This window comes from Sus scrofa, chromosome 17, assembly GCF_000003025.6.
Source record: "Sus scrofa isolate TJ Tabasco breed Duroc chromosome 17, Sscrofa11.1, whole genome shotgun sequence".
In the NCBI taxonomy this organism is placed as follows: Eukaryota; Metazoa; Chordata; class Mammalia; order Artiodactyla; family Suidae; genus Sus; species Sus scrofa.
The window spans coordinates 52,234,454-52,376,135 of NC_010459.5; the positions used below are offsets into that span (position 1 = coordinate 52,234,454).

The 141,682-nt window shown below is 48.6% G+C and overlaps 3 protein-coding genes across 7 annotated transcripts in view; 1 reads left to right on the forward strand and 2 right to left on the reverse strand.

The window, feature by feature from the left end:
* On the forward strand, positions 4,906–69,806 carry BCAS4 (breast carcinoma amplified sequence 4). Of its 2 annotated transcripts, none has more exons than XM_021077205.1 (5): positions 4,906–5,140; positions 23,285–23,356; positions 34,846–34,947; positions 42,566–42,700; positions 43,525–44,374. In XM_021077205.1, the coding sequence occupies exons 1-5, from the start codon at positions 4,961–4,963 to the stop codon at positions 43,792–43,794; spliced, it is 759 nt and encodes a 252-aa protein (XP_020932864.1). In that variant the 5' UTR covers positions 4,906–4,960; the 3' UTR covers positions 43,795–44,374. The 2 variants fall into 2 exon arrangements, with proteins under 2 accessions (XP_020932864.1, NP_001116554.1); NM_001123082.1 differs by lacking the exon at positions 43,525–44,374 and adding an exon at positions 69,282–69,806 and having other exon boundaries at positions 4,946–5,140.
* Positions 81,935–116,279, reverse strand: ADNP (activity dependent neuroprotector homeobox). 3 transcript variants are annotated; one of them, XM_013985467.2, is made up of 4 exons: positions 95,281–97,645; positions 91,569–91,681; positions 89,735–89,827; positions 81,935–87,398 (listed from the first exon to the last, which is right to left on the reverse strand). In XM_013985467.2, exons 1-4 carry the CDS (start codon positions 95,336–95,338, stop codon positions 84,288–84,290), a joined length of 3,375 nt encoding a protein of 1,124 aa, XP_013840921.1. In that variant the 5' UTR covers positions 95,339–97,645; the 3' UTR covers positions 81,935–84,287.
* The window catches only part of DPM1 (dolichyl-phosphate mannosyltransferase subunit 1, catalytic), a 25,215-nt gene continuing 931 nt past the window's right edge, over positions 117,399–141,682 (reverse strand). The window contains exons 2-9 of one of the 2 annotated variants that reach the window (NM_001101820.1): positions 139,419–139,518; positions 133,819–133,852; positions 131,855–131,931; positions 131,744–131,769; positions 128,847–128,942; positions 124,256–124,324; positions 120,900–121,014; positions 119,686–119,790 (exon numbers count right to left, since the gene is read on the reverse strand). In NM_001101820.1, the coding sequence (NP_001095290.1) occupies positions 119,686–119,790; positions 120,900–121,014; positions 124,256–124,324; positions 128,847–128,942; positions 131,744–131,769; positions 131,855–131,931; positions 133,819–133,852; positions 139,419–139,518 (622 nt within the window). Of the gene's footprint in view, positions 119,791–120,899; positions 121,015–124,255; positions 124,325–128,846; positions 128,943–131,743; positions 131,770–131,854; positions 131,932–133,818; positions 133,853–139,418; positions 139,519–141,682 lie in introns of both variants that reach the window. The other variant, XM_013985457.2, reaches the window with a different exon arrangement.

Sequence of the window (141,682 nt, forward strand, 5' to 3'; positions counted from 1 at the left end):
AAGACCGGGGCATCTCTCGCCAGATAGCCAGCCGTCAATGTGCGGGAGCACTTTGAACCTTGACCCTTGGCCTCCTGCCTCCAAAGCTGTGAAACCCTTTGTGTAGCTCTGTCATGGAAAGAAAAGGAGCAGAGAAGAATGGCTCGAATTCCTGAGAAGAGTCAGAAGGGAAAGAATGAGACGTGCTGTTTCCTATGACCCCAGAGTGAACAGCTCAAAGCCGTGATAGAAAAATGCTCCTAAAACCTGGCTCTTCACTATGCTTCTCTCACGATGGCTCGGGTTCTGAATCATTTTGCTGGTGGGAAACAGAGGCTGAGCAGGAGAGTGACTTCAAACTTTAGATACATGTTTTGATTGAGAACTGACTTTTTTTTTTTTTTTTAAAGGCTGCGCTCGAAGCATATGAAAGTTCCTGGGCTAGGGGTCAAATCGGAGCCACAGCAACACCAGATCCGAGGCACATCTGTGACCTATGTGGCAGCTTGCAGCAACGCCAGATCCTTAACCCGCCAAGCGAGGCCAGGGATCAAATCTGCTTCCTCACTCACGGATACTACTCGGGTTTGTTACTACGGAGCCACAACAGGAACTCTGGGAACTGAGTTCTTTGTGCAAAGATGTGTGTGCTCTGTCCCCCAGGAACTCCTGCCTGGTGGCGGCCGTACGTCTTAGCAGAAGGAGGATGGGTATGAGGCGGTAAGTTTGAAGGGTGCACCTGTTTGGAGATGAGGAAGAGGGCCACTGAAGGGAGAGACCCTGAGGACCACGTGGAGGGCAGGGCAGGCGGCCCAGGGGCAGCGGGGGTCCCAGGCGGGAATGCTTGACATCACTGTGGAGCTTGGCAGCACTTGCAGCTTGGTCGGGGGATCCCAGAGGCGGAACCCAGACACTTTCAGGGGCCAAGAGGTCAGCGAGAGACAGGCAGGTGAGGAAGACCATGCAAACTGGGGCAGCTCCTGAACTGCGATGCCACAGCGGAGGCCCACGGTTTCCTGACAGTTCCTTTTTTTTTTTTTTTTTTTTTTTTTTTTTTTTGAGAGAGAGAGAGAAGCCGCAGTCTGAATGCCTGTGTGAACTGTAAAAGGCGTCGTGTTGGAAGAAACACATGTTTAAACACGATGTCGTCCAGACCTAATACACCTGCTAGTGTCTTAGTTTGGGCCTGGGAACAGATCCTTAACCCACAGAGTGAGGCCAGGGATCGAACCCCCATCCTCATGGACACTCCATTGGGTTCTTAACCCACCGAGCCACCACAGGAACACCAGCAGGCTGGTCTTCTTGGGTCACATCTATAAAGACAATAATCCCACCCACAAGGGCTCCACCCTCCTGCTCTAGTCGCCTCCCAAAGGGCCCCCACTCTTCCGACTATCGCCTGGGGGGGTCAGGATTTCAGCGCATGAATATGGGGGACCACAGTCGCCAGCTATTGCAGCAGACTCCCGAGGGGCGAGGCCAGGACTCTGGTGAGGCAGGGGCTATGCCCAGGGCGCAAAACAGAAGGAGCCCCTCACTGCCCTGGGGCTGACCCTGACCCTGAGGCCTCTTAACAGTCTGTACCCCAAGTGCCTCTCTCGCCTTCTCCAGGTCCTGGCCCTGCTCTGTGGGCCCCCATTTGCATCTTATGATTCAAAGAGAAAAGGAGTAAAAGACTGGCAAGGGAGGGCTGGGAGCAGGTGTCTGACCTGACTTGGCGGGCACGGGGGAATTAGGCACAGGAAGAGAGGTGGCTACAGGGAGCTTAGGGCGGGCAGTGAGCAGGGCCAGCAGCCCCGGGCAGGGCAGCTGCCAGCTTCCCCACAGGCCAGGTTTGGCTGGGGAGGCAGCCACAGGACCAAAGGAGAGTCATCACGAAGGAGGCAGTATGGTGTGAGTAGCCAGTTAGGACGTGGGTTCTGGGATCGGACTGTCCAAGTTCAAATCCTGACCCTTCCACTTACTAATGACAAACCCTGGCGAGTGACTTAACTTCTCAAGGTCTCAGTTCCTTTGTCTCTAAAACGGGCCTTAGCAGAGCCTCCCTGCCTGCCGGGGTTTGGTGGAGACTGGAGGGTAGCTAATGTCCCACACACAGGAAGCTTTTAGGACACATTTGCAAGGACCTTTAGAAACAGTGGCTTCATGATTCTGCTGCAGGTCACAAGCCGGCAGAGTTAAGCAAGCATTGGAGCTACAGGGATTAGAGAACCTGGGGGATTCTTTAACCCTCTCCAACCGAGGCCACAGCCCCCGCTAATTAAATCACAGCTTCTGGGGAGCTGCTGGGCCTCAGTATATTCTGGAAGTTTCCAGGGTGCAGCTGAGCTTGGGAACCACTGCCTATCTGGAACCTTTGTGTGCCTGAGGCCCGAGCCTGCAGAGGTGACCTTGAGCAGATGCTAACCGGCAACCATTTTGTAGCTGGAGGTGAAGCCAGATGGGATGGGGGTGGAAGGCTGTGTGGCCCCGGGGAGCCCAGCCCGGGGCTCCCCCGGCTCCCGGGGGTCTTCAGGGCCAGGCAGCCCGATGGCCCCACCCCAGGCTGGGAGGGAGCCAGCTGGCCGCCTGCCCCCGCAGGGGACTCCTGAGCCGGAGGCCGGAGCAGCAGCTCGGAGCCGGGCTTGGGCGCCAGAGGGAGCTCGTGGGGACGCGCCACGACTCCATCCCCGCAGCTGGTTCAAACTGGTTTGGGCAGGGTGCGGCCCAGGCGGGCTGCATTCCAGGCCTCCGGCCCGCCGCCTGCCCCAGGGTCACCCCAAGCGCCTCTGAGAGGCCAGGGAGGTTTTTTTTAAATTTCAGTCTTCTTTGTTGAAAAGCATGAATTTGGCCTCCCCCCGGGGGTCCCTGGCAGAAGCCGGCGGGAAGAAGCTGGACGCGGATTACCCTCGGCCTGCGATGCGCAGCATCAGAACCCACTGCAGAGCTTTTAAAGATGCCCCTGGCCAGCTGCCCCTCTCCCCAAAGACCCCGATTCTGAAAGTTGGGGTGGGGCTCCCAGCAGCTGAATTTTAAGCTAAATCTTTCTAAGGCATCATTACGTTTAGGAAAAAAGACTAAAAACGAAATGACCGCTGGCTGGCCCACTTGGCGGGGGGGGGGGGGGGGGGGGGGGGCCTGCTTCCCCGAGACGCGTGCAAAGCGTGCAGACCCCTTCCCCAAGCAGCCTGTCTTCAGGGGCCTGGGGCCTGGGCCCTGGGGAAGCGGCACTTTTAGCTAATACCCTAGGAGTTTCTGGGGTTTTGTTTGTTTGTTTTCTCCCAGGCAGTCATGTTAAGCATTTGAAAAGTTCAAATTCTGCAAGGAGCCTCGGGAGAAGAAATGAACCATTACAAATAGAATCGAAACCCCTCTTCCCCCCCCCCACGTCCTCTCCCCCACCCCCAAGTAACCCCTTTCCCGAATGTGTGTGTCACCGCCGTGCACAGCTTTAGACTTTTACTCCATATGTCTGTATCCATAAACAATATATAGTGCGGTTTCGCATGTTTTTAAAACTTTATGTTAATGGCAGCGTGCCCTACAGAGCCTTCTGCGACTTGTCTTTTTTTTACTTTCCTTAGCATTATGTTTTTGAGATTCTTCCATCACAGGGAAGTTTGTGGAGCTGGGGCCTGATTGGCTAATCTGAGGCCAGTTCTGGGCTTTTCTGAGGGAGGGCCCCAGCCAGCCAGCAGCAGGGAGGGGTCAGAGGGGGGTTCCTAGGTGTGTGTTCCTAGGTGTGTGACTTGCTCTGGGCATCAGATGTATCAGGACAGCAATGAATGGCCAGTCCCAGGTTCAGTGAGTTCCTAGCTAACCCTTCTCCTAAGCACCCGAAGCCCACGTCCGTGCCAAGAATTTTCCTGAAAATTACTCTGGCCTGAAGACCTGAATGTTTGGGCGGAGATGTCCAGACATTAGCCGTGGGCAGCTGTGGAAGGGGGACCACAGGTGATGGGTCATCCCCAAGACGGTTCTAGCGTGTGCTCACGCCCGCTACCTACGGTTGTCAGATAAAATATAAACTCAGATTTAACAAGGCAGGCGGGAGGGGAGCCTTGTATATTCATTTGCAACCTTAAGCCCAGCCTGATTTTTAAAAACGAATTTAACATGTTAAAAGAAAATTATCATAGGAAAAATGAGAAAGCTAGAATTCCCTATACCTCATTACCTTTTTCAGAACTCTTCCTCGCTAGCACTCTTTTGGACCCCCCCACCCCCACCCTCTTAAGCCTCTAAGGGGTCTAGATTAACCTCCTAGGGATGTGTGTTGAATGGGGGAGGGGAGGTGTCAAATGCAGTGCCTTTAAGAATTCCCTTGGGAAGCTTATTTTCAAAGCCGACCCTGGGAGGAAGAGGCTCGCGCTACCCGGCTTCCCTAACTTCCAGGACTGTCCTGACGCAAAGATGCTGTCCTCGTGCAGGCCTGTGGGCGGGGTTGATGGGGGGGCGGAATGGTCTTTAAATGAAAGGCGAGTCTGAGAGAGCAGTTCTCTATTCTGGATGCGCGCTGGAACCACCCGGAGTGCTTTACAAACTACTGATGCCCAAGCCCCACCCCTTAGAGATTCCGGCTGAATGGGCCTGGTGTAAGGCCTGGCTTCCGGGCTTTTAGAAGCTCCCCAGGGCATTCTCAAGTGTTGTGGGAGCTGGGAACCGCTGTACCACCAGAGTCAAATGAAAAGGGGTAGTCTATATCGATGGTTCTCAAACTCGGCTGTATGTTACAATCACCTGACCAGCTACCGATGCCCAGGTTCCAACCCCAGAGACTATCTGGCCTGGACTGCGGAAGTTTTAAAAGAGCTCCAGGTGATTGCAATTTGAAAGCACGTTTGAGAATCGCTGGTTTACCAGGTGGTGCGCGGGCCGGGCGCAGCGAGCATGGCGCGCCACTGGGTGGCGCTGCGCACTCGGCCCGGCGCTCCGGGAGGCGTGGGCCGCGGCCACGGGATACGCACCTGCCCCGCCTCCGCCAGGCGGGCCACGGGGCATGCAGTCGGCCGGGGGCGGGGCTCTGGGGACGGGACGCTGCGGCGTGTTTTCCGACAGCCTCCGCCAGCTGGACCCTGCCGAGCTCCTGATGCTACTCTTGGACGCGGACCGGCCGGAGCCGGTGCGCAGCGGGGCGCACGAGCTCGCTCTCTTCCTGACCCCCGAGCCCGGGGCTGAGGTAGGGGACACGGTTGGAAGTGGGGAAGACGAGGTCGGGGGATGCTGGGCCCGCGTGTCTCGGGGGAGAGTGGACGGATGGGGATCCCTAGCGCTCTGGACCCGGACCCACGGCTTCTCGCAACATCCTTTTGTACCAGGCGCTGGGGCTGCAGACTGGCTCTGGCGGCCCGAGAGGCCCCTCTTGGGCGGAGGGGTGGCTGCCTAGCGTCACCCAGAGATGCGCGTCAGGTCGCGCCTGCTCCCTTCTCCAGCCCACACGGCCCAGGGGCCCAGACTCTCTTCCCGCCCGACCGAAGCGCGCTCGGAGCTGCTGCCCTTTGCCAGCCTGGGCCTCGGGGACGCGCGCGGGGGGCGGGGGGCAGGCTGACACCCCCCCCCCCGCCCCACCCCGGTCCTGCCCCTGCCCGGGCGCTCGGCCTGCTCGGTTCTGAGCTGCTTGCCAGATGCCAGGAGGAGGCGGGCGGGCTGCGGCTGTGTGGGGGAACACCCGGCCTCGGTCCGCTTCTGTCGCTAGGAGGGAAAATACATGGTCTCTGGCTCTACTTTCTATTTTAAAAGCACAGAATAAAAAGTAGACCTAAAACTAGACTCTTTATCTTCCAGCTGAAGCTAGTCTGTTGACAGTGCCGTGAACAGCTTATTTACCAGGAGTTAATTAGGCCAGAAATTCAACCCATTCTCCTTTTAAATCTCAGAAGCAGTAGAGAAGTATTTAACATAAAGGGATAAGAACCCTCTCTTTTTGCTCTCTCACCCCAATTCTAGTTCCCAGGGACAACCATCATTCACAGTTTGGTGTACCTCATTCCAAACGTAGTAACAATGCATTGACAAATGTAGCTATGTGTATATACTAATAATTGTATATAGTTTTTACCAAAAAATCCACTTGATACTAAAATACTGTTCTGTAACTGATTTCTCTTTGTTCAAAATAGTATGGACAGGAGTTCCTCTTGTGGCGCAGCGGGTTAAGGACCAGATCTTCTCTCTGAGGACTCAGGTTCCGAGGGTTTGATCCCTGGCCCCATTCAGTGGGTTAAGGATCCTGAGTTGCCACAGCTGCAGCTCTGATTAGATCCCTGGCCCCAGATCTTCCATATGCTGCAGGTGCGGCCCTAAAACAAAACAAAATAGCATGGACAGATGGGGAGTGACTTAACGGAAAGGTGTAGGGCTTTTATGGGTGATGAAAATGTTCTGGAATTGTGCTAATAATGATCGCACAAGATTGAATACACTGAAAACCACAGGATTACACACTTTAAAAGAGTCAATTTTATGGTATGTGAATTATATCCCAATTTTGAGAATAGTGTGGACATATTTCCATGTCAGAATGTATCTGTAAGAGCTGTCCAATAGAAGTATAATTTGAGCCATAAATGTGAGCCATCCATGTAATATTAATTAAATATTTATTTCTGTCTTTTGTCTTTTTAGGACCACACCCACAGCATATGGAGGTTCCCAGGCTAGGGGTGGAATCAGAGCTCCAGCTGCTGGCCTACACCACAGCCACAGCAATGCAGGATCCGAGCTGTGTCTTTGACCTACACCACAGCTCACCACAACGCCGGATCCTTAACCCACTGAGCGAGGCCAGGGATCACAGTCGGGTTTATTAACCACTGAGCCACAGCGGGAACTCCCATCCATGTAATTTTAAATATTCCAGGAGCCACAGAAAAAAGAAACAGATGGGATTAGTTTCAGTGTATTTGTTTTCCAGTTTTGTTGAGATATAATTGACAGGACATTATACGATTGAGATGTACAAGTTTCAGTACACTGAAACTTGTACATCTTAATCGTATAATGTCCTCTATCATTTGGATACTTAAATGTATCCAAAATAGCCTTTCAGGAGTTCCCGTCGTGGCACAGAGGAAATGAAACCCACTAGGAACCAGGAGGTTGCCGGTTTGAGCCCTGGCCTCGCTGAGTGGGTTAAGGATCGGGTGTTGCCGTGAGCTGTGGTGTAGGTTGCAGACCAGGCTTGGATCCCGAGTTGCTGTCGCTCTGGTTAAACCCCTAGCCTAGGAACCTCCATGTGCCACAGGTGTGGCCTTTAAAAGCAAAATATATATATATGTAATATATATATATAACATATATATTCCTTTCAACATGTCATCAATGTAAAAAATTTAATGAGGTATTTGTATTCTTTAAGTTTTCAAAATCGGGCTTTGAATACTGAACAACACATTTTGCCGTGGACCAGCCTCATTTTAAACACCTAATCGCCATCAAAGGCTGTGGCTTCCATATTGGAGAGCGTCGGCCTTCTCCTTCCTAGGCGTCCCAGTAACCCCCTGCTCCTATTTTCTGAGCACACACTATGCGCCAGCAGCGTCCTGCTCTCTGTTCACGGGTTATGCCAGTGACCCAGCGGCGAGGATGTTGTCATGCTGACTTTCTAGCTGTGGAACCTGAGGTCCTCTCTGCATAGGCGACATCCTATGGATGTCCTGTAATTTATGAACCATGCCCCCAAGGATGGACATTTCGTTTGTCTCCCTGCTTTCGGGTTTAAGTAACCTTAGCGTCTCTCTCGATCTTTCTCCCGTTTGCTCTCAGCAGCCCGATGTCATTATGCCCAGCGGCTCAAGCTCAGCTGCGCTTCATCTCGATTAGGGACAGCCTTCAAGAGAAGCTGCACGTATTATTAACTTCATTTGCTCACTCAGGGCTCTTTAACGCAGACACAGGCGGGCTCACACTCATTTGTAAGGGCCGTAATGAAGAGCCGAACTCCCTGAAGCTCCACGCAGCAGTGAACCCACTTAGAGTTCTTGCTGGAGCTGATTTACCAAAAGAGGCAAAAACTGCCAGAGCCGAGTCACTTGCAGCCTCTACTTAAAGCCTAAGTCACTGACAGTTCCCTGCACCAAAGCTGTTTGCAGACGGGCCAGAGAGATGGAGGGGACCTCTGGTTTGGGGACAGGCCTGGGCCGCTGGTGCCTCCTATACCAGCCGGTGTTCTAGGGCCGCTCTAGGCTTTTAAATGGAGCACTAGGAGTCTCAGAGAGGCCAGCCCCAGTCCTGGTGTCCTGGGGTTCCAAGGGAGTCAGGCCTGCCTCATGCAGCACCTGCTGTGTGCCAGGAGTGAAACCAAGGGCCCTGCTCTCATGGCCCTGCTGTCGGACATCGAGCACGCAACACACAGAACCTCTAAGCTGTGCTGAAGGCCACGGAGAATGCAACCGGCTGATGTGATAGAGGGTGTATGTGTGTCTGGGAGACACGGGGTGGGGAGCCTCTCCAAGAGAGCTGAGACCTGAGTGGTAACCCCTGAGGAACATTCAGGGGAGAGGAAGCACAGAGATCCAGGAGGGCGAGTGGTAGAGCGACCCCGCTTTGTCTGGGAGCAGTCAGGGAGGACTTCCCGGAGGCAGCGTCCTTTTAGGCTGAGCTCTAGAGCTTGAGTAGGAGTTGGCCAGGCTGAGAGGGAGGAGAGAAATATTCCCGGCAGAGGCCCTGGGGTGGGTGAAGCCAGGTGATTTCAGGATGGAAGGGCAGCAGGTGGAGGGCGAGTGGTGGCGGGAGGGATGGGGCGGGGGGTGGGGGGGACAGAAGCCATGCCGGGATGCCGCCCTGTCTCCCTGGATCCAGGAACCACTGAAGGGCAGCATGGTGAGACTGGGTTGGCAGGTGAGCATTTTACTCTTTCTTGTGCTTTGGGGGTTTTCTGTCCAACCAGCTTTGTTGTGTTTTACTTTCTCTCTTTTTCGGGTTTGAACTTCCTCTTTTGGGGGAGGTTTCAGGTGGGGTTTCTCCGGAAGCTGCTGCAGGATGGCGAGGAGAGCGAGGTGTCTGCCTCTTAGGTGCCTGCGATTTAGGGAGGTGGGAGTTCAGGGCCCTCCTGAATGGGCCGAACACGGATCCCCACCCAAGGGTGGGTTCCTGACCACACTCTCGATTCCATTCAGTTCCTGTGCTGGGACCCAGGGCCGCTTTGGAAGCCTGCATGGAAGGAAGCCAGGAAGCCAGCACTTTGTCACATCCAGGATCTTTGCTTGAGTGCGTAGAGGATGGCGGGAGAAACACCTGGGCCTTTTAACCCCATCAGATCACAGATTGTAAACTGGTAGCTCAGGCAGAATCCAGCACCCTGATGTGATTGGTTCGATGCACATGGGGGTTTTTAAATGGAGCGTTTTCTTGAAAACAATCTGAGTTTCTTCTTTAAAATTTTGGACATCCTAGATCCATGTTTCCTAGTTGTGGCCCCTGGTTTGCCACAGTCCCCACTCTTCCTTATTGGCTCCCTCGTACTGAAGCTGGTATCAGTTACCATTTACCCTTGTGCTTGAACTTTTGAATTTTCTGTAGTCATGATAAGAGGAGGAGGAGGAGTTCCCATCGCAGCTCAGTTGTAATGAACCCTACTAGGATCCCTGAGGATGCAGTTTCGATCCCTGGCCTCACTCAGTGGGTTAAGGATCTGGCACTGCTGTGGCTGTGGTGTAGGCTGGCAGTTGCAGCTCTGATTTGACCCCACCCTGGGAACTTCCATATGCTGTGGGTGCAGCCCCAAAAAGCAAAAAAAGAAAAAGGACTTTTTCTACAAACCATGTGTCTGAACTAAAATAGGAAAATATAAATTAGCCAAAATACCTTTGTTTTTGTTTTTGTTTTAATGTGGAAGAGCTCGTTTTTTTTTTTTTCTCTTTTGGTCACACCTGCAGCATGTGGAAGTTCCCAGGCCAGGGGTTGAACCCATGCCACAGCAGTGACAACACCAAATCCTTAACCCACTGAGCGACCAGGAACTTCGAAGAGGCTGTTTCTTTATGGAGGCAAAGACTGCTATTGTTTCCAGCCTGAAAACACCATGTGCCTGTGGGAATCTGTGTGCCCCCACATGTGTCTTAGCCTCGCGACCTGCTGGACCCGCTCCGCATTCTTCGGGTTTTGGATGTTGAGATTAGAAGTCTGTGGGTGGGCGCCAGGGCGCAGTCTACTCTGTCTTGAGGTGGAGTTCTCTGTTCATTTATTCCTCGGATCTTTGTGGCAGACCTGCTGTGTGCCAGGCACTGTGCTGGGCACAGGGAGAGGCCAGGGAGGCAGATGTGGTGCCTGCCCTAAGGACTGGCACTGCAGTCAGGGAGATGCGCGGGCAAGCAGTGATCCATCAGGGTGACTGACGGTGGTAAATGCCACGAAGGAAGCACCCGAGGGGCTGTGATAGAGCCAAGGGGATGGAAGGAACCTCCAGGCAAAGATGTGGCATCGTGTATGCAGCCCAAGGCGGGGAAGGGTGAGGCCCTGGGAGTTGCCTGAGTGGGTGGACCTCCGTCATCAAGGGCACAGTGGGCAGGGCCAGACCCGCACCCGGGAGCTAGGGGAAGAGTCTGGATTCGATTCTAGGGTGTCGTGGATAGAAGCCGTGAGCAGGGATGAGCTGGGGATGAGCAGAGGAAAGATGTGATTAGATTTGTGGACTTAGGGCTGCAGTGCTGGAATGCGTCACAGGGGCCGGTGTGGCAGCAGGGGACCACAGACACGGACGTCCAGGTAGACGTGACCCGAGCTGGCCAGGCTCCCTGCATCCGGACCTTCAGGGTGTGAGAGCCAAGGCCAAGGTGGGTGCTTGGAGAAGGGCAGCATTTCTCAGAAGAAAGCGCCGAGCCTTCTTCCCGCAGTGGAAGGACCCATCCCTGGCTGGGAACAGACTCTGATCACAGGAAATCTGGGCTTTGTGGGAAGGTCAGCTTGGAACCTCGGCTAATGGTCCCAACTCTGGGAGTTCCTGTCGTGGTGCAGGGGAAACGAATCCAACTAGGAACCATGAGGTTGTGGGTTTGATCCCTGGCCTCTCAGTGGGTTAAGGAACCGGCGTTGCCGTGAGCTGTGGTGTAGGTTGCAGATGCAGCTCGGATCTGGCATTGCTGTGGCTGTGGTGTAGGCCGGCAGCAACAGCTCCAATTAGACCCCTAGCCTGGGAACTTCCATGTGCCGTGGGTGGGGCCCTAAAATGCAAAAAAAAAAAAAAAAAAAAAAAAGTCCCACTCTGAATGACCCTCAGAACGAACTAAGAAGTTTTGAAACAGGTTCCCAAAGATGGGAAGTGACCCCAGTGCCCACCAGCCTGGGCTGGTCACATAGCGATGCTTCTGCATAGCAGATGGCTCGTGGCTACAGCATGAGTCAGCTCTGAACGTGCCATTCCGGCGCCAGAGGAGAAAAACAAGATACACAGAGGTGTGTGTGGTGTGAATGAAAACTTTAACGGCAAAAAAGCATCTATTTCATGCCTCTATAAATAGGAGATTCTGTTAAATCAGTCTCTAGGGGTGGGCGGGCTGGATGTAGGATGCCCGAGATAAAAGCCCTGGTCTGGGATGTGGTCCCCAACCTTTGCCAAACGTTGGCATCATCTAGGATCTTCAACAGCAACACAAAATACTGGTGCCTGACTCCTACCCCTGGATCCTCTGATTTCACTGGTGTGGATACCACCTGGGCACTGGGATGCTGAAAGTCCTCCAGCAGAGTCGTAAGCCTAATCAGTTGCTTGGAAAATCACCATGGCTGCCGACTGTTGGGGACACCATGAGACACCCCAGGCCTGGTTTTCTGGGCTTGTAAGCACCCTTCTGGATAGTCTGAGGCCATGATGCCATGTCCACAGTGCAGCTACTGAGTGACTCTATGTATCAGACACAAAAGCATCCGTTACAGATGGGTGGACGTCCCCCAGCGCCCCCTGCTCCTGGTCAGGCTGAGTGATGGGTGGTTGGGCTCTGGAGCCACACAGCCCAGGGTTCAGATCTCAGCCCCGCGCCCATGCCTTTCTCTGCCTTTTCTCAAGCTGCGAGGTTAGATGGAGTGATCCACAGGAAACCTTTGGCTCAGGGTCTGGCCCATAGGAAGTGGTCTGGGTGCATCAGCTACTGTTACTCATTTCGTCCTTCTGCAGGTGTTTACTGAGCAGCTACTAGGTGCGGAGCCTGTGCCGAGCGCTGGGGAGGAAGAGCGCAGCAGAGGCATGCCTGCCCTTGGGGCTCTCAGAACAGGCGGGAGGGTGGGCGCGACCCACACTGATGGTTCTCCGTAGCGTTTGGAAGAGGGAGATTTCAGCCCTTCACTTGTGCAGGAAATCGCAAATTTTCTCTCACTGGCACAGCCTCCTGTAGACTTGGGAGTCCCGTGTTAACTTTCTCCATCTGTGTACGTGAACTCAACCAATTTTTTGGTTTTTAAGACGTTGTTACTACACGCACGGTCCAAATGAGTGCCCAGTTACCCAGAGCTGTCTTGGGATCTGAATTTATTCCTTGGTGCAAGTGTGATGGGAATTTGGCTTGTGGGCTATTTCAAGTGAACTGGAGTTGATTTTCCTTTTTTTTTTTAATAGATATTTTATTTAATTAAGGTGTGGTTGATGCCCAGTATTATATACATTTCAGGTGTATAACAATCACAATTTTCCAAGGTTCTATTCCATTTGTAGTGGTTCCAAAACATTGGCTCTATTCCCTGTGTTATATAATACATCCCTGTAGCTTGTTTATTTTATACATGGTTGTAGGTTTTGCTTTTTAAATAAGTTTGTTTTTTTAAGTCTGCATCCGTAGCAGATGGAGGTTTCCAGGCTAGGAGTCGAATCAGAGCTGTAGCCGCCAGTCTATACCACAGTATCAGCAACGCAGGATCTGAGCCGTGTCTGTGACCTACACCACAGCTCAAGGCAACACCGGATCCTTAACCCACTGAGCAGGGCTAGGGATCAAACCCAAGTCTTCATGGATTCTAGTTGAATTCATTACTGCCGAGACACGATGGGAACTCCTAAAATAAATTTTGTTTTACAAATAAAAATAGGGGAGGAGTTCCCATTGTGGAACAGTAGAAATGAATCCGACCAGGAACCATGAGGTTGCGGGTTCAATCCCTGCCCTTGCTCAGTGGGTTAAGGATCTGGTGTTGTTGTGAGCTGTGGTGTAGGTTGCAGACTCAGCTTGAATCTGATGTTGCTATGGCTGTGGTATAGGCCGACAGCTGTAGCTCCGATTGGACCCCTAGCCTGGGAACCTCCATATGCTGCAGGTTCAGCCCTAAAAAGACAAAAGAAAAAAAATAGAGGTGTTCACGTCGTGGCTCAGTGGTAATACCAGACTAGTAACCATGAGGACGCATGTTTGATCCCTGGCCTCACTCAGTGGGTTAAGGATCTGGTGTTGCTGTGAGCTGGGATGTAGATCGCAGACTCAGCTCGGATCTGACGTTGCTGTGGCTGTGGTGTAGACCAGTGGCTAAAGCTCCGATTCAGCCCTAGCCTGGAACCTCCATAAGCTGCCAGTGTGGCCCTAAAAAGACAAAAAGTAAAATAGAATAAGATAATTTAAAATAAAAATAGGAGTTCCCTTGTGGTCTAGCAGGTAAGGTTTGGTGGTGTCACTACTGTGGCGTGGGTTCGATCCCTGGCCCAGGAACTTCTGCATGCCATGGGTGTGGCCAAAAAAATAATAAATAAAATTAAAATATATGCATATGTTACAAAATCCAAAGGTTCCAGTGGCCATAGAGATATGAGCAAGGCCTGGCCCCACCCGAGTCCACACCCCTTGCTGCTGTGCAGACGCTGCTGCTTCTCATGCCTGTGTCCCCTTCCACCCCCACCCTCTTCTGGATCGTGCTTTTTTCACTCTGTATGTCTTAAACGTACCATGCTAAGTGAAGTCAGTCGGTGAGACACCAACATAAAATGCTGTCCCTTACGTGTGGAATCTAAAAAAAGGACTAGATTTTGACTCACAGAACAGATTCTGACTCACATACTTTGAAAAACTTATGGTTTCCAGGAGTTCCTGTTCATGGTGCAGCAGAAACGAATCCAACTAGGAGCCATGAGGATGCAGGTTCGATCCCTGGCTTCACTCAGTGGGTTAAGGATCTGGTGTTGCCGTGTGCTGTGGTGTAGGTCTCTTTCTCTCTTTTTTTTTTTTCTCTTAGTCTTTTTAGGGCCACACCTGTGGCATATAGAAATTCCCAGACTAGGGGGTCAAATTGGAGCTGCAGCTGCCGGCCTGCGCTACAGCCACAGCAATGCCAGATCTGAGCCTCGTCTGCAACCTACATCCCAGCTCACGGCAATGCCTGATCCTTAACCCACTGAGCGAGGCCAGGGGTCGAACCGCATCCTTGTCTGTACTGGTCGGGTTCATCACTGCCGAGCCACGAAGGGAACTCCTAGATGTCTTTCCATGTGAGTGCACAGAGAGCTGGCCAGTTATTTGTAGCTGCTACTCGGAACCTCATTGTCTCTGACTTGTTTAGGTAACCTTTCCTCTATTGCTGGACATGTGTGTTATGTGGATTCTGTTGTGTCAGGAAGCCTGTTGCAGTGAGTACCTCTGTATGTACATGATTTTGCATTTGTGCATATACGTCTGGAGGATAAATACCGATGGGGGAATTACTGGGTCCTAGGATGTGCGCATGTAAAATTGTGGTCACCGTTGCCAAATGAACCTTCCTAGAATTCGGGTCAGGTCAAGGGCATAGAATGGTCAGGCTGTGGTGGGCTCAGGTAATGGACACTCCCGGACACTCAGACCTCAAGGTCAGGGGTCCCTCTGGGGCCAGGAAGGGAACTCTTTTCTGCCCTGCTTTGGGGACCTCGGAGGAAGGAGTTCCCATGACCGCTCTTTGTCACGCTCATCTAAGGGGCCAGGCCCTTCTTGGTTTGCGATGCCAGCCCTAGGCCGTGGGCAGAATCCTTTCATTTGCTCTTCCCAGCCCTTCACGCCTGGCCTGCCCCAGGTCGCAGGGTCTTTCTGCTGTCAGTCCAGCCCTTCCATCCTGTGCGCAGAGCTGAGGCTGCTTCCTCTGCCTCCCGCCGGGCTGGGGGAGGGTGAACACTGATCTCCAGAAGACCTTCCTTTTGCTGTCGTCGAAAGGGGTTGCCACGGGTGCCTCTGAGAAACGGTGACATTCCCAGTTCCACGCCCTGGCTGTGGGGAGGACCTCACAGTCCTTGCGTCCGTTTCATCTTCACCCCCGTCAGGTGCTCACGGACCCTGGCTCAGCTTGGCTGGAGGAAGCAGGGCCAAGGTCAGGCTACAGCGCCTGGTGTCAAGCGAAAGCCAAACCTCCCGCCCCCCGAACTGGATCTGGCTGCAGGTGGGTGTCCCCTGGCTGGCACAGTGATCTGATTTAGAAAATGCTAAGTAGTTGCCAACTTGAAAAAAGTGGGGATTTTCACATAAATATCCAAATGTCTGGCTTTTTAAAAAATGTTGCAACAGGAATTCTCTTGTGGCTCAGCAAGTTAAGCCTCCGGCATTGTCACTGCCCAAGCTGCTGCTGTGGCGCAGGTTTGATCCCTGGCCCAGGAACTTCTGCAAGCCGTGGGTGTGGCCAAAAAAATAAAATAAAAAGAAGGAAAGAAAGAAAAGAAATAGAAAAAAAAAAAATGTTGCAACAAAGGTACAGGTCAGGAGTTCCTGTTGTGACGCATCGCAAACAAATCCAACTAGGAACCATGAGGTTGTCAGTTCGATCCCTGGCCTCGCTCAGTGGGTTAAGGATCTGGCGCTGCCGTGGGCTGTGGTGTAGGTCACAGACACAGCTCGGATCTCGTAGGCCGGCGGCTGTAGCTCTGATTAGACCCCTGGCCTGGGAACCTCCACATGCTGTGGGTGTAGCCCTAAAAAGACAAAATAAACCCCAAAAGGTATAGGTCTTCAGTGGCCATGTTCCTGGGCTGAATAAACCTTGTGGTTTCTAGAAGGATTCTTGTGTGTGTGTGTGTGTGTGTGTAAGCAGCATTATTGTGATATAATTCACATAGTATACAGTTTACCCATTTAAAGTGTATGGTTTAATGGCTTTTAGTTTAGTCACAGTGTTGCACAGCCATCAACCACAATCAATTTTAGAGACACTTTTGTCACCCTGAAAAGACACTTTGGTCCCTTAGCTCTCACTCCACCAAGAACTCCCTAACCTACTTTCTGTCTCTAAAGGTTTGCATATTGTGCACATTTCATAGATGTTTGTGTTTTGTTTTTTTTGTTTTTGTTTTTGTTTTGTTTTTTTGCCCTTTCTAGGGCCGCACCTGCAGCATATGGAGGTTCCCAGGCTAGGAGTCTAATCAGAGCTACAGCTGCCGGCCTACACCACAGCCACAGCAACACGGGATCCGAGTTGTGTCTGCAACCTACACCACAGCTCACGGCAACAGTGGATCCCCGACCCACGGAGTGAGGCCAGGGTTTTCACCCGCATCCTTGTGGATACTAGTCCAATTGATTTCCGCTGTGCCACAATGGGAACTCCTGTTTTTTAAATTTTTTAGGTTCATTTGGAACATTTTCAATTTTCAATTGGGAGAGTTTGCATAAATATCTGGCACCGTTTGTCTGGAATAAAACAAGTTTAGTGCACCCCTGCTTGGAACAGCTCTCTGGAACCCAGTGTCAGGTGCCCTCTTTAGATGGGGCAAGGGGCCTCTTCTTTGCCACAGTCCCCACCCCTCCCTCTTGCCTCCCTGCCTGGGCATCAGCTGCCATTTATTATCCTGTTGGTGCTACTGTGTTTATCAGTGCAAAGTAAAAGGTCTCTGTTAAATGTGAGAAACTGAAAATTAGCAGTGTGCTGAAAACATGCTCTTAGGCTTGGCCCACTTCCCTTGTCTTCATTTCCTGCCTGGCTTCTGTGCTTTTTTTTTTTTTTTTTTTTTTTTTTGCCACACCCACAGCATGCAAAAGTTCCTAGGCCAGGGATTGAACCTGTGGCACAGTAGCACTGTAGCAGTGGCAATGCCAGATCCTTCACCTGCTGAGCCACCAGACTGCCTCCTTTTTTTTTTTTTTTTTTTTTTTTTTTTTTTTTTTTTGTCTTTTTAGGGCTGTACCCGTGGCATGTGGAGGTTCCCAGGCTAAGGGTCAATCAGAGCTACTGCTGCTGGCCTACCCCACAGCCACAGCAATGCCAGATCTGAGCCAGGTCTGCAACCTACACCGCAGCTCATGGCATCGCCGGATCCTTAACCCACTGAGTGAGGCCAGGGATCGAACCAGCATCCTCATGGGTACTAGCTGGGTTCATTACCACCGTGCCACAACAGGAGCTGCAGAGACCTCCTCTTTTTGAGTTTGGAGGCCCCAGCAGGGTCACAGTCATGTCTCGCATGGGTAGAGCATCTCGCCAAGAGTAACCTAGAGAAAGGCCTTATTTGACCCCCCTCAGCTTCCATCCAGAGACGGAGTCTGAGGATCCCCCCCAGCTTCCAAATGGAGAAACTGTGGCACAGAGATGGTCAGAGGTATAATTGAGATCTGAAAGCATGGAGTTCCCATCGTGGCTCAGTGGTTAATGAACCCAACTAGGATGCATGAGGATGTGGGTTTGATCCCTGGCCTTGCTCAGTGGGTTAAGGATCTGGCGTTGCCATGAGCTGTGGTGTAGGTCGCAGATGTGGCTCGATCCTGTGTTGCTGTGGCTCTGGCGTAGGCCGGCAGCTGCAGCTCCAATTGGACCTCTATCCTGGGAACTTCCATATGTCACAGTGTGGCCCTAAAAAGCAAAAAAAAAAAAAAAAACCTGAAAGCATGAAATGCAGGAGTGGACAGGTGCCAGCGCCACCACAGCGGCTGCTGCCAGGCTGGGGCTCCTCCAGGGGAACACGTTCTCCCTCCCTTGGCCTTTTTCTTTTCTTCCTCCCTCCCTCCTTCCTTTCTGGCAATGAATATTCATGGAGCACTGCCTTGATCACCAGTTGCCAGGTAACAGACCCCAACCTTCGTGGCTGCAAACCCCCATTGTGTATACATTATGGTGCGTGATCGTGCGGGTTGGCAGGGCCCGTCGGAGCCATCCTGCTCCCGTGGTGTTGGCTGGGCTGCCTCCTGGGGCTGCCTTCAGCTAGAGGGTTGGCGGCCCTGGAAGGTCCAATGTGGCCTCACTCCCATGTCGCGTAGTTGGTGTCGGCAGCTGGGGCGCCTCTGTTCTCTCTATGGCCTCTCATTCTTCAGGGTCTCTCTCGCCCTGTGGCCTCTCCAGCAGAACCGCCTAGATGTCTTCACCTGGCTGGTGTCTTCCGAGAGGGTGACACAGAAGCTGCAAGGTCTCTGGACCCGGACGTCACAGAGCCACGTCCTCTTGGTCAAAGCGAGTCACAGCCACATTCAGGGCCACATTCCGCCTCTTCATGGGCAGAGTAGCAAGCTCATAGCACAAAAAGAGACATGAGTTGGGAACTCCCTGGAAGGCCATCTTTGGAAATATGTGTACCTACTATGTGCCGGGCCTTAGTCTAGGCCCTGAGAACACACGGGTGAATAAAGGAAGTGAAGACCTCTGTCCCCCCGGAGCTTTCATCCTGGTGGGAGAAGATGGTAGGAATCAAGATAAGTAAAACATATGGGAAGTTAGATGCTGCTAAAGGCTAAGGAGAGAGATCAGTCAGGCTGGGGAGTGGTAGGGAAGCTACAAGTTCAGGGGAGGCCTCACTAAGGAGAGACGTGTGCCAAGGGCAGGGGGGGTATGAGAGACGCTTTACCAGTGAAGGGAACAGCAGGTGCAAAGGCCCTGGGGTGAGGACATGGTTGGTGTGGTTGGTGGGACGTGAGCCGTAGGCGATGAGGTCAGAGAAGGGGCAGAGGGTCCGGATGGTGAAGGGCTGGAAGTTTACTAACTGAGGTGGAAGATGGAGGAGGACTTTTTAAAAAACTTAAGATGTAATACCTACAACGTAAAATTTACCATTTTATTCTGTTTATTTATTTTCTTGCTTTTTAGGGCTGCACCTGAAGCATATGGAGGTTCCCAGGCTAGGGGTCCAATCGGAGCTACAGCCTACACCACAGCCACGCCAGGTCCAAGCCACATCTGCAGCCTACATCACAGCTCACAGCAACGCCAGATCCTTTACCCACTGAGCGAGGCCAGGGATTGAACCAGCAACCTCATGGTTCCTAGTTGGATGCGTTTCCTCTGCGCCATGACACGAACTCCTAAAATTTACCATGTTAAAGTATATGATTCAGTGGCTTTTAGTGTATTCACTGTGTTGCACAGACATCACCTTAATTCCAGAACATTTCCATCACCCAAAAAAGAAATCCCATCGGCATTAGCAGTTACTCCCCCGCCCCAGGGCAGAGACAACCACTAGTATTCTTTCTCTCTCTCTCTCTCTCTCTCTCTCTCTCTCTCTCTCTCTCTCTCTCTCTCTCTCTCTCGGGATTTACCCTTTCTGGACATTTCACATAAAAGGAATCATGTAATTTGTAGCCTCTTTCGCTTAGCATAAAGTTTTTAAAGATTATCCATGCTGTAGCATGTTATAGGACTTCCTTCTTTTTTTTCTCTAAATAATGCCCCCATTTTTTCATTGACCTTTTTTTTCTTCTCCTCCTCCTCCTTCTCCTCCTTCTCCTCCTCCTTTCTATGGCTGTACCTGTGGCATATGGAAGTTCTGGGGCACTCAGAGCTACAGCTGCCAGCCTACACCACAGCCACATCAGATTGGAGCCACATCTGCCACCTACATCATAGCTTGTGGCAACTCCGGATGACGAAGCCACTGAATGAGGCTGGGGATTACACTTCCAACCCTAGAGAGACTATGGTGGGTTCTTAACCCTCTGAGCCACAATGGGCTCCAGGACTTCCTTCTTTTTTGTGGCTGAATAATAGTCCATTGTGTGTACATACCACATTTTGGTTGCCCATTCATCAGTTGATGGACATTGAGTTACTTCCAGTGTTTGGCTATTATGAATAATGTACCTGTTCTTAGTAAGAACCTCTGTTTTCAGTTCTTTTGGATAGATGGCTGGCTCATAGGGTTCAACCTTTTGAGGAATTGCCCGGCCGGTTTCCAAAGCAGCTGCACGATTTCACGGTCCCACTGGCCGTGGAGGAGGGTTCCCATTGCTCCACGTCCTCAGCGACGCTTATCCGTTGCCATTTTTGTGATTGCATCCATCCTTGTGGCTGTGACCCGGTACAGTGGAAGATTCGAGCTGAGGAGGGCTTTGGTTTTAACAAACTCAGAGGAGCAGGCTGCAGGGGAGCAGAAGAGGAAGCAGCAGGCTGCTGCAGTGGTCCCAGGGAGAGAGGCTGGCGCCCTGCACAGAGTGGCAGAGAGCAGGGGTTGGATCTGGGAGGTAGGTCGAAGGCAGAGCTGGGGGGGTGTGTATAGAGGTTGGATGCGGTCGGGGCGGGGTGGGAGAGAAGAGTCGAGGATGCCCCCAGGTATTCGGCCGGAGCACCTGGATGGTGGAGTTTCCATTTGTTGAGGCCGAGAGAACCACACACGGGGGAGGATCTTTCTGGGTTTTCTTGTGCCAGTCATGGGTGGGCAGGGCCAGCCAGGAAGCTTGGATCGGCACTTTGGGCGAAGGTCTAGGCTGTGGAAGAAGGCAGTGGATGCCATGATTCAGGCGCGTTACAAAAGTGCCCACCTGCAGTCGCCCCCCCCCCCCCGCCCCAGCTGTGCCCTGAATGTCCCTCGGCAGGCAGGGGGGCAGGCGGGGGGCCGTGGGATGGTTTGTGCTGGGGGAGTTGCGCAGGAGGGCGAGGGCTTTTGTTTTGCGTATGGGCTGCTTAGAAAGGCACGTGGGCTGCAGCCTGCAGGACTCTGATTTCTGAGGCCACTTAGGGGGTTACCTGGAGAGGGGGTTGTCCCCTGAAGGATTTGTGGGCGAGGTGGGGTGGCTCATTTTTTCCGTTGGTTGGGTAGGTCTTGACTTGATCTTCCCTTGGCTGAACACAAATGCTTTCTTCCCTCCCTCCTGCTGCTTCGGGCCACACCCCGGGTACCAGGAGGAGGTGGTGGGGAGCGACCGTCGTGGACAGGCCGCAATAATGTGGGCACGCTTGCCCCCTCCCCAAAGAGCATCTTGGTGTTACAAACTTCTGAAGTCAGATTTTGGCTTCAGTATTTATTAGCTGTGTGACCTTGAGCAAGTGACCTAAGCTCTCTGGTCCCGTGTTTCTCAATCCATAGAAAGTGGGAAATTATAGCACTTGAAGTATAGAGGTAAATGAGACAATCCATACGTCGTGATTAGTCACTGTTTCTGTTATCTATCAAGAGATGCACAAAGCCACCATTTATGTGCGCTGCCGTGTGCCAGCCCTGCTAAATGACCCAGCCACATCTATTATGTGGTTAACCTAACAACTCTGCCAAATGGGTGTGGCGTTTCCCGTCCCAGGTGCACCAACCCAGATGCCCAAGGTTAAGGTCACCCTGGGTTAAGGTCACACAGCTGGCAAAAGAGAAGATGGGGTTCAAACAGGGGACTAACGTCCGTTCTGAACACGTTCAGACGGGTTGCGAGGCTCTCCCTGCAGCAAAGAGCTTCAGGTGTGTCCTGGAAAGGAGGCACCCAGCCAGCCTGGGTGTGGTCCTTTGTGTCCCTCTGGCGGGGTTTGTCTTCCTAGGCAAGTCTGGACCAGGGTATAGACTGTCTACACCCGTGTTTCTGTGCCCCCTCCGGTCTCTTGCTTTCCTCTGGATCAGAAGGAACCACCCACCTCCCTGTCCCCGACTCCAGGGGCTTCTCAGCTCCTTCTTTCTCCCTTAGGGCATTAGGACCGTACTTTTGGGGGATGCGAGGGGGACTTGCTGTGTGTTTCCAGCCCTCCCTCCCCTGCGGTCCCCTTCCCCCAGCCAGCCTCCCCCGTCAGGCACAGAAATAGTCCCAGCTGTGAGATGAAGGTTCCAGAGTTTAAAATTGCAACGTGGTACTATTTATATTCCAGCCGGAAAGATGGTTTTTTGCGCAGTCGTTTATTTTGTTGGGGTAGTGGTGGCTCAGGCTGCCGGCGGCGGGCCCCTGCACTATACACACTTCTCTCCGGGGACAAGTGGGTGGTGAGGGTGGCCTCCAGGTGAGGGGGCAGGTACCAGGCCTGCCTAGAGACATCTGGGAACACCTCCCTGGAGCAGAAGGATTTGGCCTGGTGGGCCAGAGAAAGTGGTTCATGTTCCAGAAGGACTTTCTTCCTAGATGCCCGGTAATTAGGGGGGAAAAAAAAAAAAAAGTACAGGTATTTGGTGAGTCATGAAAATAGCACATGCTTGAGGGGGAAGAAGTGTTCAATCTAATTTTTATCCAAGGGATTAGAGAAGGCAGACCCTTCACATTCTGTTTTGCTTGGCCCCTGGATCGTTAAAAAAAAATTTTTTTTTGAATTTGTGCCGCTATTTAAAAATTGGGACATTTCCCGTAAAGTTCGAATTTCTGGCTCCTCGTGAACATGGAAGGTTCTGGCAACCCTGGGCCTGCGTTTCTGGTGGCTTCTGGTGGCTGGCTGCTCTAGAACCGGGCAGGTACTTTTCCTATCACCGAAGCCCCACAGGCCTGCTTTGTTCATTGATTGCCTGGCCCTGATAACTTTTGAGTTTTGGACCCTTTGCTTAACATAAAACACTCAAGCCTCCCTTGTCAGACCAGTGGCGGGTTCCTTCTCCTGGGGTTCACTGAGCACTGTTGCGGGGTTTCCAGGTCAACTACAGGACCCCCAGTCAAATCAGAATTTCAGATAAACAACAAATACTTTTTTAGTGTAAGTGTATCTCCTAACTGTTGGCCAGCTGGTACCTATCATCCCAGGCCTTTCTCTGTTGAAGCGGGCGCATTTCTTGGTGTCATTTCAAGGATGGTTTTATATCTACATCTTCTGTGGTTTGCTTTTTTCTCTCCGTGGTGTTTCTCAGGAGGCTTTTGCAGCGTTGATAAGATCAGGCTTTGAGGCTAGGGACTCAAACCTACCAGAGAATCTGGGCCTTTGTTAGCTGTGTGACCTTGAGCAGGTTACCTTACCTCTCTGAGCCTCAGTTCTCTCATCTGAACAAGGGGGTGATAAGAGTGGCTTTGTTATCTCCTGTTAGTATTTATTTCTCGCATCTCGTCGGAGCTGCAGAGGGTGCATGGTCCAGCATGGTCTTGACCGGAGAGGTTAAACAGGGGTGTCCGCGGGCGGCAAGACTGCCACCAGCGTATCGCTATTTCCAACGCAGCTTCAAGAGGTTTTGAAAAGGGAAAGTAGGTCTGGAGGGAACTGGGAGGATAATCCTAAGATTTAGTTTGCTTAAAAAAAAAAAAAAAATGAAGGGCGTTTGTCTCCCTGGAAACCACTTGCTAATCTCCAGGATATTGGCTCTTTTCAGGCGAAGGAGGTGGAGGAGACCATCGAGGGCTTGCTCCTCAGGCTGGAGGAGTTCTGCAGCCTGACTGACATGGTGAGTGTCTGCCTGGGAGGCGGGGATTGAGGCCCAGGCCCGACCTCAGGCCCTTCCTGGGGTCCCCTGGGGAAGCCATCTTGGCGGTGGTGGCTCGGCCCGCGGGAGGCGAGGGGCAGCGCCCGCGGGAGGGGGCGGGGCGGGGAAGCCACGCCCCCCGGCCCGTCTCCCCGCCCCCCCCCCAGGCTCCCTGAGGCGGCCATCTTGATAACGCCCCCCACCCCCCTGGCTTTAATTCCACGGAGGAGCCAGGAGTGGGCCACCAGGTGGCGCTCTCGGGCGCCGATGCGGGGAGCCTTGCGGCGGGGATGCTCAGACTATATTTAACTTGCCTCGCCCTGCGCACAGCTCGCCAGGCAAACATGGAGACAGCCCGGAAATGGCTTCAGGCCTGGGAGGCCTACGAGGAGCCTCTTGGCGGGGCCCTAGCCTGTGGCGGGGTTGGGCCTCAGGTGCCTCCCTGCATCCTCTTCCTCTCTCAGCGTTTGCCTCCTGCCCTGTTTGGTTGGCTGGGGAGGACCAGGGAAGATGATGCCCTAGGCTGAGTAGACCAGGTCTCCAGTCCAGATGCTGTGGAACTCTCCCTGGGTCTCCAGGAGTGTGGCCACACAGGTGTGGGCCCGGGGGAGCAATGAGCGAATTTTCTGGACGTTCCCAGTCTTATTAAAGCAGCCAGCGTTTGGGGCTTCTGCCTGGAGGCCCGAAGGGTAAGAGTTCCATGCTGGGACCAGGCCTACCTCTCCTTGCAGCACAGGAAACCCAGCTGGGTCCGGCCACGTGCCAAGTGCCTGGAGTAGAGTTTGTGAGAGCCCCAGGGGGTAACGTTTATTGAGCATCTACTTTGTACCAGACCCAGTAGAAAGGGGGCTTCCTTGTGTCTTCTCCTCTCACCTCAAAGCAATCGGCTCCAGTGGGTACAGGTTTACCTCCATCCATTTGGCAGATCTCGGAGTGCCTACCTCTGCCCACCCCTGGGGACACCCCAGTGAACAAGACAGATGTTGCGACAAGGACCCATGTGTGTTTTTCTCTTGAGAGCCAATTTTTGAGTTTAGGTGTGGGTCCAGGTCGGAGCTGGGTAACGAGACGGACTTGGAACCATCTGACTAGTCCTTTCTTGGTCACCACGCATTGGGCACCTTCTTTGACCAGTCCCTTGGTGAGCCTGAGGGTGCAAAGCAGCAGGCCTGTGTCCAGCCCCCAGTCTGTGGGGGGGAACCCAATCTGTGTGCCAGCCGCTGTTGTCCAGGGTCAGAGCGCGGTCCCAGAGGTGTGTTCCAGGTGCAAAGGGAGGCTGCGGAGGTTTTGAAAAGGGAAAGAGGTTCTAGGAGTCTTCTACTTCTAAGACTGAGTTTGCTTAAAAAAAAAAAAAAAAAAAGGCAAGAAAGAAAGAAAATGAAGAGCAGAGGTGTTAAATTCTGCCTGGGAAATCAGGAAGGCTTTGCAGAACAGGTGGTGATTAATTCGGGGTTTGAAGCAAAAACAGGAAGAATTCAACTGCTGGGGAAAGCAGGCGTCCAGGCAGAGGGACGGGCCTGTGGGGGTGGCGTGCTGGGCACAGGGACCGTGAGGGCCCAAGCAGGAGGCAGATGAGGAAGGCAGCGTGGTGATGCTCCCATCCTTCCTCCTGCGAAAGGAGACCCTCCATCCACCCAAGATGAGAGCTTTGGGCAGGACTCCACTCGGAGAGACAGAGAGGGGCCCAGGCCTTCCTTGCCTTAAAAACTTCAAGGCTTCCCCTGGCGGGAAGTCTGTGCTTGTGGGGCAGCATGGGGAAGGTCCTCCCCACACTGGAAGCCTGGAGAGGCAGTTATGCAGAGATTTTAATATCGAGGCCACAAGATGACCCAATCCTGCCTACAGACATGTTGGGTGTTTCTGGAAAAAAAAAAGAAAGAAAGGATTGAGCTGCTGACATTTATAGAATGTCATGCAAAGAAATCTGGATTTCTAGCTTCTCTTGGAAAAGCAAAGACCTGTACCGCATCACCACCCCACCCCACGAGCCCCTTGGGTGCTGGTTGTCACCCGGCCAGCATCAGCCAGAGCTGCACACAGTGGCCGCCCCCTGTGGAGAGCACACATGCTCTTCAGCTTGTCCCTGTCCCCCCACTGCTCCCCACGGGAACTTCCCCGGCCACCTGCCTGGTACATCCGTTACGTGCTGGTGTGTTTTATGGTAGAGCACATGTCTCTGTACTTTGGGCCTTACTGAAAGCAGGCGAGTGGCGACCAGACCAGGAGAGTCCCCCCGTTTTTTTTTTTTTTTTAGGGCTGCACCCGCGGTATATGGAGGTTCCCAGGCTAGGGATCCCATCAGAGCTACCGCTGCCGGCCTACACCACAGCCACAGCAATGCCAGATCCGAGCCACATCTGCGACCTATACAATAGCTCACCGCAACACTGGATCCTTAACCCCCTGAATGAGGCCAGGGTTCAAACCCTCAACCTCATGGTTCTTAGTTGGATTCATTTCTACTGCATCACAACAGGAACTCCCTGCGTATTTTAAGAGATGGAAGGAGTTCCTGTTGTTGCGGCTCAGTGGGTGACTAGTATCCATGAGGATGCAGGTTTGATCCTGGTCTCGCTCAGTGGGTTAAGGAGCCAGTGTTGCCGTGAGCTGTGGTGTAGGTCGCAGATGCGGCTCAGATCCCGTGTTGCTATGGCTGTGGCGTAGGCCGGCGGCTGCAGCTTTGATTCAACCCCTAGCCTGGGAACATCCACGTGCCGTGAGTACAGCACTAAAAAGCAAAAAAAAAAAAAAAAAAAAAAAAAAGAAAGAAAGAAAAAGAAAAGTTCCCTGGTGGCCCAGTGGGTTAAAGATCTGGTGTTGTCACCGCAGTGGCTCGGGTCACTGCTGAGGAGTTCAGTCCCTGACCAGAGTGGGGAAAGAAGAAATGGGTGGAAGAGATGCTGCCCGGGGAGCCCTGGAAGTGAGGACGTGTCAGTGTATTTGTACGCACGTGAGCATGTCTGCACGGATGATAAAATGCACCAAGTACCTGCCGTCATGGCCCCTGCAAGCACTTAGCATTTGCAGCTCCTCCTGTGAGGCTCTGTGCTAGTGTTTAGCTTACCTGCTGTGTCTGTGCCCAGTGTCCAGCTCTTGGCCCTGACTTGGGACCTCCTTTTCTCTTTTGATCCACGCTTAGGGATGAGCAGGGACCTCTGGTAGGCAGGTGATGTCACACCATGGACCACTGTCCCCAGGACCCAGCTTTGGCCTTTGATCAAGTTAGAGGTCCCAGAAAGGTCTGGCTCCTTGGTGCACAGTCCAGAGAGAAATGCTTCGTTTCCAATAAGATGAGTCTATTAGAAGTGAAAGTCCAGGAGTTCCCGTCATGGCGCAGTGGTTAACAAATCTAAGAACCGTGAGGATGTGGGTTTGATCCCTGGCCTCGCTCAGTGGGTTAAGGATCCACCGTTGCCATGAGCTGTGGGGTAGGTCACAGATGTGGCTCAGATCCCACATTTCTGTGGCTCTGGTGTAGGCCAGTGGCTACAGCTCCGATTAAACCCCTAGCCTGGGAACCTCCGTATGCCGAGGGAGCAGCCCTAGAAAAGGCAAAAAAACAAACAAACAAACAAAAAAAGAAAAGAAAGAAAGAAAAAAATGAAAGTCCAGCCTCTGGTCTGAAGTAGTAAGTCCTCTGCCAGACCCGGGTGACTCAGGTGACCGACACTCACCCCCATGTGCTCACACCTGTCCTGACCTGACGTGTAGTTCTACACGCCATCACTTCAAGCCCTGACTCTTCCCAGTGGGGGACCTCAGTTGGGCACAGCACGTCCCCTCTCTGTTAAATGGAGATAATGGTTCTGATTACCTATTACAGTATCCTTCTACCCCGAAAGTTAGCAAAACGACCACCAATTTATTATGTGGGCCAGGACAGGGCACAGAGGGCACGGCTCGTCTGAGCCGGGTGGCACCTGCTGGAGTGGGGATGTCCGCGGTGTCTCCTCCTCTTACTCGTCTGATGTCCGGGCTGGGGGGGCCGGACAGCTGAGGACCGGTTGGCGTACCCCTCCTCCACGCAGTGGCCAGCGTGGGCTCCCTGACGGCCTGGCGGTCGGGCCCCCAGCGCAAGCAGTCCTGCAGATGGGAAATCCAAGCCTTTGGAGGCTCGGCTCTGGCGGTTGACACAGTGGCACTTCTGCTGTAGTTTATTGGTCAGAGCAGCCACATAGCCCACCCAGACCCCAGGGGAGGGGACACAGACCCCACCTCTTCGTGGAAAGAACGTATAGAATTCGTGGCCCTCTTTCCCCTGCTGCCGATGGTACCCGTCTCCAAAGAGTTACGTCATGGGGTAGACGAGGAGCTGGGACTGGGTCCTTTACGCCCACTGGCGTGGCCAAAATGAAAAAGACGGACCGTAGCACGCGTGGAGGAGGATGAGGGGCAGCTGGGAGTCTCCTTCGTGGGCTGTTGGAAATGCAGAAAGGGACAGCCGCGGTGGGAATCACGGCGGTTTCTTGTGAAGTCAGACATCCACTTACCCTCCAGCCCAGCGGGTCTCATCCTGGGTAATTACCCTTGAGAAATGAAAACAAACATCCACAGAGACTTGCACGCAAATGTTCCTAGCAGCTCGGTTCTTGCTGCCCCCGACCGGAAACAGCCCCAGCGTCCATCAGCGGTAGAAACGGGCAGATAAACTGTTGTTGATTCCTATGCTGGAATGCGCGGCGGTGACCTGCCACACACAACAACATGTGTGGTTCTCGCAAACATGCTGTTGAGGAAGAGAATACTTCCTGTGTGGCGCTCCATAAAAATGAAGTTCAAGAATAGACAGAACCGGGAGTTCCCTGGTGGCCTCGCAGTTAAGGATTTGATGGTGTCACTGCGTAACTCAAGTTGGATCTCTGGCCGGGGAACTTCCACTTGCTTTGGGCATGGGAAAAAAAGTCCACACCAGTCCATGGTCAGAGTTCCTGTCGTGGCTCAGTGCTTAACAAACCCAACAAGTATCCATGGGGACCCGCGTTCGATCCCTGGCATGGCTCAGTGGGTTAAGTATACGGCGTTGCCGTGAGCTGTGGGGTAGGTTACAGATGTGGCTCAGATGCTGCGTGGCTGTGGCTGTGGCTGTGGTGTAGGCAGGCAGCTACAGCTCCAGTGCAACCCTAGCCCGGGAACCTCCATGTGCCACTGGGGCAGCCCTAAAAAGCAAGAAAAAAAAGAATCCGTGGTGAGGAAAGTCGGAGAGAGGTTCGCTTGGGAGGGTGGTCGTGAGTGAGAGGAGGCCTGAGGGAGCTAATGGGGTGAGGGGGGCCAGTCCGTGCACTGGTCTAGGTCGTGGTTCCAGAGATGGAAACGCAGGTACCGATTCATCGAGCTGTCCGCTGAGGCCTGGCCTCTTCACAGGGTATCACTTACACTCAAAACTAATTGCTTGGCGTGCAGTGTGCTGTGTATTAAGTGACCCATAAACAGTAGCTCCCGGGGTCGTCCTCATCGGTATCAGAGGGTCCGACACTGCTGAGGCCATCCAGAGAAACTGAATTTGTGAGGCCTTCCCACTCCGTGCCCTCCGGGGTTGGGCGGCTTGTCCAGCCCTCAGAATCCTCCGTGGCCTCGGGCCCACCTTCTGGCTGGGAGCGGGCTCCTCCATCGCTCACTTAAATGGAGAAAATTTCCTGTTGGCCTTGGCCCAGCAGTTGCATTTGGCGTTGGTGTGTGCTCTGGGTCAAGTGCATTTGGCTCTCCTTCCTCGGGGCCCTGCATCATCCTGGCAGCCGTCTTTGCTCTGCGATAACCCCCTACATCCGCTGCCCAGACTTCTGGCTCCGGAGATCGGCTCTGGAGATCAGCTCCGGGGGCCGGAGAGAGCAGGCCGGGGAAGGGTCTGCCAGGCTCTCAGGCCGGTGAACCTGGCTGGAGGTTCGTCTGGCAGAGGCTCAAAAAGCATTGCTTCTTCACAGATGTCTTTGTTCTCAGTGGTGGATCGAAGGACAAACTCAGATGCCTGGGGTGTGAGGATGTGACATGGGGGGTGTGAGGAAAGAAACGTGTCCCTTGGCTTTACTCCCCTGTAAGATGCACGGGCACGGGTGGCCATGGCCGCCCTGTTGGGGAGGCTCTACGGGGTGGCAGGGACCATTGTCACCCTGCTCCAGCTGATCGCTGCCACGTGGAACATGGGCTCCATGCAGCCAGCTCTTCTGATTTTTCACAAGAAGTCAGAAATCTGGGTTTCTAAGGGAAATATCCTTAGTTTTAGATCTCGGCACCCAGCTTGGTTGTACTTTTGGCTTTTTAGACATGATGCAGGCTGGCTCCAGGTGGGCCCCATAGAACAGGTCTGCAGGCCTCTGAGCTTAGGGGGCGGCCTCAGACCCCCCTGGATTAGAATCCTCCATCCCCCACTTTTGTAGTTTTGCGACCTCAGCCAGCTCAGGTAGTTGTTCTCTGTTTTGTTCCCTATAAAATGAGGTCAAAGAGGAGTTGCCATTGTGCCTCAGCAGGTTAAGAACCTGACTAGTATCCGTGAGGATGCGGGTTCAACCCCTGGCCTCACTCCATGGGTTAAGGATCTGGCGTTGCCGTGAGCTGTGGTGTCGGTCACAGATGTGGCTCGGATCCCGCGTGGCTGTGGCTGTGGCTGTGGCGGGCAGCTGCAGCTCCGACTCAACCGCTGCCTGGGAACTTCCATACGCTGCAGGTACGGCCCTAAGAGCAAAAACACAGAAGAAATTAACAGAAAAAAAGATCTATGTTTGGTCTGCTGTGCTCTGACCTTGACAGGAGTTTCTGTTCTTCACTGCGTTGCCGAGATTTCTCCTCGTTTCGCCTTGTTGAAGGTGGACTTCTCACTAGCGGGGCTTGGGGGAAACGAGGGCAGCTCCTGAGCTCTTTACCCAGCTAAAAGTGCAGGTGCTTGCAGGAGCCAGGCTGGATATGGATGGGAGTGAAGGGGGCTGGGCGAGGCGCTAGGGAGGGTGGCAACTGTGGACACTAGAGCACTGGTGCCCCTTGGTCCTAGTGGCAGGGAGCAGCCACCCCCCTGCCCAGCCTGCCGTTCCTGGGGAGACGTGGGTCCCCAGTGGCCAACGCTGCTGACTTCAAAGAGAAGTTCTAAATCCACACTTAATGACTGGGATGTTTTTTTTAATCACTTGGATATTTTAAAACTGTATTAATGTATTTTATTTTGGAATACAGTTTTTTTGGTTGTTTTTTTTGTTTTGGTTTTTTTTTTTTGGCTTTTCAGGGCCGCACCTATGGAAGTTTCCAGGCTAGGGCTTGAATCGGAGCTCTAGCTGTCAGCCTATGCTATAGCCATGCAACGCGGGATCCAAGCGTGCCTGCGACCTACATACACCACAGCTCACGGCAACACCGGCTCCTTAACCCTCTAAGCGAGGCTAGGGATCAAACCTACATCCTCATGGATTCTAGTCACCCACTGAGCTGCAACAACAGGAACTCCTGCTCGTTGGGTTCATAACCTGGTGGGCCACAGTAGGAACTCATGGCATAGTTGTAGATTTACAAAAAACCCGCAGAGTGCAGAAGTCTCTCCCATGTGGCCTCATCCAGTTTCCCCCACTGTCCACATCACCGCGGGACCTTTGTCAAAACCCAGGAACCAACACCGCAGGTGTGCGGGACTCCCGTTTCCCCTGCTTCCCACCAGGGGCCTCTCTCTGTTCCAGGAGCCCGTCCGAGACATCGCACTGCCTTGCACTGGGGTGTCTCCGTAGGCACCGCCAGTCTGTGGCACTTTCATTCTTTCTTGACTTTTCATGACTTTGGCAGTTTGAGGGTATGTGTCTGGCCTTTTGTAGACAGTCCCTTGATTTGGGCTTGTCTGATGCTTTCCTTGTGGTTAGGCGGAGTTTCTGGAGACGCTTCCTGGAGGCGGAGGTGCCTTCTCATCACGTGACATCAGGGAGGGGCACAGGACGCCCGCAGGGCCTCACTCCATGGGAACATCACCCTTTCCTCCTTTCCCTCGCCGGCTCAATCCCCTGTTCCCATCACACTTGTGCTCATTTACTTTATACTTGTGGTTAAACACAAAGTTGCATTATTCTTGGAGTTCCCGTCTGGCGCAGTGGTTAACGAATCCCACTAGGAACCATGAGGTTCTGGGTCCGATCCCTGTCCTTGCTCAGTGGGTTAAGGATCTGGTGTTGCCGCAAGCTGTGGTGTATATTGCAGATGCGGCTCGGATCCCACGTTGCTGTGGCTCTGGTGTAGGCTGGTGGCTACAGCTCCAATTCGACCCCTAGCCTGGGAACCTCCATGTGCCTCGGTGTGGCCCTAGAAAAGACCAAAAAAAAAAAACAGAAAAAACCAAAAAGTTTCATTATTCTCTTGTTCATATTGTCCTTATCTGGGCCATTTGGCTTTTGGGTTCCTTCGATGTACCCCATTTTTTTTTTTTAACACTTTTTTACTTTCTGGAGCTACAGGTGCTCCAGGCTTTTTGTATTATCCCTGCCCCAGCCCTAGAATCAGCCATTTCTCCCCGGAGCCCCACGTGAAGTTTTGAGGTTGGAAATTAATTCAGATTTAAAAACTAGGAGTTCCCATTGTGGATTAAGAACCCAATATAGTGTCTGTGAGGATGTGGGTTTGATCCCTGGCCTTGCTCAGTGTTAAGGATCTGGCGTTGCTGCGAGCTGCAGCGAAGTTTGCAGGTGTGGTTCGGATCCATGTTGCTGTGGCTGTGACGTAGGCTGGCCGCTGCAGCTCTGATTCAGTCCCTAGCCTGGAAACTTCCATATGCCACAAGCTCAGCCCTAAAAAAAAAAGAAAAGAAAATTTAAAAAATGAAAACCAAAATACTTTGTGGGCCCCATGAGGCCCGTACGTGGGCCACATGCAGACACGGGTGATCTTGTGTAATCCCCAAAGCATTCTTCTGGGAGAAGCACTAGTCGGATTCCCATTTTAGAGATGAGAAAGTTGAGGCACAGAGAGATCAGGACAGAGTCTGAAGCCAGGCAGCCTGTCACCAGATGCAACACTCTCAGGGCTGCTCTGTGGGGTCAGGGCATGGGAAAGGGAGGTGTCTTAGGACAGTGGGTTTGGAGTCAGGTCCCCAACAAGAGGCAGTACCCTCACTGGATGAGGGGAACCAGGAGGGAAGGACTTGGTTTTATTTTTATTTCTATTTTGCTTTTTAGGGCCACACCCGCAGCATATGGAAGTTCCCAGGCAAGGGGTCGAATCCAAGCTACAGCTGCCAGCCTGCACCACAGCCACAGTGACAGGGGATCCGAGCCTTGTCTGCAACCTACACCACAGCTCACAGCAACACCAGCTCCTTGACCCACTGAGTGAGGGCAGGGATTGAACCCGCATCCCCATGGATACTAGTCAAATTCGTTTCTGCTGTGCTGCGGTGGGAACTCCAAGAGCTTGGTTTTAGATGTGCAGGCCGTGGGGTGGCTTCTGCGAAATCCAGGGCAAGGAGAGAAATGTCATGCTGAACAGCGATGGGAGCAGAGTGGCAGGAGCAGCACACACCTCCGACACTTAGGCAGAAGGACGAGGGAAAATGGATACAGCTTTCAAAACCATTTTTCAAATCAAAGTTTTGTGCTGCCTTGTCACTTTGTATTAGTTACCTATTGCTGTGTAACAAATTGCCCCCCAAACTTAGTGACTTAAACGGTGATCTTTATTACATGCTAGAGTCTGCAGGTCAGGAATCTGGTTCAGCCCAGCCGGGCCATGTGGCTCAGGGTCCCTCACAGGCGGCCATCGAGGTGTTGGCCAGGACCGTTGTCATCGCAGGGCTCGCCTGGGGCAGGATGACATCTAGGCAGAGCCAGTGCTTCTGGGCAGGATCCAGTTCCTTGTGGTCCCTGGACTGAGAGCCTCAGTTCCTAACTGGCTGTTGGCTGGAGGCTGCCCTCGGTTTCTGGCCACGTGGGCCTCTCCGTCTTGCCTCATCACAGCTGCTGGGAGGGGGCAGGTGAGACAAAGAGGGGGTCGGGGAAGGCAAGCATGAGCCAGGCGGCAGGGCCATGTCTCATTTCGGCGGATGCCTCTTCTTTCGAATTGAGTCTCGAGGTCCAGCCCATGGTTCCGGGCAGGGATCCTATCAGGAGGTGGGGCTCATCGAGGACCATGTCAGACGATGCCGGCACACGCCTTGCCCCGCAGCCCGCTCACCTCTCCGTCCTCAGCGCATCCCAAGGAAGCGAGGACCATCGTGGTTGCCTCCCTGTCTGGAGAAGCGGAGGAGGGCTCGGAGGGGACAGGGACTTGCCCGCCTGCGCTCAGGGTGGAGCCAAAGTCAAACTCAGGTCTGAGTCCTAGTGTGTCCCCCGGTGTGTCTCTGATGGTCCCCGGACCCCCGCTCTGGCGTGGCTTTGGAGCTTGGCTGAAAACAGATTCCCGGCCGACCCCACACAAACTAGACCAGACTTGGAAGGGCCCGGGCATCAGCATTTTGACAGGCTACCCCCCCAGGGGATCCAGATGCTCGCTAGAACCTGGGAGCAGTGTGTGCTGCCTCTCTGCCTGATCAGGACATGGTAACATGGAAGTGGAATCTCTCATTATCACACACACTCACACACACACACACACACACATACACTCACTCACACACACTTAGGCTTGGTTCTTTCGGCTCTAAGGAAGATGGAGTTGTGAGTGCCCCATTTCAGTTATCAGGGGAAAGATGAGGCTTCACAAAGTTCACAGTCATTTTCGGGGTCCTTCCAAGTGCAAAAAAATTTTAAATGAAATGAGGGAGTTCCCGTCATGGTTCAAGGGTAAAGAACCTGACTAGGATCCATGAGGACTCGGGTTCGATCCCTGGCTTCGCTCAGTGGGTTAAGGATCCAGTGTTGCCGTGAGCTGTGGTGGAGTGCAAACATGGCTTGGCTCTGGCGCTGCTGTGGCTGTGGTGCAGGCTGGCAGCTGTAGCTCCGGTTCGACCCTTAGCCTGGGAACCTCCATATGCTGCGGGTGTGGCCCTAAAAAGACACATTTAAAAAATGAAATGAGATGCATGATGGGCAGGAAGTACTTATCAGCACAGTGGCTGTATGTAGGAAGGACCGAGATAATGAGATTTGTGGTTTTCATTAACATTATTAGGCTAATGATTATTATTAAAGCTTTTCTTTAATATGACTAGTTCCGGTGTAACAGAAACTCAATTTACCTTGACCTCAGTTTAGAGAAGAGACTTGACTTTCCACTCACTCCAGATCAGTGATGTACAAAATAAAGGAACTTCGTTTGGAGCACGTGTTTGGGGTGTTTGGAGGGAACAATTAATTTGCAATTCAGTAAATAATACCTGGGTGGGTCTCGGTCCTGAGAGGCGGTGGGGTTGGTCCCCCCGGGATTCTGGATCATTCCTGGGCCTGGCCCTGGGCAGGATGCATCTTGGGGTCTCAGCCATCGGTGAGGTCTCTGCGGAGCCTGGCCAACCCCGGGGCGGGGCAGGTGGGAGCTTGTGCGGCCGGGGCAGAGGGCCTGACGAGTTGTCCCGTTCCCTGCAGATCAGGAGTGACACCTCACAGATCCTGGAAGAAAACATCCCACTCCTTAAGGCCAAGGTGATGGACATGCGTGGCATCTACGCCAAAGTGGACCAGCTGGAGGTAAGTCCAGGAGAGGGAACCTGCTTCCTGAGCTCCGTGAGCCTGTCCTGGCTGTTGATCCTGTCTTCCTTGGCCATGTCAGGCCACAGACCCAGCGCAGGGGTTGGTGGTGAGCATAGGGCCCACCGTCACATGATACTCTAGAAACGTGACGGATCAGGGGAGTTCCCATTGTGGCTCAGTGGGTTAAGAACTCAGCTGGTGTCTGTGAGGACACAGGTTCAATCCCTGGCCTCGCTCCGTGGGTTAAGGATCTGGTGTGGCCGTGAGCTGTGGTGTAGGTCGCAGCCGTGGCTTGAATTCCCGAGTTGCTGTTGCTGTGGTGTAGACCAGCAGCTGTAGCTCGGATTCGACCCCTAGCCTGGGAATTTCCAGGTGCGGCTGTAAAAAGAAAAAGTGTGTACATGGGACACATAAGAATTTATATAAAGTATCCCATTTAAAAATTGGGGTACTCTATATAAAAATCAGAAGCATTGGGAACGCTGGGCCCACGTTTCTGTAAATATTTTGAGGTTTAAATGCATAAAAGTGCACACACATCACACTTGTACAATTCAGTGGATTTTTCCATACATAAACCCCCACGTGACGATGACACAGGCTGAGAAAGAGGGTGTTTCCTGTCCCTAGGCTGTGTTCCGGTAGGGCTGGCGGCCGCTGCCCCTCAGATGAGGCATGTGCTCTGCATGTCACTACCATCCCCGCCACGGCTTGTCACCCCACGGCTGACCTGTTTGACCTGCCGTTTCCCTGCGTGGGTCCCGGGCGAAGGTGTGTTAATATCTCATTTCTTCTTGGCCACACTGCGCAGCTGGTCCCCTTTCTGTCCCATCTCCCAGCGGAGAGGCACGCCACCTCCCAGGGGTCCAGCCAGCTCATTCCGTGAAGCTGAGACTTCCACTCACATCCTCCAGCGCCCAAGTGCTTCATCAGATCAGGGCCCTCGGCTTGGGGTCTCTGGTCCTTGCTCAGCGAGGGACCAGGAAGCCGGGAGGAGGGTACCATCCAGTAGGGGTCCCCTGGTTGGAGGGGACCCTCGCCCCTCCGAGCTGCGGAGGAGGGGAGCGTGGCTGTCAGCCCTGGACGTAGCAGGGAATTAGGGAATTACCATTCTTGTCAGCAGAGAAGGAGGCAGGAATATAATTAAAACTTTGCCCTTGGAAGAGCTGATTCATTTGAAATTTATTCTGCACGTTTGAAAGAGGAAAGGAAGTGGGGATTTGTAGGCCTGGGGCTTTGCCTCGCGTGGGCTGGCCCAAGGCTCAAGCCCAGTTTGTTTGCCCTTCGTATTCAGTCGGCTAACATTGGCCGAGGGCCTACTGTGCGCCACGGTGGGGCTGTCACGGTGTGAAGGGCAGGCAGAGCCCATGGCCCTATTCCAGCCGAGAGAGGCCCGCAGCCAGGCGTTACCATAGTAGTTTCCCGCAGTTGCTCTTATAAATCACCACAAATGTAGTGTCTTCTAAAAAAAAATTTTTTTTAAAGTTGTATCCCTTATTTTATTTTCATTTATTTATTTATTTATTTTTGGCAGCCTATGGACGTTCCCAGGCCAGGAATTGAACCCACGCCGCAGCAGCAACCTGAGCCACTGTAGTGACACCACCGGATCCTTAACCCACGGTGCCCCAGGAGAAATCCTATAGTGTTTTAAAATGACTTGAATTTGGGGAGTTCCCGTCATGGCTCAGCAGAAATGAATCCAACTAGTAACCACGAGGGTGTGGGTTCAATCCCTGGCCTCGCTCAGTGGGTTGAGGATCTGGAGTTGCCCTGAGCTGTGATGTGGGCCAGCGGCTACAGCTCCGATTCAACTGCTAGCCTGGGAACCTCCATGTGCTACAGGTGTGGCCCTAAAAACCAAAAAAAAAAGAAAGAAAATGACACGAATTTATTCACCTCATGGCTGTTGAGACCAGAAGTCCAGATGGAGTCAGCAGGAGCCACAGGGCTGGTTCCTTCCATAGGCTCTGCTCTGGGGGCAGAATTCACCTCCTGGCCTTTTCTGGTGTCTGGGGGCCGTCTGCCCCTCTCAGCTCCTGGCCTCTTTCCCCATCGTCCAGGCCCTGTCCTACTGTGACCCTCCTGCACCCATCTCCTCGGGCCCCATGTGACTCCCCTGGGCCCACCTGGACAATCCAGGACCGTCTCCCAGCTCAGGATCCTTGGTCACGTCTTCCAAGTCCCTTCGGCCGTGGGAGGGGATCTGTCCACAGGTTCTGGAATGAAGATGGGGACATTTGGGAGAGCATAATTCTGCTGACCACACGCGCCAAGGGCGACTCAGAGGGAGGCGAGTGCCCTAGAGGGAAGTAGGGACCCAGGGACCAAGGAGTGGCACCCGCAGGCCCCTGGAGGGGGTGGGGGCGGGCACAGCTCGGGCAGAGACTCAGCGGTGGGAGGGGTCTTGGCTCTGGGGCAGCAGGGAGGTGGGGACAGGGGAGGGGGCCTGGGGTGGCCAGATTATCGCGGTGAGGGGGGTGATGACCTGAGTGGGGCTGGAGACGTCGGGCAGCAGGAGTCCCACGGTCGGGGCCTCTCGCTGCAAGGTCGGGACTTGGCCTCTTTCCTGAGGAACGGGAAGCCGCTGGAGAGACAGGACAGCCCCAGGAGCGTAAGCCCTAGTGCAGGACGTCCAGCCTTGGGGCTGTTGACCCTCTGGGTCTGAACGTCTGTGTGTTGGGGCCCGTCCTGGGCACCTCAGGGGGTGTAGCAGCCTCCACCCCTCCCCCCATGAGATGCCAGTGGCACCCTCCCCTCCCCCCACTGTGATACCCAGCATCACCGCTGGCTGGGAGCCTTGACTCTAGACCTACCTCCCGGGCTCAGGTCCTGAAGTTCCCTCTTCCTAGTGTGTGACCTCGAGCAGATTCTGAGCCTCAGTTTCCTAACAGACATGAGATTCTTTCTTTTTTCTTTTCTTTCTTTTTTTTTTTTTTTTTAATCTTTCTAGGGCCGCACCCGCAGCATTTGGAGGTTCCCAGGCTGGGGGTCTAATTGGAGCTGTAGCTACTGGTCTGCACCACAGCCACAGCAATGCCAGATCCTTAACCCACTGAGCAAGGCCAGGGATTGAACCCACAACCTCATGGTTCCTAGTTGGATTGGTTTCTGCTGTGCCACTATAGGAACTCCCAGACATGAGGTTCTTAAACCCAGATCTGACCAATATTCAACAAACATTTCAGATACTCTCTATGGACTCCCCTGAGATGGGTGCTGAGAACGAAGCTGGGGCAGGACTCTTAGTCCCCTTCTTGATAAGATAGGTGGGCTGTGGGAGCAGCCGCAAAGCCACGGGGGACCTGACCAGACCTATAACAGAGATAACTCCCCACCGGCAGGACCTTCACACCAAGGCCCGAAAGACAGGAGGAGTCAGTCTGGGTGGGAACAGCTTGTGCAAAAGTCCGGGGGCCAGAAAGAGCGAGGCCTCTGGGGCAGTTGTGGGTGGGTTAGAGCTCAGGGTCAGGCCTGAGGCTGGAGGTGGGTGTGGGCTGACCGTGTAGGGGCCACTGGTGAGGTTTGAAGCCTGTTTGGAGAATGACAGAGCTGACCAGAGGGAGGCAGTCGCTATGCTTTTCCCTCCCGAGGAAGTCCGAGGTGATTATTTTTGAAGGTGTACCGTTGAGAAGCTAGGTAGATTACCAGGATGGTGTAGTCATCACCACTCTAATTCCAGAATATCTCATCACCCCCAAAAGAAAGTCCATTCCTCTTAGCAACCTTTCCCCACCCCAGCCCCTGGCAGCCACTAATCTCTCTGTCTCTGTGGGTTTGCCTCTTCTGGACATTTCATATTGATGGAATCATAGAATGTGTGGCCAGTAGTGTCTGGCTTGCTTTACTTTGCATAATGCTTTCAAGGTTCATGCAGGCTGAGGCATGGACTTCATTCCTTTTTATGGCTGAATAGTATTCCCTTGTAGAGGTGGCTCTTCCACACACTGTTTGTCCACTCATCAGGTGATGGATCCTGGGGTTGTTTCCACTTTTGGCTTATTGTGAATAATGTTGCTATGAACATTCATGCCCAGGTTTTTGTGTGAATATACGTTTTTGTTTCTCTCGGGTACATACCTAGGACTAGAATTGCTGGATCATGTGATAACTCTTTATGAACTACCCAAACTGTTTTCCAAAGTGTTGACAGCATTTTACTCTCCAACCAGCAATTACTGTGAGTTGCTTTTTTTTTTTTTTTCAGGCCCGCACCCATGGCAAGTGGAAGTTCCCAGGATAGGGGTCAAATCGGAGCTACAGCTGACGGCCTCCACCACAGCCACAGCAACGTGGGATCCGAGCCGCGTCTGTGACCTACACCACAGCTCACGGCAACGCTGGATCCTTAACCCACTGAGCGAGGCCAGGGATCAAACCCGCGTCCTCATGGATACTAGTCAGTTTCACTACCACTGAGCCACCATGGGAATTCCATTTACTATAAATTTTAGAGGGAGATTTCAAACTCAGATGCCAGCAGGATCCAGTACTGTACTGGGCAGCCAGGTATTAGAAGCCCGACCCCAGGTTATCTGCCCTTTCACTCCCTCAGAACAGCTAGAGCTGAGAAGTAGCCGTCCCCCTCAGTGGGGTGTGAATCCTTAGGCTGGCACAGTCCCCACTTGCCCCTGGAGTCTCCCCGACAATGAGCCCAAGTGGAATTTCCTCTTAACCCCCTGGGCTGCTGCTTCCCTTGGAGTAGAGAGAGTTTTCTCTGGAACTGGGTCTCTATTAAAAGGTAGAAAAACTAAGTTAGTCCAAGACGGGCCTGGATTTCAGGACAAATAGAATAAATATTTCCCGGGAAGCTGTGTGTGATATTAGAACAAGAAAACTTAGGACCTGGAGTTCCAGTGTGGCTCAGTGGGTTAAGAAACTGACTAGTCTCTGTGAGGATGCGGGTTTGATCCCTGGTTTCGCTCAGTGGGTTAAGGATCTGGCGTTGCCGTGAGCTGTGGTGTAGGTCGCAGACACAGCTAGGATCCTGCGCTGCTGGGGCTGTGGTGGAGGTCGGCAGCTGTAGCTCTGACTTGATCCTTAGCTGGGAACTTCCATAGGCCACAGGTATGGCCCTAAAAAAAGAGAGAAAGAGAAGAAAAACCAACTTAGGACCTGTCAGAACCTAATATACTGAGGCAGATGGATTCCGGAGTCAGACCTCCTGGGCCTCAAATCTGCCCCCTGGGTAACTCATTTACCCTCTCAATGTCGCTTTTCTCCTGTGCAGATGGCGGGGGTACTCTGTCATTTTGGGGGTATTTGTTCACCAGCACCTGGTGTCTTACAGGTGTTCAGTGAGGACAAACGATTATTATGGTGGTGGCCGTTGCTCACAGGCTGAGGGGCAGAATTTGGGTTGCAGGCCTGTCACCTGGCCCGGCCAGCTAGGGGCCCCAGGGTCTAAAGTGGCAGAGACTTCCAGGGAGCCCAAGTTGTGTGACCCACTGAGGTGGGGGTGAGGTGCTTGGGAAGCACAGGGTGACCTCTCAGCTAGAGAAAAACTAACATTTATTGAGCACCTGCTAGGAGCCAGGGACTGAGTGCTTTAGGGTTTTTGTTTGTTTGTTTTGTTTTTTGTCTTTTTAGGGCCACACCCATGGCATATGGAGGTTCCCAGTGGTCCAATCAGAGCTGCAGCCGCCGGCCTGCACCGCAGCCACAGCAACGTGGGATCCGTGCCGCATCTGCAACCTACACCACAGCTCACGGCAACACTGGATCCTTCACCCACTGAGCGAGGCCAGGGATCAAACCCGCGTCCTCACGGACACTAGTCAGAGCCATTTCCGCTGCGCCACAACGGGAACTCCGAGTGCTTTAGTTGAAAGAACTTGCTTCAGCCTCACAGCAGCCTCAGGAGGAAGGTCCCGTTACTAGTCCTCTTTTATAGAGAAAGCGGTGGAGGCCCAGAGAGGTGGGGTGATTTGCCCCGGGGCACACAGCCAGGACGTGGTGGAGCTGGGATTGCAAAAGGCTGTGCCCCTGATCCCTCCTCAGTGCCTGGCACTGTCACCCTTTCTGGACTGGGCTCTGCTCTGAAGCTGGGGACCTTTGCCAGAAGGAGACAAATATATTATTTAAAACGGTGACTTTCCCTTCTCTCTCTTTCCTCCCTCCTCCCTCTCCCTTCCCTCCTCCCTGCCTCCCTCCCCTTTCTTCTGATAATAAAAGTAGTTCATGTCCATGGTAGAGAAAATTCTGTAGAAGTCACCTATACTCCCCAGGGTGGACCACGAGCCGCCGCCTCCTCTGCCCCCTCTCCACCCCCCAACGCCCCCGCTCTGCGTGGATGGGTGTCGTGTCTTCCCAAATCAGCTTTCCCGGCCAGGTTTGGCCTCCCCTGGCCGCGGCCTGGCCGGACTGCCCTCTCGGCAGGCAGGCAGGCAGGCAGGCAGGCAGGCAGGCAGGCAGGCAGGCAGGCAGGCAGGCATTTGGAGGCGGTTCAGAGCTCGGGAGCATTCCTCAGCGCGCTCACACTCCTCGCCGGCTCTGAGCCCAGGGAGCGTAAAATTGGAATCGGCTGGGGGCAGGGACCGCAGGACTCTCACGTTTTACAACCAGATGTGCTGGCCGAGCAAGGCCAGGGGAAGCTTCCTGGCCTGTGGCTCCTTGTCATCTCCCCTCCCCCAACACGGGCACGTCTGATGTGGCTTATTCCGAGCCTTTCAGCTCTGCCCCTGCCAGACCCACAGGGCGGCAGCAGCACTGCAACGGCACCGTGCTGGGTTCACCCGGTGTCTTTTTGCTAAGGATGCATGCATTCATTCATACAGACATGCACGCGTTGCTGCGTGCGTGCCTTCAGTCATGCATGTACGCGTGCATTCACACCTGCCCTTTCCAGCTGACCAGGCCCTGGTCTTGGCCTTGCGAACGGCACTGACTCAGCGCCTGCTCTTTCGGAACTCACGTTCTGGAAGGATGTGGACCGGGAACAAGCAGACCAGAAGGTCAGAGGAGAGGAGGGCTAGGAAGATGAGGAAGCTGGGGATGCTAGTCAGATTCGTTTCCGCTGAGCCACGACGCGAACCCCCAGCCTTGTCTTTTCTTTTGAGGTTGGAGGTTCTGCACTAGAGACCCGGAGCTGGATGATCCCCCGTGGGCCAGGACCCAGCATTCCAGTTCACCCACTCAGCCCACTTCACCCACTTGTCACCTGCCTGCCCTTTGGCACCTTCTGAGTTTGAGACTCCCCAATACCCATCCACTGTAAAAGTGCATGATTTCCAAAAGATCATTTTTCATAAAGACGTCTGTGCCACTGGAGTCCCCTCTTTGCCACTTCCTGTGTGACTTTTGGCATGTGGTCCAACCTCTCTGAGCATCAGTTTCCTTCCTCCATAAAATAGAAGCTGAATAGCGGGCTGCTAGGGGAAGAAGGTGCCAGGCCAGGCCACCAAGGAGAGGTGTCACTGTTATCATCACGGATTCCGAAGGTCCCCCTCCACCCCCCAACCAGCCAGGCAGGCGCTTCCGGAATTCTCCCCCAGTTCCCCCGTGGAGGGAGGCTGGAGGCATTGACTTCAGGGCCAGGGCTGAAGAGGGGAGCACAGCCAGGAGCCCACCCAGTGTGCACACGTGTGGCGTCACCGGCTTTCCCTTCTCTCGCCAGGCCTTTGTCAAGATGGTTGGGCACCACGTCTCCTTCCTGGAAGCCCACGTGCTTCAGGCCGAGCGGGACCACGGGGCCCTCTCACAGGCCCTGCGGAAGTGGCTGGGCTCCTCGGGGCTCCCCGCCTTCAGGAACGTGAGTATCCCCCACCTCCCTGCCCCCTCCAAGACCCTGGAGCGGGGAGGGGGCTCAGGAAGTGGGAGTTCAAAGGGCACGGCTGCCTTCTGCAGACAGGAAGCAGCATCTGGCTGGGTGGGGGGCTGGCCAGGGGGCTGGGGCGTCACAGGCCCTCCCTCGTGCGCCTCCGCTGGCCCTGAGTTGCTGCAGGCTTCTGTGCTGTGGCTGCTCACTTCGCCACCCCCCATTTCTTGAGTGCCTGCTATTTGCCGAGCCCCTGTGGTCCCCCTGGGGCCCCGCCCGCCTGTCCTTCCACACCCAAGAATGAGCTCAGCGTGTCTCCCAGGATTCAGGCAGGGTCCCCCTTCCCAAGGCACCAGTCAGCCTGCAGCCGACCAGAAGGGCAGGGATGGTGGGAGGGCCCCAGCCAGCAGCTTGCCCAGGCCTCTCCCTCCCACCTCGCTGCCTTCCTGGGGTCCTCCCTGCTTCCCCATGAGAAAGGAAGGATCAAGTTCCCATCCTGGCGAGGATGTGGGATGGATCCCTGGCCTTGCTCAGTGGGTTAAGGATCCAGCGTTGCTGTGAGCTGTGATGCAGGTCACAGATGTGGCTCAGATCTGGTGTTACTGTGGCTGTGGTGTAGGCCTGTGGCTATAGCTCTGATTCGACCCCTAACCTGGGAACGTCCATATGCCGCGGGTGCAGCCCTGAAAAGATCAAAAAAGAAAAGAAAAGAAAAAGAAAGGAAGGCTCATTGTGTCCCTTTTACTGATGGAAAAGCTGAGGCCAGACTGATCCTGCAGTGGGGACCTTCTGTGTTTAAGATGCCTCTGTCTTTGCAGCTTACGTCTGCTGATCCCGAGTCCAGGGGATTCTGGGCAGTGTCTGGAGATATTTTGATTGTCACGATTGGACGAAGCGGGTGGAAACCAGGGATGCAGTTAATCACCCTGCAGTGTACATGGCAGTCCCCCCCACCAGAGAATCATCCAGCCCTAAAGGCCAGCAGTGCTGAGTTTGAGAAACGCCGTCCTAAGCTGGATTTGATCGTTGTAGCAGCTCATGTCAGATCTGTTCTGAGTGCTTTCTGTGCTCTTGTTTATAGCATCTAATCCTCAGCAGTCTTTGGAGGAAGTTACTTTTTATCATCACCGCATTTTACAGGAGACCGAGGCTCAGAGAGGTGAAAGGGCTTGCCCGAGGCCACACAGTGACAAGTGACAAGGCCAGATTTGAGCCCTGATTGACCTGTCTCCCCGGACTTGCCCAGCCAGCTGCTCTGTCCTGCCCCCAGCGGGTCTCTGGCTGCTCCTTGGGCTCTGCCTGCGGGTCCCCTTCTGCTCTGTTTTCTCTGTCCCTCCTGCCTGCCCCCCGCCTGCCTCATGTCTCCACTTAGTGTTATCACAGCGGCTCGTTTATTGAGGGTTTTCAGCGTTCCAGGCGCTGCGGAGGCGTTTTGCGTATTGACTCGGTCACCTTTCCCAGCCATCCTTGCCCTCGGTGGGAGCGCCGTCCCCCCTTGGCAGATGGGGAAACGGAAGGAGCTGCAGTCTTGCCCCTTTGGCCTGGCATGAACTCGTTCTATTTGGCTCAGGATGCCTGACTGGGTGTCACTCTCTTGTCCCTGATGGGTCCCCACTGCTCCATCTTTTCCTACACCTGCCCGAGGCACATGCTGCTTACCTGCCTGCCTCCAGTCAGTGACTTGCCCAAGGCCAGTAACAGCTAGACCGTGGTCTCTCAGCTCTCATGGCCTCTGAACTCCTATTGATCCTTTAGAGCTGGAGATAACACCACCTCCTCTGAGAAGCCCTCTAGGATTGTCCCCTCTCACGACAGATGCAATCTCCTGCCTTCCAACAACAGTGAAGTCAGGAGCTGCCTCTTTGGTCCTTCTCTCCCCCATGGTACAGTGACTGTTCGGGGTGATCAGGAGCCCCCTAGTCACACAGTGCTCTGCCCGCCGACGGCTGAGAAGCACCACGGGGAAGGAAGGACAGAGGACCTTGGCTGCCTGTGGTCCGTGGCACGTATCCTAACAGCAGAGGCCGCTGGTTCCTTGGTCTCTGCATTTTACAGTCTTTTCCTATAATCTGCACAATTGTCCCCTTGTGGTTGGCACTAGTGTCCTCACTTAGTGGCAGAGACCACAGCTCCGAGGAGGAGCGTCACGCATTCAAGGTCAGTGCCGGGGTAGGAACTCGGGGCCGTGAGGTGGGGTTCCCCCGCCCACTGCTGCCGCAGGATCCCACCAGGGTGTGGCCGGGCGTGCCGGGACCTGCACCCGTTCATCTCTACCAGACTGGGGGGGCCCCCAGGCCTACCTGTGGTGACTTGTTCCAGGAAATGCGTTCCAGCCGGGGGTGGTGAGTCATTCAGCAACCCCGGCATGTTGATCTTGGCTATGGGAGGGCTTTGTCTGGGGCAGGCGATGCAAGTGAGTGTGTGCACACGCGTGTGCAAATCCCTGGGTTTCCAGGGTTACACCTGCACTCAGGGTGCAAGCTGGAAGGGCCCTTCTAGAATAATGGTCGTCACGGTGTGTGTTGGGGCACAGCAGGCCCCTCACATCCCCCACTGTGCTCTAGTCACTGCCCCTGTTTTACAGATGAGGCAACTGAAGCCCCAAAGGCTCGCATGCTTGCCCACCCAGGAAAGGGCGGGGCTGGGATCTGAACCTGTGAGCCTTGGGCCCGGTGTCTGTACTTTGCACGCCTTGGCCCTGCTGGGTCTCTCTGGGCCCGGTTCTGACCACTGGAGCTGCGGTGCGGGGAGGGCTTCTGGCAGAGCCCCCGCGTGGTTCTCCTTGTCTTCCGCCTGGACTTCCCGCCTAGCCAGGACCCCACGCTGTCCCCGGCCAGATTCCCCAGTGCCCACTCGAGGGGGACGCTCCACTGACTGCTGCTGTCACGCTCACTGTCCACACCAGGCACCCCTCGCAGGGAGAGGCCCTTGGCACAAGCCCAAATTCCACCTTCTCGTCCCCATCTCCCCTCCTCCGTCTCCTGGAGCTGGTATGGGGCAGGGGCTCCTGGGTCCTGTCCCCTCAGAGGAGGTAGGCTGCTGGCTGCTGCCCCCAGGCTCTCCCAGAGTCAGGGGATCTGCGGGGGCGCCCCCATGGGGAGGGAGCCGGTCTGCCCTCACCCAGGGAGCTGGGGGTGGGGGGGGCTTCTGCAGGGAGGTTTCCCACCCCCTGCTCCTCCTCCAGCTGAACAGGAGTCCCTGGGGAGGGACAGGGACAGGGGAAAAAACTGATCCGTGTTTTTCTAATACTGCCAGCCCCACCTGCCCCCCTGGCCTTCTTCGCCCTCGCTCCTCTTCCATCCTTGCAGATGCAGTGCAGAGGCTCAGCGTTGGGCGGGGGTGGAGCTGGGATCTCCCAGCACATCAGGAGTGGGGCTGGTGTCCCCCCACCCCACCCAGCACCGTACACCCAGGCCCACCCCTGCCCATGTGACTTGGTGCCAGCTGAGGCCGGGGCCGGCCTGGGTGCCAGCTGAGTGGACCTCCTTGTAATGAGCCAGCGCCGGAGGCCAGGCCTTTTGCCTCTGACTTGAGCAGCCAGAGAAGCACATGGTCAGTGCCCAGACGGAGGTGAGGGCTGGCCTGGTGCCCTGGGCCTTGTGTGCCCAGACATAAAACTGTGCCCGCGTCCATGCTTCAGCTTGAATCCTGGCGTACATCTTTTCGTGGCACCAAGGTCCATGTTCACACACTCTTCCACAGTGAAGGTTCCAGTTATACTTTTATGTTGATTCCTAGAATGTTCCACGATTTTCACTCAGAATTGTACCTCTCTTTGCTGTGACTTTTTTTAGCTGGGTGACCGTCGCTTAGCTTCAGGAGGCCTCCGATAGCTTAATGGTCAGCAGACATGCACTTGATCAAGAAAGGCTTTGATTGCTAGAAAACTGGTTTCGATTTGATGCGAGAGGGTGAGGGCCTCTTCCACTAAAGCTGTGGGAAGAAAAAGAAAAATACTCCAGAACTCTCAGAGGGAGAGTGCCAAGCATGGGCGGGTCTGGAAAATCGTCTTGGCCTGTAAATAACGGTTTGGGGACATCCTGCTGGGGCTCAGGGGGTTCAGACCCTGACACAGTGTCTGTGAGGATGCAGGTTCGATCCCTGGCCTCACTCAGTGGGTTAAGGATCTGGTGCTGCTGCGAGCTGCAGTGTAGGTTACAAAGGTGACTCGGATCCAGCGTTGCTGTGGTGCAGGCCGGCAGCTGCAATTGGACCCCTAGCCGGGGAACTTGCATATGCCACAGGAGCGGCCCTAAAAAGGAAAAAGGAAAAGAAGCAGGTACATAATGGTTCACGTCGGTCTCCCTAGTCCGTCAGCCGTGAGCAGGTATTGTGGTCACGGTGACAAAGACCCAGCCCTGAAGTACCAGGCACTGTTCTCAACCCTCAACACCCCATGGGGGAGGTGCTATTTTTATCCCCGTTTTACAGGTGAGGGGGCTGAGAAACAGAGAGGTTTAGTAACTTACTCAGGGCCACACAGCTGGGCATCAGGATATGAACCCACCTTCTTTTTTTCGGTTTTTAGAGCTACCCTCGCGGCATATGGAGGTTTCCAGGCTCGGGGTTGAATCAGAGCTGTAGCCACTGGCTTAACGCCGCAGCCACGGCAACATCAGATCCGAGCCGCGTCTATGACCTACACTACAGCTCACGGCAATGCCGGATCCTTAACCCACTAAGTGAGGCCAGGGATCAAACCTGCGACCTCATGGATGCTAGTCAGATTCATTTCCACTGAACCACACTGAGCCGCCGTCTTGTTCACGAGGTATTGTTTTGATTTATTTTCTGATGGATACCAGGGCGGTGCTTTCCAAAGAAGGCTCTTTGGCGGATAGTGAAGCCACTGGCGGCCAAGTCCTGACACCGCTCGGAGCCAGGCTTCCAGAACCCTCCTTCTTAACTCTACCCCGCATTGCCTTGGGAGAGAGCTGTGATCTCTTGCTTTAGGAAGCTTGTGTCTGGTGGAAGAATAGAGGCAGTGACCAGATCCTAAGAAACTTCAGTAGCTTGTCATTTCTGAAGGGGGCCTTGGCTTGCTCTGAGGGAGCTGAGACCCGACTGGTGAGTGAGAGCAGCCTGACGTCAGAAGAAAGGGTGCTCCCGCGGTGGGGGGGGGGAGGCGGGGGGGCTGCAGGCACCAGGGCTCTGCAGTGGCCTGAGCTTGGTGCCTGAGGAATAGCAGGAAGTCCCACCGGGGGAGGGAGCCGGGGGAGAGCATGGGAGACGAGGCCAAGGTCAGGGCCATGTTGGGCGGGGTCTCAGGCCACACGAAGGGACTAAACACTGTCCTAAGGACCACGGGGAGCCCCGGAAGGGCTCATAGCAGGGGGGTGACTTGGTGAATTTGCTCTGCTTGGGGATTTCCAGGGCTTTCTCTCTACCCAGAGCGAAGGCTGGCTTTCAGGGTCAGCAGCCTCTTGTTTAGACTTGACCGTGAGAGCCGAGCAGGGTGTGGGGGTGCCCTCGAAGCTTCAGAATTCGCCTGTTAGGGGTACAGTTCCTCAGCCTGGAAACACCTCGTGCTGTGTCCTGAGCTCGCTGGAAGCCTTGCTCGCTGGGTCTGCGGGTCCTCGTACAATTGGAAGAAAGGAAAAGGGGCTCCGGGTGGGGGGTCCAGGTCTCCCAGTACATGACTGGGTCCCAGAGACCCCGCCTGAGGAGGCGCCCAGGGCAAGCACCCAGGGGATCCCTCAAGCCTGGAGGTCATTTCAGGCACATGGGGAAGCGAAAGTGAGATGGAGCTGGAGCCATAAGGGCCTCAGGCCTTGGAGGACATGGAAACCATGTCAGGTGTCACACTGTCCCCTTGGCCCAGCCCCGGTCATGGCGTGGTGCCCCCATGAGGGTTCAGCTGACTGCACTGGGCCCTCTGCTCCGCTCCAGTGCCCAGGGCCGTGAAACAGCCTTGCTAATTGGTTGCAAACCACTGTTTGTCTTCGGCGGAGCCAAAAGAGCTTGTTCACGAGGTGTTAGCTTGATTTATTTTTCTGATGGATACTAGGGCGGTGCTTTCCAGAGAAGGCTCTTTGGCGGATAGTGAAGCCACTGGCGGCCAAGTCCTGACACCACTCGGAGCCAGGCTGCCAGAACGGATCACGGCCTGGCCTGCACTTGGGCACCTGTTCGGTCCACACTTGCCCACGGAGCAGTCTGGTGACATAAATGAGCACGTCTGCCAGGGGTGACACAGTAAGGAGTGGTGGGGACTGTGGCGAATCACAGAGCCCCTGCCTTATCTCTAGGGGTGGAGATTTCTGGAAGCAGCCTTGTAGAAAGGGGGGGCCAAAGATTTTCCTGTTTAGGGAAGAAAGCTGGACATGTGGAGTTTTATATAAGTCTTCTACTGTCTAAAAGTCAGCAACTAGGGGAGTTTCCGTTGTGGCTCAGTGGAAGCAAATCTGACTAGGAACCATGAGGTTGCGGGTTCTATCCCTGGCCTCGCTCAGTGGTTTAAGGATCCGGTGTTGCCGTGAGCTGTGGTGTAGGTCACAGACGCGGCTCAGATCTGGCATGGCTGTGGCTGTGGTGTAGGCCAGCAGCTGCAGCTCTAATTTGACCCCTAGCCTGGGAACCTCCATGTGGCGCGGGGGGGGGGGGGTGCTCTAAAGAGCCAATAAAAAGCAGCAACTCATTTTTCTAAATGTTAAACATCTTGGGAGAAAAATCCATGGGTCCAACCCAGCGCACTCCCCAGCTCTGGATGTTAGGCTGATAGCCGATATCTCATGGCCCCCACCTCTTCAGAGGCCTTTGGGACCAGGGAAGAGTAGAAAAGCTCTTGCCTGGCATCTTCCACTTTGCACCAGCCCCAGCGGGAGCCCTCAGCTTTCTGGAGCATCGTGACTGGCGGCCAGCAGGATGACCGAGCATCCCCTGTTGTCCCACCTGTTGTAGTTGTGTTGAGCGCGTGCATGAAGGACTGGCTGTGCCTCGACTTTCTCTAAAAACCCTGGAGGTAAATGATATCACTCGTGAATCAGAGAGGGCTGTCCTGAGGCTCAGAGAAGGCTGTTCACTTGCCTCTGGTCACACAGCCTAGGCAGCAGAGCCAGGATTGATCCAGCTTTGACCTTGTTCAGAGTCTCTCCCCTCCGTCTGTGACCTTCCTGAGTGCGGGACTAGCTAGATGGTGGAGACCCTTGGGCCCAGTCGGCCCTACCAACTTGATATATGTATATATTCAATTTGAATTAGTTGCCAGCATTTAACAAAGCACACGTCACAGAAGCATGTCTACGTGTGCTTTTCTCTCGAAAAAGCAGAGGCCTGGGTTCCTGAGCAGGGACCCTCCTGATCCATCACGTGGCCCAAGTCACCCATTGTCATTACCTGCCTGTGGGCCTTTGAGTTTCCTTCCTGGGTTGAGCACATAGTAGGTGTTCAAGAAATACTTGTCCCTGGATGCGCTTAAGGCTTCCATGGCCCTGGGAAGCAAGCCCCCTTCTCCCCCCAACTTCTCCAGGCTCGGGGCGGCCTCCTGGGCTTCCCTGGAGGTAGGGGAGGCTGCGGGCAGGGCTGCCCTGCCCAGGCTCGGCCTGTAGGAGTCGTCTGTGCCAGGCTTGGCGCCTCCCCCCCCACCCCCCGCCCCTGCCCCCGCTCCCTCCTCTCCCCTCCCCCCGCCTCTTCCCAGTCCCCCTGGAGGGGGACTCCCGGAAGGAGGCCCAGCTTGGCCGGGGCTTTATCTCGGTGGTGGAGGCCCGGCCCCGGCACCAACACAAAGAAGGCGGCGGCGAGTCCGTGGTGCCTTCTCCCAGGCCTGTAGCGGCCTCTCCTGCTCCTTCTGCCCCGTCATCCCTTGCGGTAAAAATGCAACATGAGCAGATGGCAAATATTAACGCAACAATGCAGAGCCCAGTGGTGCTGGGTCCCTAGCCCGCCCCGCTGCCAGCCCCCCGCCAGACTGGCCCTCCTGGAGCTACTTACGTTAACAGAGTTGTTTAACTCCAGATACTTGGTGGCACGCTGGCAGGGGAGGGACAGAGGGCTCCTGGCAGGCTGGTGCGGGAATCACATTTTTCTCAAGCATTGCATTTTTGGTAAAGTTTCGAGGCTGAGTGGAGAGAACATTCCTTTCCACAAGAAGGGGTTTTAGTTGGGGGGGGCACTGTTTGTTGAGGCCTACGTGGGAGCACCCCAACTTCTCCCTGGTCGGTGGGACCCACTCAGTGCATGGTCTTCTGGCACCACCACATCAAGGGCACTACCTGTAAGCATCTTTGGGCCCTGCCCTGCTGGATCTGGGGGGCACGGTCTGTGGCATTTGCACATGCCGGTCCCTGCCTAGAAGACCCTTCCTGCTCCCTGCCCGGCAGTGTTTACTCATTGTTCGAGGCTCTGTTACTTGTTACCCACTCTGGGAAGCCACCTGGATTCCCCCAGACAGTGTTCCTCTGGGCTCCCCAGTCCCTGTTGACACAGCACTTCGGGGAGTCACCTGTGCTTTCGCCTGTTGTTCCCCAAGCCTAAGAGTTTCTCAGCGCTCGGGACTGTCTCGTCTTTGGCTTCTAATAGTAGTTCTGACGATGCTGGTGCCAGCAGCCAGTTTTCTGGGCTCTTCGTTGGGTCAACGCAAGCTAGCACTTTACCTGCCTTAGCTTGTTTCATCCTCACACCCACCTGTTTCGTAGGTACTGTTTCCATTTTTACTTTATAAAGAAACTGAGGCTCAGAGAAGTCAGGACATTTGAATTTAGCCAGGTGTTGGCCCCACTTGATTCTAGAATCTAATACTCTTTGTGGCCCAGGGCTCAAACGTCAAAGATTGGGGTCAGGTAGGGCCCTGAGTGAGGCAGAGGGGCTGGGTGGGGACTGTGGCCAATGGAAGAGGCAGGGGCCCTCTAATCCAGCCAGGAACAGAGGCCCAGAGTGGTCTGACCTTGATTTGTCTTAAGGGAGGTTGAGGATGCAGATTTTCATGTGAAATCAATTGATTTTGAAAACACATCTGGAGTTCCCGTCATGATGAAGCAGAAACAAATCCAACTGGGAACCATGAGCTTGCGGGTTCAATCTCTGGCCTCGCTCAGTGGGTTAAGGATCCAGTGTTGCCGTGAGCAGTGGTGTAGGTCGCAGATGTGGCTCGGATCCTGTGTTGCTGTGGCTGTGGTGTAGGCTGGCAGCTGTAGCTCCAATTGGACCCCTAGCCTGGGAACCTCCATATGCCATGGGTGTGGCTCTAAAAAGAAAAAAAAAAAATCTGAGAGGTTCAAAGAAATCTCTTCAGGGGGCCTTTTGGCCTATAGGCCTCCATCTGAGTCTCAGCAAAGATCCACGGTAAATTGGTGTCTACTACAGAGTCTGGCAGGTGCAGCACCCTGAGGGAGGGAGAGAACAGGTGATAATCACAGCAGCGGTGATGGGCCTGGAGGCCGGAGGCCGCGCTGCGCGATCAGATCAGGACTCCCCGAGCTGTAGGGCCCAGCCGCCTGCAGTCCTGTCCACAGCTCCTACAGCTGGGTACCCGCCCTGGCTTCGCCCCCAGCCCCTTGCACCTTGACAGCTGCTCTGTGTCCACTGGGGAGCTTCACTGGGACCCGTGAACCCAGGCAGCTTGCTCTGGCCAGACGGGCCCCCGTCTCCAGTGCCTGTGCAGTGGGGACCAGGCTCCCCTGCCGGGCCCAGGGCGTGAACCACATGGTTGGGGCACCTGGCTGTCCCTGCCCAGCCTGGCCCTTTGAATCTTCTAGGCAGGGGGCATCACCGCATCACCGGGGATGTGAGGGCTGTAGGGTCCAGGGCTGGCACTGGCTCTCTTCCGCAAGGGGCTCCACTGGATGCAGCACCAGCCAAGGCGGGTGATGGGGCGTGCTCTTCTCCAAATACCCTCTGTTGGGCATCCGTACTTTCTGAGCCGACGTTTGCTATTTCCTCCGTCGTATGTGACGTGTCGACAGGTGCAGCCTCCAGTCTCCACTCTTCTAACCCTCGAGGTCGCCCTTCATAGAGACACTCTGCCGTCCCGGCTCCCGGATCATGATGCACCCCCTCCTCCGATTCTCGCAGGTGTGTGGACCCGACCCTGCAGCGCTCGGAGGGGGTGGTTGAGAGCGTGGACGCCAACCAGGGTGTCACAGCCTCGGCAGTATTGACATTTGGGCCCAGCCCATCCTCCGTGGCGGGTCTCTCCTGCGCGTCGCAGGGGGATCAACAGCATCCCTGGTTGCCACCCCAGTGGCACCCCCCCCAAGTTGTGACACTCAAAAAGACGTCCAGAAATCACCACATGTCCCCTGGATGCTAAGCTGCCCCAGGGTAGGCCGCCCTGTGCAGGTGAGTGGCCCCTGTCAAAACAAGGCAGCAGCACGTGGGGCTTGTCACAGCCCCCCCTTGACTTTTGCTCCTGTCCTATAAATAGGGAACACTTCAGAATAAATTGTTGGAAAAGAAATGAAAGCAGGTGTTCTGGAGCCCAGCAGCCCTGGGCTTGTGCCTTGGCCGTGTTGCTGGCTGGCTCCATGGCCTGGGAGCCGGGTCTCCGCTTCCCTCTGTGAGGTGGGGACGGGGTTGAGGGTTTGGACAGCCACGATTCCCTCTCTGTTCGGTGGACTTCTATCGGGTGCCCTCGGCGCTCGCTACTCAGGCTCTGCGGCTGCAGGGAGGCGGGCTGCCATCGTTGGGCCCATTTTACAAAAGAGCAGCTGAAGCGGGGAGAGGTGGGGTCGCTGGCCCTCATGCGACACGAGGAGGGAAGAGGAGCCCCCCAGCTGTCTGGCTCAAGGTCCACATCCCGAGCGCCACTCGGCCCCTGGAGTCCTGAGCACACAGCAGGTACTCCGTGCTCATGGCCGCTGGGGTTGTTTGGAGGGGCTGATGGTTCCACCCCATGTGCTTGTGCAGAGGCACCACAGATCCCGCCAGCGGGGGCCTTGGATGGGGCAGCTCCCTGGCCCCCGAGCCACTCTCCCCCATGGGTCAGCCTCTTTTTCCCATGCCTCGTGCCAGGACGGTGGCTTTTCTGGCTGAGGTGGCAGCATAGGAACGGGTCTCCTCAGCAGAGGCCTCACCCGAGAACATCCCAGGTGATGCTGCGTCTTGATTGGTCGGGCCCCCCAGGGTCCCCTCTGAGCCCCTCTTGTGCTTCCTCCCTGCCATGGGCCACCTGTTCATCTGACACCCAGGGCAGGGCCTGGGCTGCAGTCCCTGCAGCGTGGAGCTCTTAGCCCGTCACTCTCTGTCTCTGTCTCTGTGTCTCTGTCTGGTCCTGACTTTGACTCTGGCCCCTCCCTGTCTCCGCCTCTCTGCCTGTGTCTCTCCTTGTGTCACACATACAATCACAAGCCCTCACTGTGTCCCCGGCCCCCAGTGCCTCTTGTCCCTCCCCACCCCTGCCTCTCTCCAGCTCCCCGAGGGCTCTCACTGGGACTCCCTCCTCGGATGGCAAGAGAAAGGCAGCGGGCCCCAGCGGGTCTGAATCCAGTCTGTGTCTGCAGGTCACCCACTGCCCCTCTCAGTGCCCTGGTGTCCTTGTTGGACGTGAGTGTGCCCCGGTTGGCGGGGGGGGTGGGACATGCTTAGTGTGCAGTGGACTCGGTATGTGGGTGCTGCTAGATGTGACCCATGCGCCAAAGGATGTGTGAACCTGGGTCCCTGCCTGAGCTCAAGGTCACCCCGGAAGTAAACTCAGAGGAGGGCAGGACTAGCGGATAATTGAGGTGGGCTGCATGCTTCTGACTCCTGAGCATAACACAGAAGTGGAGGAGAGGCCCGGAAAGGGCTGCGGGAGGGGATGGCATGGCCCAGTGTGTGGCGCCGGCCTGGCACTGGGTGGCACAGTGTTCCTGAGTGAGGCAGGGCCGAGCCGAGGACAGGCTGCTGCCATCAGCATGATGCATGGAGGTGGACAAGTCCCTCCTTAGCGCGGTACCTGCGTGATGCCCGCAGCTAGATTAGGACATCTGGAGAAGGTGTGATCCTTTTAATGCCCAAGGAGCCTGGGAAGTTCTTGAACTTGGCCCCGTTCATGGTCAGCTTTGTGCTGGGAAAATAAGTCACATCTCATTAAGCAGTAAATTCATCCAGGTGCCTGTTCCGGCTGATCTCATCACACCTTGTCACGTGGCCAGACTCAAGGTCAAGGCCAAAGTTCCCGTTACTTGGAGAATCCTGTTAACCTGGGAAATTCAGTCAGAGAAGAGGGAATCCTAGGTTTGTTTTTGTTTTTTGTCTTTTTAGGGCCGTACCACCAGCACATGGAAATTCTCAGGCTAGGGGTGGAATCGGAGCTACAGCTGCCAGCCTCCACCACAGCCACAGCAACACCAGATCCCAGCTGCATCTGCGACCCACGCCACAGCTCATGGCCACGTTGGATCCTGAACCCACTGAGCAAGGCCAGGGATCGAAGCCACGTCCTCATGGATACTAGTCCTGTTCGTTACCACTGCGCCACCAGAGGAACTCCGAGGAATCCTAGTTTTTAAATGGAGTGAGGAGCTGGAGCAGGGAGGTGCTGGTTCGGGGATGCCCGTCACTGAGCATCCCTTGGGAGAGGCCCTCCACGACCTGGGTCGAGGGTCTCAGCATTGTGGCCCCAGCCCGGCCCCTTCTCCTGGCACCTCCTTGTTGGCCTGGCTTCAGAGGTCTCGGGCCATGTCCCGGGATGGTGCTTGAGAGGGGCTCAGATGGCAGTAGTCACGGCTGGTGGGAAATGGGAGGCCACAGGCTGGGGTGCTGCTTGCAGGGCTGGTCGCCAGTTTATTTGTGCCCAATGTCGTTGTCCCCTTGCCTATCCCCTACCTCCTCCCCCACCCCCACCTCCGCGCCAGCAGGCATTGTTGAGCACCTGCTCTGAGGCTGGCCCCTTGTTTGACGATGAGCCACTGAGCCACGCCTCTTAGAGGCTGAATGGTGTTTAGGTGTTTGGGGTAATTTTTGAGGCTTCTCGCAAATTAAAAATCGCAGCAGTACCAGAACTGGCTTCCAAAGTTGTGATTTAAAGGTTCATGTTTTGAAACTGAATGCATTTAATACTAAAAATGCAGTGTTGGAAAATTATACCCTTGGGCTGTTCACAAGCTAAAGATGGTATTTAAAGAATTCAACGGGCATAGAAGTTCCCATCGTGGTGCAATGGAAGCGAATCCGACTAGGAACCATGAGGTTGCAGGTTCGACCCCTGGCCTCGTTCAGTGGGTTAAGGATCTGGCATTGCCATGAGCTGTGGTGTAGGTCGCAGACGTGGCTCAGATGTGGTGTTGCTGTGGCTGTGGTGTAGGCCGGCGGCTACAGCTCTGATTAGACCCCTAGCCTGGGAACCTCCATATGCTGCAGGAGTGGCCCAAGAAATGGCAAAAAACAAACAAACAAACTAAACACCACCACCACCAACAAAACCCTGCAAACCTCGCAAGCAGGATGTGGGCCTTGATGCAGTCTGTCCTCCGTTGCTCTTACTCAGATCTCCCCAGTTTCACCTGCATGCACGCATGTGTGTTCCACATCCTAGACAACTGCATCCGTTCTCTCCAGTTGTATTTTATTTAGGCGCCTGTCTCCTCCTCCACAGTAAAGGCTGAACGGTTCCAACCCCGCAGGGATCTCCCGCGTCCCTCTATCTGCACCCTCACCTTGTCCCCCTGCCGCCAGCCCTGCCCCACCCCTGGCAGCCACGAATCTACCCTCCATTTCTGAAATTTCACTGTTTCAAAAGTGTTCCATAAATGGAATCCTACTGCATGTAACCTTTCAGGATTGGCTTCTCTTGCTCAGCAAAATTCCCTGCAGATTCATCCAAGTTGCCATGTGAAGCCGGAGTCCGTCTGGCTGCGCCAGCAGGTGGAGCCGGGGTTGGGGATAGGAGCACAGGGCTCGCGCCTGGAGGTGCCCTCATCATGGAGCCCCTGACTGTAGCCTAAGGCCGAAGAAGGTCACCCAGGAGGCAGAGTCAGCACTTATTGATTAAGTGCCTGCTGTGTACTGGGCGCTGTTCTAGGCACGGGGGATGTGAGTGGCGTGGGGCTAATGCGGGGCCCGAGGCCTGGGCTGGGCGTGGGGGCCGGGAGTGCACTGAGCTGCTCATCTTTTCTCGCTTTGCAGCGGGGGAGGGCTTGGACCCTGATGAGGCCAAGAGCTCTGCCCTGGGGTGGAGGGTGTAGACCAGAGGTTTCCAGGCATCCTGAGTGAAATGAGAAAAGAGCAAAGGCCAGATGGGGTCCGTTTAACCCAGACAGACCTGTCTTCTGGAACGGCCTTTGTCCTTTCAGAATATTATTATTTCTTTGACAAAGGGATGGGGTTTAGGGTGGGGTACGTCTTTCATGTCCTTGCCAGGCACACCGACTGGGTTTGGGGTTGGAGAGGCCCTGGATCCAGCTCCCATCGAGGTCTGTTCCCGCCTCCTGACCCCCACCCCCACCCGCACCCCTCCCCCAGCCCCTGCCACTGTCCCCTCTCAGGGCCTCTCAACACTTCCCGCCCTTCTCTGCCTTATTTCCTCACTTCTCCCTCCTCCTTTCCCGACTCCTGTCTTTCCGAACCCCCCCTTGTCTGGTTTCTGCATCTTCTTTCTGTCTTGTTTTCTTCCTGTCTCTCTCTCTCTTCTCTATTTTTCTCTCCTTATCTTTTTGGTCTGTCTCATTCTCCTGCCCCTGAGTATCTTCGTCTCTCTTGCCACCAAGCTCTCCCATCTCCCTGTCTTTTCCTCTCTCTCGATTTCAAGTGTTAGTGCCCGGATTTCAAAAGCCCTCCCTTTTCGCGCTCAGATAAAGCGCGATGGATAAAATGTCTTAATCCAATCAAGACAGCCCATGAAGTGAGTTCCTGTGAAAGGGCTTCATGAGACCAGTGCCTGGGCCTCGGGGATGGAGTCTGTGCAGTGACAGTGACCGCCCCAGGCTGCCCGTCACCCAGCCACTGGGTGGAGAAGGACAGGTGGGGGCCGAGACTAGTGGACCCAGACTGGAGCTCTGAGGGCACCTGAGTCTGGGGAAAGAGCAGATTGAGAAGAGGCTCTGAGGCCACCTGGACGCCTGGGATGGGGTGACGGTCTGGGCCTTGCCTCCAAAGCAGGTTCTTTCAGCTGCTGCCCGGGAGGGGCTGCTCCGTCCTGGAGGAAGAGTCTTTCTGGACAGGGCTGTGAGGCGGACCCCTGGGCAGCTTCTTAACACCTGCTGGTTCTGGTGGATGCCTCTGTGTTTGCCCTGATGGCTTGTTTGTTTAATGGAGAACAGCTGCCCACGTTAGGGACCCCGACAAAATGGTCGATGGTGTCTGTTTGCTTTCTGCTTCCCAGAGCTAATCGGCGCTCTTTCCAACATTCTTTTGTGGAGTCAACCACCTTCGGGGTCAGCCAGCAAAACCTCCAAGGATTCTCTTGATCGTCAGCCTCACAGTGAGACATGCATGGCTCTGGCGTGACAGTTGCCAGCTGCTGGGCCTTGGCCAGCTGTTGGGGTGGGCTCAGTTTGACAGGCGGCTGCTGGGCTGAGCCGGGCATGGCGAGCTGGTTTGTTGCCTTGGCCAGGGAGAGGCTCTTTTCCCGCTCTGTGCCAAGAGTGGAACAGTCTCAGCTCCTGCCAAATCCGCCCGCTGACATCCCCCCAAACCCGACCATTGCTCCTGCGGCCACCCTTTGCCGCATAATGTTTTCTCAGCCAGGAGTGCTGGCCCTGTGCTGTGCCCAGGGCTGACCATGAGTGACCTCTCTGAGGATGGAGAACACAGAGCCCAGCTTGGAATCCAGCTCTGTCACCACGACTTGCTTATTGGTGGGACCCCCTTGCAAAGCGAAAATCCAGGGCCCCTGTGTCAAAACTTACTAAGAGTTTCAAGACAGTGACTCTGCACCTGACCAAGCCACGGGGCCGCCCTGCTGGTCACGTGCAAATGTCGTGCTCTGAGTTCTTTTAACATGCAGGATCTCAGTCTCCATATCTGTAAAATGGGATTTACACTCCTATCTTCTGCACACGACTGTCATGAGCAGTGATTGAGGGAGTGTAAGGTTTTGCTGCCTTTATTGTCATTATTACTGGTGACACTGGCGTGGTTATTATTTACTAGCTCATGATCCGTGGTGTTCCCTTTGGCACCTCACATATGCTGTCAAGGATGGGCTTTATTTGTTTTTAAATGACCTTTTATTTTGAATAATTCTAGATTTGCAGAAAACTTTTTTTTTTTTTTTTTTTGGTCCTTTCTAGGGTCCCTCTTGCGGCATATGGAGGTTCCCGGGCTAGGGGTCCAATCGGAGCTGTAGCCACCAGCCTACACAACAGCCACAGCAACGCGGGATCCAAGCCACGTCTGCAACCTACACCACAGCTCACGGCAACGCTGGATCCTTAACCCACTGAGCGAGGCCAGGGGTCAAACCTGCAACCTCATGGTTCCTAGTCGGATTCATTAACCGCTGAGCCATGATGGGAACTCCTAGTTTGCAGAAAACTTATCCAGGCAGTACTACTGAGAGCTTCTGTACCCCTCTTACTCCTTCTTCCTTGTTTGCTGCCACCTACATCACCCAGCATAGTCGCCAAAACCCAGACACCCATGTTGGTCCAGGGCTATTCGCTGAAACCCAGGCTTTGGATTTTATCAGCTCTTTCTTTCACATCCATTTGTCTGGTCCAGGCTCCCATTCAGGGCAGTGCATCGCCTCTGCCGTGAGCTTGATTTTTAATGTGGTCTCATGTCTCCGACAGTGGGTCACAGACCTGGCCGGGATGTGGCCGCCCGCCTTGAGCCACCCGGACATTCCAGAACGGGTTCCCTGCAGGCGTCCTCGTGTGGAGATGAGACTGTCCTCCTGGGCCCTGACTTGGCAAAAGGCCCGCCCCACCCCCACCCCCACCCTCTTCCATCTCCGGTGGTGAGCAAATTTGAGGCTACTCCTTTCCTGTTGCCTCAGTGTCCCCTGTGTGTCAGGCTCTGGCTGCTGCTGGGGATCTGACCCTAAAAACTGGCTTGGTCCTCACCTCGGTGGAGCTTAGCCTGGTGGGGAGACGGGTGGTGGCTGAGGAAAGTGATAACTGGACGTGCTACCCAGGGCTGCCTCGAAGGAGAGAAGGTGACGCGGATGAAACAGGGGGCCCTTGGGAGGGTCTAAAGGAAGGGAGGAAGGAAGCAGCACAAGAAGACCTTATAGAAAGTCCTTGAGATGGGACAGCAGGTGCAAAGCTCTCCCATCAGGCAGAGCCCCCTGACCTGGCAGTCCTGTCTTCCTCCAGACTCCACGTGCATTTGGATTCAGTAGCCAGTGTCTTGGCCTAACTTCTGGGGGCTCCTCCTCTGCCGGTTTCCATGCTAACGCTTTTCCTCCCGCTAAGAGCAGACTCTGTGGGGATCTGGAAACCTTCGGGAGCTGCTGCCAGGGTCAGCGTCGCCTCTAACACGATGGCACCAGCCTGTCCCTGCTGCTAGGGTCCTCCCGGGCAGGGGCCTGCCCCATCTGGGAGCCCCCAGCCCTTTTCTGTCAGCCTCAGCAGCCACCGACTGCCACTAGCTGCTGCAGTGCCCAGGCTGGCAGGGCACCGGGCTGGGGCCGGGCAGGGCAGGAGGGCTCTGAGGAGAAGGGGGGCTGCTCTCTTGCAGGCACGGCGAGGCCAGCCCAGCCCCTGCCGACAGGATTGGACACGCAGAGGCTGCTTAAGAGAAATGGGAGGGGCTCTGCTCACAGCTGTCAGAGTGTTCTGGAAGTCTGGGGGCCCCCGGAACAGACACAGGCATTGGAGGCAGAACAGCCAGGCATGGCCTGAGGAGCAGAAAGCCCTGAGGCAGGACAGGGAAGGAAGTTGGGACCAGGAGTGCAGGTTGTGCGGGCTGGCTGGGGGGTGGGGGGTGGGCAAGAGCTCAGAAGAGCCCCTTTGATGCTGGCTCTGACTCTTACCAGCTGCATGACCCTGGGCACTTGACCCCTGTCCCCTCCCCCCACCCCCATCCCTTCCAAGCCTGCTTCCTCCTCCACACAACAGGCCCTGTCACCATACCTGCGTCCGGACTCTGGAGAGCACTAGAGGGGACACGGGTAAAGGGCAGCAGCCACTGGCCTTGGCCGTGGCCCAGACTGGCAGTTCCCACCCCTGGGGCCCAGGGCCCGGGACTGGCAGCAAAGCCTTCTCCATCCCCCCACCTGGATAGTCCCCTGGAGGTGTTCTGAGCACGGTGATGTGAGCCTGGGGCCACTGCCAGCTCAGAAGCCCACAGGGCTGGGCAGGGCCCGTGGACAAGTGAGTCAGGCCAGGCAGGACCAGTGGCAAACTGGCCAGCATGTGCCCTGTCAAGAGCAGCCAGCTCACCACAGCCTGTAGGACCCTGGCGTGGCCGGTAGCTGTATCGTTGAAGAAGAGGAACTTGAAATTAATTTGCTCCATCCCTGTTCTTCCACGTTAGCAGAAAACTCATTTTTAAATTTGCATAAACCAATCCAGTGGGCCAGATGCTACCCATAGGCCACCCGTTTATGGTCTCCAAGTAGACTGGAAGTGGGGGGACTCTCGAGGGTCCCAAGGTTGGAAAACAGATGCTGGAGGGACATTCTGGGTCCTGGGCGAGAGCTCAGCCCCGAACCCCACTCAGCCCCAGGGTCACCTGTGTCCTGGCTCAGTGCTGGGGCGGGGCGGGCCTGGGTTCAAATTCAGCTCTGCCAATTCCCAGCTGAGTGACATTGAACAGGTGTCTCTCTGAGCCTCAGTTTCTCCTTCTGGCAAATGGGAGTAGGGACCCCTGGCTCTCAGCGGCTGGGCCCTCGGAAGTGCTCACCACCCCGACTCCCACCCCACCCCCCGTCACTGTGGTTGAGCTGAGAGAGGTGGGGGCTTGGCCTGTTCTGAGGGACAGAGATGTTTCTTCTGTCTTCTTTCCCTACCCCCGATTTAGGTTTGTATCTTAGCCGTGGAGACGAGTTGCTATGATGATACCGAGTTCCCATCTACTCCACACCCAGTTTCCTCTCTTGTGGGCATCTTGTTTCACTGTGGTACATTGTTGCCGCTAAGGGACTCACCTGGGCAGACAGCTATTAACTCACCTCCGCAGCTCATTTGGTTTCGCTGGTGGTTTCCTCATGTCCTTTTCTGTCCCGTATTGTATTTGGTCATCAACGTCTCCTTAGTCACCTCTGGTTTATGACAGCATCTCGGACGCTCCCGGTTTTTGACGGCCTTGGCAGTTCTGAGGATTATGGGTGAGGTATTTGGTACACTATCCCTCAATTAGGGCTGATCTGATGTTTTTCTCGTGGTTACATCGGGGTGACGGGTGTGGGGGGCGCGTCAGACCGCGGAGGTGAGGTGTCCTTCTCGTCACGTCGGATCCTGGAGACATGCTGCCAACATGGCGGCGCCCTGACGAGGTTGACCTTGACCATCTGGCCAAGGCAGCGTCTGCCCGGTTTCTCTGCAGGGCAGTTGCTCCCTCCCCTGCTCTCCCTACTCAGAGGGAGTGGAGCTCCTGGAGGGGCAGTAGGTATATCAGTTATATGGAATTCCATTTTACCTTTTGGAAGAACTCTTTGTAGATCTAGAGATTTTCACTTTTTTGGCGATCATTCCATTTGATCATGCAGACAACCTGGATTGAGTCCTGGCTCTGCATACTTACTAGCATGCGTCTGTCAGGTTTTGGTGACTCAACAGAAATCTAACTAAAGTGGTTTAATCAAAGAGGGTTTGTGGTTTTTCCTCATGTGATAAGAAGTCCTGAGTAGCTAGTTGATCCTTCTGGCTGCTACCCTGCCATCCTTAGCCTGTGACTTTCGTCCTCATGGTCCCAATGTGGCTGCAGTACCTCCAGCATCACTGCTGAGCTCCAGGGAACCTGTGAAATTGATGGCATGATCTTCACTTTACAGAGAGGAAGGTGAGGCTCAAGAGCATGAGAGATCTCTACCTTAAAGGTTTAGACCTCTCCCTGTGAGAATTAAAGATAACATATATGACCTGGGTCACAGGAGGTGCTTGTTTTTCCAGAACAGTGGGCCTCTCCAAGCACCAAAGGGCTGTCTGGTAACCTGGGACATGAGAATGAGCCCGCTGGCTACGTGAGCTTCCACAAAAGGTTGACCCAGACTTTAGAACCTCAGAACCCCCAGCCCAGGCATGGGACAGGGGTGTGGCCTGCTGCTTTTGTGGTGGAGGACGCTTAGTGAGCCAGGACAGCCTGGAGTTACACTGATGACACAAGTGCAGCTGACTGAAGAACGCTCAGGCCCTGGGACAGTCAGCAAGGTGGGCCCGACTCTAAATCCTGCAGCCTGTGTCTGGGGACCTCTGACTTCATGTCACTTGCATAGAAAGTACAGGGACAGGTTTGTTAGTCCTGTTCTATTTAGGAAGAGAGATTTAATTCAGGGGCAGACTGCGGCTTTGCGCCCAAATCTGGCCCGCCCCCATCTTTGTAAATAAAGTTTTATTGGCACACAGACATGCCATTACTTTACACACTGCCTGTGGCTACTCTGCTGCCACAAGAGCAGAGCGAGGAGTTGTGGCAGAGACCGTGCAGCTTGCAAATATTTACTCTCTGGTCTTTTGCACATGCGCCCACCCTGGCCTGAAAAGAAAGCAGTCCGGGATCAGGAATATGCAGCCAGGAGTTCCCGTTGTGGTGCAGCAGAAACGAATCCTACTAGTATCCATGGGGTTGCGGGTTCGATCCCTGGCCTCGCTCAGTGAGTCAGGGATGCAGCATTGCTGCGAGCTGTGGTGTATGTAGGCCGGCAGCTGCAGCTCCGATTAGACCCCTGGCCTGGGAATTTCCATATGCCACAGTTGCAGCCCTAAAAAGCCAAAAAAAAAAAAAAAAAAAAAAAGGAATATGCAGCCAGGGCTTCCAAGGGGTTGTGGGGGATTTTCTGGGAATACGAGAGGGCAGGTAGCACAGGCCCTGAGGTGGGGGGCTTGGCTTCAGCAAGCAGTGAACTGAACCCAGAAGAGAGGTTCTGAACCCAGGCTGGCCCAAGGTTTGCCATGGGCTGCAACACCACTTTGTGGGCGAAACTCAGCCTCTGTCCACCACTGCCGAATAGAAACGCGGAGCCCGAGTTTGGGGCGAAGCAGAAACGCGCAGCTTTTATTGATTTGCCCGGCGGGCAGCTGAGGCCCTAAAGACGGCGGCCTCTCTGGGGAGGGACAGGAGGGGGTCTGAGGGGTTGGGGGTGGAACACAGACACGCCTCAGGGAAGTCGCCAGCTTGTGTTCCTCTTCAAAGCTGGTGTCAGGCATCCCGGGGCGGCGTCTGGTGGTCCTTGAGGTCCTCGCCCGTGACCTTCTTTCTGGAAGGAGGTAGTTGAACTTCATCAAGAGTTGACCTCTTCCGTTTGTTGGGGGTTTTAGCTCTGCAGAAGCACTCAAAGATATTGTTCTGTGTGTTCTTTGAGGCAAACCCGGACCCTGCCCCAGGCTGCCTCCCCTCCCTGCCCCAGTGAGCAGCTGTCTGAATCTGCCCTTTCTGGAGGCTGAGCAAACAAAAAATGGGGGACCCAGAAAGCCTGTGGTTCCCAGGAGCCCCACAGGGTCCAGCTGGACGTCATTTAGGGTCTTTGTCGGAAAGGGAGCTGCTTGGTGCACAGATGCCCGAGGGGCCAGCCCTGAGGTGTCTGCCGCCAGAAGCAGCAGGTTCCAGAAAGGTTATGTGGTCTCGTGGGGCCAGGGGCCATGAGGGGCTGTGGGCCCGGAGCTTCCAGATCATCTGATTTTCCAAGAGAAGCTAGCTGGCACCCGGGTTTTCCTGAGAGATCTCCTGATTTATTTATTTATTTATTTATTTATTTTTGCAGTTATTTCAAGTTTTTAAAAAATCATGGAGCTGACCAAACACACGCATGCGCTGGTGTGTGGGCTGCAGCCTTGGGAACTCCGGGTGGAAGTGAGGGAGGTGTGGGAGGCCCTGTGCTGCAGCTCCGGGGCCTCCTCTGGGCTGGGCTGGGCGCTCAGGCTGGTGGGGGCACGTGGGAGGGAGGGGCGAGGCCCTGGACCTGCGGTGTCAGGTTTCCCAGGCTGGTGGAACGTTCTGCCTGAGGCTGGGGGGCAAGAATCTTCTTCGTAGCAGCTGTAGGCCGGGGTGGGAGGTGGCGCTTTCTGAAGCCCCCCTCTGAGATTCTCCAGGATTTGGGTTCGAAGCAGGAGCTCTGAGGGGTGCAGGCAGAGGCTGGACTCGCAGCCAGAGAGGTCTGAGTGGACCCCAGCTCCACGGCTCCCTGCCTCCTGTGACCTCTGAGTCAGGACCAGCTCTCCTATCGCAGGCCGTCCTGAGAGTCCAAGAGAAAAAGGGCTGGGTTTCCTCGGCATCCTGGGGTGCCCGTGCCTGGGGCCTGGCCCCATGGTGTGGTCCTGCCCACCTGACCACATCTGGGGCATCTGGCGATTTTCAGTCTCACACCCCAGCCCTCACCTGCTGATTCAGCCGCTGGTTTCCAGGCGCTTGCTTGCACCACTGTGGGTTTATTATTTGCTTTAGGCAGGATGCTTGGTTGCAAATGACCACAGCCCAGGTCAACTTAAGCAGAGGAGAGAATTCTGTGGTCTCATGATCAGGAAAAGTCCCAAGTTAACCCTGATCTGGAGCAAAATTTGATTCGGGCGATCGAATGATATTGTCAGGACCCTGGGCTGCTTCATCTTCCAACTCTGCTTTCCTGTGTTGGCTTCATTCTCAGGCGGGCACCCCCAGTGTGATGGCAGAAGTGACCCTCGGGCTCATGGCCACCCTCACAGGAACTTGGGAAGGGATGGGGGCAGGAAGCATCCCTGCCCCCAGTAGCCAGAGTCCCAAGGCTGTTTCTCATTGGACAAGCTTGGGTCACCTGCTCACCCCTGGGCCAATCATGGCTTGGGTGGGTCAGGCCTCCTCTCATTCCTTCTTCAACTGTGGGAGTGGGGAGCTCAGTGCAGATAGAGAGCTAGCACCAGTGATCCTGCAGGACAATCAAGATACCAATACAGGGAGTTCTCACTGCGGCGCTGTGGATTAATGATCCGGCTTGTCTGCTGTGTTTCCAGTTCTGTCCCTAGCCTGGCACAGTGGGTTCAAGGATCCAGGCTTGCTGTACCTGCAGCACAGGTCGAGGCTATAGCTTGAAATCACTCCCTGTCCCGAGAACGTTATATGCCGCGGGTATGGCCATTTAAAAATAGCAACAACCAGTACCAGCCTGCTCTCCAAGAACACACTTGGGGGCTGAAAAGGCCATTCTTCAGAGCCCCTGGCTCAGCTCAGGCCACCCCTCCCTGGCTGACTGCAGGCCCAGATCTCCAACAAGCCATGAGTCACTTGCCCACAAAATTTCCCTGAACCCCAGGATGTTGTCAGGAGCTTGGACCTGGGCCAGCATGGAGCTGCACCAGCCCCCACGGCCTTTCTTGCCTCCTTCCAGGCTGGGGCCCCTTTGAAAAGCGAAGAGAGCTTGTTAGGAGTGGCCCGCTCTCCTGAGCCCCTGTGGGGTCCTGGCCAGCGGCTTCCCCTGGTCAGCGCCCACAGCAGCTCCCCAGGGATCCACGGGCCCCGGTGGAAGGCTCGCCGCGCCTTGCCTTCTGAACGCAGGAGCACGCGTCCCTCCCTCGTCAGGAAAGGTGTCGCCATTCCTTTCATCAGATCCCGCTGGAACTAGAGATGCAACTACATGGGAAAGCTGCCACGAGTCTCTTAGGGCTACTTCTCCTGGGTTCCTTCACCGTCATATTGATTTTCCCCTTTTTTGGGAGCCTGTCTCCTTGTGGGAGGAGGCAGAAGTCCCATCCCTGTTGGTAGAACCGTTTCAGAAAGAAAGGGGAGTCAGGACGAGGCCCAGCACCCACAGGAGAGGGGCCCCGGCTTTCGCCTGGCCTGGCCACTGACCCTTGGGGCCCCTGAGGCCTTGCCTGGGTCCTGAGATCAGGAGGAGACGCCTGTCTTTTCAGGATCACCAAGTGCACTTTGGCCCCCAAGCCATGTGTCAGGACCAGGGAGCTGGTCTTTGAACTGCTCAGACTCACCTCGGTGTTGCATTTTCTAGGTATTACAACAGCCAGCTCTCAGGAGAAACAGGATGAGAATATCCTGAAATGATGGCTTATCCACAAAGCACATCCCTCAGGCTGTGAGAGGCACCTGTGCTCATTTCCCAGTCGTGTTTTGTCGCGATGTTATCGGAGGACTTGAGTCCAGTCCCTCAGGCAGGTGCTGGGAGAAGCAGGGCAAGCGTGTCCCCCGTGTCCCCAAGGGTGCTGAGCCAAGAGTGGCGAACCTGGGACTGACTGGATGGAATGTTCTCTGGTCCTTTTGGTGAGGCTGGCCCTTGGCCGTGGTGAAGTGCTCGTCCTGGTTTTCCAGGTGTGGTGATGCGGGAGGTCCGTGGTCCCTGGACGCCCGGGGGCATCCTGCCTCGCCCAAAACCCTTTGGTGGTTTCCTTCTGCAGCAGAGAGAGGGCTCGCCGCAGGGTGGTTTCAGGGCTTCGGGGCATTGGAATCTGTTCACTCTCACCCTAGTCTGGCCTGAGAGGTCACCTTTAAGGGACACCTGCAACAGCCTCCCACCTGGTCCTGTCTTGCCCCCGCAGTCTGGTGTCTGCTCCAAAACACTTGTCTGCTTACACATACTCGTGGTCACTGGCTGCAGTGGCTCCCCGGCCTCTCTGGATAAAGTTCTTAGCATGACCTCCAAGAGCCCAGGTCATCTGGTCCTGGTTCATAGCTTCATCCCTGTCCACACGCCAGCCTGGCCCAACTCCAGACTGAGCTGCTTCCGGGCCCTGGCCCAGCGCCCCACACGTCCCTGTGCACAGGGCGTCTCCACAGCCTGGACCACTGCCCGTCCTGCCGCCCCTCCGCACAGCTCCTCCTGATGGGCGCTTGGGGTCTTAGATACTCAGCCTCCGGAAACCTCCTGATCCCTCCAGGATGAGTTGAGCCTCTTCTGGGTTCCGAGGGCCTCCCTCGTCACCCAGTGGTGGCATTTTCCTATTGGTTCCTTTGTCTCGGGACAGACAGGGAGCCCCGTGATGGCTGGGGCTGCATCTTGTTCATAGCTGCGCCCCCGCGGCACAGGACAGACGTGGCTGGGCGCGGGCACTCGGGAAGGTAGTGGTCGAGTGGACAGATCCTCCCTGAGCTTGGTCTCCCCACCTCTGCGATGGGGAGGCTGGTCGCACGCAGTGTCATCCTGGGGAACAAGCTTGGGGGGACGGCTAAGTACACACGCAGCACAGTGCAGGGCTCGCAGACGGGCTGGGCTTTGGAGGAGCCGTTATGCGTCACCGGCTAGAGCCCCACCCTTGCCGTGGCACCCGTGCCCACAGCTGAAGGCTGGGGCAGAGCTAGGGCTCGGGCAGAGCAGGCCTGTGGATCAAAAGGTAGAGAGAGCTGAGGGACCCCAGGCGGAGCCGTGCAGAAGCCTCCTCCCTCTGCCCCCGAGCCCCACGTTCCAGCTTACCTCCTTGTTGGGTCCGCCCTGCAGACCCTCCCTCCTCTGAGCAGGTCGCTGGCCTGGCTCTGGAGAATCACTGAGAGCTTTGAAATACCCCCATGCCCAGGCCACTCCCCAGACCAGTGACATCAGACTCTGGGGGCGGGGCCTGGGCCTCAGCCGGCTGTAGTTCTCCCAGGGGGTTCCACACACAGCCAGGTTTGCAAAAAACTTTTTTTTTTTTTTTTGTTTTTTTAGGGCTGCACCTGTGGCATATGGAGGTTCCCAGGCTAGGGGTCAAATCAGAGCTGCAGCTGCCAGCCTACACCACAGCCACAGCAATGTGGGATCCAAGCCGTGCCTGCGACCTACACCACAGCTCACGGCAATGCCGGATCCTTAACCCACTGAGCGAGGCCAGGGATCGAACCCGCATCCTCATGGATACTAGTCAGGGTTGTAACCCAGTGAGCCACAACGGGAACTCCCAAGAAGCAGTGTTTAAAGCAGTTCCCTTAAAACTGGTTAGTCCTTGAGATGGAAGGGTTGGGAGGGTTGCTTGATGGAAAAACCTCCCCTCCCCAGCCTCCCTGCAACAAAAATCCACACCAGAAGTCAGTAAGAACTTTTGAGAAAGGTTCTATTAAAAAGAAAAGTAGGAGTTCCTGCTATGGCCCAGTGGGTTAAGGATCCAGTGTTGTCTCTGAGACGGCGTGGGTTCGATCCCCGGCCCCAGGGCAGGGGGTTAAGGATCTGATGTTGCTACACCTGTGGTGTAGGTCCCAGCTAAGGCTCAGATTTAATCCCTGGCCCAGGAACTTCCATACACCACGGGTGTGGCCAAAAAAGAAAAAAAGGTAGCGCATGCACATGGCCCAGGCTTCAGGCGGCACAGGTGGCAAACGGTCAGAGCAGCAGCAACTCTCCCAGCGGCCGGCGCACCCCTGAGGCCAAGCACCCCTTCCTGGTCTGGGGGCGGGAGGGCCACCTTGCTTCCTCGGGCATCCTGTCTTGGTGCCTGGCTCCCCCTGGTCTCTGTGATGCCACGGAGCATTCCGTGCACATGAGCGGCGCTGCCTAGCACCTGTCAGGCAGGCTGGCTCTGGCTGTCCCAGGCAGTGTCACCAAAAATCCGTGGATGCTTTGGCCACGTGGGCCACTGTCCGTGCGGGATGAAGTCCTGCGAACCGGAGCTCTGGGGTCACAGGACAAGTGGCTCCACTTGGCTGATGGGGCGCCTGGTCTCCTTTCCAGAAGCCGTGGACGCCGGCAGGCCCGACTTTCCAGCTGCCCGCGTTGTACAGAACAGAGGACTATTTTCCCGTGGACGCCGAGGAAGCGACACCCCGGGCCCCCAGCTGCCGAAGGCGTCTGTGACCTCGTGGTCCCGCCATCAGGGACGTCGGAGAGTGAAATCTGTGTGCCGAGGAGATTGGTTCTGTTCTTTTTGTCTGGTCCTGGATTCCTTTTCTGACTTTTCCCCTGTGTCTCATGGGCCCATGTGGTTTGGAGAAGCAGGTGGAGCCCGCGGGTGGCGGAGCCTCGGAGGTGAGCTGGAGAAGGCCTTTGTCACCCGCGTTTGGCCTGCCTGGTGTTCGGGACGAGGGCCGCCTGGGTGACAGGCTGTGGGGACTCCTCGAAGGGCTTTGCTCAGTAATCATGGAGTGTCACCCGGTGCCGCCTCGGTGCCTGGCTCCAGGTGCATCTGTGTTGGCAGGTTGTCTGACTCCCAGTGCCCCCCACCCTGTGAAGCATCTCAATAAAGGTGACAAGAGGTCACTTATGGTCTGGATGTGAATGTTCCCTTGAAGGGCTCCTGCCACCAGGTCAGGCCTGATTCTCAGAATCTGCTTATTATGAAGCCCCTCGTCCCAGGGGAAGGGGCGGCTCTGGCCCCCAGCAGGGATCATTAGCACTTCCTGGGATCTTCCAAGGCGCGCTGGCTTTCATTGCTTCTCAGCAGATGAGTTTCCCTGCTATTGTCCTGAAATGCTGGATTCCTCACTTCGGTGATGGATATTTCTAGTTTCTGGAATCCGTCCCAAAGCCGAGAATGAACACACACACGCACACGCACACGCACACACTGTAGACCACATTTCAAGGAAATGTGACATCGCGAATCAGGTGAACTAGCAGTAGCAAAGCAAGAAAAAAGTTGAGTCTTGCTGATTTGAGAACAATTTTTGAAATTACAGATATCAGTGAACCCCTCGTTTCAAGTAGAGCCAGTAGTTTTCTTTGGAGATAATTTTTTTGGATTTTTTTTTTTTTTTTTTTTTGTCTTTTTAGAGCCATGCCCAGGCTAGGGGTTGAATAGGAGCTGTAGCTGCCAGCCTACACTGCAGCCACAGCAATGCAGAATCTGAGCCACCTCTGCAACCTGTACCACAGCTCACTGCAATGCCGGATCCTTAAGCCATTGAGCAAGGCCATGGATTGAACCCGCATCCTCATGGATATTAATGGGGTTCGTTGCCGCTGAGTCACGACGGGAACTCCTGCAGAGAAAATTTTTGTAAACTTCTATTTTTTGTATAAAAATGTCAGGAAATTATTTTATTTTTGTCTTTTTAGGACTGCACCTGTAGCATATGGAAGTTCCCAGGCTAGGGCTTGTATCAGAGTTGCAGCTGCTGGCCTTCACCAGAGCCACAGCAATGCCAGATCTGAGCTGCATCTGCAACCTGCACCACAGCTCCCGGCAACACCAGATTCTTAACCCGCTGAGCAAGGCCAGGAATCGAGCCCGCGTCCTCATGGATTCGAGTCAGGTTCCTAAACCACTGAGCCACAACAGAAACCCCTCAAGATGTTGTTTTAAGTTGTTGCACCCTAAGTTAGGTCACTGAACTTTGACACACTGACCACGTCTGTTTAACCCTCACCTGGATCTAGAAACCCACACAAGCCTCGTCCGCACCCAGAAGCCCCCAGGTGCTCCTTCCAGCCCCGCGCCCCACTCCCACCCCCGACGCCCACACTGTCCTGACAGCTCGCAGCACAGACAGAGCTGGTGTCGCCGGCCTCTGTGCTTTGTAACTGGAGGAGGAGTGACACGTACACACTCAGGGTGTCGGCTTTGTGTGTGGCTTCCCAGCTGACACGGAGCCCGTGGGAGGTGCCCTGGATGCTGCGTGTGGCTGCTGAGGGCGGATTCTCCGGGCTGTTTTTAATGAAGGAGGCTTAGACCTCCCTGTGCCCCAGCTGCTCAGCGAGAGCAGAGATTAGATGGAAAGTTCATTTTTCAGACAAGTGGTGAGGACACCAATTTTCAGAAAGCCGACTGATTGCTGGCGATGCCCCAGGCTTCTTTCTCCTTCCAGAGCCTGAACCAAGGGCCCTGGAGAGGTGAAAGGGAATGTCATGTGGTCAAACCATGGCAACAGAAGCGTCCTAAAATTGAGACCCACAGGACCAGGGTGTAGGCTCTGAGGCTGGCCTGCCTGAGGTCAGGTGGCACCATCATCTCCTGCACATCTCAGCTGTGTGACCCTGGGCTCGTTGCTTACCCTCTCTGAGCCCAGCCTCCTCCACAGTCAAATGCAGAGAATAGTGGCACCTGCCTGTTGGGTTGTTGCAAGGAGGAAGCAAGATGAGCTGTGTCAGGGCCTGGTGACGGGCACTCAGAAGTGCAGTGGCTTCGATGATGCTGGGCTGGGGGGTGGGCAGGGCCAACCTTTCTGCATTTCTCAGTTGACTCGTGGCATCCCAGAGCTCAGGAACTGCCCTTACATTTCAGAGGGAGAACAAATCTCAGCAGAATGAGAGGTGCCAGAGTCTAGCTGTCCTGGGATTGTTTGGGCGACACCCCTCACTCCCCTCCCCAAGTCAGTGAGGCGGGGCGGGATGGCATGACAGCATCTATAGGGAAGAGATGACTAATGAACTAGAATCGGCCACTCCAAGTTTCCTGGAGTTGCAGTGCCAGACCTTGAACTTTTAGGGACTCTTGGAGGCTCTTAGTGGGAGGGAGGGCCAGGACACAAATCCTTCCAGGAATCTCTGACCTCAGTGCTTTGAGCTGCTGGTGCTCTGTCCTCGTGCCAGGTGACCCGATGGACGTCCCTTTTAAGTCTAAATACTAAGCAAGTTTTAGGTGTGTCTCCTAACAAGTCACTGAGAGCCTTGACTGCCAGCTTGAGTGGCTCATGCCCAGAGCCCACGACAAGGGTCACAGTGCAGTCTAGGAAGGGCTGATCTCCTTCTTCCTCTTTTTCTTCCTTTGGTGGCTGTTGGTGGACAGGGTGCCAGTACACAGGCCACCGCAAGCATTCGTAAGAGCAAGGCCCTTTGGTCATTCATTCCCACTTTCCCTGTGAACGTGAACTTGATGTCTGTTCAAAGCAAGAGGTTTCAAGATGGTGGCACATAGGTTGGCAGGAATGGGTGGTTTGCCCTGAACTGTTTTAAAATTGAGTTCATGTTGAGAAAACTGGGAAACCATCTGGAAAAAATAAAGTGAGTTCCATACCTCGCTCTGTACACCAGGAATGGTTCCAAAATTCCAAATAGATTAAGGAGGAGGAGTTAAATGTGTGTGAAATACATGTGGAGTTCCCGTCGTGGCGCAGCGGAAATGCATCCGATTGGAACCATGAGGTTGCGGGTTTGATCCCTGGCCTCACTCAGTGGGTTGGGGATCTGGCGTTGCTGTGAGCTGTGGTGTGGGTGGCTGATGCGGCTTAGATCTGGTGTTGCCGTGGCTGTGGTATAGGCCAGCGGCTGTGGCTCCGATTAGACCCCTAGCCTGGGAACCTCCATATGCCACGGGTGCATCCCTAAAAAAAAGGAAAAAAAAGTGTGTAAAATAGATGTATAGAATAAGGAGGCAGATGGAGTTCCCATTGTGGAGCAGCAGCAGCATCTCTGGAGCTCTGGAACGCAGGTTTGATCCCCGGCTTGGCACAATGGGTTAAGGATATATAGCATTGCCACAGCCGTGGCACAGTTGCAACCATGGCTTGGGTCTGATTCCTAGCCCAGGAACTCCCTGTGTCATGGGGGTGGTCAAAAAATTAAGAAAAAAAAAAAAAAAAAAAAAGAATAAGGAGACAGAAACATGAAAGAATCATAAAAAAAAAAAAATCCAGAAGCCATAAAAGATGGAAAAATTTGATTATATTTTAAAAACTTAAGTCTTCTGCATGGCAAAAACAAATAGAAAATTTGGAGTTCCCGTCATGGCTCGGCAGAAACCAACCTGACCAGTATCCATGGGGATGCGGGTTCCATCCCTGGCCTCACTCAGTGGGTTAAGGATCCAGCACTGCCGTGAGCTGTGGTGTAGGTCACAGATGCAGCTTGGATCCTATGTTGCTGTGGCTGTGGTGTAGGCCGGCAGCTGCAGCTCCGATTTGACCCCTAGCCTGGGAACTTCCACATGCCGTGGGTGTGGCCCTCAAAAATAAAAAATAAAAACAGAAAATTCGGAGTTCCCGTCATGGCTCAGCAGAAACAAATCTTACTAGCGTTCATGAGGACACAGGTTCGATCCCTGGCCTTGCTCAGTGGGTAAGGATCTGGTGTTGCCATGAGCTGTGGTGTAGGCTGCAGACTTGGCTCAGATTCCGAGTTGCTGTGGCTGGGGTGTAGGCCAGCAGCTGCAGCTCCGATTCGACCCCTAGCCTAGCAGCCTCCATATGCCTCAGGTGTGGCCCTAAAAAGCAAATGAATAAGTAAATAAAAATTAAAAAAATAAAAAATAAACAGAAAATTCCACACACACTCCCCAAATCCCAAAGTAACAAAATCCTAAGCAAATTCAAAAGACAAATGACAAGCTGGGAAAACATATTTGCAGCTCCTATTACAAAGGGGTAATCTCCCTCATATGTAAATGGTTCCTACAAATAATAAGGAGAAAAATAGAAAAATGGGCAAAAAATATGAATAGGCATTTCACAGAAAAGAAAGTACAAAAGACATTTTCACGATATGAAAATATACTCAACCTCAGTCTATAAATATGAAAAAATAGTGGAATTACTCAGTTTTCACTTATTGTGCTGGCAGAAATAAAATTGACAATGACACCCTTGGTGAAATTTTTTTTTTTTTTTTTTTGTCGCTTTTTAGGGCTGCTCCTGTGGCATATGGAGGTTCTCAGGCCAGGGGTCCCATCGGCCTTGGTGAAATTTTGAAGAAACATGCCATCTCATACACTGAGATTGGGACTCCATTCTCATTCCCTATGAAAATTAGATACATTGTACACATATCTCTATAGAAATGTATATATTCCACTCCCAGGGATGTAACCTCCCGATACACACACAAGAGAAACGTAAGTGCAAACTTTATTCATTGCACATTGAAATAGCAAAAGAGGAGTTCCTCTGGTGGCTCAGTGGAAAGGAACCCAACTAGTATCCATGAGGATGAGGGTTTGCTCCCTGGCCTTGCTCAGTGGGTTAGGGATCTGGTGTTGCTGTGAGCTGTGGTGTAGGCCGGCAGCTGCAGCTCTGATTCAACCTCTAGCCTGGGAAGTTCATATGCCAAGGGTGCCGCCCTAAAAAGCAAAAAAAGCAAAAAAAAAAAAAAAAAAAAAAAAAAAAAAAAAAAAGCAAAGTAAGAAAGAAAAGAAATAGTAAAAGATTGGAAAAAACCCAAGTGTCCCTCAGTTGGGGATTGGTTCAGTTAGAGCACCTCTATACATGCACGGGCGGATGGAAGCCAATGAAGCTGTAAAAACAGATTAGGAGTTCTTTGTGAATCAGAATGGAGATATCACCAAAGCCATATGCTACCATCTTTGTAAGAAGGAAGGCGTTTAAGTTCTCCAGGAGGATACATATTTGAGCGTGGTGAATATCTCTTTTAGGTGAGAAATGGCCTTTGTACTTTATTATTATTATTTTTGTCTTTTTAGGGCTGCACGTGCGGCATATGGAGGTGCCCAGGCTAGAGGGCGAATCGGAGCTGTAGCTGCTGGCCTGCACTGCCGTCACAGCAACTCGGGATCCGAGCCATGTCCGTGACCTACACCACAGCTCACGGCAATGCTGGATCCTTAACCCAGTGAGCAAGGCCAGGGATCGACCCTGCATCCTTATGGATGCTCGTCGGATTTGTTTCTGCTGAGCCACGACGGGAACTCCTCCACTTTGTTTTATTCGTTTTGATATTTTGGTGTTCACCTATTCCAAAAATTCAGTTAAAATCAGTTGCCAGCAATTGAAAAATCAAGGCCAGCTCACATAACGAACTGGGTTTCTGATTGCTCTTCAACAACTGAACTATCTGGCAATGTTGGGCTCATTCTTGCAATGGGCTAAAGCTGAGTTCCTTTAGAAGGGCCAGGGCCGTGCTCTCCAGGTTCCTCTTGTATCCATATTATCTCACTCATTTGCATTTGAGGCACGTGGAACCAGAGGCCCCTAGACCGTGGAGAATTTACTCCAAGGACACAGCCTGTGTGAAGAAATGCAGCTGGATGGAGGATGGCAGCTGCATGGTACAAGCTACCCGCAGGCTAAAAGCATCTCTGTGCCCCAGTTCCACATTCCCTGGGGACAGGGGCTGGGGCCTCACTACAGGAGTCTCTACGTTCTGCACCTCTCCTGTCGCGAGTGACTGATGCCAAGCCAGACAAAGACGTCTTCGGAACACTGCAGACCTGTATCCCTTACAGATGAATATACAAGTGGGGTCTTCAACAAAACGTTAGCAGGTTGAATCAGCAACATAGAAAGAGGATTCTGCACTGTGACCAAGGGGGCTCACTCCCAGGAATTCAAGGTTGGTTTAGCACCTGAAAATGAATGCAACATGCTTGTATTAATAAAAGTAAAATGAACCTACGCGATTATCTCAATAGTTGCAAAAAAAAAGAAAAAAAGCATTTGACAAAGCCCAACATCCGTTCATGATAAAAGTCTCCTTGGGGAGTTCCCATTGTGGATCAGTGCTCAACCAACCCAACTAGCATCCATGAGGATGTGTGTTCGATTCCTGATCTTGCTCAGTGGGTTAAGGATCTGTGTTGCTGTGAACTCTGGTGTAGGCTGGTGGCTACAGCTCTGATTCGACCCCTAGCCTGGGAGCTTCCATATACCTCGTGTGTGACCCTGAAAAAAAGACCAAAAAAAAAAAAGACAAACAAAAACCCCAAAAAAGCCTCTCCTTGGGGAGGAAAGGAGAGTTTGAAGAGAAGCTTAGAGGCTTGCAGACACCCTCCAGAGGCGTCTACTTCCCTGATTACTAACTCTCTGGAGATAGTTGTTGACCCAGGCAGCTGGAGGCATCCAGGCCTTTCTTCCTCCACCTTAAAGCAAAATCTCATTTTGTCTTAGTGTCAAGAGACCTCTGTCCTTGGGTTTGGAAGAGGTCAAAGCCATCCTGCCTCCGAGCATGTGTCACAGAATTTCTTCTGTGAGCCTGTGGGCTCTCTCTAGATTTAAAAGCTTCAAAATTCTCATCAATAAGCACCAGCTGGATGCATTTCAGGCTTGCACGCAGCTGGGGAGGGGCCGTGGTCTGAGGCTTTCTTTTGCCTTCTTTCCTGGGGCTTCGGGGGAGTGCGCTTGGCTGGTTACCCATGCTGCCCAGTCTGAGAAGGCGGGAAGGCCATGACTGCTGTGGGCAGAAGAGCTTGGTCAGGATAAACATAGGATTCCCGAAAAGCACCAAACCAGCCAAGCCTGACTGCTGGAGTTGGGCCCTCAACCGGAAGGACTTTCTCATTGGCTCTGCCAAGGTGCTGCCCTGTTATAAAGGGTAAAGGTAACATTCAGAGTTTGGGTCTCACGGCTCTGCTCCAGGATCCACGTCTGAGGCACAGAAGAGGAAGGCGGTCTGGAGGCGCGCCCTGAACTGCAAGGTTTGTGTTTTTCGTCTCGTGGTGCCAGGGCTGGGCGTGCCTGCAGCGGTGACCCCCGCCAAGGAACGAGGGTGACCTGTGCAGGCCCATGGCCTCCTCATTGCTCCTGGGGAACCTGGAAGACATTAGCTTGTACGTGTAAAATTGTTTCCTACACCCAAGTTGCATCTCTGGGTATAGCCATGGGGTTCTTGGTGTGTGTTTGTTGAATGCAGAGAAGAAGAAATGGTTTTACCAGGAAACCGCTTGCGGCAAATCTATCAATCGGGGGAGCTGGCGCTGTGGGCTTGCTCCCTTGTGTCTTTACAAGAGTGGTTCGCAGTCTTGCTTGCATATTGGAATCAGCTGGGCCACAGCCCAGGCCCATTGCGTCCGAATCGCTGGGGAGGAGTCCTCAGCATCTCTAAATGTTACAGCTCCCCTGGTGATTTTAAGATGCAGCCGGGGCTGGGCATCCGTGCTTTTGAATAGCAGTTAAGAGATTTTTGCAAGGAAGTTTCATTGGAAGCTTGTAATGGCCTCAACATCTGTCTCACGCCCTCCGAATGTGGTGGTGGAATTGGGTCTGAGTTGGTTTCTGGTTTGGGTTGAATTGACTCCACGCCGGCTGCAGATGGGTGCTGCCTGATCTAAGCAATTCAAGGTAGTCCTAGCTCGTGGGGACTCACTGAGGTAGCGCTGGCCTAAGCCCACTGGCCGCAGAAACTGGTTCTGGAATGGTCCCGTTGGCTCTGAGTTCAGGACTCTTGCTCCACAGTGAAGGAGGGGAAACCCTCTCAGGGCACATGAATGGGAAGTGACTACAAACACCAGCGTGTCTGCTCAGGGTGAAGGTGACCCTGTAGTGGCAGCATGGAAGGACAGAAGGCCTGAGCCTCTGCTGACATCACCAAGCAGCCTGCCCTGCTTGGGCACGGCTGTTAGCTGAGTGTCCCCTTTAGTCCCCTTTATTAAGCCCAGTCTGAGGTGGAGTTCCCGCTACCTCCCACAGAGAGTCCTATGTGATAAAAAAGGAGTTTCAAGCAAGATAAGGCATGTTGGGTGAACACCGATGGGCAAAGACTTCCGTGGGAAGCCACCTGAACCAGACAAATAATTTGGTGCCACCTGGCACGCATTAGGTAATGCAAGTCGCGCAGAGAGAATCCAACGCTTCTAGCTCTGTCTGGGCCAGGGAAAAAGTCTCATCTTGATGCTAGTGTGTCCTGGACCCATCTAAGTTTTTTTTAACAGACAGAGCAAGTCTTGGGCTCACAGCCCTTGGCCAGCAATGACAGGTGGCAAATTTTGGGCCTAATGTTTAGTCTGGTACATGTTCTTATGGATGACTTCATTAATGGCAAATTACGCTGGTTGTCCTCTTTCATAGAGCCCTACTCTTCTCCTTTTTATTTAAAATTTCTTTTTTCTTTATATGGCCGCACCCATGGCATAGGGAATTTTCTGGGCTAGCAGTTGAATTGGAGCTGCAGCTGAGGCCTATGCCACAGCAACACCGGATCCCACACGCCTCTGTGTAGCAATGCCGGATCCTTAGCGAGGCCAGGGATTGAACCTCATCCTCACAGAGATGTCAGGTTCTTAACCTGCTGAGCCACAGTGGGGACTCCCTATTTTTTAAAATTTAGAAATGTGATTTTTGGGAGTTCCCGTCGTGGCTCAGTGGTTAACGAATCCGACTAGGAACCATGAGGTTGTGGGTTCGATCCCTGGCCTTGCTCAGTGGGTTAAGGATCCAGCATTGCCGTGAGCTGTGGTGTAGGTCGAAGATGTGGCTCGGATCTGGCATGGCTGTGGCTGTGGCATAGGCTGGTGGCTAGAGCTCCGATTAGATCCCTAGCCTGGGAACCTCCATATGCTGTGAGTTTGGCCCTAGAAAAGACAAAAAGACAAAAAAAAAAAAAAAAAAAAAAAAAAAAGAGAGAGAGAGAGAAATGTGATTTTTTGGTCATTCCTGCAGCTTGTGGAAGTTCCAAGGTCAGTGAATGAACCTATACCAGAGCAGAAACCCAAGCCACTGCAGTGACAATGCTGGATCCTTATCTGCTGCACCACAAGGGAACTCCCAGTTTCCCTTTTTAAAAAGGAGCAGTTGAGGAGTTCCTGTCATGGCTCAGCAGGTTAAGAACCTGACTAGTATTCATGAGGATGCAGGTCCAATCCCTGGCCTCGCTCAGTGGGTTAAGGATCAGGCATTGTCACGAGCTGTGGTGTAGGCTGCCAACTCATCTTGGATCTGGTGCTGCTGTGGCTGTGGTGTAGGCAGGCACCTACAGCTCCAATTCAACCCCTAGCCTGGGAACTTGCATATGCCGTGGGTGTGGCCCTAAAAAGACGTACATACATACATGAATAGGAGGGGTTGAAACATACTAAGTATGTAAAGCAGCTGTTAGGCAGATGTGGCAAAAATGACGAAAATGGCAGTGTGAACGAGTTCAGTTTGGGAAATGCTGTGCCAGGGAAAGTATGATGTATTGCTTTAGAAACCGGGCTCATGTGTCTGCATTCAGAGCAGGGAAAGCCTTTCTTAAGAGGCTAGTCTTTAGCCAGGATCAAGCCTAGATGGTGTGGCTGGGAATCGCAAGGGCTGTGGACTCAGATATTCTACATCCAAGTCAGTGTCTCCCCTCTGCCAGCTGGAAGGTTGGGACAAGTTGGGTTCTCTGGAACTTCACGTCCTGAAACCTGAAACCTAGTCCTAATTCTCCCTTTATAGGACTTTTTTTTGGGGGTGGGGAGTGGTGATGGTGGTTAGGAAATTGGGGCAGAACTGTTTTGAGGACTCAAATTATCTTGCAATCTAGTGCCCTGCAGCTAAGTCCCAGGAACACTTCTGTGATGTTGGGGAAGTACTTGTTGAGTAAATATGTACTCAGGACGTGTGATGAGCTCCAGGCCTTTTCAGGAACACTGTCAACAACTAGGAAAGGTGTAACCGCCCCTCTGACCTGGAAGCTCCCTCCTTGGAGGACTCTGTTTAAGGTTCTCTTGGTGTCCTCTTCGAGGGGAAGCCCATAGAGCTGTGCAGGCAGATGCAGCCACCTCCAAGTTGCAGTGATCTTTTTGCCAGCAGTCCCCAAGGCAGGGTCTTTACTTGTAATTGTTAGACTCCCAGACGGCTGCGCCATACACACAGCTGTCACATTCTGCTCCAGTCTAGATGGCAGCCAGTACAGCTCTTAGTCAAGCGCATTGGAAAAGCCCTCTTATTTTTTGCCCTCTTAGTTCCAAAAAGGTGAACAGTTTGCTTATGAGGATATCCATTTTGCTTCACTTACTAATAAGAAAAGGTACAGCAAGATTTTTATTGCAAAAACAAAAAATTTAGGTGTAAATTTAGGTGTAAATTTTAAGGTGTACTGAGGTGGGGGTGGGTTTGCATTCTAGGTGCAACATCGTACCCATCCTCACACACACACACACACACACACACACACACACACACACACCCCCGTAACGACTCATTTACAGGGCGCAGAGGATGCTGCCGGATATTCGTCATAGAGCACATGTCCTGAAAATGTCTATGGACCGTCCCTCCTGTGTTTTCTTCGTTGGAACACTTTGAAATCAAGGCTTAAGGATTTTTAGGATATAGTCTGCTTTCAGTTTATATGCTGGTTTTTGCACACAACCCCCACATTAAGCTGTAATTCCACTAGGATTCAAGTTATAGCGAATGTTAAAGGAAATTATTTGAGTGCATGGGAAGTAGCGGGATGCACTGAATTGCCAAATGGTAACCCTCCTTTGGTGCAAGTTTGGATTTGTTTTCAAGCTAACCTTTTAGTAGCAGTAGGTAGAACACACCTTTTTTTATTTTCTAACTTGACTCACTAATTTATCTTTCTAGATCATGTCATGGTGGCCAAGTAACTGGTCTATTGGAATGTACTTCAGAACAGTGAGAGTAGCCTCCTCCTTTTTACTTTCAATCTTCTGGGTGTTTGGAAGTTTGAGATATTTCTGCATGACACTAGTGAAACACACCTGCAAGTAGTGCCAAACCAATGAGGAATGGGATGGGTTAGAAACATAGGCCACAATGGATAGAAAAAGATCATTGCCTAAGGGAGGAGCACAAGGCTGACCTGCTGCTGTGAAATCCAGATACTCAGTAAGTTCTAAGCCCATTGGTAAAAAATAGACTTTTTCCCCCATCACTCAAGCTAAGTGGTTTTCAAGCTTCAGTAGCATAGAATCACCCACACATTTTTTTTTTTTTTTTGGGTCTTTTTGCCTTTTCTAGGGCTGCTCCCGTGGCATATGGAGGTTCCCAGGCTAGGGGTCGAATTGGAGCTGTAGACACCAGCCTACGCCAGAGCCACAGCAATGTAGGATCTGAGCCGCATCTGAGACCTACACCACAGCTCACGGCAACACCGGATCCTTAACCCACTGAGCAAGGGCAGGGATCGAACCTGCAACCCCATGGTTCCTAGTCAGATTCATTAACCACTGAGCCATGACGGGAACTCCCGTGTACATGATTTGGAAACTCATCTCAAGTGTGGTACAGCCCATACCTACAGTAGGGGACCACTCCTCTACATGGCAGTACTCACTTGGCCAGTGCGTTTCTTCTGGAACAGGGTTTCAGGCATGGCATTCTCCAGTCCTTGATCGTTGTCAAACCTGGCGTTTCTTTTGTTCTCTTCTGCGGTAGTGTGCATCTTTTTATAAAGTGGGTAGGCATTTGGACCAGACACACAACCACAGAGAGGAAAAAGGAGCAGATCCTTCTCAGCTTAGATCTTAACAGGGATCCAAGAGCTGTTCAGTGGAGACCCTGTACTACTGTACTACCCAATACCAAGGAACCAAAGATGGGACAAGAAAATGCTTCAATATGCTGAAAAGGGAGAAACCATTGTGCTACTCAGTCTGGCTCTGGAACGAACACATGGCTACAGGGAAATTCAAAGGGGAAAAGTTCTCTGGAATTTGGTTTCTCCTTATTAAATAGAAAATGTACAGAATTATTCAGTCTAAGTTACAGTCCTTCGTGAATTAGAAGGTAGTAAGTATACTGCCAGCTTTTATTTCCAGATTATTCTGAAAGCAAACAGTAGCAACGACATTCTTTTAAAATGGCTTTTATTGAGACACTTTCAGGGTTTCAACATTTCTAGTTGGAAATCTTCATTCCCAATTCCTAGGTGGCTAAACTCTTCTGCATGCCAACAGGGCCCACTCCTACCACCTTAGCAAGGGACATAGACTCTCTTCGCTCAACTATCCAATCAGGAATACCTTTCCCCACCCCCCATTTTGCACACGTCTCTTTAGTACTCCGTGTGGGACTAACTTCTCCACCCAGGCTAAATTCTTCTCACCTGTTAATTAGGAAGAGTAATTTCAAAACAAATGTGAGACGGCTTCAATTCAGCTGGTATTACTATCCTCATGTAAAAGAAACAGTTTCTCAAAGACAGCTTTTTGATTTGGTCAACTGTAGCTTAATTTGGGACATACTGTCCCAAATGTTATCTTGGTGTCCGAAGAATTTATAACCTACATGTACAATGGATTTAAGATAGCTCCATGCCAGCCCCAAACACCCTATCATTACTGTGCTTTCTCCTGTATTTGCTTTGCAAGGTGAGACTTAACATTTGGTGGGGTGGTGGTTACAGCTCTAATCTCGGCTAACAAAAGCATTAACAAGATCTTCAATCTTCTGGAAAGTCGCAGAAGTTATGGACACTAGCCACTTCATAACTCTGTAGGCCAACGCCCCTACAGGGTGACTGATCAGCCTCTGCATGGATTGTTATAATTGCCAAAAAATGTTGGCCTGATGCTGCCTTACAACTTTGTTCCTTAGTATGGGTTGCTTTTGAGACTCGATGAAGAGCACACACACCACACCAGCTCCCTGCATCTTGACAGCCCTCCAGAGTGTGTGCTCTCCAAAGCCTTTTCCTCAATAGCAAGATGGTCCAAAGTTATAACAAAAGCAGAATGGTTGCTTGTTGAGTACAATTGTTCCCATTATAAGGTGGAAACTAACATTCACTTCATTTAGAAGAACGAACACCAGGGCAAGAAGGTTCTGCTTGCAAGTTAATGCTAATTTATGCTTACATCCTTTTATCAGAGACATTTACACAGATAAGCAGGCTCTGCTCTTTAACAAAGGGGAACTGAAAACACTCAAGGATGTTTATTTTAGCAGTTAAAAAGGAAAAAGACAAAACCAAACCAAAGAACTTGTAACAGGTGCCTTGAGAGAAAGCATTCTTTCTGCCAGGGGCAGATCTTGGTCTTCCACAAGTTTCCTCAGTGGCTGTGGCCTCCATCTCCATGCTGGCACAAGACATAATGGACACACAGGATTGTAATGTGTAATAAAGCAAATATTTACATTAAGCACAATACAGCAATTTATTTAGATGCTTAAAATGAATACAAAGGGAAATAAAGATCACAAAATTATACATACTACAACAGTGTGTCATATATTAGATGGTATAAATGAATACACCAGGGTGGTGTTTTAACTAAAGATAAAACTAAATATCCAAAATGCAGCCCTCATTGGTTGGCTGCTTCAACACAACACACTTTCATACAGATCTAAAAGGTGTCAAAATTAGTAGCTGCAAAGTCAATTCTTGCATGTGATTTTAGCTTAAAAGATTTCAGAAAACCTCTGAAATACCAGTTTTTGTTTTTGTCAGCTGTAATGTCAAGGATATTCAGAAACAAGAAAAATTCTATAATACAAGAGAGTCCAGATATATATCTTATGTGGCTGGCCTCTGTGGCGAGATTGTACAAGGTTATGTGCAAAAACTAAGGTCTGTCCCGAAGTCCACACTAGCGTAGTTTCAGGCTTTTGCTAGGTCAACTAGATACAGCGCTTATTACACAGCAAGGGTAACACTAAAAAAGAAACCTATGATGGGTACACAGTAACAGTATCATAAGCATCACTTGAATAGGGCTAAAAGACTGTACAAATATACATTTCAACTATTCAGAATGAATACATGGAAAAAAAATCGACTTCCCCAAAGTCTACTATACACATGGGACTGGTAGCTTGTATGCTGGCCCTACACTACCATGTGAATCAGGAGAACGCGTCTTAAGGACATCCAATCAAACACTTTACAGAGGGAAAGAAACGTTGAGAAGGCAGATAAAATAAACCTCTGCTTTTCCTCGTGTGCGTTCGTGAGCCACCAGCTTATTGGTTTTTCACATTTAGTTACTGTGTCTGTCACAGGACGTTCTAAAGCAAGATCAGCCAATCATGTGTCAGAGACTCAGAAATAACCATTGGGACTGCAGTGGCCACATGTCCCCACGGCCTGATGACCCAGCCCTCAAAAGGCAGTACCAGTTAGAACATAGCTTTGCAGTCATACTCAAAGGAGAAGGGAGTTCCAGGCTGCAGCATCTGTCACCCATGCCAGAGAACCTGGCACTCAGGCCTGTTGGCTGCTCAGTTTAACCCCGGTTAAGCTCCCATGCATCGGCTCAGCTACTCCATCAGTCATGTTGTCAAACTGCTCCCCATCCTCACTGTCAATTGTGCTATTCTGCCACTCAATCTGTGGGTTGGATAAGCGCTCATCATTTTCAGTTGCATTCTTCCACTGCGACTGGTCCTTGGACCAAAATCCTTCTACTTTTCCATAGGAACTATTCTTCCATTTCAACTGCTCTCTGTCACCTTGCATGGTAGCCTTTTTTTTGGCAGCTGGCTTACTGCTCCTTGCATCTTCACTCTGGGAAGACTCATCAGACCAGGTTCCTGTTTTCATCTCACATGTGTTGTCCTCAAAGTCCGACACCTGCTGGGAACCAGGGCCGCTCTCAGATGGAGAAGCACCGTCTTTCCACTCAACAACATCGTCTTGGTCAACCTCACTGTCAGAGGCATCATGCATCAGTTTGGTTGGTTCCTCAGTCAAATGAATCGTTTCATACTTTGAACCATCCTCCTCTTTTTGGTCTAGCTTCTCCTCAGATTCTAAAGCATCCTCGGAAATTACCTTCGGTATATGTTCCTCTGGGTTATCATTGGGGATTTTAGGCTCAACTTCAAAAACAGGGTCAAAAGGACTGTCACTTTCATTGGATTCTTCTTCTAAATTTTCAAAACTGTCTGAGGAACTGTCGTCTTCCTTCCCAAGGTTGAGTTTTTTGTCAGCAGTTTTACTAGCATTGACTCTGGAATCCTTTTCATCATGATTTTCAAATAGCCACTCAGCATCAAAATCCATCTCATGCTTAACTTTGTTTAATTCTTTCATGTTGAAGCCCAGCAGCACACCAGGCTTATACTTCTCACAGTCTCGGACACACTTCTTTCTCTTGTTACTAAAATGGGAAGCAATGTCACTCTTCCACAACCACAAACTGGCTGCCAGCTTCTCAATTTCTCTCCTGGTGGGATAGGGCTGTTTGTTGAAATATTTTGTTAGGAAGCTTTTCCTGGCTTCATAGGAATCATCTTCATGACCCTTGGGGTCTAAAGCTAAAACAACAGGTTCCTCAGGCTTCTCCTCAAAGAAGCTGGGTGAATCGCTATCATCATCTAATTTTCGCTTTTTTACCAAGGGAAATTCCATCTGCTCATAAGTGCGCTTCACAGGTGCCAGGCCTGGTGACTGGTTGAGCCGAGAGGGTGCATTTGTCTTGTCTTGGCCATTCTGGGTCTTTCCAACACCCCTGCAGTGGACTAGATGCAGAGTGATAGTCGAGGCGGTCATGTTGCTGGTATACACACCAAGGCAGTGGATGCATTTGTAGGTGAGCTTCTTCTCCACCGGGTGAACGGTCTGAATCACTTGGTGTCTTTCTCGTAAGTGATGTGCAAGTGCATCGGATATGGGTCCTTTGAGGATTGAAAAGCAAAGAGGGCAAAGGGTTTTCCCGACATCTTTTTTATAGGGCACTGCAGCTTGAGGTGAACTTTTAACAGGGATATCTGCCTTTTCCTGAACTTTTGGCTGTGGCTTTGGAGGGACTGGAGGGTTGTTTTGGGCATGGTAAGCAACAGACTCGGCGGGGGCATCTCTCAGGTTGTATGTGGTTACCAGGAGATGGATGTTAGTGTGACTACCCTGCTGCAATGTCAAATCAAAACTCAGCGTGGAATCTGTTTTGGGTCCCATCTCTTCGTCAATGTGAACCATCCGCATGTGTGCCGCCATCTTTTCCACGTCATTGAAAGTTGAACGGCAATATGGACAAGACAGACCATGAATTAACATATGGTTGAGCAGAGTATCTGTGGGCAAATAGCGATTGCAATAGAGGCATTTGCTAGTGAAATTGTGTATTTTCATAATGTAGTTGGCTACTGCTGGGACTTTCTCAGCTTTATGTTCTTTCTCGAAGTGCACACTATAGACATTCTCAGGAAAAAGCTCATTGCAGATTGTACATATCTTCCACTTCTGAGTTGAGGACGTATTGGGCGGGGGAGGGCCAGTGGCAGCTGCGGTAGGTTTGGAACTGGACTGACCTAATACTCTGGATGCCTGTGACTGGGCGAGGGCAGGAGACTTTAAGGGGCCTGATGAGAGAGAAGAGGCGTTTGCAGACTGCAGTGAGTATCTTGCTGGTGCCTGGGTCCTCTGCTCTGACCCAAGCCCATAAGATCTTCCATTTCCACTTGGAAGTAACTGCTTCACTGACTGAGACTGCTGAGGGATGGAAACGGGTGCATTGCCACCCAGACCCAGTCTCATTGACTGACCAACGCCATAGCCCTGGCCCACTGATTTGACTCCATAGTTGTTCTGCTGGAGATGAACATTGGACATCATGTTGACTCCTGTGGAATTTAAGTTAGGCTTTGGTATTGAGAGTCTATTCACCATCTGCTGGGATGGCAAAGATCGGACGTTTCCAGAAGCGAGGGAACCAATTCTTGATTGGAGTCCCAGGCCCTTCTTCTCTTGAGGTTTGGGAGCAATCAGCATCAAAGGTTTGGATCGGGGGACCACCACATTTGTGTGCCCAATCATGGCAGTGACCTGATAGCCTATGCGTTCATGGTCTTCAATGACATGCTGTACCAAAGCTTCGTAGGACTTTGGCATGAAAAGGCATCGCTTGCAGTGAATACTACTTTCTTCCCGGGCGTTTGAGCCTAAGGGGACTGCACCATTGAGTGATTTTTCACCTGCCTTTGCTATGTAAGGTGCTGCCACATGCTGAAAATGTTCCCTGTAAATGTGCTTCCTAACTATTTCATAAAGAGGATCTCGGTAAGTGCACTTCTTACAGTAATAAACAGCTTGCTCTACACTGTCAGCCTGCTTAGGTTTAAGGCCATCGTTTTTGCTTTTATCTTTGAAAGTGCTGAGGCTGCTACTTGGTGCGCTGGCGTTTGGAGCATGAAATATTTTAATGTGTGTTTCCAAAGTCTTTTTGTCTGCATTGAAGGTACAGTAGGGGCAATTAAGGAGAATCCTATTTTCAAAGTCTTCACTATGGACATTCCGGAAATGACTTTTGTAGGCAGAGAAAAATTTTGAAGAAAATGGGCAAGCGCTGCAGCAAAAAGGTTTTGTCCGATAGTCCTAAAGAAAAGAGAAAAAGTGGAAGGAGAATGTTACTTCAGATAGGTAATAACAGGTTCTAGGCTCCCCCCCGAAGAATCTTTTCTTTTTAAGAGACACCATGCTGGTTTTAGAACTGAAACTCTGTAATGCACAGATTAGAATATAGTTTTTTTTTTCCTTTTGCAAAATGCAAAATGAATTTATGGAATATAAACTCAAAAGAGGAAGCTGTTTTAAACTAAACACTTGCTTTGGCATCCCCATTGTAGAAATAGAAACTCCATTCTAAGTTCTTCCTCAGTGTTTTAAGAAAAGACCAGAGTCACATTGTTTTTTGGTTTTAGACAAACTCAAGACCCAGGGCTTCAAGATGGACAATTCATGGTTATGAAGGACAAGAATAAGCTAGGTGCAATCACTTTCACTCTGCAAATCGTTAAGCTGCTGAAGGCTTCAGATTGACTGTATAGTAAAATTTAAGGCCCAGAGTGTTGGAGTGCAATTAGGCAATAGGATACACACCTTTGATCCTCCCCATTACGGAAAAATTTCCATAGAAAAAAAGGCACTTCTTCGAAAATCTCAAAACTTTTTTCCCCTCTGATCGAAGAAGACTGTAGTCAGATTTCACTGTAGATCAAAACACTGATTTGAGAAGTCAGCTTTCTTCTATAAGCTAATAAGCTCTTCCTTTTCAAGAGCAGCTTCAAAAGAAGTAATGAAGTGATAGCTGCTTTGATTCAAATTAATAAGTTAAATACAAATTTCCTACAGACTGTGAGGAGTGCAAGGTGTTAAAAAACTAGCGAGGTATCAAAGAGCAACTTACACAACTACACTCATTAACATTTGTGCACTTGGTCCTCTGAAGCACAAGTTTGGTAAAAGGTTATCATTTTTCCCCTAGAAACCTACTTTGTTTCAGATATTGAGTTGAAACACTCTGCTTTTCCTTAAAGTGTGACCCTTCTTGAGTATTTATAAAACAATTAACTAAATGATGTGTCCCACTGGAAAGCTTTCCATATTTTAAGACTGCTAGTTAATACCCTTCCCTGGGGTATTGATAAGAAAGAACCAGATGACCACATAATCAAATTTCTGCGGTGTAGTTTAATCTAGAATGACAATCACTACTGAAATAGATGATGGTACAGTTTGAACTGATAATCACTCTTTGTGGAAAAAGACACCTCACTTATTTTTGTTGTATCACCACTTTCTGATGTTTGTTGGCATATTGTGCCTTGGATCATCTACTATTGTTTTTAATTCCACTCTGCCATCCTAGAGAGCCACCTATCCCATCCTTCACTTGCTGGTTCAGGTCACTCTATAGAGGCTAGGTGACAGCACAGATCAATAAGAAAAGTTAAACGAAAAAAAAAAAAAAAAAAAAAAAAAAAAAAGGGAGTTCCCGTCGTGGCGCAGTGGTTAACGAATCCGACTAGGAACCATGAGGTTGCGGGTTCGGTCCCTGCCCTTGCTCAGTGGGTTAATGATCCGGCGTTGCCGTGAGCTGGGGTGTAGGTCACAGACGCGGCTCGGGATCCCACGATGCTGTGGCTCTGGCGTAGGCCGGTGGCTACAGCTCTGATTTGACCCCTAGCCTGGGAACCTCCATATGGCGCGGGAGCGGCCCAAGAAATAGCAAAAAGACAAAAAAAAAAAAAAAAAAAAAAGTTAAATGGAAGGAAGAGTCTTGTGTCTTCCCCTCTTTAGAAAAAACAATTGGAACACAGAAAATGATGGATACCCTAGATAAGCAGAATGCTGGAAGGAACATTTTAGAATTAGAAAAACCAAAATACGTTTGGCAGGGGTTAGGAGAGAAGGGGAATGCTGGTACAAAGCTTCACAACTTTTTAGTAACGAACTTTTTTTTTTTTTTGCTTTTTAGGGCCACCCCCCTGGCATATGGAGATTCTTAGGCTAGGGGTCTAATTGGAGCCGTAGCTGCCAGCCTACACCACAGCCACAGCAACACCAGATCCGACCTGAGTGTGCGACCTACACCTGAGCTCACGGCAACGCCGGATCTTTAACCCACTGAGCAAGGCCAGGGATCAAACCTGCAACCTCATGGTTCCTAGTCGGATTTGTTTCTGCTGTGCCACGATGGGAACTCCAAATAACAAACTTTCTATTCTTCTTACACGTGAAGTTTCAGTACAATTATAAAAGACTAAAAGTTCTAGTTTTCCCTAACTCTTAGGAAGACATGGAATCATCAATTTTGACACTTCCCACATGAGACTGCTGTACACAAATAATCCATCACTACTAAAACCTAGAGCTGAGAAGGGAGTGTACCATGGATGCTGCTTCTTGGAAAAGTCTCCCAGGCCACTTACCTGGTTTTTTGTAAGTGAAGGGTCCCACAGTCCTACATCCTCCCATGTAGTGTTTTTCAAATAAAAGTCATTAGGTTCGAACTGTTTAAAGTCCTAGAAAACAGTGAAAGAAGTTTCAAAAACATGGTATCAACTCTAGCCCAACTTGAAAATCACCCCCACAAGGAACTAAACTAGGGGCAACGAGGCCTTTAGGAAATACAGAAAGGCATGTGGATGTTACACTGAACATTTTCTATCAACTAAACATTCCCCTAATGGTCAGCTAGGTGTCCAAAGAAACTGCTGAAAGTTTTAAGTAAAAAAATCCAGCCACATAGTCATACCAAAGCACCCTTCGTAAGAGCACTGTAACTCATCAGTTGTAGTTTAGGAATGGAGCGCAAGACAGCAGTGTTCACGTTTGGTACTAAGATGTGATATTTTTATTCGGTGCAAAAAAACCTTTTTGGGGGGATGGGATTGGACTGGGAAGAAAACTCAGGATTTCCAAACTCAAAAAGGAGGAAAGCTATTCAAGAAATCAAGTTTTATGGTAAATTTATACTCTTGTGTAAAAATTTGATCTCCCCCACCCTGAGATAGGAACATTAAGTTTTATGGTAAAATTCCTCTTGTTCCCAAAAGGTTCATGGTTCAGTGTGGAAAATCAGACAGACATCTTTCTCGAGTATGTTATGGCTGTAATAATGGAAGGAGCAAATCCACTGCAGGATAGTAAAGGTACCTTTAACACATGCATTATTTGTTCTTGTGACGATTACCCCCTGCATGGGAAATAAACGGACCATGTCCTCAGGCAGATCTACCTTGACTTGAGGAGACTGGAGAGGGCGTGGAGAGAACTCCCACGCTGGGACAACATAGCTAGAGAAACCCAGTTATGAGAAGCTTCAGTCTGCAGGATGTACCCCTAGAGTAGGATTAGCACGAACCAGGAAAAGAAAACCTGTTGCATGAAGGAAACTGCTTTTTTACTTTCAATTCCATCCAGACATTTCCTGAGTGCCTATTACGAGCTCAGCACTGTGCTAGGTGCTGAGGATACACAGATGGACAAGGTAGTTACAGTCCCTGGCCAGCTGGAACTTAAAAGCCTCGTGGGGAAAACAGCTTCAAATATTTCTTTTCAATCAGAGGTTTCTGAACAACTAACCACAAGACCTGGAGTAATGAGAACTAGAAAAGGAGAAGCCACCTCACTGGCTATCCCTCAGGGTTGTTACAAAGCTCACAGAATAAAAAGGTTAGAAAAATAGTCTGTAAAGTCCAAACTGTTACCTGGGGGAAGATAATAGTCTATGGATGGGTCAAAGGGCCAGCAAATGCTTAAATCCCTAGGAAAGAGACAACAAGCACCCAAACCACCATGCCTCAACCATCAGAAGAAGGTCAACCAGAACATTCAGGCATATCAGAATGAGAAAAAAGGCTCTGGAGTCCCACAGACAGACCCTGCCGCATGCTCAGCTCAGGGTGGACCTATTTCTTTTCTGATGTTCATCATCTGTAAACTGGAGAGAATAAGAACTTCTATCTCCCCCGGGGGTTGTTTTAAGTATTTGAATTTAGAGACCATTTTAAAGCACCTAGTAAAAACTGTGACATGGTATGTCTTCAATGGTGTGACTGCCTTTGCTTCAGGATGCACAGATGAACAAGCCCATTTTAGGGAGAAGGGAACAAGTTAGGCTAATTGAGGAAGCTCTGGCAAAACTAACGCTGCAGTTAAAATTCAGAATCACATCTAAGAATTAACGATTCTGGCCACTGACACAAAGTAATGGATCAGAAGCTGAGTCATGTTAAAATTAAAAAATGACATGCTACTTACTTCTATGTGTTCTTTACAGTATTCCAACCCAATGTCACTAAGTATTTTTTTCACAGTTTTCCGGGCTTTTCTTAAACTGCCAAGATTGTTGACAGGAAGTTGGAACATAGTTTCTATTGGAAAAAAAAATTTAAGTCAAGTCAAAACATGTACAACTTGTAATATTCACTAATTCCACTGATGGTAGGATCACAAACCCTGGCCCACTCTGACAAAAAACAGTGAGTAGATATCTTTATCTAGCACGGTCTGAGTAATTAAAGCAGGTAGGCAAAATAAGTGCTCTCTGATCTTTTCTGTGTTTAACAGGACATTTTATGTTATAGTTAACATGAATTTAATGTGGCACAACTCTGACTAGACTTTTAAAGAACTAGTTTGGTGAGGAACTTTTAAAATTGAGAATTGGGTTAATAATACCAACCGATTACTCTAAAATCAAGTGTGAGTGCTTTTCTCCTTGTGATGTTGAACCTCTGAAAACAGAAAAAAGTTCACCATTTCAGCATCATTACCATGTAATTTTGAGTGCTAGGGAAAAGAAGTTTTTGTTTGCCTGGGAACTATCCTGCATGTTGCTTTGGCATCTTTAAAAGCTTCTGTATAACACCCAAACTAAAGACACAAATGGTTGTATAGCTTGCCCCCCAGCCTGCCCCATACCTGGACAAAGGCACTCACTTATGGCCATGGAATGAATGCTGAGATGGGGAAACTTGGGCACTCGGCATCAGAGCAAAAAATTACTAACAGCCTTTAGAGGATCCTTTTGAAAAATCAAAAAGCCTGTGTGTGTGTGTGTTTGTGTGTGGGAAGTGAAAAATTTAAAAACAAAGTTTAAGAAAATAAAATTAGTAGAACTTGGGCAGCTGAGAATTTGTATGGCTTCCAATGGGACCATAAATCTTTGCTATAAAACAGGATAAGAACTTATCAACTTAATAATCCAAATAAATTTTGCAGGATACAAAGTAGTTTTTTTTTTTTGGTTGAACCTGCAGCATCCAGAAGTTGGGGTTAGGCCAGGGATCAAACCCATGCCACTGCAGTCATCAGAGCCACTGCAGTGACCATGCTGGACCCTTAACCTGCTTAGCTACAAGGGAACTCCTAAAGTAGCTCTAAAAATCAAAATCAGGCAGAAACAAAATCAGGAATTAAAATGTAATATATGCAGATCTGGTTTTCTAATTCATAAAGGCTGTTACTTTATTATACCATTTCTAATTTATAAAGACAACTAATCCAAATGTAGTAGGACATCAATTTATTTCACTTACTAGTCTAGTCCAAAAATCAATATTAACTATGAAAAATGGAAGAAAATAAACAACCTTAGCAACTCCTAGAAATTCCAAATCTGGCTATGTTACCAGAACTTACAAGTTTCAAGAACACTTGGGGTGAAAAGAGGAATGTATTTCACGGAGGAACACTTATTCTCAAGATGGAACTCCTAGCTATGAAGTATGACATGACTATGCTGCCCTCTGCCCTCGCTGCCTCCCAATGATCTGCATATTATTTAGCTAACAGACTTAGAAGTTAATTCTGATACAAATTAATGTGCATTCAAGGCCAAACTCATTATTCCTTGTGGAAATTTCATTGCTAGATTTTTAAAAACAATCTTTTTGATTGTTTTAAAAAAAATCAGTTGCTTAATAAACTGATTCAAAAAACAAACTAGGTTCTCACAAACTAGGTCATTTACAGAGAACCACCTGATAGAAAAATGTTTCAGAAATATGTGTTACAAGCTATTTCTGAAGGGACCAGGCATCAAAATAAATGTCCATAAACACCCAATTCTAAGAAGAAGCATCTTGTTTCACCATTCATTTCATAAACACTCCATGGTCCAAATTCCAGTTCTTTTGGAACTTCCCATTTTAATCCTGCTTCTCTTCAGAGCAGAGATGTGCCCCAAAGTCAGCCTTTGTGGTTTTCCCTGCCTCTGGAGAAGCTCAACAAGTACACAGAGAGTTGGAAATGGTGCCACCATTCTATATGGAAAACACTCAAGAGAGTCAAACTGTACTCAGGATAAAGGAAAATCCATTTTCCTACAGAAGATCCCAGGCATTCTAAGTGCCCACCCACAGCTAACAAAGTCTAAAATTTTAAGAGCTTCAAGTGAAGAAGCACCTCACTGCTTCATTGTACCCAATTTATTCACCTACATTTCTGAAAAAGAATATGCCCATAAGAGAGCTTGGCTACAAAAACTTAAATGCTGTACCAAAAATTGGTTATTTGTTCTATGATTAACTAGGAGGAACCCAAGTTAGAGCTGAAAATGTAGAATATTCTGAATGAAGATTACGATTGTCTTCATAAGCAGATTTCTGATATTTCTAATGATCCTGGGGATTCTCTCATCTGTCCCTTTCCACAGATGGAGGTACCCTCCCGTGGAGGCCCTTTCCAAGAATTTGTCCATCTGGAGCTAGAATACACTCACATGCTTTAGCATCCTCAAAAGCATTTAAAGATTCTTCTGGTTTTTCATTCATTGAATAAAACACTTTCTCAGTAGACAAAACAGGTACATAGTATAGGAACATAATAAGCAAAGAAGGCTCCCTCCTACTCCTAGCCTCCATTTCTTGTGTATGCTTCTTGAGTTTTCTGTGACTGTAACAAGCCAAAAGTTCCTTGAAAGAAAGTCTACAACCAACCATCAGTTAATGTAAGAATTATTATGGGTGATAATAAAAAGAACTCATGGGTCCTATGTTTTTTGTTTTTTTTTTTCAGCCCACAGCTTGCTGTTAAAAGAAACAACCTCAAATCAACAGTTGCGTTCAGGGTTCGTTGATGTTATCTATGTGATTCTTGATTAAAAATGTTTATAGGAATTACTTCTGGCTTCTTCCTCACCTCTGCATTAGAAACCAGGACCTAAGTGAAACTGACAGCACTAGGGGCCTGAACCTCGCCAGAACACAGACTGGGACTTGAACCCAGCCTAAAGCCACACTGGGACTTAAACCCACAGTTTTAAATTAGACTCACTCACCCTGTGTCTGGACTCACTGAGGTTCAGGTTCTTCATGTCTCTGAGCAGAAGGAATTCAGTGAGAGACAAAATGATAGGCAAGAAATAGATTTATTAAGATAGGACCCTTGTGAGAGATGCAAGCAGGCAGGCACGGAAGCTCTGCCCCAAGGATGCGGTGGCCTACAGTTTTCTCATCCAAGGGGAGTCGGGGTTGGAAAGGCCTGCCTCTTCCATTCTGGGAGCAGTAGCTCCTCCTTAGTAGCCAGTAAGCTGTGTACTCAAATCAGCTTAAGGGCAGTGCTCAAACTCTTGCCCTTGGTCTGAATCTGAATGCAGGTCTCATCCCCTCCCCCACCCAATGACCTGAGGCAATTCTTGCACCTCCACTAGTCAAGCAAGTCTGCCTAGTGCTGATGGCTTTCTAGAACTTAGGTCTCCCAGCATCCCTTCCGTTTCTCTCTTTATCTATGATCCTTTATTGGGACTTTGACAACTACCTGTGCCTACTCCATCCCAATCATAAGGACCACACCTTCCTAGTTACGTGTCCTAGTTCAAGTTGACTGCCAGAGATTAGGGGCAGTTCCTCACTTCTGAACAGAAAGAGAACTAAAAACAAATACTTAAAACTATTACTCTTAGGAAGACAATAATGTCCACAATTGTCTAGAGACGGGCCTTGAAAGGAACACAGAGGGATGGGCTTACTTTTTCTCCAGATTTGTCTCTCAAGTCTCAAGGCTATCAAGAGGGCCATTTTCACCATGTCAGCACCATTATCCCAACAGCAAGGGCAGCCCCACTCGGTCAAACCATAAACTTCTCAGCTCATGGCATAAAAAAGGGAAAAACATCCAATTTAATAGAACAAAACAATCACTCATCTGTTCATCAATCATTCTGGAGTATGTACCCTTTGGCTGATAGAAAGCTGGACAGGACACGGCTCTGGCCCTTCAACAGTCCATCGCTTCTGGGGTGCACAATAGATACTGGGTCACTGGAGTAAAGAAGCTGCTTGTTTCTCCTGCCCAACCTCTTCTTGGAACCACTCCTGCCATAATTCATGTGCTGTCTGTTAGGAGACCCTTCCTCCATTAAAGCAGAGTGGATGTGACTCGGGTTAATCAATTAGCGCATCCTATCGCTATAGACATTAATTAGTACAGACTTGGACATGTGCCCCAAAGAGAGCTGATAGTGATAATGAAAAGCAGAGTCAGGACCAGGAGAAACATGGAGAAAAGCACAGAAAGGGAAACACTCCTGCTGACTCAATCCAGCTGTGCTTGAGAGACAGCCCCGTCTATCCATCCTGCCCCAAAACTTTTCATCAACATCACAAGATCTTTTTTGCTTATGCTTTGGTTCATGTTACTTGCAATCAAAAGTTCTGGTAGTCTCACTGGACAGTGGGACCTGGAAGAAGAAGAAAGAAGGAAGATCGGACATTTTATGCAAAATAATTATACTTGTAAATTGGAACTAGTAGGAAGAATAGGAATTTGTCAGGAAATAAAACTATTTTGAAAGCTTAAAATAGCTGTGGCCCCTGGTTTTCACTAATCAAAATCCAACACACTGTATGGAAAGAGAAAAACAACTTTCTAAATTCTGAAAGATTTGGGAGAAAGCTCAAACCTGTTAATAAGAGTTAACATTTGCAAGTATCTTATTATTATTTTTTATCTTTTATCTTTTTAGGGCGTACCCATGGCATATAGAGGTTTCCAGGCTAGGGGTCAAATCGGAGCTCTAGCTGCCAGCCTACGCTACCGCCATGGCAACGCAGGATCTGAGTCACATCTGCGACCTACATCACAGCTCATGGCAACGCCGGACCTCTAACCCACTGAGGGAAGCCAGGGATCGAACCTGAGTCCTCATGGATCCTAGTAGGGTTCGTTAACCACTGAGCCATGATGGGAACTCCTGCAAGTGTTTCATTAACAACTGAAGTTATTAAGCAGCCTTTGGTTAAGCATATGCCATCTGATGAACAAGGCTAAAATCATCAATTTTTGAGAATGATTTAAATTCACTGTTGAATGATTCAGCCATATTTCTTCCTACCAACCTTTGCAAATTATACCCTGATTAAGGCCAAAAGATTAAAGTTTCACTAATCCTGGCCAAATTCCCACTCATATGCTTTCCTCAGAAAGCAGGGGTCAGATGGCTGAAATCAAAATCTGAGATCTGTACAGATAACTTAAAAACCATATAAAACTTGGGAGTTCCCGCTGTGGCGCAGTGGTTAACAAATCCGACTAGGAACCATGAGGTTGAGGGTTCGATCCCTGTCCTTGCTCAGCGGTGTTGCCGTGAGCTGTGGTGTAGGTTGCAGACGCGGCTCGGATCCCGCGTTGCTGTGGCTCTGGCGTAGGCCAGTGGCTACAGCTCCGATTCAACCCCTAGCCTGGGAACCTCCATATGCCGTGGGTGCAGCCCAAGAAATAGCAACAACAACAACAACAAAAAGACAAAAAAACAAACAAAAAAACAAAACAAAAAAAACATATAAAACTTAAAAAACCATATAAATTATATACAGCTATACATAAGACTGATCAAAAACGTGCACTTCTTTCCTGACCAAATACCCAAAGCAAATATACTTTTTTACTTCCAGTACAAAGAGGATAAATAAAGGCAGAAAAAGCCTGTCTCACGAGGAAATACCTGTAGACTGAACACATCATCAATGACTGCGACCTTTATTTAGGCAAAGAGGTCATTAACCAAGAAACATTAATTATAACCACTTATGAAATAAGAGCTCTACTAAAAGGCTTGGCTCCACCCAGGTCTGGGTCAGGAAGTGGAGGAGCATCCAACAGATGACAGTGCTAGTTTCACAGGCTGAAAGCAAGATTTGCAGGCCCTAATGTACCAATAGTCAGTGGGGCTTGTCTGTGTATTGCAGTCCTTTGCAAAGCCACCATATCAAGGATGGCATCATTTAGCCCTTGTTTTTTGGGGTAGAAGAAAGGCAAAAAAGCATTTATAACTGAGCCATCAGAAAAAGTAAAAACTAAATAATCAAGCCAGGATTTAAAAAAAAAAAAAAAAAAAAAAGAGTTCCCATTCTGGCTCAGTGGAAACATTCTGACTGATATCCATAAGGACTCAGGTTCAATTCCTGGCCTCGCTCAGTGGGTTAAGCCTCCAGTGCTGCCATGAGCAGTGGTAAATGTCACAGATGTGGCTCAGATCTCACATTGCTATGGCTGTGGCCAGCAGCTATAGCTCCAATTCGACACTTAGCCTGGGAACCTCCATATGCCGCAGGTGTGGCCCTAAAAAAAAAAAAAAAAGGAAACCAAACAAATATCCAAATCAAGCTTCTACAGATTATATTTTAAACTACGGCAAGGGGAGTTCCCATCATGGCTGAGCAGGTTATGAACCCAACTAGTATCCATGAGGATGTGGGTTTGATCCCTGGCCTTGCTCAGTGGGTTAAAGGATCCGGCCTTGCTGTAAGCTATGGTGTAGGTCAAAGAGGAGGCTCAGATCTAAGCACTGCCATGGCATAGGCCAGCAGCTACAGCTCTGATTCCACCCCTAGCCTGGGAAGGGAACATCCACATGTTGCAGGTGCGGCCCTAAATAGCAAAACTCAAATTAAACACCACCCCCCCGCCCCCGCCAAATAACTACTGCAAGTATGGCTGTAGCACAGCATTTTCCAGTATACAACTTCTTCATTATTTTTACGTGCATTCTTACATTTCAAGTTCCTAATAAGAACACGTGGTACTAATTTAACATGCCAGAAAACACGGAAGCTAACGTGACAGGGTGTCCTGGTTTCCATCACCTGCTGGTATAACTCTACTACTTTCTAATATTTGGGAAGTGAAATTTGAACATATACTAGAGTGACAACTAATGCATCAGTTAGACTAGTGAATAAAGATCTACAATTTTCACAGAAAAAACATTTCTAACACTGCATTAAGAGCTAGACAAGGATATCGTACTGCTTCTTGGTAAAACATAAGTTACTCAGTCTAAACCAGTGGTTTCCAACCCCTCCCCTGTTCAAAGAGGTGAAACCCTTGTTAAAGGAATCTTATTTGAAATATATAAAAGATACAAAGTGGAGGGAGGGGCTCAGGTTGATGTAAAGAAGAGGAAAAACTTCTCGGTTCCCAAGTAGCTCTTTGAAATAGTTATCTTGTCTAAACTAAAGCTCATAATACACATTTATGCCAAGGTTGCAGACTACTGAAATGCAGAATCTGGACCAGGAGAACTATCAACTAAAGCATGACGTTTGATGGGTATAGCAGAATTCCAATAGTTTACTGAGAATCTCCAAATAAAATCAGTCCGATTAGAATATGGTTATAGGAAACCCGCAGTAAGCCTAAGGATTAGAACACAGTTTATACTCTGTTGTTTTTTAAACACTTCTACATTAAAGCTGCGAAGCTCTGGAAATATCTTTTTGGTGGGAAGTGGGTAAGAATCAAAGGCTGGAAACGATGTCATTACTACTGAAGAAAAAAGGCAGCTATATTTTCTGAGTTAATAAAATATTAGGAAGACATTCAAACTACTACAAATATAAGCATTTTCATTTTTGGTACACCATCAACCCAAATTAATATGTAAGAAATCTAGACCTTTTATTTTATTTTATTTTTTTGTCTTTTTGCTATTTCTTTGGGCCGCTCCCGCGGCATTGGAGGTTCCCAGGCTAGGGGTCCAATCGGAGCTGTAGCCGCCAGCCTACGCCAGAGCCACAGCAACGCGGGATCTGAGGCGCGTCTGCAACCTACACCACAGCTCACGGCAACGCCGGATCGTTAACCCACTGAGCAAGGGCAGGGATCGAACCCGCCACCTCATGGTTCCTTGTCGGATTCATTAACCACTGAGCCACGACGGGAACTCCAGAAATCTAGACCTTTAGTACTTACAAACACTCCAATTACTGCTGGTGCAAGTATATATAAAGCTCTTATAACCCACAATGAGATTTAAGAGTCAGAGTCAGATATTTGAAGTTTCTTTAAATCACAGATCTAACTAAACATATCAAATTCTAAGAGGTGAAAGCACTAAAAGAAGATTCAATCAAAGCATTTAGTTACTTCATTGCTACGCATGGCGGCAATAAATTTTGTGATGTCTTTTTGGAAACATTTTGGACCTGGTTAAGTTAAAAACTACCTAGGCAGAAAGAAAACGTTATTCCCATATTTTTACACTCTTTTCTTTCCTCCTGCCACCGCCTCAACACCCAAATACTCACTAATAGCACTCATAAGCGTGTTTACTATAAAACCCTTTCTTTTTAAAACCAGTAAGAATTTATCTTTCCCAACTATTCTGGGATCCAAAGTGGTCAACACTTACTTGCTTTTCAGGATGTCACTAGCCCTACATTCAAATTAAATCAGATGTAAAAACTGTGCTGGGCTGGAGATCGAACCTGAGTCCCAGCGCTCCAGAGATGCTGCCAGTCCCACTGCGCCACAGTGGGAACTCCACCTATCGGTGCTGTAAAAAAAAAATTAACCTTGCACAACATAGTAAATCATTAAAAAAAAAAAAAAAAAAAAGAAACTTGTAAGGCCTTTCTAGAACAACGCTCCAGTGCGTGAGCACATTGAGAGCCTAGAGCCTCCATTCAGTCTGGAAGCAATCGCCCTACTCAATCTTATTCTAAAACACAGTCCTGGAGTTCCCGTCATGGCGCAGTGGTTAACAAATCCGACTAGGAACCATGAGGTTGTGGGTTCGGTTCCTGCCCTTGCTCAGTGGGTTAACAATCTGGCGTTGCCGTGAGCTGTGGTGTAGGTTGCAGACGCGGCTCGGATCCCGCGTTGCTGTGGCTCTGGCGTAGGCTGGTGGCTACAGCTCCGATTGGACCCCTAGCCTGGGAACCTCCATATGCCGCGGGAGTGGCCCAAAGAAACAGCAAAAAGACAAAACAAACAAACAAACAAACAAAAAACAACAACAAAAAACAAAAAACACAGTCCTGAACAGAGGCAGCTTATCTTTCAATTTTCTATAAGCTTGGGCAAAAGACCTTCCAGATGCCACAGGCTCTTCACAGAAAAGCATCTCGGTCTCCTCCTTTTCCTCTCTTCCTCAATCCCAAATACCACAAAACAAGTAACTGTCTGACTACCCAGGGGCAGAATGCTCTTCTGGATTAGCAGATAAAACTGTGCAGCAGGACACAAGTAAGAAGAGAGTTGTGTCTTTTCTCTCTTCAATCAGAAAATTACGGCAGTGTTGAGGCGTAAAAAAAGGGAGTATTTAGAAAGCCCAGTAGAAACTACTTTGCCAGTGAAGACGCACTTGTAGCAAAAGCTAAATTTAACTAACGAACATCAATTACGTTGCTTAGGATATACATCAGAACAAGTGTTGGGAGCTCCTTGGTGGCCTAACAGTTATGAATTTGGTATTATCACTGCTGTGGCTCGGGTTCATCCATGCCCTGGGAACTTTCACATGCCACAAAGCCAAAAAAACCCCACAAAAACCTACCCCCCCAAACACTGTTAATAAAGATAAGAAGCAGGCAGGAAATGTAACCAATTTTCTTTTCTTCTGTTCTTCACTGCATTAATTTTTACTATTCTTTCAGCTTGATAATAAACCCAAGTAACTGAGTAAAGTATCAAATATAAAACTGCCTCTACTTCGGAAAACAAGATTTTCTTCAAGTTTTAATAAAATGAATTATTAAATTCCCTACAGTTAAGTTTTCATAACCATTTCTTTCGTAGGTAGGCTATTCATGCAAAGCAGAATGAATGCATCTGTCTAAATACAGCATCCTGTATAAAAATGTTTAATCATAGGAATACTTTTGGCCACTTTTTATAAACAATGTATGAATCCCTTCCATAAACAACTGTACCCTAAGAGACTCTCTGCCTGACCCCACCAGGCAGCTTGTCCCACACTGGACAGTTCTGTTCGCCAGCGTACTCTTCGTAATGCTCTGCAGCGCCCACAACTCTCAGTTCAGCTACGTAACGTCTTACTCTCTTAGCCACCTAACAGTGGCTCACACTTCTTTCCCTCTCATGTCTTTCCCCTTCTCCAAGTTAAAACCCTGCTCAGTTCTTTTGACCGTTCCTGCTGTTATCTTGTAAGCCAATCTCCAAAGAACAGCTCCAGTTTGTAATCTTTTTGGTGCCCTGAAAAAAAATGTTATTCCATGTGACTTAATCAGGTCAAGACACTTCTCTAACTCTGGACATTATTTTCAAATTAATGTTCCTGAAAGGTGCGTTTATGTTGGTGGCAGCCACTTCACACATATAACTACAATCAACCAATTTCGGGGGGGGGGGATGTGCAGAGAGGCCCACATGCCATCTTTGCCAGAACTAGCTGGTTTAGTAGACAAGAAAAAGATATTCTGTTCTGAATCCAGGTCTGGTTAGAAGAGAAGTAACTATAAACAGTCTTTATCTTCTCAATTGAAGGGGCATGAGGATTGACTCCAAAATGAAAAAAAGAACACATACACAGGCCTTAGGAAAGACAAGAGATTGAGATTTATATTCCAAATCATAGCATCAATTAAGATCAGTTATGAAAAAGCACCATGAATCACTGAAAAGAACCTAGGGGTTTGCCTAATCTAAATCCTTCTCATTTTACAGATTAGCAATGAGGTGAATGAAGCAACTGGCTTAAGAGTGATGAGCTTGTCAGTGATGGGGCTGGGTCTCAAGGTTATCTCCAGATCTAGGATGCAGTGTTCTTCCCATTACCCATGCAGATGAAGCTCTGATCTCCAATGAAAAGTAAACAACAGTACATTATATACATACATCTGAAAGTGTCAGAACTTTAGTATCCAAGATGGAAAAATAGCCATAAATAATTCAGCCAAACTAGCTCAAGTGTAGATAATCGAGATTAAGCATACATTTCAGGTCAGATGGTCACATTACATCTAAGATGTGAAACAACTCAGTTCTGAGTCCACTTGCCTTAAGCACTTTTAACATCACTGTGGATGTCACTAGATGGTCATATCTAAATGGTTATCTTTCTTATCCAAATTTTAATGGTAGGCAATATTTTGCAAAATAAAAACCACAATCTTGGTATCTTCAGGTAAAACAACAGCTTTTCAAAAAAAGATGTATCCTAGTTTTCCATTATCAATACTCAAAGCATGTTCTGAAAATTGCTTAGGAAAAACAGAGGCTTTGACGATTTTTTTTCTCCCCTAGAGGACAGGGGTAGGCAGGAGACTAGTCTACTCTTAACTACCTCTTAGGCTCCTTTCCCTTGCCAAATTCCATTCATTCTTGGTATAAAAGCAACTGAGAAATGAAAACATATGCCCACACAAAAACTTGTCCATGTTCTCAGCAGTATTCATAATATCCAAGAAAGAAAAACCAGGAGTTCCCGTTGTGGCGCAGTGGTTAACGAATCCAACTAGGAACCATGAGGTTGCGGGTTCGATCCCTGCCCTTGCTCAGTGGGTTAACGATCCGGCACTGCCATGAGCTGTGGTGTAGGTCGCAGACTCGGCTCGGATCCCGCGTTGCTGTGGCTCTGGCGTAGGCTGGCAGCTACAGCTCCAATTTGACCCCTAGCTTGGGAACCTCCATATGGCGCGGGAGCGGCCCAAGAAACAGCAAACAAAAACAAAAACCAAAAAAACCCCCCCAAACCACCCAAATCTCCATCAACCGATATTCAATAAAATGTGGTATATCTGTACAATGGAATGATTCAGCCAAAAAAAAAAAAAAGGAAATACTGATATATGCTCTAACATGATGAACCATGAAAATATTACACCAAGTGAAAAAAGTCACCCACAAAGGCCACTTATGATTACATTTATATGAAATGTCTATAAGAGGCAAATCTCAGAAACAGAAAGATTAAAGCTGCCTAGGGCTGGAGGAATTAGGGGGAAAACAGAAGGTGACTGCTAATGTACCAGGACTGGGTTCTCTATGGAGTGATGAAAATATTTTTTAAAAAATTGAGGTAATAACTGAACAACTCTGTGAATATACTAGAAAATGTTGAATTATACCTTTAAGAGGGTGAATTGTATGGTACATGAAAGATAACTCAAGTTGTTAAAAAAAAAAAAAAAGGAATCTGGGTCTAGCATAAAATATAGGTAAGGCAAAGAGCACAAATAATTTTACCCAAGACAATAGTAAGTACTGGGGTATATTTACCTTCCTGTATTTTCATGCATGCCTAAATTATCTTAAAAAGCAAAGGGGGGGAAAAAAAAAAGCAAGGGGGGGGGGAACTGGAATTGATGTACTTTCGCATTTACTCATGCAGCAAAAACAAAACAGAAACCAATATTGCCTGAAAATTTTATAAATTTTTATTTTAAGAACTATGCTTTCCAATAAAGCAGATACTAGCCACAAATGGCTATTAGGCACTTAAAATGTGGCTAGTCTGAAATGAACTGAGATATGCTTTAAACTTTTATTGGTTGACTGACTGGCAAAATACACATAGAATTTACCATTTCAGCCATTTTTTGGGTACAGTTTAGCGGTATCACCATCACCACCATCCACCTTCAAAACCCTTCATCTTGCACAACCAAATCTCCATTAAACAATAACTCCCAATTTCTCCCCTCCCATCTGCATCTGGCAGCCACCATTCTACTTTGCCTCTATGATTGTGACTCTTTTAAGTACTTCATGTAAGTGCCATCAGATAGTACCTGTCTTTTTGTGACTACTTATTTTACTTAGCATAATGCCTTCAAGGTTTACCCAGTTCTAGCATTTTGTCAGATTTCCGTTCCCTTTTAAGGCTGAACACTATTCCATTCTATGTGTACATCGCATTTATCCATTCACCTGCTGATGGACACTTGTTCCAGATTTCAGCTACTGTGAGTAACACTGCTATGAACGTGGGTGTACAAGTAACTCTGCTGCTGGATCACATGGTAATTCTATGTTTCCTTAGCGGTTCTACCATTTATATTTCCAACAGTGCAGTGTTCCAATTTCTTCACATCCTCACCAGCAGCTTTTTTTTTTTTTGTCTTTTTAGGGCCACACCTGCAGCATGTGGAAGTCCCCAGGCTCAGGGTCGAATGGGAACTGTAGCTGCCGGCCTACACCACAGCCACAGCAACATGGGATCCAAGTCTGTGACCTACACTGCAGCTCACAACAATGCTAGATCCTTAATTCACTGTGTGAGGCCAGGGATCGAACCCCCTTCCTCATGGATACTAGTCGGGTTCATTACTGTTAAGCCGCCACGGGAACTCCAGTTTTCTTTTTTTTTTTTTTTTTGATAGTAGCCAGCTTAATGGGTGTGAGGTAGATTTTCACTGTAGCTTTAATTTGCATTTCCCTAATGATGAGTGACACTGAGCATCTTTTCATGTGCTTACTAGCCATTTATCTATCTTCTTTGGAGAAATGTCTATTGACGTCCTTTGTCCATTTGAAATATACTGCCTTTTTTTTTTTTTTAAATGGCCACACCCATAGCATATGGATTAGTTTTGGGATTAAATGTGACCTATATTGGGGTGATGCAGATTCTTTAACCCACTGTGCTGGGCTTGGGGAATCGAACCCATACCTCTGCAGCAACCCAAGCTGCCATAGTGGGAACTCTGAGATATGCTTTTAAGTATAAAATATACTTGGGATTTCCAAGGCTTAGTATGAAAAAATGCAAAATGTCTCATAGCCTTTCAAAAACAGACTACATGTTGAGACAATACTTTGAGTATACTGGATTAAAAATTATTAAAAATATCACTTGTCATTTTTTAAAAAGCGGCCACTGGAAACATAAAACAGATTATTCGAAGATATTATACTAAGCAAAATAAGCCAGTCACAAAAGGACAAATACTATCAATTACGACATTTATAAAATCAATTACCAATTACTAAAATTATAATCACACTGACTTAAAAATTTTTTTCCTTTGCCTTCTTAGGCCTCACCTGTGGCATATGGAAGTTCCCAGGCTAGGGCACTGAATGGGAGCTGCAGCTGACAGCCTATGCCACAGCCACAGTAAAGCCATACCTGAGCCTTATCTGTGACCTATGCCGCAGCTCGCAGCAACACAGGATCCTTAATCCACTGAGTAAGGCCAGGGATCGAACCTACATCCTCATGGATCCTAGTCAGGTTCTTAACCTGCTGAGCCACAAGGGGAACTCCTTAAAAGCTTTATTTTAGGAGTTCCCATCGTGGCACAGCAGAAACGAATCCAACTAGGAACCATGAGGTTGTGGGTTTGATCCCTGGCCTCGCTCAGTGGGTTAAGGATACAGTGTTGCTGTGAGTTGTGGCGTAGGTCACATACATGGCTCAGATCATGCGAGGCTGTGGCTGTGGCTATGGCCAGTAGCTGTAGCTCCGATTCGACCCCTAGCCTGGGAACCTCCATATGCCGTGGGTGTAGCCCTAAAAAGCAAAATAAAAAAGTCTTAATTTGTTTTAAATACTCATCATAGGTGATCTCAAGAGATTTAGTAAAATATGAACTGAAAGTATAATAGATACAATTGGTAAAAAGGTATTTATATTTGTAAACTACAATTACTATGAATCATTTTTCAGCAGAGACTTTCCTGATCTCAAATGATAGGCTAAACTGAACCCTTAAAATAGCAGGACAAGGATGTTATCTCACTATTCAAGGCGAAGAAGGTCCATTAAAAGTACCCTGTTTTTTTCCCCCCCGATACAGCTCTGGTATCTTCATCAGTGGCTAGAACATAGCAAGTACTCAGTAAGTGTAAAATCAATAAACAGTCCCTGCCTACAAAGGGTTTATAGAGATGAAACCCCATAAGTATACACAGGAAAAGAGGCAATGTGTCAGATGTGTCACAAGCTAAATATTCTGAGGCTTCTTAACAGGGACAGTTCATTCTCGGCAGGGGCGGTTAGGAGAAGGTGTAAGTAACTGTTGAGCTGGGGCCACTAAAGTTAAGTGGAGAATCTGCATTCACTGCAAAAAAAATAAAAAATAAAAAATAAAAATAAAAAAACTGCTGGCATAGTTCCAGAAGTGGAGAGGCAAGGAGTTTACGTTAAGCTTCTGAGTAGTAATCAACAAGGCGGGAAGGTAGACTGGGGATAGGACGGAGACTGTGAGTTGAAGCCTGAGTGCTGTCATGTCTGGTAGGCACTGAGGCGATGCTGCAGGTACTGAAGTAGAGAAGCCATGCAATTCTAATGGCACTTGGAAAGAATTAATCTGGTTGCATTCAGCAGGGCCCATTAAAAAAAGGTCTAGATTAAGTAGAAGAGTGGATACCAGATGTAGCCATTGTCAGAATCAGCTGAGGGAGCTGACACCCATTCTAGACCTACCTATTCAATCTGAAAGGTTGGCAAAATAGCCAGAGCCTTAGGTATAAGGTAACAAGACAATGAAGTGACAGCAAAATGAAGAGGGGGAAAAAGTTCAACTATGAAGCCTGAAACTGACATTAAAATTTGTGTTTTCCATTAAGACTACAGTGGTTTCATGGACAAAAATTTAGCTTACCTATCAGCCACATATAAACATTTTTTCCCCCGTAACTTCAAACTTATTACAAACTTATTAAACTTATTATTATTATTCAAACTTATTAAACTAAGTATGGTGACATAAAGATTTCCCCTGTTAGAAAGGTGGTACAATGTAGTGACAAAGAATATAGCTCTAGAGCTGGAGAGATCTGTGTTTAAATCCCTGCTCTGCCGCTTACTAGCTTTGAGCCTCTAAAAACGTTACTTCACCTCTGGAGGTCTGTTTCCTATGGACACTGTTCAAATGTCAGAAGTTTTTTTATCATTACCTCGAAACAGATCAGACATAAGAACAATCACTTTGAAAATTACGAGTTCATAGCAGCATACAATCTTTTAAAAAGCATGGACTATTACTATTTCTGAAAATCAGATGTAGTTGCCATACCTGTTCCTGTACACGTTATAATGTGCATTGATACTTACACACAATAGTGTTTTTATACAATCCTTCACATTTGTGTGAGCCATTCATACTATTAGAGTTAGCATATGACTTAATTTTACAAGCTCGGTGGCATTTATAGTGGTTAGGCAACAGAACATTCATAAATAGCCAAAATGAACCTATAAGTGACTTAGAAATAAAAGGTGTGATCTAGATTTTGTTTATTAAACATAGACATATGAAATTTGAGTTGTCTTTTGAGAAGACTTTCAGATGAAAAGACAAGCGCATACAACTAGGAACTGTTATTATTGGCTGCTGCTTGTCCTATTTCGAGTATTTCGATTTCAGACAAGAACCCCAGCTGTGACCTCCAGAATTTTGAGAACACCAACGGTTTTCAGGATGTGCTTCTCAGAAAGTGCTAACTTATAAGATATACATACTGATGGAGAAGATGACACTTGAGGGACAACATGAAAGCTGACCCTTTATCAATTTTATATAGTAGAGTTCACACATAAAACTATTTGAAAGGGGAAAAGATGCCTCATTGCTTAAAAAAGAAAAAAAATGATGGAGAATATCTCTAATATCCCAATCTAGCTTTAAGGAGAATGTACGATGGAGGCATTTCCCAATTTACTCCGTTTTAAAACGCTTCCCAGCGGGGCAGGACCACAGCGGGGAGTCGAATATGCTGCCTGTATACGAACTCCAGAGGCTTGGAGACGCTTGCTGGCAATACAGGTGGACAACCTGGCCTGAGAGAAACGTGAAACAGGGAAATCAACTAATTAACAATCAGGCCTAAGAAGATATCAGATATACCCATTTATAATCATTCCAGAAGCATGCTACCGGTCTTCACATCTAAATGGCCTAAGATAAAAAAAAGGTAGGTTGTTTTCAATCCTTTAAGAAGTTTTCCATGTTTTATCAAAGCTACTCAAAACAATTTCCCCATAGTATTGGAAAGTGAATTTTTCCCACCATTCTTGAAAAACAGAATACACAATTTATTTGAATCACTTCTTATGCTTTTCTAAACTATCTTCTAAAGCCAAGGCCTAGCAAAAGCATTATTATTCTTAGAGAGGTTTTGCCGCTTGATGGTTCAATCCTTACACTTTCTGCATAGAAGTTTTACTTATATTTTTCTTGTTTTTTAAGTATAACTGATCTCAAACCAGGATTCTAAGTATCCCCTGCATTAGGACACACCCAGTCTCAGTTCTCTTTCACAAGAGCAAGAATTCTGTTAGCTTAAAAGTATAATACCAATTTAACAGTTTAATAAATTCTATCGTATTTCCACCAGATAGAAGTTTCTTCAGATAAACCATGTTTCAAAAGAGACCTCTCATACAGGTTCTCAGTTACTATCGGTTCCCACCAGAAAAGGAAAGCTTTACAGATTTTCAAAGGAAGCACCGGTTTCCACAAGCTCTTAAATGGAGCATAGAGGGTTCAAAAAAGACAGAAAAGGCAAAAGAGCAAAAGATAGCAATTATCTGTCTAAGCAAATATAACCACTCAAAGGAGAGAAGGAACAAGACTGCCCTAAACCGAAACACTGGGAAAAGCAATGGACCATAAACAAACCTTCTTTTTAGATCTTTATACAGCCAACCTCAAACCTGATACAGTAGCTACTTCAACTAATTACCATCAGCACAATTTCTGCTGTAAAGAAGCTAGTGTAGCCCACGGGATCCGTGAATGTTAGCTGACATACAAGCACTATGAAGTTATGAAGCACTCATTTGAGCCCTCATTAGGCAAACAGTTCACAGGAGCACCATAAAAGCCTGTGCTCCAAACACGGACCTGAGAACCAGCCCTGACATAGACCCTGGCTCACTTTAATCACTGCATGTGATAGCGCCTTCATTTCCCTACTTGTGAAACAAGGAAAGAATTGAGAATGGTTTATAAAGTGCTTAGAAAATGAAAAAGACCCACCATCAATATTACTTTATAACACTATAAAGGCCAGCAAGGGAGCCTTTACACTTACAGCTCATCCTTAATAAAGGCATCAACCAAGTCAAGAGAAGTGACACATAAACACAACCCAAAGCTAAGTGACTTAATTACAAATCTATACCCTTATTGGAGAGGGATTTAGGATGTGGAAGAATTCATTTTTAACTCTAAGGGATGGTCACTGAAGGAGTCTCTTAGAAATTATGTGCATGTTTTTTTCAGGTATGCCACAGTTGTGGCAAATGTTCAGGACAGTCTGCCCTTGATAATGCTACTGAGTCTTTTTTATGCTCTTTTAATTTCTAAACCTTTATTTCTGGAACAATAGTAAAATTTTCGAGATAATCAGAATTTCTCTATCTGCTGTCTTGTAATTAAATAATCACTAAAACCAAGGAGACTAGGAGTTCCCTTGCAGTGCAATAGACTGAGCATCTGGCACTGTCACTGCAGCAGCTCTGGTCACTGCTGTGGTGCAGGTTTGATCCTTGGCCCTGGAACTTCCACATGCCATGGGTGCAGCCAAAAAACAAAACAAACCAAACACCAACAAGGCTTCAAAGTGTGCCTCAAAGAACTAATGGCAGAGGACAGGAACGTATACATGGAGACAAAAGAGCCCAGAACTGAAATAGTGAAGAGAATTTCGCATTTTACATTTATTAAAAATGTGTACCCCAATCAAAACTCACTATATACATATAAACACATACACATAAGCAAATCCCCATATAATTAGGTTGATAAATACACCCCAATTTGAGAAGCCTGATAATATGTAGAGCCTTGTCCTTCCAGGAAAGCAGAATATGGACTCTCATTTAAGCTGACCCCTAAACTGGCAGATGTTAAAGGTAGGTCACAACCAAAAGAAAGGTATAAGGGATACCAAGACACTAAGAGAACACAATCATCCTTCCCCTCATTTTTAGGGCCACATCTGGGCATATTCAAGTTCCCAGGCTAGGGGTCGAATAAGAGCTGCAGCTGCTGGCCTACACCACAGCCACAGCAGGGATCTGGGTCATGTCTGCGAACTAGGCCACAGCTCAAGGCAGCACTGGATCCTTAACCCACTGAGCAAGGCCAGAGATCAAACACACATTCTCATGGATACTAGTCAGGTTTGTTACCGCTGAGCCAAGACGGGAACACCCCCTCACTTTCTAATTAACAGAATCAGGCAAAGAAACAACAACAACAAAAAAACCTATGAAGTCATATGGAATTATCACTACTCATGCAGGGCTAAACATGGGTGGCTTCTCCTGTAAAGTGTCTCAATGATCAAGGTGGAAAGCACCGTGTAAATAAAAAACAGATTCTGCATTTAAATATTAATTCAGTTAGTGTGGGCCTTTGGTTCATATGCTTGAAATGCCAAGTTTCCAAACTAACAACATATAATGTATAACTAATCATGATGCAAATCAGCAAAATATGGCATTTGCTCCAGACTTAATACCACAAGTTCTTACAAAACTAGAGGAGGAAAAATTTTCTAAGTTTATGTGATGCTAATAATACACCAAGCTCTGTGAATCTAACTATAATTAAACTATTTACATAGGAGAGCAACATTTTTCTAAATGTTCATGCCTCTTAGGCAAGTAAATGAAAGTTACACTCTTGTGGAAAGTATTTTACCTTCTGGAAGACATAACAGACTTTACGACATTCTTTAAAAGTGAAAGTCCTTTGGAAGTCTTGGTTGAACAAGTAGCTCATTACAACGATACGGGGCACCTTGGTGTAAACTACAAATTCTTGACTTAGAAAACAAGAATTTCAAAAAGTTTTTGGTTGTACTTTCACTTCACTTTAAAAAAAGTTTATCTATGATTTAAACAGGTTATCTAAAACAAACGAATGAGCCCTGACATTTAACTGGTATTTTTCCCCTGCGCTTAAACGTACTGTTACCAAACATTATCTCCAATATTTGGATTTACTTGTATTTAATATCATTTCAATGCTAAAAACCTGAACCGTACTTTATGTGTATATACCCACCCACCCCTTAAAGAACTCAATCTGCCAAGTTCTATTACAACTTAATGCAATTTTGTTATTTATGCATGGACTGCAAAAGAAAAAAATACTATTTCAATTCTCAAGTTTTTATCTCTTCCCTACCCAAGTATTGATCCATACTTGCTCCTTTACAACAGAACAGCTTTATCTTCCTTATTAAACTGTAATTTTCACAATTAAATGTGTAGTCAGAAGGTGCACATCATATTAAATAAACTACCAGGTTGCTAAATATTTAAAATTTCAAAATACTGAGAATTACTTTCAGTACTTCCTAAAATTTATTAGTTACAATTTACCACATAGTATATATCTAACATAATTATGCTTTTAGCAATCAAATATAAATAATAAGTGCATGTATGTTACACATAAAAATCAAAAGCCATTTTTACTTGATAAAACCCTACTGATCGTTTATTTGGGAGCATGAACATGGCCATGGAAAGGTTTGTTCTCGTCGAGAATGCTCAAGGTTTTGAGAGGCTTAGCAACTCTTGAGACTGGGCCATCAAACTAACAGTGATCCAGAACTTAACACTTAGTATATTTCAATATGGTGACTTTTTATTTTTAATTTAAATAGTATTAGAATTTTTCCTGAACTCTAGTTTAAAGGAAAAAAGGGAAATTTAACAAATTCACAGAGGGTATGTTTACAACCAATGACTTTCAGAATAAGCAGGAACAGGGGTCTTTATAGATTCACAGCCCAAACTCTACTTTTTACACAGAGACTATAGAATCATAAAGCAAAGATTTAGTCAGTTCAAAGTATAGCAGCCTCTAGTAAGGCAGTGTTAGGAAATTTTCAACAAGGGCCAAGACAAAGAAAGACACTACTTAATGTTCAATTAAACAGAATACCCATTCTCCACCCTCTAGTGAATTGAGGCTTTTTAACGAACCCTCACAGTTTACCAAAATTCCAGCCTTCAAGCCCAATAGTTTTTTTTTTTTTTTCATGCCACAATCAGGAAATCTTTGAAACTGCAGAATATATGCTTTTTAGGGGCTCACAGCAAGTATTCCTGTAGAGGGAAAATGGCTATTACCACTAAGGACATCAGATAACACTGTATCTTAAGTATAATTTACTAAATTAAACAAAAGCCCCTTCACAAACTTCACCTCAAATACATCCTCAAAGAAGAAATGATATTCAAATTACTTAAAAACTTGAGTAACTGTATCAAAAACAAATTCAGGTCAAAATTACATCTGTTTACCAAATACTAAGTAGTATTTAAAAATTACAAATAACACCATTTAGTTTATAATCTGATTCTTGTAACTACTAAAAAAGTTGTGAAAGCAATATAGTTAAGTCTCTAATGGAACCAAGCCACCTCCTTTTCACTAACCAAAATGTTACTTGGTAGCAAAGTGTCCAATGTAAATTCTCCCTTAAGCACCAACTGGTTAACTATGTATCAAAGAATACCCCATTCATTTCCCCAGGAATTTAACTCAGTGTATCTTTATAACATACTTGCAACAAAATCTTAAAAGTACCCTTGAGTAGCAACAATCACTGTCAATCTGCAGTAGCAAGTACATTTTCATGGAAAGGCCTGTTCTGATCAGAGAATCTTTTAAGATTTTTAAAAGACTGGCAACTCTTTTGAGTTTGGGTCATCAAAATAACAGTAACTGAATACGTAACATACTTTAAACACAAGAGTGCAGAATATTAGCAACTTAAAAAAAATTTTTTTTCTCTGAAACCACAAGTAATTTCTCTGTTCAGAACCCACGTCTGCAACCAGCTCCAACCAACCAGCTCTAACCGGTTCCTAGAGGAATGCGGTTAGGCTGAAATTTTGGAAGTGCTGGCTTTGGTGGTGACCAAAGAGGAAGAAGTCTCTGGCTTCCCTGTTGCTGCAGTTCCCACCCTCCAAAATGAATATACCCACCGGTGTGAATTGACAATGTGGTCCAAAGAGCAAGGCAGGAACGGAGTCCAGATCCTCAAAATGGTAGTACAGGGCATAACCACTAGGCCACCTATCAGTTCAGTACAAAAAGTACAACCCTGTGCATCATGGTGCAAAAGCTGGGGCCTAGGTTTCGCATTGTGCATCTCACACCTATGGAAATAACAAGAGGAGTAAAATCTATAGAAATCAACACACCCTAAAAAGTTGGGTGCTCACAGAAGACTGGTGTCAACAATTTTGCAAAGGTGGTTGGCTGCTGAGATAATAAATGGCAATTACAAGTCCAAAGTAGGCAAGAAACGAAATTTTACAATCAACCCTGTTGAGTTTGACAACAAAGAACTCAACATGGGCTTGATGTTTACCAACAAGTCTTTGCAAATCATGACACTCATCTACATGCTTATGCAAATTACTACCCCACTAAAATCTAACATCCCTCAAGAAGGACTCCTAACTCTCAAAGAGTTGAAAAGATTGGGGCCATGAAGAGGGATGTAATCAGCAATACCCCAAGCCCTTTACTCTCAGGTTTTAAACCTCCCCTTTTACCATCTGACCTTGGAAAGATATAGTAACACATTCAAAGCTTAAGTTGGAAGAATTTCAGAGAGAAGGGAAAATCTGTGTACCAAGGATGTGCCAAGGTGATTCGTCAAGAACAAACGTGGACTGTCTAAGGGTCAACAGTTTTGACCCTTAGACTCTAAAATGCAAGGTAGATTCTTTAAGAGAAATAAAATCACTGCTCTTGACTCACTTGATCCTTCACCATGTTGCTGTCAGCTCACCAACTAGGAGTGTGAGTGTCTTGCTGGGTCCATTTTCCCATGGTCTGTAGAAGGCGCTGTGAAGCACATCCTGTTCTAGCTCTGGGGCCCTTCCCCCCTCTGCAGCCTTACCCAGTGCAGGGAATGCGCCCCCTACTGACTCCAACACTCACTGCCTTTAGCCGACTTGGCTGCGGTGCATTTTGGGTGGGGGCTGGTATTTTCTTCATGGCCATAAACCAGAAGCAACAATGCAGATTTATAAAGAAACTGTATCAAGCTAGAAGACTCCCCCCCCCATTTTGAAGGTTCAAGACACTGGCATAAGAAGCATCAGGGAAAGGAACTGGGTGTGTGGGGATGGACAGCATTAAAATGGCAAACACAGGAAACAGTTTGGTTTTTCCCCTCCTAAGCCTTTGTCTGAGAAATGGGGTTAGGGCAAGAACTGTCCAGAGGAATTGGGAAATGCAAGAACATCAAGAAGACTTAGTGTGGGTATGAGTGTGGGTACGTGTGTGGCTAAAAAGAATGTGAGACCTTAGCGCTTGGTCTTGGGCAGAAGAGGAAGAGAAGCAATCGCGCCTTTTCCAAGCAGACAGGCATCCAGGTTGGGGGGGAGGGGAAGGCAGGCAGGCAGCCCAGAGGAAAGAGGTGAATAAAAGGGTGCTCAAAGAACTACTCCCCATTCATTGCACTGAAAAAAAAAAAATCTTTCGCAGCTTTCCGGATTTCCATTTTTTACCATCTTATTGCAAAGTTGGGGCTCAGAATGCTCGCAAGAGGTTGTGCTGACCAGGCAGCTGCAGTTGAGAAAACGGGGTGGCGGAGGGCTCCGTGGTCAGGATAGGAGGGGAGCTGGCACGTTAGGGAGGGAAGATTGCACAGGGGAAGCAAAGACTTTCACTCCCTGCCATGCATGCTCCCCGCCCCCCCGCTCCCCCCCCACTAAAGGTGGGTAGACCTGGCAGAAGGCTCGTCCCAGGCACTGGGGGTATGCGTGGGGTGCTCGTTTGCGGGGGGGGGGAGGGGGGAGAAAAGGATTAGTTCCAAGGATGGGAGAAGCTCGGTTCTTGCTGGGGGCGGGGTGGAGGGAGATGCCACTAGCTGCAAAAGCTCCGGTGGCTGGGCAGGCTGCTGGCCTTCGCGGACTCACGGGGCGGGGGAGGGGGGTCGGGCTGCAGGAGGAGGCGCCCGGACCCCGGGGCAGAGCCCGAGTAGCGGTCCGCGCCGGGGCGGCCGCTCCTTGAGCACCGGAGTGTGCAAAAGAGCGTGTGCGGCCAGAGAACTGGCAGTCTAAACAACAATGCGCCCGCGGGGCCGGCGGCGGGAGCCGCGCGGGCGAAGGGTCGGGAGCAGGGCCGGGCCGCGCGGGTCGGCGCCGGGCTTACCTTGACTCGGCCTCGAGGCGCGCGCGGGGCCGGCGTGCTCCGGGGCCGGGCGGCGGCGGCGGGCGGATGGCGGCGGCACGGCGCTGGCGGCGGCGAGGGCGCGCCCGGGGCCTCGTCGCGCTCCGGCTCGGCGGGCTCCGGCTCGCGCCGCGGCCGCGGCTGCTGCCGGGGGGCGCGGCGGGCGCAGCAGAGCGGCGGGCGGCGGCGGCGGCGCGAGCGGCTCCCTCCAGTCCCCGCGCGGGCGGCGGCGGCGGCGGCGTCGTCGAGCGGTGCAGACAAAGGAGGGGCGGAGGGAGGAGACGGAGGGTGTGGGAGAGGCGGCTTCACCGGCGCGGGCAGGCGGGTGGCGGCGGCGGCCGCGCTCCTCTCGCTCCTCAGCAGCGGGGACCGAGAGAGGGAGCTGTGTCTGAGGAGACGCCAAAATCCCCCTTAGCGCTGCCCGCGGGAGGGGGAGGGGGCACAAGATGGCGGCGGCCGGGGGGCGGGAGTTCAGTTCATGGATCCCGGCGGGCGGCGGAGGGGAGACCGGGCCGACGGAGGCGGCGGAGGCAACGAGCGGGGGAGGGGGCTGATCCCGCGTCTCCCCTCGGCAGACAATACAAGCGCCTCGGAGCGAGTCCCCGAACCTGCCCTAGCCAAAATGGCGGCCGAGAAAGAGCGGAAGTGACGTAAGAACTCATTAGCATAAGAGGACTCATTGTCCAGCTAAGTGGGGGGGGGCAGTGGGGGACAGTACCCCTACCCCCATGTCCCCCAGAGACAACTCTTACTCTCACCTGTGCTTGCACCTAACTTTTTCTGAAGGAGGGTGGCATCAGCACCCCCATCCCCGCCTAAGGGAAATTATATAATCCCCACTGAGGGGGAGCTCTCGCGAGAACCAAGAGGATTTGCCATTGACCCACTAGGAGGCGCCGCGGATAATGGCCGCAGTGCGCTTCCATGGCCCGTGTGCAAGGCGGGCGCCTTCCTCTGGCCACAGCGCTGGCGGCGGAGGCACCAGCAGCGGGCCGCAGCACGCCCTGCACTCAGTCAGGTGGCCGTGCTGGAGATCCCTGCGCGGGCCCAGCTGGGCCTGGACTACATCAGGCGGGAGGGGGCGTGCGGGCGGCCCCGAGGCTCCACGTGCTGGGAAGCCCGCGCTCTCAGGGGCTGGGCAACAGTGGGGAAGGGCAGGGACGCCTCCTGCCTTAAATGAGGTGTGAGGGCCTCGTGCTTCACACATCACCTTGAGATGAGACACAACCCCATGGATGCTTGACCCCTTCCTGGTAGGGTGGGCTACTGGATGGACAGGCCTGCGTTTTACAGAAGGCCAGCTGTTGCCCTGGGGCTGGACTTCCTTCCAAGTCAGTGATGGGCTCTTATCTTTGGCCTGAAGAAAACAAGTGAGATCCCTATCGTTTTGAGGCCACTGGACTAGTGAAGCTAAAGGATGAGAAATGTTGCCCATGGGTCTCCGCAAGATCCTTAAAATCACATTTAGACTGTAGTCCCAAAGACAGTCAGTTCTGGTGCTCACACAATCTGGACAGCATAACATGGGCTTCGGTAAATTTAGGTCAACCCCAACCAACACATTATCTTTTCAACATTCTTGAACCCACTTTTTATAGTTGAGTGCATCTGAGTGTCTATCATTTACTAAACATACTGAAAAGTAATAAATGTCAACTGTGAAGGATTTAACCAAACCCGTTAAGATGTGCTCTGTAAATACACTTATCCTTTGGTGTTTCAATAAATTTCAAGTGAAAAGTTTCATCCCAGAAGACTCTGATTTAATTGCAAATAGTACAAATGGTGGTTACATATAGCCCAATATGTCTAAGGCTTCAGTCAGAAGATTTAACAAGCTGTTTCATCCAACACAGCATTCCATTAATTTCTGGAATTGTGATAAAATATATCTTTAAAAGCCAAATCAAGAAGTTACTTTGTGGTACATCGGGTTAAGGATCTGGCATTGCTGCAGCTGTGGCGTGGGTCTGATCCCTGGCTCTGGAACTTCCATCTGCTGTTGAGTATTAAAAAAAAAAAAAAAAAAGCCAAATCAGTATTTCAAGAGAACATAGGTAGAAAAAGTTGTTGGGGGGCGGCGGCAAACTATTCGATTTACAGAAACAAAGAAGAAAGATCTAATTACATGTTGTAGAAGACAGGCAAGAAGAAATATAAAAAATGTAAAATAATTTTTTGTTTAGTTTTCCTTAGATATTATATTACTTAGATTTCATACTGCGATAATACAATGGGAGAACATCTGGATTTTGTCCCTGGCCCCATTTACAAAGTAAAAAGGGATGCTGGATTCACATGTAAATATTTAAAAAGATTTTATAGTGTTTAAATCACCATTTACTACAAAAATGCATCTAAACAGTCCAAATTCTTTTCTAAATAACTTCCAAATGGTGCAAGTTTTCACTGCTCAAATACTTTAGTGTAAATTCCAACAGTAAGTCGAATGACTGTAGGAATAAGAACAAAAAAGACTAAAAAGGTAAAAGCTACTTTCTCTAGAAGGCAATACCATATAGTGGGTTCTCTGAGGTAATTTAAGCTCTGCTTCACATAGTTAACGAAAACCTAACTTTGAGTTTAGATAAAAAAGAACAGAATCTAAACACTCCCCAAAAAAGTATTATATTTGTATTATGTAACCTTAAAACTAATTTTACATCAGTGGTGATGAATTTTCTAGTTGTTATTAATGATGAGACAAGTCACTTCTCCAAGGAAGGAGGGTGGTGATGGGCCAGCAGTTCAGCTCTGCATAAAAGGGAAACAGTTGAGGCCCTTATTGGAATGTGTCCTATTGATTCGACTATGGGGACAGGTAATGTTTAAACTGACAACAAAGGTTTTAAGCTCTGGTATTCATTTCTGGTAGGATCTGTTAGAAATGCATGTGGAAAAACCAGTCTTTAAATTTCTTTAGCAGCCAAATTAGGCCAGGAAAATGTAGTAATTAGGAATACTGTTCACTAAATATGCTTATTAAATCACACAGACACACCCCTTCCTTTTACTTGCAAAGGAGAGTCAACTTGTATTTGCTGAATGTATCTTACTCAGAATTGTAAAAAAAATACTGCATGATCTAAAAGCTATGTTATAGCTGAAAATAGCTCTTTGGGGCAATATCTGTAGAAGCTAAGTAAATGGAGTATTTGTGCTGGCTTTACTGAAGAACATAACCTGCATTTTAACTGGCAGAACAGTTTTCTGAATAAACAGAAGAGCTATAGGGAATTTTTGCCACATTACTAATGATGTATGCTTTGTTAATGGTCCTGAAAGAATATGAACACAAATACTCTGAGAAAAAGAATATAGTTAAGATGTTTAAAAATGACCACAGCAGCTAATTTATGCCTTAATGTCATCAATATTTTTCCTTACTGAGAAAAGTTACTGCTCAAAAGAGAAAAAAACAGTTCTGCAAGCAACTGCTGTCAAGTTGTTTCTAATTCACAATATGTATTTGAAATAGACTTGCTCTGACAGATGAAATGCTTCATCAACAACTGCGAAGAACCAAATTCTAAAACTGTGCTCAAAATGTATTATCTGGTTTAAGAAATTTGAGATACACTTTTAGAGAAAGGGCTAAGGTGTATATTTTTTTTTCAATTCATACAGAAAGAGCCATATATATTTCATGAATATAACTAGAACTCCTCTTACTTCTGACCCCTATTAGGTACGAATCCAGTTTTTATAAGGGTACTTCAAAATCGTGCCCATGTAACAAATTCTACATTTGCAAACTCTAATGAAAGCAGTAATATTTTATGCAAACATCCCATATACATTTATTTACAGGCCTCGATACAGCAAAATGTAAAAGAAAATTGAGAACACTGCTCATTTTTCTAATTTGCCATATAAAATGGAGTTTCTCTGGAAAAAAAGACTTGCACGAAATTTACCTTACCTTATGATTTATGCTCTAAGAGTACATTTTATAAAATTCAGCAACCGGCCTTCTTTTAGGTTTAAACCGAAATGAACATGATTAAGTATAAATGAGTAACTTTCTTTTATGTAGTAGCAAAAAGAGTCAATAATCCTTTCAAGAAAGAGACTATTTCATTTCCTCCCAACTTGGATTCACCATAAACACGATCCACAAATGATATTGGAACCTAGTCAAAAAAAAAAAAAAAAAAAAAAAAGCATTAAGTCAGTCTTCAAAAATATTAGCAAAGAGGCAAAGCAGGCATACAATTACTAATACAACAGAAACAAGATTACTCCTCTGATAGCAAGTCTTTCAAGGTAAGTCAGAATTGTGGGATCCTTATAGTAATTGTATGCAACTCCAAGTCTTTAAAATTAAACATGAATTCTATTATCTAAAAATAGGTCATATGAACCAAATCTACAGTTGTTTTGAAAAGCACTGATCTGGAGTATTAAGTTGGTTTACTCAAGCTTCAAGGAGAAATTATACTCCAAAAGTAAAATGGTCTTTCCCCTAATTTTTTTCAGGAGTCCATCAAATTCAGCTGTTATGATTTTAGTACCAAGCGCAAAAATCTTCTCACTTCTCCAAGAGCAGTAGCGTTCTAGTCAGCTGTCTTCTGCTCCGAATGAGGATGTTCGCGTTAAACGAGGAGACTCTTCCCATGAGCCTACTAGCTGGCTGTACATATTAAGGAACCTCTCTGCTCCCCCAATTCCTGCCCTTTTCATTTACTCGAAGGCAACAAGCAAATGGGATTCATCTTTCATTTTTAAGTAGGGTGGCTGATGGCCAAGCAAGGGGGAAAAGCTGCAGACAGACTCATCCCATAAGGCTGGGTGGTCAGAAGAAAGGGCAAGGATAATAACGACACTGCCTTCTGCTAATGTTTTCAATATTGGTAAGTCAAATATATTAACTTGAAAGGAATGTGAATTTTCATCCTATGCATGGACATTCTAAACACCTGGAAGCCTTCCACATTTATTTAGTAGAACATGAACGTTAACCTTTTACTATTAAAAAGTTTAAATGTTGGAGTTCCCGCTATGGCAAAATGGGATCAGCAGCATCTCTGGAGAGCCAGGACGCGGGTTCAATCCCCATGCCCAGCACGGTAGGTTAAGGATCTGGAGGTGCTGCAGCTGCCAGTACAGGCTACAACTGCAACTCAAATCTGATCCCTGGCCCAGGAACTCCACATGCCTCGGGATGGCCAAAAAAGAAAAAGTCTCAACCTTATTGTTTTATTGTTTCTTCATGAAGAATACAAGACACTATTTACCATACCTCCCCGATGGTGTAATTCAGCTGTCTTGCCCGAACAATCATCTCCATCTGGAAGACATAGCCTTTGGAAACACATTTTTCTATCAATTTCTGTAAAACTTCTTTTCGGTATAACCTGTAAGAAATCAAAATATATTTGAACACCTGGATAAATACACTTGCCAACATGTACCGTGACCTTTCAAAAAGTTCTCTTGTATTTATAAAACCTACAACTTTCACTAGCTATGTGTATGCAGAAAAGTTCTTAAAAGTTGTCCTGAACTGGAAAGGCCATAAAAATATTTGGTAAATAATTTTGAACAATTTTTGAAAATGAATTCTTAATATCTTTTAGAGAATTATCTTCCTATACTACCAGAAATTATAAAAAATGATGGTTAAAGTGAATCATGCAAAGCAGAACCACACATTTGTAGTTTTTAAATTTTTCTTAAATTTTAAAAGTTCAAAGAGGAAAAACTATTCCAAATACTGGAACAACAGAGTTGACAGATGATGAAGCAAAAATATAAACCAGATAAGAAAAAAACCAGACATTTCCTCATAAATGTCTATGAAGAGTTTCTATTTCCTGAGATCTACTAAATAAATTCCTGGGATAAACAAAGGCCCTCCCGGATGAGTGTGGTGAAGCTAGGTTAGGAGGGGAACTCACGGAGTTCCCACTGTGGTACAGTGGGTCAAAGGACCCAGCACTGCCACAGCGCAGCTCCGACTCAACCTCTGGAGCAGGAACTTCCATGTGCTTCGGATATGGCCACAGAATTAAAAAGGGCAGGAACTTGACACAACAGGTTTGAGGCAGTCCTGGTGGTATCAGCTGTCATCAACCGAGGTCACAGTTAGACACTTAGAATGGGTGAATGCACATCCTAACTTTAGATGGACTGCAGGCTAAAGGCCGAGCTCATCAGATTTATAGTGACAGGAGCTGGGAAGTCCTATGGGTCAACCCAACCACTTTCTTCAGGAGCTCTCTGTTTTCAGTCACTGAGTTTAAAAAAAAACACAAAACAGAAAACCACCCTCAGTTTCAGAGAGTAGGAAGGCAGCAATTTCTACCTCTTTTGTTATTTTTTGTTTTTTGAGAAAACGAGGCGAGGCAGTTTGGTATAATTTTGTTCTCTTGGCAGTTAAGGGCACCAGGATCTCCAGCGCCAGAGAGTTTTATACTCGGAACCCGCCCTGCTTCTCAGCCTTCCTTTTAGCTTAGTCCACTTCTTTTTTCTTTTCCCCCAAGCTTTCAGGTGGATGTAAGATAATATAAAGCCCAGTCCTTAGAGGAACCTGAGGGGGATTAGTATATGAACTCTGTTACCCACACAATCTCCATAACAATTCAAAAGTTTGGGATAAATCTGGAGCAAGAAGAATCTGATGGTGGTAATAGTCATTCAGTAACAGCTATTTACTGAGCAACCTACTGTTAAGGCCCCTTTTTGTGGTTTGGGATTTTAGCAACAGAAACTACATATGTACATCAAATGACATTAAGTAGGAGAGGGAGGTCTGGGCTTAAGGTAAAGACTATGACTGTGATGGGACGTCTCAGCAGTACCTTTAAAGCTGGGATTAGGCTATGAATTCTTTCCCTTTAAGAGTCACTTTATTCCAGCAAGAGCCATTTTGTAAAACATTTACTTGCCTTCATTGCCGCCCCCATTTCCTCTAGCACAGTATCTTTAAAACTATGGCTAAAGATCCAACACTATATACATGAAGCCGTATTGAGGCTCTAAAACTATATAGAGGGGCTGATAAATAGGATCATTAGGGTCAGAAACTGTAGTCTTTTTTGGGGAATCCCTGTATTCTGTAAAAGGCACATGCCTCCTAAATCTAGGGATCTAATGACTATTAGTGAGCTTTATCAATGATAAATTGAACTTTTATGCATGTGTTCAATAAAACACTGCTCTTTTTGCGGGGGGAGGGGGGGACTGTGCTTGCAGCATATAAAAGCTCCAGATCCAGCGCTGCTATTGCTGTGGCACAGGCCGGCAGCAGCAGCTCCGATTCAAACCCTAGCCCAAGAACTTCCATATGCTGCAGCTGCAGCCCTACAAAGAAAGAAACAAACAAAATAGTTAAATCAAGAGGCTCACTTTTATATGCAGCCGCTCTGTCCCCTGCACAGAACAGACCCAGTCACTGCTCTCACTACCTGGAATCCGAGCTTCCCGGCCATCCTCTCCTCAGGCCCTCCTCTAACCCCCACACGGCTCTGGTGGCAATGCAGCACCCCCACACCACCACTCTCCCTGGGTGCTTTCCGCCACAGCACAATCCCCATGTGCTGGTGCATGTATTTTATGTGGTCGTATATCTCATGTCATTAGAATGTACAAATCCATGAGGACAGGGACGCTGACTCTTGTTTAATGCTTGGCACACAGTAAGCATTCAAGAAATACTTGCTATTTTTTATATACCAAATTCTGCTTTTGAACGAATTTATATTTTAATTCTAGAGAGGTTTCACTTTCATCATCTCATCTCCAATCTGTGATGGCTTCTCTGCTCACCTCTGACTGTGTCTTAGCATCTCTGAACTGCTACCCAACAGACACCCAGTTGCAGTAGAGGTTCTACCAGCTTCAATCTTCAATAGCCAGCTATTGAAGCATAGAAGCATGGAAGAATCAACATTATTTAATGGATAGAAGCAAACACCAAGCAATAGAAAGTATTAACTAATGCATGGGGTCTCGGCCTTCAAGTAGATGAAACAGACATTTTATAGTTTCAGAAAAATTGTGCAGTCATTTGGCACGGTCATATAAAACAGTTCTTCTACTGCAGCAAGTCTGAAGTTCAACACACACACATACACCCAGAAAGAAACAAAAATTAAAAACAAAACCAAACCCAGGGACCTAGCAGAAGGCTTTGCTCCGATTAAACAAGTTTTTTTTTGTTTGTTTGTTTGTTTTAAATAAAAAGCATGGAGAACAAGGTCACTAAAAAAGCTCTACATAAATATTAAAGATTTTAAACTTTTCTTTGGACAATGCTATATTCACATAAACTTCCAGAAAACTACTGGAAGAGGTGCTGTTTAGGGAGCACATTCAGTGAGAGCAATGCTCTGAATGAGGAGTCAGTAGTCACTCTGGGCCCCTCATGTTCACAAGCACACTGACTTGTCTTTCATGCTCTTTAAAAAGTACAGTGTTTTTCCTTAAAAGGATGCTTAAGCTTCATTAGCAGTTTCTAAAGAACTTCAGCCTGCAGTTTTAGTGTTCCAGAAGAAAAATGGGGTAGAAATGAAAAGTGTGTCTTTAAAATAAGTCATAAAGCAAGACATTTAGGTAACAATGGCAGAGAATACACAATAAAAGTTTTCATTATACCTGAAACTTCCTGTTAAATCAGATGCTCCTGGTCTCAGCAAAATCTGAGTTATAAAATTGGCCCCACGGCTGTCAGATAAAACAGATGTTCTTTATAAAAAACAATTTCTAAACAAGAGAAATACACCCAAGAGCAGAATGCTAAAAATGCTACTACACGAATTTCACAAATGCCAACACTATCTTACAAAAATGTTAATTCAGAGTTCCCGTTGTGGCTCAGCAGAAACTATTCTGACCAGTATCCATGAGGATGCAAGTTCGATCCCCGGCCTTGTTCAGCAGGTTAAGTATCTGGCCTTGCCGTGAGCTGTGGTGTAGGTTGCAGACTCGGCTCGGATGCTGCATTGCTGTGGCTGTGGCGCAGGCTATTGACTACAGCTCCAATTTGACCCCTAGCCTGGGAACCTCCATATGCAACCAGTGCAGGCCTAAAAAAAACAAACAAAAAAGTTTAATTCTATAGAACAAAGAAAAAGTTTAGTCAGTGAAAGGAGATCTGACAGTTCTCATTTTTCAGCAAATAGGATTTTTATTCTTTAAATGTGATTTTTAGAAGTGACTTATAAAGCAAGCATTCTTCCAAACCATATACAAGAATGATGAACAGACTTTTGGAGTTCCCGTCGTGGCTCACGAATCTGACTAGTATCCAGGAGGAGGCAGGTTCAAACCCTGGCCTCCATCAGTGGATTAAGGATCCGGCACTACCATCAACTGTGGTGTAGGTTGCAGATGTGGCTTGGATCTGATGTGGCTATGGCGGAGGCCACTGACTGCAGCTCTGATTCGACCTCTAGCCTGGGAACCTTTATATGCCTTGGGTGTGTCCCTAAAAAGACAAAAAAAAACCAAAAACAAAAAAAAAAACCCAGAAGAATGGTAACAGATTTTAAAATCAACTTGCTTATTTGCCAGTGTCATGATTTAGAATTTACAGGAGTTCCTGCTGTGGTGCAATGAGTTAGAAATCTTTGGGGCGCTGTGGAGGGGGGGGGTCCAATCCCTGGCCCAGCGCAATGAGTTAAAGGATCTGGTGTTGCCACAGCGGAGTCAATCCCTGGCCCAGGAACTTCCACATGATGCAGGTGCAGCCACAAAATTAAAAAAAAAAACTTTACAAACATCTGTCAGACAGCAAAAGTGATCTATCTATAAGGGATTTGGAGTTTCTTTTTCTCATTCTAATCACCAAGGGATCACAGTTTCCACTTAGGTAATAGGTAGCACTTCAGGGGGTTACCACTGTGGCTATCCTTGAAGACTCAGGTTCAATCCCTGGCCTCACCTAGTGGGTTAGAGATCTGACATTGCTGTGAGCTGTGGTATATATAGGTCGCAGATGCAGCTTGGATCTGGCGTGGCTGTGGCTGGCAGCCGCAGCTCTGATTCGACTCCTAGCCTGGGAACTTCCATATGTTGCAGGTGCGGCCCTAAACTCTGTGTGTGTGTGTGTGTATGTGTGTGCGCGTGCACACACACAGGTGGGACAGGATTTTGGTTCTTGGCAGGCTCTGGAAATTGACCCAAGTTTCCCTTCTGAGACTTAGTTTGCTTGGGCTGCTATAACAAAATACCATAGACCGGGTGGATTACGAACAGGTATTTAATTCTCACAGCTCTGGAGGACGAGAAGCCCAAGATCAGAGTGCTGCAGACTCGATTCCTGGGGAGGACCCTGTTCCTGGCTTACACACAATGTCTTTGTGTGGTGTGCTCACATGGAGGGCGGAGGGTCAGGGTGAGGAGAAAAAGGCCAAGCTTTCCAGGTTTCTTCTTGAAAGGACACTCATCCCACCATGAGGGCCCCACCGGCAGACCTCATCTACATCTACCCCCCAAAGGGCTCGATTCCAAAGACCAGCACTCTGGGGGTGGGGGTAAGGTACTTTAACACGTGAATTTTAGCAGAAACAATGACTTGAGGGTTTGTTTCAAACACAACCAAGTATCAATCAATTACAAGCTCTTACTAATAATAGCTATTAACATTTCAAAAAGATGTGAAGTACATTTTGAAAAGGTGACTGTTGTACTGCATCTATTTCAGATTCAGTTAAAAGTTTTTATGGGGGATGGGGTGGGGGCAGCAGTCTGGAGAGAAGTTTCTCTCCAAAGCCACAGTAACCATCAAGGTACTCCCTAAGAGAGGTTATTTTTAATACAAACAACATGGTTAGGGATATAGCTGGGATGATAATGGCTAAGAAAAACATTTTCCCCTTCAATTTGTTTCTAATAGCCACAAAAAAAAATTCAGGATATAGTTCACCCCTAAAATGGATTTAATCAAAGGAATGTGAGTGTATACGTATTTATGCATGTGTGTTTTAAGAATATTCTTGTATATCTATTCAAGGTAATGCATTTTTAAAGTAGGACTTTTTAATTAAAGTGCAGCAAGAGTCAGACAGACTTGGGTTCAATTTCTGGGCCGGGACCACATAAATGAGATATTGAGCAAGTGACACCAAATCTTTCTCAGGAGTTTATACTCTACAGTGAGAGCAGATATTAACAACTAATGGCAGATACAACTCAATACAATTAAATGATCCAACTAAATGTTGCACACTGCCTCTGATGGGGCTCCCTGATTTTATTTTATTTTTTTAGGGCTGCACCTGAAGCATATGGAAATTCCCAGACTACAGACTGAATCAGAGCTGCAGTTGCTGGCCTATGCCACAGTCACAGCAACGCCAGACCCGAGCTGCGTCTGCGACCTACACCGAAGCTCAGAGCAAGGCCGGATCATTAACCCACTGAGCAAGGCCAGGGATCAAACCCAGGTCCTCATGAATACCAGTCGGGTTCGCTACCGTTGAGCCACAACAGGAACTCCTCTCTGGTTTTAAATAACAGCTGCAGAGACCAAATTAAGAGGCCTGAGAGACCTCTGATTTGTTGGTCTCAACCCTGGCTGTGCGACAGAATCCTCTGGAAGCCTGGGAAAAATCCTGATGCTTTTGCACCAGCTCTGGAAATCCATTCAAATGGTCTGCAATATGTGGGTACACAAGAAAGGGAGGTCAGACAGGGAGCGGTTGTATGTAATTTTCTCCCTACACTATTCCCATGCTCAGCAGGACTGAAAACCACTGTTTTTTCTAGCCCCTTCATTTCACTGAAGACTGAGGCTCCTGCATGTTTTTTAAATGACTTGCCCAAGGTTTCATAATTAAGAGGCAAGACTGACATTAACAGAATCTTCAACGGGAATGAAATAGGTGATAAAAAATACTCTCAGTAAGAATTTGTATAAAGTTGTTTTGTTACACAAAAAGGAGTAAGCTATATAGATCCTTTAGAGAAATATTTCTTCGTAACAACCTAGGTGACATAGATTAAATATGGTCAAAAAAGTCTTTGTGGGTCTTCCCATGAAGAGATGGATTCTATTTCCCCACTCTTCGATTATGGACTTGCTTTGAACAAAAATTAATGTAGTGTGAGGCCCAGAGCCTAGGGCTCAAGAGTCCTTGTACCTGCAGCTTTTGGCTGCTTCCCTGAGGATGCCATGTAAAGAAGCTCATCTAGCTTTCCAGAGATCCTTGCTTTCCTAAGATGGCCCGGCCAACAAGCAGCACCAACTGCCAAAGGAAAGAATGAGGCCATGATGGAGCTTCCAGCACAGCTGACGCCCCAGCTGAAGGACACTGCATGAATGGGTCCAGGGGAAGTCAGCAGAGGAACCACTAGCCAAACCCAAGAATCAACAAATCCTGCTTTAAGTCACTCAGGCTTTGGCATGGCTTGTTACACTGTAATCAAAAACTGCAACAGTTTGTTTTACTTCCACTTTATCATGAGAAAAGAAACTAAAGTTGAGAAAAGGTAAGGCACCCAAGGTGATACAGGTAATTAAATGACACAATTGGGATTTGACCCCAGGTCTGATTCCAAAGTCTCACTCCTTTTTGCTGCTTAGTAAAAGCTGAAATCATGAAGTGCCTTACTTAAATTGTTTCTAAAAGTATGGAAAAAATTACTTTATTAGTCCAAATATACAGATGAATAGCTCACTTAAATCAAAGCTGAAGGTCCAGTAGAACAAATTTTCCTGAACTAGCCCATTTCTACCAAAAGTTCAAAGGTTTATGTGGTTTTTTTCCTAAGTGAAAAATATCCAAAATAAAATACCCTAATCATAGGAAAAATGGTAGGTAAGAAGCTATCTGGGAATATTTATTGGAAGTTACAATCTGATCTCACAAATCCCAATGCAGTATGGTAACTTCATCCAGATACCTGCTAAAAACATATTTCTAGGGAGTTCCCATTGTGGCGCAGTGGAGATGAATCCAACTAGGAACCATGAGGGCTCGGGTTTGATCCCTGGCCTCACTCAGTGGGTTAAGGATCCAGTGTTGCCGTGAGCTGTGGTGTAGGTCACAGACATGGCTCAGATCCAGCGTTGTTGTGGCTGTGGTGTAGGCCAGCAGCTGTAGCTCTGATTGGACCTCTAGCCTAGGAACCTCCGTATGCTGCAGGTTCGGCCCTAAAAAAAGACAAAAAACCAAACAAACCAACCATATTTCTAGTAGTTACTCTTAAAAAATAGGGAAATCATAAGTACATATATATATACCTGATTATTTTTCTTTTCAAATCCCAGCCATATACACCTCCATTTCCTTTGTATCGAGTTCCAGAGACAATATCAAAATTACCTTCCTTTTGCTTCCTGTAGAAAAAAATCAATTAGCTATCAATTAGAACAGGCAATTGAGCTTTCAAAAGAATTGCTAAAGCAAAGCTTGAGTATTTTTTTGTGCACTAAAAACCCCCCAGCTTTATTGAGATTTAATTCACAAAGCATATAATTGACCCATTCAAAACACACATAATTCAATGGTTTTTAGTTTATTCAGAGTTGTGAAACCATCACTATAGTCAATTTTAGAACATCTGAATCACTTTAAAAAATGGCATAGGTCTTACTGCAGCTCAAATTCAATCTCCAGCCAAGGAACTTCCACAGGCCACAGGTGTGGCCATGGGGAAAAAAAAAGAAACACTATATCCTTTAGCTCTCAGTCTCTCCCATCCGTCCCGCCCTGAGCAGCAACTAATATTACTGTCTCAATAGATAGGCCTATTCTGGGTGTTTCATACAAATGGACTCAGACATGGGTGACTGGTTTCTTTCACTTAGCATAATATCTTGAAGGGTCATCCACCTTGTGGTATGAATCCTTGCTTCCTTTTTATGGCCAGATAACATTCCACTGTAAGGCTAGACCACCTTAATCGGCTGATGGGCACTGGGACTGTTTCCACCTTCTGCCTATTACGAGTGGTGTTACTACGAGCGTTCACGTACAAGTTTCCGTGTGGACATATTTTTCATCATATGGCATACTTTTTTTTTTAAACAATTTTTAAATTCAAGTATAGCTGATTTATGCTTATGAGTATTTTAAACTTTAACAGGTAACACCAGAAGTTACTTTCCGGAAAGGCTGCAGCAACTCATACTTCCTCCGGCAGTATTTGAGTGTGTCTGTTTTCTACCATCTCATTGGTGCTGGATATACTGCTGCATAGGTTTTTAATTTTGAAAAACTGGTGGACAGTAAAATAGTAACATATGGTTGTTTTAACTGCTGTTCCCTGATTACATCCCAGGTGAAGACCTCCTCCTAGGTTTATAAACCATTTGGATTTCTTCCTTTTGTTTCTTTCACTCATTTTCCACTCCACTGGTTCCACTGCTTTATCAGGTCAAAGGGCTTTTGAGTATCGGAGATCTGAGCAGAAAAAGTATTTCTGAGGTGACTTTATGCAGAGGTCAAAGGGGAAGTAGTTGGCCATTAAGGAGAAGTGAAAGAGCCCTTCAGGCAAAGGGGAGTGGCCCAAGACGAGTTCAGAAGCGGAGGCAGGGGTCACATCAGAGCCGTCTGAGGGGCATGTAAGGAGTGGGGATTTCTCCCCGCGTGTTAATCAGAGCTCGAGAAAGTATTCTAAGCTGCTGAGGGACATGATCTGATTTGGTTTTTGTATACTGAGCTTACATTCAGAACAGCTGCCAAATTCTTATTCTGAGAGGTTTCATGGTGTCTTGGGTTTTCTAAAAATATAACTCTATCACCTGAAATAAATATAATTTGTATCCTTTACCAATATTTGTGCTAAATTCTTGTATTACAACATTACTTACAATCTCCACATTTAATGATAGCTCATATATCTATATTGGTAAGCTTATTTGAGATGATTCAACATTTCACCATTTAGTAAAGACCTCTGTATTAGGATTGTCTTTATTATGTTCCAATGGTTTCTTTCTATTTCTACATTAAATTTCTTTTTTTTTTGCTCTTCAGGGCGGAGCTCCCGTGGCATATAGAGGTTCCCAGGCCACAGCCACAGCAATGCAGTATCCGCGCCACGACTGCAACCTACACCACAGCTCACGGCAACGCCGGATCCTTAACCCACTGAGCAAGGCCAAGGATCGAACCCACAACCTCATGGTTCCTAGTTGGATTTGCTTCTTCTGCACTGCAATGGGAACGCCAACATTAAGATTTTTATTAGAAGGAGTTCCTGTTGTGGTGCACCGGAAACAAATCTGACTAATATCCATGAGGATGTGGATTTAATCCCTGGCCTCACTCAGTGGGTCGAGGATCCCACATTGCTGAAGGAGGATTGAGGGAGGAGGAGGTGAATTAGCAGAAGGGCACAGATGTGGCTCAGATCCCGAACTGCTGTGGCTGTGGCATAGGTCGGCAGCTGTAGATCCAATTTGACTCCTAGCCTGGGAACTTCCGTATGCCATAGGCATGGCACTAAAAAGCACAAATTAGAAATGGCTAGTGACTTTTACCAAATATCGTTTAGCATCTATAGACTTAATCATGTTGCTTTGTTAATGTGATAAATTAATCCTTGTGATGGATTCTTGAAAACCATTCTGGCATTCCTGGAATAAACCCCATTTGTTCATGATATTTTACCCATACGATGGAGGGCTTAATTCCATTTAACTAGGATGCTGCCTTTCATCCTTCTCTTAGTCTGGAAGAATTAGGTAACACAAAGGAGTTATCTGTTGATTAGTCCCCATCAGGGCTCCTGAAATGCATCATTTAGTCACTTATCTATAGTCATAGGTCTTAGATCTATATGTTGGTTTTATTTTTGATAGCAACTTAAAACAGCACAAACTTTTTTTTTTTTTTTTTATGGCCATACCCACGGCATATGGAAGTTCCTGGGCCAAGGAATGAATCTGAGCTATAGCTTCCACTGAGATGCAGGTGAGCCAACTGAGCCAATGCCAGATCCTTTAACCCACTGCACCAAGCCAGGGATCAAACCCGCAACAACCCACAGTTGGACTCTTAACTCACTGCACTATGGTGGGAACCCGAGCACAAGCATTCTTAATGAATGAGGAATGAAAGATGAAATAAGTCCAACATCAAAATGAGATAAATGATTTGAATCATAATTCTTTCAAACATTAGAAATACCTACCTAATGAATTCAGGAATAAATTTTGGCTGAAATTTAGAAAGAATAAACAGTAGGTCAGTAAAACATGCTAGGACTACCATAGATAGCTAATAAAGAAAACAGACCACTCACATGGTGTGAGAGATCCGCATCCATAATGATTATGTAGTTTCCTGTGGCGTGCTTCATCCCATGAATATATGCAGTTCCTAAAAATGAAAATATGTATATCCATTAGAGAAAACCACCAAAAATGCTTAGGAGCATATCTGAACAGGTACGAAATTGACAAGCATACATTAGTCCTTTAAAATTGATACTGACCTATAATTCCTATTTATTCTTTATTAAAAACATCTCAAGTGACTGTATCTAGTCACTTGTGATGGAACATGACAGAAGATAACATGAGAAAAAGAATGTATATATATATATATATATATATATATATATATACACACACACACACGTATATCATGTGTGACTGGGTCACTTTGCTGTATAGTAGAAAACTGACAGAACTCTGTAAGCCAACTATAATGGAAAAAATAAAAATCATTAAAAAAAATCTCGAGTTCCTTCTTTGCCTCCAACTTCGCCTTGGTGCTTGACACCATCCTCTGCTGCTTGGATTCCTACCCAAGCATTCTCTCTGCTCCTGCTCTTCTCATCACTCCAGTCCCACAAAAGCCCCCCAGGCAATGTCTTCTACACTGTAAGCTTGGGACAAGAGAGTCCTGCTCTGGTGTCAGGGGCCAAAGGCACAGCTGGCAGTTACTTAGCCACCCTCAGGCCTAAAAGTTCCTTAGGGACTTGACAGGTAAGGGTACCTGGTCAAGGACAGGATGAGGGAGTTCCTGTGTCTTGAGGCCCAAACCATCACACTATCTTAAGAGCAAGGATGAACTCTAACCTCTTTTGGTAAAAATGACTACCCACAGCTTTCTGCATATCCACTGACTGGTTTCTAATTCTTACTGGCTTTCATTGCAGTTTCAAGATCATTTCAATTCAACAACAGATAGTCAGTTTTTAAGAACCATGCTTCCTCCATGTCCCCATTTTTCAATAAAATCATACCACTTTTCAACATAAAGCAACTGTGAAATAAAGGCATTCAAGAGTCTCATCTCAGGATGACTGACCTCATCTGAGATGTTCTATAACCCCTTACATTTTTTTTTAGGGCCGCACCCACAGCATATGGAAGTTTCTAGACTAGGAGTCGAATGGGAGCTGTAGCCACTGGCCTATGCCACAGCCACAGCCACTCAGGATTCAAGCCATGTCTGTGATCTACACCACAGCTCATGCCAACACTGGATCCCCGACCCACTGAGTGAGGCCAGGGATCGAACCCACATCCTCATGGATAGTAGTCAGATTCATTTCTGCTGTGCCACAAGGGGAACTCCAATGACCCCTTATATTTAAAAGCTGGCAAAGCTTTCTTTTAAAAAAATAAATACCTTTTAAAAACTTGTACGTTAAAGAAATGTTCAAAGGCTTACAGCTAAGGTAGTGTGCTGGGCCAAGATGTTGGCTCTTAGATTCCTTCTCTGTTCTCTCTCCCAGGGTACTCTATTTCCCAGGTTCTCCTGTCAGCTGGTTTCACAGCAGCTACGGTAGGCACGGGGGGAAGGGGGTGCTCAAGGAGAAGGGGAAAGTCCAAGTGTCCTCCTTCTTACTCTGCCTCCCAGGACTGGGCGGACTTCCTCCATGGCTCCTGCTTCTGCCAGGTGCCAGGTATCCCCAACTCTAAAAACACCGCCTCCTCCATTGTTGCTCTGGCTGCTATTAATCTGAGTAACCTCACTGTTCCATGTGGCTTCTCAACAATTTCATCACGTGTGTAACCAGATTCTCTGTATTAAATTCCCTATATTAAAAGACTTACAGTGGTTTTTGTTTTCCCAAGTGGGCCTTGGTTGATACAGGCAACTCAAGTTAAACTATTTGAATGTCATTAAGATCTTTAAAAACCATCACAGGAGGTCGCTGGATTCTGGCCCTGTTCCAAGCTGCGAACACACACACTGGATGATTTTAGTAAAGCCAGGAACAAACAGGTAGAAGGGGTGAGAGGTTCTACTTACCTAGTCCCAACTTTTTCTCCCGTGGCCTTAGAAGCTGCAAGGATAAGAAATGACATTCTGACACAAAAAATCAAAACCCTGACAAATAACGCTTTTTAAATAAGTGCTCACTCATTTTACAGAAATACAGCTGCATTTATTAGAACTTAAAGCAGAGTAAGCTTAATATTTTTTGCTAAAGTAAAAAAATAAAAAAAGCTTTTGGTAACAAACCAATTAACCTCACAGCTTTTAAGGAAAAGCAACATTTGGTTACCCAAACCCCACAGACCAAATCTTAACTCTTTTTCCTCAGAAAAGAATATTTTTATGTCGATTACTTGATTTATCATTTTTAGCAATATCTACTGAGTCTTTGCAAGGAAAAGCGATGATTTAACTCACTTATTCTTATACCTTCTGGGAATATTTGATAGCTGTGCTTATTTTCCCAATTGCCTTTATGATTTTCAATGTTGCCATCACCCCATCAGCTTATCGTGACTATGTTTGGATGACCTCATCTCATTCCCTACTGGCCCCATGACTTCAGGGTTCTATTCCTAAGATTAAATTTTCGCTTTCGTAAGTTTGTCAATTAGTCTTTCTACACTTTGGGCTTTATATGTAAATCCTAATTTAGTTGTTTAGCTTTCTTTTTTCTATATAATTTGGAAAAGTAGAATGCCCAAGCTTTTTAATTTGTTTTTCTTTTTTTGGCCACACCCATGGCATATGGAAATTCCTGGGCCAGGGAGTGATTTGAAGCCACAGCTGCAACAATGCAGGATCCTTAACCCACTGTGCTGGGCCAGGGATCAAATCCATGCCACCCCAGAAACAACATCAGATCCTTAACCCGCTGTGCCACAGTGAGAACACGTGAAGGCCAAAGTTTTAACACTAAGTTTCTGAGGTGTAGGGCTTAAGAAAACTCCCTATTGAGTTTTATTTTTGTTTCTTTGGCAGGGCCCGCAGCACACAAAAGTTTTTCCCACTCCAGAGATCAAATCCATGCCATGGCTGTGACCTAACCCACAGCAGTGACAATGCCTGCCAGATCCTAACCCCTTGTGCCACCAGGGAACTCCAAGTGATCCTAAACTCCCTATCCTGCACTTGCCAGTGTATAACCAGACTGCCTCAGATTGCAAACCTCTAAATAAACGAGCAGGAGAGGTTTTTCTTTGTTTGGTTTTTTACCTCATACGAGCTGCTGTAGCTGAAAAATAGGAACGAAAATAAATTCCTGCTCAATGAGCTCTTATATAGAGAACTACAGTAACCACAATTCCCTGAACAAAACCAATTAAGACATGTTGAGTTTTATTTGATTTTATGCTTGGCAGTCACTGACAAAATATTGACCCCCATCTGGTCTTTCTCTGCCCTGAAAAAGCAAATCCTTTGACGTTCATCTTAGATTTTCTATAACCCTATGTATCAGCTAAAAAATCCTTCCTATTTTTCAAAGGATAATTTTATTATTTATAATTTTCAGAATGTTCGAAAGTTTATAGGAAATAAAACCATGTTACTTAGAGTACTATGGAGCTGCTAAAAAGATGAGGTAATTTGGTGACAACAGATATCCAAGGTATCATTAAATAAAAGAATGAAGAGTTCCCGTCGTGGCACAGTGGTTAACAAATCCGACTAGGAACCATGAGGTTGTGGGTTCGATCCCTGGCCTTGCTCAGTGGGTTAAGGATCCGGCGTTGCTGTGAGCTGTGGTGTAGGTTGCAGACGCGGCTCAGATCCCGAGTCGCTGTGGCTCTGGTGTAGGCCGGCGGCTACAGCTCCAATTCGACCCCTAGCCTGGGAACGTCCATATGCTGCGGGAGCAGCCCTAGAAAAGGCAAAAAGACAAAAAAAAAAAAAAAAAAAAAAAAAAAAGAGAGAATGATACAGGAAGACTGCATCTTACCTGTATAAAAACAAAAAGCACACACACAAAAAACCCTGCATTTTAGTTCTATAGATATAGACACATAGACACACACACACAATACACCAAAAGGTCTCGGGTAACATACGCCTGACCACTGATTGTGGTCTCCCCATGGAAAAGGGACTGGGATGCAGATCGAGAAACATGCATCAGAGGCAAATTCAGTTTTACTGGTAACATTTACACTTCACAACAAGAATATACTTGTTTATTTCTTATGTAATAAAAAGTTCAAATTGGGAGCTCCACAGGGGTGTAGTGGATTAAGGAGCTGGCAATGTTGCTGCTGTGGTGTGGGTTCGACCTCTGTCTCAGGAACTTCTGCATGGTGCAGGCTCAGCCAAAAAGAAGAAAAAAAAAAAGGTGGAAAATCAACAACAACAAAAACAAGATAACAGGGATGCTGTGGTGTAAATAAGTATTAAAAAAGCTCGAACTGTTACATTTAGTATGCTTTAGTCTGAGATCCCGAGGCCCAGCCTCTCCTTTTTTTGCCTCCTCGCATCGATTTGATCGCTTTTTCTCACGGCGGCAGGATGGCTTCGCAGAAGAGAAGCTGGGCATGTACAGAAAGTGTGTGTAAGGATGCCAGGTACATACTCTCTGAGGAATGCTTACCACGACTGCTTGGAAAATGCTGTGTGACACTATGACTTGTTAGACAAAAACTTAGTTGTAGAGATCTTTATTCTAGAAAATCTTGATGATATTTCAGAAAACGGTATCAATGTCCACTAGAGCCAAGGGTATTTAGAAGTGGACCTGTTTTTCGATCTCTCAAGGTTGAGAGAAAGAATAAAAAAAAAAAAAAACCCTGCTAAAAAAACACTAATAATACTCTGTTTTGTAAATCTTTATTTATCAGTGAGGCTCATTTTTTTTTTTTGTTTCCCATTTTTGGCCATATGAAGTTCTTGTTTTATGAATTATCTGTTTCTGTACATTTAATTGGGGTATTAATCTCTTTGTCAGAGATAATACTTTTGTTGAGGATGAACAGAAATTTTTTTTTTTTTTTTGGCCACAGCCATGGCACCCAGAAGTTTCTGTGGGATCAAACACATGTCATAGCAATAACCAGAGCCACAGCAGTGACAATGCCAGATCCTTAACCTGCTGAGAAGCCAGGGAAGTCCAACAGAATAGTTTTAAGTACTCAAATCTCTCAATCTTGTAGTTACGCTTGACATTTTAAAAATAATGAATGTGCGTTACATTTCACTATCAGAACAATTTTTAAAAATACTAAACTATACATAAATAATGAGAAAATACAGGTGATTATCTGATCTCTGCTTGGGGGTGAAACAAACCACACACATCAAACATACAAACCTACAAACCTCCCGTCTCCCTGCCCTGTGACCACTGCTAACAGTTTAGAATATGTGCCTCCAATTTTTCTATGGTCCCACTCCTACCATTTATCAGTTAGCCATGTAACCTTGGAAAGTGACTGAACCTCTAGTTTGTTTCCGACCTACAGAGTTAAAAACATATGTATCTTCCCTGTTGTTTGTTTTTCCCTGAAATACTCATTTCAGCCAGTTTGAAAGGGCTAGCTAACAAAGCATCTGTGCATATTTTATCTGAAGTATTGTAAGATGGTTCCTAATTTCTCTCCAACTTTTCTCCCAACTAAACATGTCACCTAAAAGGCAAGTAAGTGCCAACTCTCGCATAGCTTGTTACTGCCCCTCCAAAATAATGTTCTAGTTTAGCTGATCTAAAAGTGATAAAATAGGAATTACCATCGGGGTGCAGCGGAAACAAATCCGACTAGAAACCATGAGGTTGAGGGTTTGATCCCTGGCCTGCTTGGTGGGTTAAGGATCTGGCGTTGCCATGAGCTGTGACGTAGGTTGCAGAAGCGTGGCTTAGATTCTGCCTTGCTGTGGTGTAGGCTGGCACCTGTAGCTCCAATCAGACCCCTAGCCTGTGAACCTCCATATGCTGCAAGCGCAGCCCTAAAAAGCCAAAAAAAAAAAAAAAAAAAAAAAAAAGTGATAATGAATGAATAGGGAATTTCCCTGGTACTATCCAGAAATCATGACAGTGTATGCTATTTTTTTCCCTTTGTTTTCAATCTACCTTGAGGACCATGCTGTTTTAAGAATGTATGGTCAATTGAGCAGGCATTCTTTAAGATATATCAATCAACCACACCTCAAGGCTGAGGTTCTATGACAAAAGAACTCAAAATAGGTTGATGTTCCCTGATAAAATGGAAGTGCATAATGAGAGTATATCTATACGTAATAAATGTGAATGGGTGGCCTTGACCTAGAATTTATTTTAAAAAAAAAATCTGAGCAACTAGCCAAAAACTTGAACCCAGCATTATCTGAAGCCACCGTCGGAAGGATGAAGATCTAAGTTTTTATCTCCTCTGTGCACTTGTCTATCTGGAGCCATCCAGAGGGGCCTGGAGGGGACTGTAGTTCTGTGAACTGCTCATTTGTGAGACAGAAAGACCCTCTATTACAGGACAGATGGACTGTGTAACACATTTCCTTTAAACTCTTCCCACCAAGTAAGATCTCCTCCAACTGCATGGAAATTATTTCATTTTTGGGATTAATCAAGAATAACTGGACCCAGAAATAATTTGATGATGCTTAATTGCCATTTCCTGAAATGCACATGCCAATAAAGGTTCTCAAAGAGACTCTTTTTACACCTCTACTAATGGTTCTCTACTGGGAGGAGGGGACAATTTTGCCTGCAGAGGGTACTTGATGATCTCCAGAGATATTTTTGTTGCCACACTGGGGAGGGGGACTGCTACTCCATCTCCTCAGTAGAGCTCAGGGATGATGCTTACACCCTACAACATAGGGGACAGCACCCACAGAAAAGACCAATCAGGTCCCAGTGTCAGTAGTGCCAAGAGGGAGACATTCTAGTTTATACAAACTACAAAATACCCAATGCCTAGAATGTGTTTTCTAATTAAATTTGGATTTAATTTTAAGCTTTTGGCCCAAGAATTATCTGAAATTGAATTCACAAGTATGCTCCAACATTCATAAAGCCAAACCAGTGGCCAAAAATCAAAATTATGAACCCATTATAAAATGAAGTCTACATTTGCTTAAGTTACTCTTGTAGAAGAAAAACAGGCTTTCAGGTACAGTGGGAAACCCTAAAGTTTAAGACTCAGAAAGTCAATCTACTTCCACCAAACTGTTCTATATATAAAAGTAAAAATGCCAAAGTGCCCTGAAAAATCATTTGTTTTACATGAAAACAATCAGTGACCTTTCCCAGCTACAAGTTTTTATCTATAGCTTTTAGTTGCAGGCAGTATTCTCCACTGAAAGTGGAAGAGAGAAACAGCAAGAAAAATGAAGACATACATTACCAACTGCAACATGGCTCTACTGTCAACTCAGTACCATGCTTTAATTTTACCGCTCAAGAAAAGTGATTTGCAGAGTCAGACATAAAAACAGTTCACCCAAAGGCTCGTTATTTTGCTGTAAACTTACCACTGACTCCACAAATCAAAGAGACATAAAACTTCAAGCACAATAAAATGCATCTAAACCCCAAGCATGTAATTCGCTCTTTATCGTTTCAGTTTCTAGACAGACTGAATTTGAGCATTGTTCATTTGTCATTTTTTCTCATATATAAACACAACTGATATGATAAAAAAATGACTTACAATTTTGTCTGACCCATAGATCTTCACCAACTGTTCAGCAATGTCCCTTGTTCCATCTGGGCTTCCATCGTCTATGATTATAATCTCATAGTTGATGCCACTAAAACAAAAAAATTTAAATTTGTACAGTTTGGAGACAATATTCTTAAATTAAAGGATAATTTAAAAATCACTAATTCTTCCCTATATAAATAGAAACTTATTGCCATGTTAATCATCAAGGAAAACTTCAATTATCAATGAAGCAAATGTCAAATATTTAGTATGTCACCTCCAAACTCAGCATGTTGCTGGAAATGCTACTATACAGTCCTGAGATGTTAAAAATTTCTACAGAGAAAACGTACTCAAGTATGTACTCAAGTCAACTGAGTAGGTCTGGGTGATTACTTTTTAATTCAATCCCAAAGAGATTTAAGTTAACATTATCAGGAATAAAGCCGATTTAATTTCACCCTTTAAAAATCCACTTTAGAACAGTGACAATCTCTTACACCACCTTTTCAAATAGTTGTACCCATTACCCCAACTATAAAAAGAATGTCCAAAGATTTCAATGCACTTCAACATTAACATCTTTGTTGTTCTCATTAACTTCTCGTCATAGTTTCTATTCTAGAAACAAGCCAGCACAATAGTCGGATCTACATTTGATCACCACATCTTCTTCTCCCCAGCCCCTTTTAAACAAGACAGTGTTTTTTTTAACTTTATCGGGAAACTTAAGGGAGTAGAAAAGGAAGTGCAGCCAAGCCCCCATAACACCATATTCTGTTTCCTCCTGGCCTTGCTTTAAGAAATACAGTGTAAGGAAATCTACCAGAAAACACCTTCCACAGCTAAAGGCTTTAAAAAAGTCAGCCCCAGCATATTTGGAAGAAAGCAAAACCCAGCCTATCTAATCTTAGATGAGTTCAGCTTCCCACAGCGCTTTTACAAGCCAAAACAAGTTAAGATGAGGATTCCAGTTCTTGTGCTGAAAGAGATACACTTCATAAACAAATTGAGTCATTCATAAGCAAAATTACCCCCCTCCCTAACTTCAAAGCAGCCACACCACCTGAGAGTGAAGTAGCTTAAAGGAATCAAACTGAGCTGATTTTAGGTCATTTAACTGCATCTAAAAAGAAAATAGTTGTTTCCTTCACTAAACTTCATTTTGATTAAAAAATATCCACCCACGGAGTTCCCCTGTGGCTCAGTGGTTAACGAACCCAATCAGCATCCATGAGGTTTCAGGTTCAATCCCTGGCCTCGTTCAGGGTTAAGGATCTGCTGTTGCCATCAGCTGTGGTGTAGGCTGCTGGGGCTCCGCCAGCGGCTACAGCTCCAATTCAGCCCCTGGCCTGGGAACCTCCATATGCCGCCGGGTGTGGCCCAAAAAGACAAAAACAAAAACAAAAACACCCCACCCAGGAACCACTGAAAGATAAACTGCATAGCATAAAAAAATTAAATAGCAAAAAATGTTGTATAATCAGAAAACAAACCAGGACAAGATCAACTACATGACAATTTCTCTAATTTGGAGTTTATAGAAATTAAAATATAAATTAAAAAAAAGAAGGAAAAAGATTCCGGACAAAAAAACTTTGAAGGGCCATAAATGTGAAGACAGTTACTTCATTCAGAAAATTATAAACAATAGAGTTCCCATCGCGGCTCAGTGGGAACGAACCCGACTAGTATCCATGAGGATGAGGGTTCAATCCTCAGTGGGTTAAGGATGCCAGAGTTGCTGTGGCAGTGGTGTAGGCAGGCAGCTACTGGCTCCATTCCATCCCTAGCCTGGGCATTCCATGTGCCTCGAGTTCGGCCCTAAAAAAATAAAAAACAAAATCAAAAATCAAAAAAGAAAAATCAAAACAGCAATGTATCTCACCAATTAGCATTTCCAACTATGTAAGTTTAATAAAGCTCAGGTTGGCTGGCTGATGGGGAAACAGGCACTCTCTGATGAATGCTGAAAAGTCCTAAGCCAGTACAATCTTTTAAGAGAGCAACTTGACAGCTACTATCAATTTTAAGCACATCTCTATTGACTCAGCAATTCCACAGCAAGACTTTATCCCTGGTATACTAGTAAAGGCACGAATGTGTTTGTTGCAAAGTTTACCTAATATAGGAGCACTTATTATGCATTAAGCACTTTTTTTAAAAATGGTAGGAAATACGTTGTAAACAAAGTCTTCGTTCTCATTTGTAAAGCAAAAGTCAAAAAGGAAAAAAAAACACTTTGGAAATAATCCGCGTTCGGTAATATT

Excerpts from the sequence above, each read along its gene's own strand:
- BCAS4 (XM_021077205.1), top strand. The coding sequence starts at position 4,961 with ATGCAGTCGGCCGGGGGCGGGGCTCTGGGGACGGGACGCTGCGGCGTG. Across the intron at positions 5,141-23,284 it reads CCCCCGAGCCCGGGGCTGAG|GCGAAGGAGGTGGAGGAGAC; the intron begins GTAGGGGACACG and ends GGCTCTTTTCAG. Across the intron at positions 42,701-43,524 it reads GGCTCCCCGCCTTCAGGAAC|CTTACGTCTGCTGATCCCGA; the intron begins GTGAGTATCCCC and ends CTGTCTTTGCAG.
- ADNP (XM_013985467.2), bottom strand. The coding sequence starts at position 95,338 with ATGGTGAAAATGGCCCTCTTGATAGCCTTGAGACTTGAGAGACAAATC. Across the intron at positions 91,682-95,280 it reads GAGACAAATCTGGAGAAAAA|AAACTATGTTCCAACTTCCT; the intron begins GTAAGCCCATCC and ends TTTTTCCAATAG. Across the intron at positions 87,399-89,734 it reads CTTCACTTACAAAAAACCAG|GACTATCGGACAAAACCTTT; the intron begins GTAAGTGGCCTG and ends TCTTTTCTTTAG.